A 110,360-nucleotide genomic window follows, 5' to 3' on the forward strand; every position below is an offset into this window, starting at 1 on the left:
TCGGGCACGTAACGCTCCACCTGAGCGGCGCGGACTGCCTTGCGGGCGGCCTCCACCTGCGGCGGAGAGGATGCCAAGGCGGACAGGCTAAGTAGGACCCCGGCAGGATCCGCAGATCCCAGCCCTCGGGCCTTCACAGCCGCGCCCGCAGCCCCGCCCCAGGCCGCCCATGGTCCCCTCCAGCCTCCCGTCCGTACCTGCGGCAGGAGCCGCTCCAAAGCCACCTTCAGCTGCCGCTGGTGCTTGCGACTGTAGACGTGCCCGCGACCGCAGAAGAAAGTCTGGCGGCAAAGAGGACAACGCTGCGCCGGCGCCATCTGCCTAGGACTGGGAAGCCGCGACGCAAAGCTTCTCCTTCGCGGCCCCGTGACCTCTGACCTCTGGGGGCGGGAGAACTCCGAGGCTCCGCGGCCCCCAGCGGCTGGTAGGCGCCACTGCAAGTCCTTTCGCTGCTGCGCACGTTTTTCTCCCGGCTCCTCCCCGTGCGCAAACCCAACCAGTCACCAGCATTGCCAAATGCTGTCTGGCCGGGAAAGGTAAAAGGAAAGAGCGCCCGCAATAGTTAAGGGAGACCCCAACACGTATCGGGAACACTGACAAGGACCCGTACGATGTAAAAAATCGTAACTTGTGTTTATAGGGTGTTCAGTATGTGTCCAGAACTTGACACGTACTCTGTGATCACTATAACTCTATGTGCGTGCGTGCTGAAGTAGCTTCAGTCGTGTCCGACTCTTGTGATCCCAAGGACTGTAGCCCACCAGGCTCCTCTGTCCATGGAATTTCCCAGGCAAGAAAACTGGCGTGGGTTACCATTCCCTTCTCCAGGGTATCTTCCTGACACAGGGGTCGAACCTGGGTCTTCCTCATTGCCGGCAGATTCTTTACCTCTTTGTGACCTCTTTACCACAACAAAAGTGACCTCTTGGGAGCACAAGGCGGATGGCCTAATCTAAGACCTAGTCACTCACACCCATGCCCCCACAGGGACGATCTGAATGCTGCCCCTGTAAAGCTGTAAAGGGAAAGCTATAAGGGGTTCAGAATCATTGCTGACATCTTTAATCTATAAGCGTGCTAAACTAGTGGAACTTCATTCTTTACAAGCCACTCACTTCTCCTAGAGTCAACAGCCTTCCTGTCTGTCTAGCTCCCTTAAGAACTCATAGGGTTGAAATCCCCAGACTGTGATTGTGATCTGCACCCTAGAGCTCCCTCCAAGATATCTGGGGCCTGGCCCAGACTCTACTTGTAGGGCTTGCAAACAGAGCTGTCACAGGGTCCCCAGCTTCCCTGACTGTGTTACCTGTACTGGTGCATTAACCTGGATGGGTTCCAATGTCTGTGAGTGTATACAGTCAACCCTACATAATTCAGACCCAGGAAGTAGGCAGACTCCCCTTCAGAGCTTGACTTCCTGTTGGAGCTTCCCCTTAGACTCAGGCCTTCACTAGATGTGATCCATTTTGGTGATCCTTGCAGTTCTTAATTCCTTGACTTCTCATCACTCCCCTGGCAGGGGTGATCCCGGACTTTTTTCAGCAAAAACTGCACCTTCTCTGACTTCAAACTCAGAAGTTCTTCTCTGACCACCGTCTTCCATCCTCCCTTGTGGCCCTACCTTCCAGCTAGTCTTTAACTGCAGGGATGAATATAAGCACTCTTATCCATTCACTGAGAAAATTATTCAGCATTTGCTAGCTGCTAAATACTTTGCTTGTTTAAAGATTTTAAAATCTTTAAAGTGTGGCCTCCAGGTCAGCAGCATCAGCATCTGGGAACTTGTTAGAAATGCAAAGGCTTGGGCACCACCCAAGACCTACTTAATTGGAAACTCTGGAGTAGGGCCCAGCAATCTGGTTTAATGAGCCCTTCAGGTGATTCTAATGCCCAGTCAAGAATTGCTGGTCTAGGACTTCCTTGATGGTACAGTGGATAGGAATCTGCCTGCCATTGCAGGGGACATGGGTTTGATCCCTGGTCTGGAAGATTCCATATGCCTTGGAGCAACTAAGCCCACAGGTACTGAGTCCACGTGCCAAGAGCCGGTGCTCCGCAGCAAAAGCAGCCACTGCAGTGAGAAGCCCATGTACCACAACTGCAGAGTAGCCCTGCTCACTGCAGCTAGAGAAAGTCTGCACACAGCAAGAAAGACCCAGCACAACCAAAAATAAATAATAATAAACAATAAATACCTATCTCTGTTAAAAAAAACAACAAAAGAATCACTGGTCTAGGTCTTAGGTCCTCTTGGCTTTGCTTTACCCACTGGAACCCAGAAATATTTTCACCACACTCTCATGGCAACCTATCACTTCTCTTGTTACCAAGACCTCTCATTCTGTCACACCCCAACCATCAACCCAGCTATCTCATCTGTCTCCATCATTTGTTCCAAAACTGCATTAGGTAGTCTACACCGTCTGCTTCAAATTCTAACTTCTCAGCCCTCTGCAGTTTGGCTTTTGAAACTGTTTCCCTAAAGTCCTCCACCACTATCTATTGGGCTGCCATTTGAACTAGATTGTGTGAAATGGAACTCACCATCTTCCTCCTCAGATCATTTCCTGTTTTCATCCTCCCAGGAAATAGTACCACCAAGTTAAAGCCTGGAGTTCTAGAGTGAGTTATCTTTGACACTCCTTTAGTCCCCACATCCACCCTGCACAAGTTGTCTTATTGGATTTCTGAGATGTTTAAAATCTGTTCTCCACCTTTTACACTCACAGAGCACACTTTATTTCAATTCCCTTCCTTTCTTGTTTTGATTCATGTAAAATCTTTCTGTCTGGTTCCCAAGTGTCTGGTGTACTTCACCTCCATTTATCCTCCAGACTCTGGTCTGAAGGTAGTCTCTAAAATTACTTTCCTGATTAATTTTATGTCTAAATTGCCTTCAGGAAGTATCTAAGTTTTGCAGCAAGAATTTTACACTAAGTTTCCTAACCTCCTTTCTCAGTCTTATACCCCGCACTCCCCTCCCCTTCTCCAGGCAATATTCCTACAGTTCCACAGCTTCTTTGCACTTTAGCATCTCCAGCCCTTGGTTTCCCAGCCTAGAATTTACTTCTTTCCAGCTCTGCCTGACAAATTCTATTACATATAATAGAACTATGAAACTGCTGTGAAATATGAACTAGAATGGAATTTCCCTAAGGCTGGTGATTTTGTCTGGAACACAGTAATATCTCAGTCTATTCATAAACTCTTGGATCAATTCATGATTGAATGAATGAGATGTCACCCCTTTTGTGAAGCCTACCAGAGTGGATCCTGCAGGATTAATTTTTCAATTCCAAGATCCTTTGCTCATCTTGTTGTCATTTTGTTCAATAGTCAGTTGAAAATCTAACAGTTGAAAGATCAAGTGTAGGGACTGTGTCTTGGTCGTGCCTGACTTGGTAGAACTAGCAGAAAGGGGTCCTCAGTGCATGTTTGTCAAATTAAGTTAAAATCATCAAAACTCCAGGAACACTTGTGTTGACATGCCCATGGGGTGGTAATCTGTGCTGGGAAGAGCCTCAGAAACATGCAGCTAACAGCCTCCTAATTATGTTGCAGAAAGAGGGACCTATTCCAGGGCCTGAGAGTGGCCTCTTTTCTCACATTCAGAAATGAATTGTCCAAGGAAATACACGTGCTGACAAAGCAAGAGACGTTATTGGGAAGGGACAGCTGGGCAGAGAGCAGGAGGGAAGGGAATCCAGAACTACTCTGCTACCTGGCTCACAGTCCAAGGTTTTATGGTGCTAGTGCTAAGTTGCTTCATTCGTGTCTAACTCTTTGCTACTCTATGGACTGTAGCCTGCCGGGTTCCTCTGTCCATGGGATTCTCCAGGCAAAAATACTGGAGTGGGTTGCTATGCCCTCCTCCAGAGGATCTTCCTGACCCAGGGATTGAATCCACATCTCTTAAGTCTCCCGCATTGGCAGGTGGGTTTTTTTTTTTTTTACCACTAGCACTTATGGTCATAGAATTAATTTCCAGGTTGTCTCTGGCCAGTCATCTTGCTTGGCCCATATTTGATCTCAGGGTCCTTTCTAGTGGCCCATGCATCTCTCAGCCAACATGGATTCCAGTGTGAAGGATTGTGGGAGGTTAGTAGGACAATATTATGGCATCTCCTCTCTCCTTCTGGCCCCTCCCAAACTCTCCCAGTTTTTGGTGGCAGCACCATGTTCCTTACTGGGACCTCCTGTTGTGAGATAACTTAAGCAAGTGGTCATCATTGTGCCTGGCCAAGGTGGGCAGTTTCAATCAATACTTCCCTAACAATTAATAGTATCAAACTACAAAGCAGCCTAGTGGATAAGTTTATTTTAAAATTCTAAAAATTAAAAAAAAACCAACTGTACCAAGGTTGTAAATAAAAAAGATTGGTCTCCATCTCTTTGTTACCTGCCAGTCTCCAAAGATGACTATTACTGTTCAATATCTATTTTCTTCAAGGCACTTTCTGCTTCAACAACATATGTGTATCTATATAAACATAGTTTCTGTCACATTTGGAATCATATTGAACATACTGTTATGCTGTTTTTTTTTCATTGTGGATATCTTTCTATATCAGTACATTGAGTGTGATTTAAATACTGTCTATATATTCCTCTGTCAAATGTGTTTACATCTTCAGCTTAGGCTTATCATCTGAACTCCAGACTTACAATCATCATCTTGACATAACCACTGTGATGTCTCAGATTCTAAACACAAAACTGCTCACACCTGCTACTCATTCACCCAATCACTCAAACAAAAAACCTCAGTCACTATTTTCTTCTTCTGCATCTAATCAATCCTGTTAACTTGTTGACTCTGTCTCCACCCTACAGCATCAAACTGGGCTGCTTCTCCCCTTTCTGTTGCCATCTGGATTCTGCAGTCATCTCCCTACAGGCTTCCTGCTTCCACTTTTGCCCCTACAAGCCACCTTCAGTGAATAGCTAAGCATCATTTAAAAAATTAAAGGGAGTTATGTCAGTTACTTCAATTACTTTTCACTATACTTGGGAAAAAACCAAAACCTCTCAATTTCATATCATAGCTTAGAAGGGTCTGGTCTCGGCCTCCCTTCCCAACATAACCTTGGTTACCATATTCTGTAGCCCATCCCCATTCTCTCAATAGGCCAAAGTGAGGAGGTTCCTACTTCCTGAGCTTTGTCTATTCTGTTCCCTCTGCTAGAACACTTTTCCTTACCATGCTTCAGCCTGGCTACTCTATTAAACAGGTCTCAGTTAAAATACCTTTCTTAGAAAGGCCTTCTCTGACCTCCTCTTCAATTAGGGTTGAGTATCCATATTGTCTCTCTCACAATAACCTAAGTCTACCTTATTAAGATTTATCATCATTGTACATTACTAGGGTGTCTGTTTAATATCCTTTGAGACTGTGAGGGAGGTTGCTATCTGTGAGGGAGGAGTCATTTTGGGTTTCACTCTATCCCTAGCAGCTGGCACAGGGCCTGGCATAATGAAAGCTCAAAATGAATAGCTGTTGAATGAACAAAAAAAGAGGAGGTAGGTGTGGGAGTACAATAGTCTGCTAGAGAACAAATGAGCAAAGGCAGATTTTTCTCCGAGTTCCTTTTCCCACAAAGGCTATATTGTATGTTCTTTCCTTCTGATCTGTTGCCTTTTGGGATCCACTTGTGGCTTAAACCAAACATCAACAAGAATGTGGACAGGGATAAAGATGTGTACGTAGCACAGGTGAGGCAAGCTAAGGCCAGATCCGCTGAAACCAGAGCTTAGGATTCAGGACCCTCTTCTTCCTGGGACCTGTATAGACAAGGGCAGTCGGTAAGGGGACTCTGGCTGCAGCATGTTGGGTGGGCCCAGAGCCGATGACACTAATGACCTGGCCCTCCACCCCTCCTCTGGTGGATGCCACATTAAAAACAAACAAACAAAAAAACAGCATCCAGACAGTCCAGAGAAAATCACTCTAGGTGGGCCAGGGAAAGGCAGTTTTCCTTTTTTCAAAGAATATACTTGGTGGCTTCCCTGGTAGCTCAGTGGTAAAGAATCTACCTGCCAATACAGGAGACACAGGTTCAATCCCTGGTCTGGGAAGATCCCACATGCTGTGGAGCAACTAAACCCGTGTGCCACAACTATTAAATCTGTGCTCTAGAGCCAGGGAGAGGCAACTACTGAGCCCAGGCACTGTAACTACTGAGGCCTGAGCCGTAGAGCCTGTGCTCTGCAACAAGAAAAGCCAGCACAATGAGAAGCCCCTGCTCTCTGTAACCAGAGAAAAGCCCCCACACTAATGAAGGCCCAGCACAGCCAAAAATATTTTTTAAAAAGGGGGGGTATACTTGTTTTGTTTTTCCCCAGTGGCTGGAGACTTTATTTTGGCCGTGCATGCAGGATCTTAATCCCTCAACCAAGGATTGAACCTGTGCCCCCTGCATTGAAAGCAGAGTCTTAACCACTGGTCCACCAGGGAAGTCTCAGAAAGGCAGTTCTTGACTTGCTCCAGCCAGGAATCTGCATGAGTCTGTCATCTCTTTCTTGGCACCAGTCACTTTCTCTTCCCTGATCGACCCCACCTCCCCAGCCTCCTCTACTGCTTGCCCAAAGCATCCTGACCCCTCACCCAGCAGGGCAGGGCTGCCTTTAAGCACGTCTGGAGAAGAACTAGCTATTGTTTTCCAGACCTGGAAAAAAAAACCCTGTGCTCGTGTCTTCTGTGAGAAGTCTTCCGCAGTTCCTCTCAAGCTAATTGCTCTCTTCTCTGTGCTTCCAGAGAACACGGACTCTGTTAAGAGAAGTTACTAGTGACAAGTAATAGCAAACAGCATTCTTACTACCTAATGGGCCCCATGCTAGGCTCTGGAGTTTGGACATAAAAGGGACTTATTCCATTGTATTCTCCTCAGTGGTTGCCAAGGTCACCAAGGGTGAGCGCCTCTGGGACAGAGGACTATATCTTATACAGTCCTTGGTTTGGTGGTTTTCTGTTTCATTAGCCTTAACACCCTCAGTTCAGTTCAGAAGCTCAGCCGTGTCCGACTCTTTGCGACCCCATGAATCGCAGCACGCCAGGCCTCCCTGTCCATCACCAACTCCCGGAGTTCACCCAGACTCACGTCCATCGAGTCAGTGATGCCATCCAGCCATCTCATCCTCTGTCGTTCCCTTCTCCTCCTGCTCCCCATCCCTCCCAGCATCAGAGTCTTTTCCAATGAGTCAACTCTTTGCATGAGGTGGCCAAAGTACTGGAGTTTCAGCTTCAGCATCATTCCTTCCAAAGAAATCCCAGGGCTGATCTCCTTTAGAATGGACTGGTTGAATCTCCTTGCAGTCCAAGGGACTCTCAAGAGTCTTCTCCAATACCACAGTTCAAAAGCATCAATTCTTGACTAGATGAACCTTTGTTGGCAAAGTAATGTCTCTGCTTTTGAATATGCTATCTAGGTTGGTCATAACTTTCCTTCCAAGGAGTAAGCATCTTTTAATTTCATGGCTGCAGTCACCATCTGCAGTGATTTTGGAGCCCAGAAAAATAAAGTCTGACACTGTTTCCACTGTTCCCCATCCATTTCCCATGAAGTGATGGGACCAGATGCCATGATCTTCATTTTCTAAATGTTGAGCTTTAAGCCAACTTTTTCACTCTCCTCTTTCACTTTGATTAAGACGCTTTGTAGTTTCTCTTCACTTTCTGCCAGTAAGGGTGGTGTCATCTGCATATCTGAGGTTATTGATATTTCTCCTGGCAATCTTGATTCCAGCTTGTGCTTCATCCAGTCCAGCGTTTCTCATGATGTACTCTGCATAGAAGTTAAATAAGCAGGGTGACAATATACAGCCTTGACGTACTCCTTTTCCTGTTTGGAACCAGTCTGTTGTTCCATGTCCAGTTCTCACTGTTGCTTCCTGACCTGCATACAAATTTCTCAAGAGGCAGATCAGGTGGTCTAGTATTCCCATCTCTTTCAGAATTTTCTACAGTTTATTGTGATCCACACAGTCAAAGGCTTTGGCATAGTCAATAAAGCAGAAATAGATGTTCTTCTGGAACTCTCTTGCTTTTTCCATAATCCAGCGGATGTTGGCAATTTGATCTCTGGGTCCTCTGCCTTTTCTAAAACCAGCTTGAATATCTGGAAGTTCACGGTTCACGTATTGCTGAAGCCTGGCTTGACGAGTCTTGAGCATTACTTTACTAGCGTGTGAGATGAGTGCAATTGTGCAGGTAGTTTGAGCATTCTTTGGCATTGCCTTTCTTTGGGATTGGAATGAAAACTGACCTTTTCCAGTCCTGTGTGGTCCACAGGAGAAGGGAATGGCAAACCACTTCAGTATTCTTACCTTGAGAACCCCATGAACAGTATGAAAAGGCAAAATGATAGGATACTGAAAAAGGAACTCCCCAGGTCAGTAGGTACCCAATATGCTACTGGAGATCAGTGGAGAAATAACTCCAGAAAGAATGAAGGGATGGAGCCAAAGCAAAAACAATACCCAGCTGTGGATGTGACTGGTGATAGAAGCAAGGTCCGATGCTGTAAAGAGCAATATTGCATAGGAACCTGGAACATCAGGTCCATGAATCAAGGCAAATTGGAAGTGGTCAAACAAGAGATGGCAAGAGTGAATGTCGACATTCTAGGAATCAGCGAACTAAAATGGACTGGAATGGGTGAATTTAACTCAGATGACCATTATATCTACTACTGCGGGCAGGAATCCCTCAGAAGAAATGGAGTAGGCATCATGGTCAACAAAAGAGTCTGAAATGCAGTACTTGGATGCAATCTCAAAAACGACAGAATGATCTCTGTTCAGTTTCCAAGGCAAACCATTCAATATCACAGTAATCCAAGTCTATGCCCCAACCAGTAATGCTGAAGAAGCTGAAGTTGAACGGTTCTATGAAGACCTACAAGACCTTTTAGAACTAACACCCAAAAAAGATGTCCTTTTCATTATAGGGGACTGGAATGCAAAAGTAGGAAGTCAAGACACACCTGGAGTAACAGGCAAATTTGGCCTTGGAATACGGAATGAAGCAGGGCAAAGACTAATAGAGTTTTGCCAAGAAAATGCACTGGTCATAACAAACACCCTCTTCCAACAACACAAGAGAAGACTCTACACATGGACATCACCAGATGGTCAACACCGAAATCAGCTTGATTATATTCTTTGCAGCCAAAGATGGAGAAGCTCTATACAGTCAGCAAAAACAAGACCAGGAGCTGACTGTGGCCCAGATCATGAATTCCTTATTGCCAAATTCAGACTTAAATTGAAGAAAGTAGGGAAAACCACTAGACCATTCAGGTATGACCTAAATCAAATCACTTAACACCCTGTTGCTGCTGCTGCTAAGTCGCTTCAGTCATGTCCGACTCTGTGCGACCCCATAGACGGAAGCCCACCAGGCTCCCCTGTCCCTGGGATTCTCCAGGCAAGAACACTGGAGTGGGTTGCCATTTCCTTCTCCAATGCATGAAAGTGAAAAGTGAAAGGGAAGTCACTCAGTCGTGTCCGACTCTAGCGACCCCATGGACTACAGCCTACCAGGCTCCTCCATCCATGGGATTTTCCAAGCAAGAGTACTGGAGAGGGGTGCCATTGCCTTCTCCGACTGAACACCCTAGAATGGAGCAAATACTCTAAGACCATCTTTATTGCTTTCTCTTTCTCTAGTTGCAGCGAATGGGGCTCCTCGTCATTGAGGTGCTCAGGCTTCTCGCTTCCTTGGCTTCTCTTGTTCAGCACAGGCTCTAGGGCAGGTGGGCTTCAGCTGTTGTGGTACATGGGCTTAGCTGCCCCATGGCACCTTCCTGGACTGGGGGGTCAAACCTGTGTCTCTACATTGGCAGGTAGTTTATTAACCACTGGACCACCAGGGAAGTCCTGTACAACCATCTCTACCACCCTGAAGTGAACCTTGCTGGCAAAATAACCTACCTATACATATCATTAAAAAACAAACTGGAGGACTTCCCTGGTGGTCCAAAGGTTAAGAATATGCCTGCCAAGCAGGGGACTTGGGTTCGATCCCTGGTCCTGGAAGATCCCACATGACGAACTACTAAGCCCATGCATCCTAACTATTGAGCTCTGGAGTCTGGGAGCCACAGCTACTGCAACTTGTATGCCCTAGAGCCCAAGCTCTGCAACAAGAGAAGCCACCACGATGAGAAGCCCACACACCACAATCAAGAGAAGCCACCACGATGAGAAGCCCACACACCACAATCAAGAGTAGCCTCCACTTGCCGCAACTAGAGAAAGCCCATGCACAGCAACGAAGACCCAGTACAGCCAAAAATAAATAATAAAATTAAAAAAAATAAACTGTAATGCTCTGTAATATAACAAAAAAATAAAGGGAGAGAAATTTATAATAAGAGTGTATTGGATGAGAGTATAATGGATACACTATATTTGAAAACATGAAACAGTTAAACATTTGCACATTCTTACAGTAAATAGCTGAAATTTAAGAGATGTCATTCAGATGATTATTGAAAATCCTTTTCCTTTATACTGGCTACCTTGACACCACCACATATTTGTTTATACGTGTAGAATCCTTGTGGTCACAACAGATACAAACACAGGCCAATACAGGGATGTGGTACTGGTGACTTAAATACCAGAGCAGCTCTGCTGTCAGTGATTTTCCAAAATGGCAAACAACAGTTGGTAAACTTCCAAATGAAAAAAACGACAGTCTTCCTTCATTTTACATTAAGAGTTGCATTCCTGGAAAAGTCAGTGTATAATAAAACAATACAACAAATAGTTTCTGCTTAGATGTAAAACTGGGTTAGGTTCTTGCTCAGCTCATTCATTGTCAATGGCCTTAGGTATAAGGGTCAGCTCTTCAAGGTGAGACACTATCTCCCACACTGCCATTGGACACTCCAGGGCCTGCCAATCCCCCAAATCACTGCACAACCACAGTGCTCCCCAGGCTCAGTGAGAGCCCCTGGCCTAGCACTACTTTTGGTGCATGTTCCAGAATGAAGGCAAAGCTGCAATGGGTCAAGAAGAGATGGCTCTGGTGATAGACCGGTGACCAGGGCGAGACTTCATTTCTGTTACCAAAAATGTGCAAACCACACATGAACTGGGGCCTTTCTTTCAAGGTAGAGATTTTGGTCAGGTGGGATACTGCTTGTACTTTTCAAGAATAGCACTTTTCAGAGACCAGGGAGGAAACAGTCTGATTTTATAGTGATACAGGCTACAAGGGATTAAGAGCTGAATAAATGGACAGAAAATGAAGGCGACTCCTTAAATATAATGACCATCACACTCAATGACCTGAAGAGAATAACACTGCATGTGTGCTCAGTCACTTCAGTCGTGTCAGACTCTTTGCGATCCCACGGACTGTATAGCCCTCCAGGCTCCTCTGTCCATGGGATTCCTCCAGGCAAGAATACTGAAGTGGGTTGCCATGCCCTCCTCCAGGGGATTTTCCCAATCCAGAGATCAAATCTGTGTCTCTTACATCTCCTGCATTGGAAAGCCAGTTCTTTACCACTAGCGCCACCTGGGAGATTAACAGTACCTACTCTTTAAGGCTTTTAATCCAGGTTTAATTGTATGGATTAACCCTGCAAACACATGTAAAATGATGTCTGGTCCAACTGTAAGCGCTCAGTGTCAATGTTAATAAGCCAGACATGGGAGTATACACTTTCCATTGTCCTATTTAGTTCCTGATTCAAAATCTGTGTGTACTTCTATTATCCCCGATTTGCATGCAAAAGAAATGGAAGTTTAGAAGTGTTAAGAAAACTTGTGCTAAAAAAGATACAGTGAGAGAGGACAGGTGGTCTGCAGAGAGGGAGCTGAGCTGGGAGTCAGAGATGGAGAACCAGACTGTTGCCAGCAACAGCAAGGTCCCAGTTCCCACTGACAGTTGCCAAGTGCTGAAAGGAGACATAGGCTATTACTAGCCCACCAGCCTCCCGGAGCAGAGAGGGTGTCCTAACTAGACACCACAATAAGCAATAAAATAGCTACCCTTTATTTAGAACTGAGTTCCAGTTTCGGCAGGAAGCACTCTACTCCATCCCTGTCGATCTCCACACTGGTACAGTGCTAAGAAAGCCATCACTGACTCATTTTCCTCATCAAGACACTGAGAAAGTGGCTGCCTGAGGCACCTTCTTCTACCATGAGGATGCAGGAGAACCAAGTGGCTATATCAGAGCTGAGAAACAGGAAGGCGAGCAGGAAGGAAGGGAGAGGTGAGACTATCTCAACCCTGACCAACCACAGAGACCAGGGAGCTGCCCGGACAAGGGGCGCCCTTCCTGAGACTCAAGCACCACCCACTGCCACCTCTGGGGAGGAGTGATACCCAGTCCCCTGGGACCGTGTCTGAGGCTGGAGCCATACTTCTATGCAGGCCAGCTTCAGGGTAAGGGGGAACAGCAGAAGGACAGGTATTTCAGCCCCGTGGGAAACCCAGAATGATCTTTGAGCACTATGGGGAACATCTGTGGCATCCTGACACAGCTCTGAATCTTGTTCCCTTCTTATCCATTCTGCTGGCTTCTCTCCCTATTGCTCAGGTCTGAGGGTGGCAGCTGGCTTTGCCCTGGACACGGTTTCCTGCAGTCCAGAAAGCCACCTCAGCCCAGCTGAGATCTATAGCCTCTGGGGACCCTGAATTTCCACGTGCTCTGGCTTCTACTGAACCCTGAGGTATGAGAGGGCCATCCCCCTCACCTCCCCCCCAAAGCTTAAGTGGGAGAAATGAGGCTTGAGCCCAGCTACTCCTTTTCTCAATAAATTATTTTCCTTTAGGACTTCCCTGGTGGTCAAGAATCCATCTGCCAATGCACAGGACACAGATTCAATCCCTGGTCTCGGAAGATCCCACAGGCCACAGGACAACTAAGCCCATGTACCATAAAGACTGAGGCTGTACTCTAGAGCCTGGGAGCCACAACTACTGAAGCCCGCCCACCATGGAGCCCGTGCTCTGCTACGAGAGAGGCCACCACCATGAGAAGCCCAACTGCTGCAAAGAGTGGTAGTGAAAGTTGCTCAGTCATGTCTGACTCTGAGAGAGTCCTCTGTCCATAGAATTCTCCAGGCCAGAATACTGGAGTGGGTAGCTGTTCCCTTCTCCAGGGGATCTTCCTGACCCAGGAATCAAACTGGAGTCTTCTGCATTGCAGGCAGATTCTTTTCCAGCCTAGCTACCAGCCCTTCCTTACTTGCCGCAACTAGAGAAAGCCCAAGCACAGCAATGAAGACACAGCACAGCCAAATATAGTTTTCAAAAAGAAATTCTTCCCTCTCACCTTTCTCCTTGCTCCCTCGTGGCCTCCCAGAAGGTATTCCCTTCAACTATTCCATAAACGATACATTTCCCTAGGCCTCTCCTCACTGTCCCCAGCTGATTACATCCACTCCTGTGAGTGGGTGGTGATTTGGGGGGCCTTTTGCAGGGTTGGCTGCTTTATGCTAGCCATCTTCCAAGAAAAAAAGATCTCAAACAAGGTTGAGTATTTTCTTCCTTTGAGGAAAGAAGAGTATGGACTCCCTTTGCTGCACACCAGGCAACTGGCCCATTGCCTCTGGAGCATCCAACAGCTCTGAGGGCAACCCATGTCCAACCTCAGAGCTGACCTGCACCTCCCGTGCTACCTCATCCTCAGACCACACACACACACACACCAGGCTGCTGCAGATTCTTTAATAAGGCATGGGGTGATGGCTGGTTCTTGGAACTAAAGGTCAAAGAGTGAGGACATCACATCTGAAAGGAAAGAAGAAAGTCAAAGGGATCTGTCTGCCCCCTGCAGCTGCTCTACCCTAAGCCTGGACCTCTCTCTCACGGCAGATGACGTACGTACTTCTCTCTCAAGCTCAAATGCCACCTGGTCTCCAGGAGAGGAAAAAGCCCCCTTTTGCAGAGAATCTCCCATACCATGTTTCTCACATCGTGTGGTTACCACTTCCCCAAGCTGCGGGGCTGTGAGCAGCGCCAGCTGTTTCTGCCTCAGCTCCTGATACCTCACGTTCCACGTTTGTGTATGTGAGGACCCCTCAGGCAGGCACCACCCCAGCATCTCAGAACACCTCTGGCTTCTCCCCTTCCTCCAGAAGCTGCCCCCCAACCTCCACCTTGGTGTGACCCTGGCTCCTTCCATGCACACCCAGCCTCAGGTCAGGATCTTCAGGTCCCCTCCCCTGGGCCTCGAGGGTGACAAGGCCTCACACCTGGCTGGCTCATGCACTGTCGGATCCTTTCCAGCCGGGTGGAGGCCAAGGCACGGGCCTCTTCTGCAAAGCGGCGGTGTCCCTCGTCAGTCAACTTCCAGAGGCAGGATCGGGGCCGGGAGCTGGCCCCACCCTGCATGCTGACCGGCACCTTCTCGAAGCTGTCTCGGAAACAGAGATTGTGACGCACGGTATTCTTCCAGCCTTCAGGAGCCGTCCGGAAAAAGGGGAAATGTTGTCTGCGGACACGGAGGAATGGTAAGGAGAGGGGTGGTCTTTCTGGGAGATGCCTCTCCTGGACAACTTCTCACCCAGGGGCCAGAAGCCCTCAGCCCTCCTCTCAAGGTGCTGAAGCAGAAGCTGGCCCATGAAGCACTGTGCTGACTAGGCCTGTGGCTGCGCAGCTGGTAAAAGCCTCACCCTCTGAACTCAGTCCACTGCCCCTACACTCCCAGGCTCGCTTTCCTTCCTCCCTCCCTCCAAGGGCTCAGGACTGACAACTGGAACAGAGCTGAAATCAGGCCAACAGCTCCTGTCAGAGGAATCCTGGTCAAGGAGGACACCTCTTGAGGATTAATATTCTGTGACTCTGACTCTAACAAAGGGAAAAGGTCTGAAAAACTCATACTCATGGGTACCTGACTGTCAGAAAGCAACGTAAATCCTTTCTCAGCTCGGCTTCCCCGGGTCCCTGGGGGACAGGCTGTGCCAGATTAGTTTAGTCCAAAGGGAAAACGTGAGAAACTGCTGGGGGATCTTGAGAGGGAAGATAAGAGAATTTATGACCCAGGTGAAAATATGTTTTGAAGAACTAAGATAGGGACTTCCCTGGTGGTCCAGTGGTTAAGATTTTGCCTTTCAATGCAAGTGGAGCAGGTGTGATCCCTGATCAGGGAGCTAAGAGCCCACATTCCTCATGGTCAAAAAAAACAAAAAACAGAAACAATATTGTAACAAAAACTTAAAAAAAAAAAAAAAAAAGAACTAAGCTATAGAAAGGTTGGAGTCTCTTAGATGTGAGGGGTGGCGGTGGATATCCTGTCTATGTGAGGTGAGGACACATATTCGGGGACAACCTGGAACCAGAGCCTGGGGACAGAGAGGGATCCTCTGGGATACATATGGGGGAGCTGAGGCAGCAGCCCAGGGCCCCGGCCAACTGGAAGGTATCAGAGCAGGGCCCTGCCCCCTCCCTTCGCCCTCCTCACAGGGCCCCCCGGCACATACCGAGTGAAACTGTAGATCTGTTGCACGTTGAGGCCACAGGGGGCACTGTTTCTTAATGCCAGTGCAATTAGGTGGAAGTAATTGAGAGGGGGCCTGGACCAGAGCCTCCCCTCCTGGCTGTTGGCTTGCCGAAGCCTCCGACTCTGGAGGGGGGCCGGTTTGTGAGAGGACGGGAGAGCCACAGAGGAGCGGTCATCCTGGTCCTCAGCCTCCTTCTCTTCTGTGAGCTGGAGGAGCACAGAGTAGGAACTGGTCCTGACTCCATGGTCTCAACTCCAGGGGTGCGGTGGCAGGAAGGGGTAGTGGGCCAGGGCCACCATCTGGGCTTCTCCCCAACCCAGAAGACGGGGGGCACAGCTAATTTCTGAACCCATTAACCCTTTGTCAGTCCTAAGAAAACAGAGCCCTCTGCTGCGTCATCCCTGGGCCCACCCCCTGCCTAGAGCCCACCCCAGAAATCCCTACCTCCCAGTTGCGGAGGCAGGTGGCAAACTGCTTCCAAGGGGAACACTGGTCTCCAGGGGGTGACAGCAACCCCACCTCTGTGGCCTCCGGACATTTGGCAAAGTCTTCTTTTGGGACTGGCTGAGGGGAGGCAGCTGTGGTTGTCAGATTCTTCCCCTTACTGGGTTCTGGGACCTCCAGCTTTCCAGGGGGGAACATGATGTTGGGGTCTACCCACATCCACAGGTTGGGCTCAAAATCTGGACCTGCAGTAGAGAAAAAAGGAGACTGTGGCCCATAGCTCAAGGACTTTGGGTGTCCCACCCAGGCCACAGGGCCATGTCACTTCCCTTCACTCACCATCTTTATCAGGGTTGGGTTTTTTTTCCAGAGGTAGCATTGGTGGCTGAACTATTCGGAGTTTATATCTGGCAACTGACAAAAAGAAAGAGTCAAAACATCCTAGAATTTCCATTGTGGCCCCAGAGTCCTGGGCCTTGAAGCCTCCCTGGGAGGTGGCTGTGGACCCTGCCTGGGAAGCGATATCTTATTCTATGGGTTTCCCCTTACCTCTCTGACCTTCTCATTATCCTCTGCATTCTTCCCTTCTCACCCTACATTATGTCCTTGAACCATTTCATTAATGCCTGTTACTTCAGTCAGTCACCATCTATAAACTCAAAGCTTCCATATCTTTATTTCTAGCCTAGACTTCTCTGCTAGCCCTTAATTGGGATAACCCACAAGCACTTTAACCAGGCAGGCTACAGTCAACAAGGTCAAAAAAGTCAGATACAACTTAGTGACTAAACAACAACACACATATATATGTATTCTTTTTCAGATTCTTTTCCATTGTAGGTTATTACAAGATACTGAATATAGTTCCCTGTGCTGTACAGTAGGTCCTTGTTGGTTATCTATTTTATATATAGTAATATGTATCTGTTAATCCCAAACTCCTAATTTATCCCTCCCCTCACTTCCCTTTTGGTAACCATAAGCTTGTTTTCTATGTCTGTGGGTGGAAATCATTCTTGTCTCCTCTTTCCTCTAGAGCCACACCCAATCAATCACCAAGTTCTACCATCCCAGTCCAAGCCTGTAACCTAAAAGTTCTGTTTACCTTTTCTTTAACTTATCATATTGCAGTTTTGAGCCAACTCATTGGAAAAGACCCTGATGCTGGGAAAGATTGAGGGCATAAGGAGATGAGGGCGAGAGAAGATGAGATGGTTGGATGGCATCATCCACTCAATGGACAGGAGTTTGAGCAAATCCAGGAGATAGAGAAAGACAAGGAAGCCTGGCATGCTGCAGTCCAGAGGTGGTAAAGAGTCGGACACAACTGAACAACTGCAGTTTTGAGTGATCTCCTAAAATGTTAATCCAATTTTTTCACCCTTCACCTGGATGGCTTTTGGGCCAAATCTTGCCATTGGGCCAAATCTAAATTCCTTAAGATAGCCTATAAGGCCCTGGCTCCAGGCTCTCAGGCTCGCTCAGTCGTGTCAGACTCTTTGCAACCCCATAGACTGTAGCCTACCAGGCTCCTCTGTCCATGGGATTTTCCAGGCAATAGTACTGCAGTAGGTTGCCATTTCCTTCTCTAGGGAATCTTCCCAACCCAGGGCTCAAACCCGGGTCTCCCACATTGTAGACAGATGCTTTACAGTCTGAGCCACCAGGGAAGTCTAAGATAGTCCATAAGGCCCTAGCTCCAGGCTCTCCACCCATCTCCAGCAGACCTTATCGAGGAAGAGCCTAGGTCTTCCCATAAGCTGTTCCCTTTTTCCTGGAAGCCCTCTTCCTGCTTGCCTCATTAATTGCTACTCACCCATCAAGTCTGTTTAAACATCTTTCTAAAGCAGCCTTCTCTGACTATCTGTCCAAACACACACATAGCACACATTTTATTCTAACTGCTTGCTTAGAGTCTGTCTCCAGGTCTGTTTCCCTCACTGCCTGGGACATAGGAGGAGCTCAATTTAAATTAATGAATGGATACATGGTAGGCTCATCAGAGTAAATCAGGTATATATTAGAGCTAGTTGCGTGGTATGAATCTGGCTTCTGGTCCAGTTAGGGGGAACCGCTTTTGTCTCCATCATTGTCCCCATGAGTGTCATATTACAGAAGAATCTAGGTCTGTGTCTGGGAAATGATGATATACTTATTGGAAAGCTCAGTCTCTAGAAAGGAAAAAGTAGTAAGAGATATAATAAAGAAAAAGGAAAACTATAATCATTTACAGGGAAAATAGATTAGCATAGAAAACTATATAAAATTGATATAGTAATAAAAATTATTAGAACTAATAAGAGTCCAGCAGGTTTGATAGATATAAGAGCAACATACTACTCACCACTGTTCCTCTATACCAGCATTAAGAAACTGGAAAATAAAATTTTTTCCAAAAAGATGCTGTTTACAATAGCAATCAAAGTTATAATGTGGACCTTTATGTGAAAAAAATGTAATTACTATTTGAAGACCTAAAAGACTTCAATAAAGTAAGACATATAATATATATTATAAAGATGCCAATTGGCTTCCCAGGTGGCACAGTGCTAAGAAACCATCTGCCAATGCAGGAGATAAGGGTTCAATCCCTGGGTTGGTAAGATAACTCTTTCCAGTATTCTTGCCTGAGAAGTCTCATGGACAGAGAAGTCAGAGCAGGCTATAGTCCATGGGGTCACAAAAGAGTCAGACACTACTTAGCAACTAAAAAACAATAATAAAGCTGCCAATTATTCTCAAATTAACCTATACATTTAATGCAGATATTATAACACATAAATTAGAAGGGTCTGCACAGTAAAACTCACAAGGGGGAAAAAAAATCAATAGATAAGAAATCAGAAAAAAAATAATCTCCCAAACTCTCAATTCTCTGACAGACAACTCCTACAAATCAAAAAATAAAAAGCTAAGACAAACCTGTTTGTGGGTAAAAGATACGAATCAGTATTCAGAAGGAGGGGATACCTGAAGACGCTCAACCTCACTAGTCAGAGGAACACAATAAAAGAATGAGCTAATACGTGACATGGAACTGACAAGAATTATAAAGACAGGCAAAAAAAAGCATTGGCAAAGATGCAGCAAAACCAGATCCTTTATTACACTGCAGATCTGAATACCAACTGGTCTGGTGAAGAATAATCAAGCAGCACTATAGATTACTGTCTGCCACTGGGTGCGTCTATTCTCGTTAACAGAGGAATTTATACACTAATCTTCACTGTTGCCATCATCTACCAAACTCTGGTCCACTCATTTAAAGAAATTTAGCTCCTGGCTCACAGTCACTAAAGCTACTCCTGCATTAAATCTTGGCTATTTCAATTGATACATAGATGATTCTCCAAAGACCCTGGCCTTGAAGTTTTTTGAATTCGTCTGCTCCCCAAATTTTGCCTTCCATCCCAATATAAACAGTCCTTCTCATTGTAATAACCTGAACCAGTAACTGCAACCTCTCCATAACCTCATTGCTGCACCCTGTAAAAGGGTTGCATCACCTCCCCTTTCCAGCCATCTTCTTCTCAACCCCAACCATCTTTTGATACCAGTGATAACACCAATCCACTGATCTACGGCTTTGGAGCACTGGTTTGGAAGAGCTGGATTTAATCAGGGTTGTGGTTTGGCGTAGCAAGTGTTCCAGAGCCAAAGGACTGACGGTGTATGCAAGAGAGTGATTGTGTTTGACTGCGGGATTCCAGGTTAAAGAGAGGACTTCCTAACTCCACTCTTTGAGAGCAAGAAAAATGGTGACAGGATCAACAGACTGGTAATCTCAGTGGATCAAAGGATAAGGTCTCTGTCTCTTCTGTCCTTGCTCTGACACAGGTGGCTCTGTGCCTCCTCAAGCATACACAATGTACCTATTTTTTTTTTTTTTTTTTTTTGTCGGGGAGGGGAGGAGTTCTTGGAGGTTTGTGGGATCTTAGTTTCCTGACCAGTGAGTAAACCCGGCCCTGGCAGTGAAAGTGCCGAGTCCAAAAAACTGGACTGCCAGGGAATTCCTGTCTCCTCTCTTTCCTGATGCTGGGAAAGATTGAAGGCAGGAGGAGAAGGGGGAGACAGAGGATGAGATGGTTGGATGGCATCACCAACTCTATGGACATGAGTTTGAGCAAACTCCTGGAGACAGTGAAGGACAGAGGAGTCTCACGTGCTGCAGTCCATGGGATCGCAAAGAGTTGGATATGATTTAGCGACTGAACAGCAAGAGCAACAACAACTCTTTTCTGTTATTAATTTCTGTCTCTGGACCATATCAGCATTCAAATATGCTGTTAATTCTCTGATCTTATTAAAAAGAAGAACTTGTTGGGACTTCCCTGGTGGTCCGGTGGTTAAGACTTCATGCTCCCAATGCAAGCGGCTGGGTTTGATCCCTGGTGAGGGAACCAGATCCCGAACACTGCAACTAAAGATCCTGCATGTGTCAACAAAGGCCAAAGATCTCGCAAACTGCAACTAAGACCCAGTGAAGTCAAATAAATAAAATACGAATATTAACAATTTTTGTTCCCACTTTCTGTGCCAGGCCAGTACTCCATTTTTGCTTGCTTTTGAGGCAGAACTCCTTGAAAAAATCGTCTGTACTTTCCATCTTCACTTCCCCTCCCTTCCACTCTTATATCCTTGCCAATCAGACTCCTCCACCACTCCCCCCAAACCACAATGCTTAAGGTTGCACTCCACCAAAACCATATTATCAAGACTCTGCTTTGATAACTCCAAGTCAGCCCATCCCTGATCTGATCTCTCCTGTAACCACTCCTTCTCTGAAACACTTTCTTCACTTGGTTTCCAGGAAAAGACAATCTCAGTTTTGATTCTCAATGGTCATTTCCTCAGTTTTTGTTGGTTATCTCTCTTCTCTCCAATCTCTTTAAAATGGAATGCTCCCTAGGGCTCACTCTATTTTCTCCCCTTAAATGCCACATGTGTAACAAAGACTTTCAAAATTCCTATCCCTCTCCATAATTAAAACATATCCACCAGCTTACTCAATATTTCTACTTGGATATCTAAGAAATCTCTCAACCTTGGCATGTAAAAACAGAATTCCTGGTTTTCCTCCCCAGATCTTCCACATCTCCGTACAAGACAACTCAATCCTTGAACCTGGTCAGCCGAAAGCTCTGGAAGAGTCATCCTCTAATCTTTTTTTTTTTTACATAATACATCCAACCCATCAAGAGAATCCAGCTGGTTCCTTCTCACCACATCCTCCACCACCACCCTGGTGGTCCAGTCCACCATCAGCTCTTGTCTGGATTACTACTATAGCCTCCTAAATAGTTGCCTGGTTCCCAGTCTCTCTACACTTCAACCCAGCAGCCACAATGATCTTTTCAGACTATAGATCATTCAGGATAAGCTGTATAATCTGCAAGTGAAAAGTGAAAGTGAAGTCGCTCAGTCATGTCCAACTATTTGTGACCCCATGGACTGTAGCCTGCCAGGCTCCTCCATCCATGGGATTTTCCAGGCAAGAATACTGGAGTGGGTTACCATTTCCTTCTCCAGGAGATCTTCACGACCCAGTGTTTGAACCTGGGTTTCCTGCATTGTAGGTAGACGCTTTACCCTCTGAGCCACCAGGGAAGCCAAATGTAGGGTTCCTTGTTCAAAAATTATTAAAAATCTTGACAGTGCTAGCAGGACATTAAACTCAGTATAAACACCCTATGTAATGGCACAGGTCACTCACTATATTGGCAATCAGGTCACTCCACTGTTCTAAACTTTGTCAACCGTACTAAATCTTACTGAGTCAACCCTAATGCCCTGAGAGGGGAAGAGGGCTCTTCCTGACCTCTGCTCCATGCTCCACACCCTCTGAACTTTTCTCTTTATTTACCTTGATCCAGCCTCACTAGCCTCTTTACGAGTTCCTCAAACACTCCAGGCATATTTCTTTCTGAGGGCTTTTTACATGAGCTATTTCTCCTGCTTGAGAAACTTTTCCTCTAAGTATGGTCTAGCTCACCATCTCACCTCCTTCAGCTGTGCTCAAACATGTTCCTGGGACTACCCTGGTGGTCCAGTGGTGATCCATTGGCTAACACTTGGTGCTCCCCACACAAGGGACCCCAGTTCAATCCCTGGTCAGGGAACTATATCCCACATGCTGCGACTAATATATATTATATATATATACACACACACACACACACACACACACACACACACACACCCCATGTGTGTGTGTATATATATATATTAATATAAACTGCCTGTGTGGCCCCAGTAGAATATCAGCTCCATGAAGAGTTGTCTCTTTTGCTCATGGTGTATCAAGAGTATCCAGAATAGCGCCTGGGAAAATTGGAGGTGCTCAATTAATATTTCTCTTTTTTTTTGGCCATGCCTGTGGCATGCAGGATCTTAGTAACCAGGGATTGAACCTGGGCCCCCTGAATTGTGGAATCTTAACCACTGGACCACCAGAGAAGTCACCTGATAAGTAAATATTTCTTGAATCAAGACACAGGAATGTTCAGCATTCCTCATGGTGACAAGGAGTTCCAATGGAGTTTGTGTCTCCGTCAGTAAGGAAAATTAAATACAAAAAGATAATATATGCAGATGATAGAATATCACACAGCTATCAGAAATGATGAATCAGATCTTCCTTTAGCAACCCCAAATTACTCTCAAAAACAATGTGAATGGGGGGACGCAAAGAGTATTATGTACAGTAAGGTGGCCTATAAAAGCAAAATAATGCTAAACAGTTTTCAAAGATACATTTATCTATAAAGACATTAAATGGATTGGGAGTGTGGGAAGTGAGGAAAGAGGGTGGGGACTGAAGGAAGAAAATGAGTTAATCCAACTACTCTGCCCAAACAGATGGCAGTCATATATCAAGAATGAAGTAAGCAATTACCTCAACTCTCAACACCTGAGAAAACACCGGAGACCAAACTAAAAAAAAAATTTCAAAAGACAACGGTCAACTATCCATTCAGCAAATACTGAGTGGCTCTAGGTGTCAGACAATGTATTAAGAGGGGGATACGGCCACAGACAAAATTGATTTAAAAAATCTTTTTAAAGAGAAAGATGATCGAAATCAGTAGTGTGCCCAAAACGGCCTGGGCGCCACGGAGAAAAGGCTGAAAAGAGACCTAAAGGTTTTGCGACGGCGCCCGTGAACGCGGGTAGAAAAGCAGTGTTCGGGCAGGCCCCTACCTTCCGTGGGCTTCCAGTCGAGGCTGGGATCCCCTCGCCTCTTGGGAAAAGTAGGGGCAGGGCAGGGGCGCAGCAAAGGGGGCAAGGAGTCCAGAACCGCAACTTCGTAACCGGGCTCGTGAGGGCGGGCGGGGAGGAGGTCCAAGCGCCGGAGCCTCGGGCCTGGGGTGCCCACGAGCGCCCCCCTCAAACGTCGCGGCGCGCCCACCCCCCACGACCCCGTCCAGGACACTCACGGTTCTGTTCGGCTAAGGGCAGGTGCGACGTGGCGAAGGCCAGAAAGGACTCGTTCCCCATGTCCCAGTCCAGCAGCCCCGGGACCTGGCCATGGAGGCTGGCCCAGAAGTCGACGTGCTGCAGTTTCAGGTCCACGGTTAGGAGAGGAGGGCCAGCCAGCACAGGGTGAGAGAGTCGGGAGAGACTGAGGCTGAGGCCTGGGAGGCAAGTTCTTAAATCCCCTGGTGCTGATTGACTTGAGTGGAGCCCGCTCAGGTGTGCCTCATCTGACACCCTCGGCCTCTCGGGCCTACGCTGAGCGCCCCCCCACCCCGCCTTTTCCACAACCCCTCACGCTTTCACTTTGGGGTTTGGGGACCTTGGGGATTCAGAAGGGAGGGATCCCAGGCGCTCTTTCCCCTCTACATTTATCCCAAGCTCTTTTTTTATTTGGTAAATCAGTCTACCAATCAAGAATGATCCTGTGATGGTATTAGTAGAGACTTTCTAGAAGTTTGGAGGATTTTATGGTTTATCCAAGATCGCATCTGTAAGTGTAAAGTGGAGATGGAATTAAATGGTGGTTTTTATTATTTTATGTCATTTTTTTGGAATGGTGATTCTTAAATTTTGTTTTTCATACTTTCAAATTTACAGAAAAGTCCCAAGACTGCTATAAAAAAATTCCAGTATACCTAATTGGTTAAGTCCTCTAACCAATTATACCAATTATTAACATTTTATCACATTTTTGTTTTTCTCTCTGTGTAAGACATACATTATCTTTTTCTGAACTACTCAAGAGTAATTTGCTGACATCCTGCCCCTTTACCCATAAATACTTAAGTGTGTATTTCCTGAAAACCAAGATATTGGTTTATATAACCAGAAAATCAGAAATGAGAAAATTAAAAAACTTAACAAGGATTCAGTGAAAGTGAAAGTGACTCAATCGTGTCCAATTCTCTTTTTGTTTGTTTTGTTTTGATAGGTAAGAAGTAGATTTATTCAGATTCAGAGATAAGCACACTCCAAAGACATAGTGTGGGCCATCGCAGAGAGGAGTGCAGCTGTGTCTGACTCTCTGTGACCCAGGCCAGAATACTGGAGTGGGTAGCATTCCCTTCTCCAGGGGATCTTCCCAACCCAGGGATCGAACCCAGGTCTCCCGCATTGCAGGCAGATTCTTTACCAGCTGAGCTACCAAGGAAGCCCTTATGGATTCAATACTGTATTTAAAATACAGATCCTATTCAAATTTCACCAATTGCTCCAATAATGTGCTTTATATGACTTTGCTTTATTATCTAGAATCCATTTCAGGATCATGCAAGGCATTTAATTTTTATGTCTCTTTAGCCCTTAATCTGGAGCAATTTCTCAGACTTCAATCTTTCATAACATTGGCATTTTGAAGAGTACAGGCCATTTATTCTGTAGAATGTCTTTTAGTTTAGGTTCCTGTTTCCTCATAACTAGATTATGTAATTTTGGCAAGAATGTCAGAGAAGAGATGTTTCCTTATTAGTACATCACATTAAGAGACCCGTGATGTCAGTTTGTCTCATTATTAGTGGTATCCATTATGTTTTTCAACTATGAAGGTACCTTTTTTTTCTCTCTTTTGTAATTAGTAAGCAATTTGTGGGGAGATATATTAAAGTGATCTAAAATCTTGTTTCTCATCAAATTTGTACCCACTAATTCTAGTGTCCATTTATGATTCTTGCCTAAATCAATCATTACTATGATGCGTGTGAAATGATTTTATTTTATATATATTTTTTGACTGCACCTCCAATCCTGTGGGACCTTAGTTCCCTGACCATGACAGTGAAAGCACTGCGTCCTAACTGCTGGACTGCCAGGGAGTTCCCTGATTTTTCTAAATCTATCTATCGTTCTATCTCCATTTATTTTAGTTGGCAGTCTTTTGTAAGAGCTTCCCAGGTGTCGAAGTGATAAAGACTCCACCTACAAATGTAGGAGGTGCAGGTTCAATCCTTGGATCAGGAAGATCCCCTGGAGAAGGAAATGGCAACCCACTCCAGTATTCTTACCTAGAAAATCTCATGGACAGAGAGGAACCAGAGCGGGCTACAGTTCATGGGGTTACAAAAGAGTCAGACGGGACTAAGCACAGCACAGCACATTCTTTTGTAAAGAAGAACTTTTCTTTATCACATATTTGTTTGTTATCAGTATGGACTCAAAAGATTGATTCTTATGTTACAGAAAGTGAAAAGTGGCAGTGAAGTCGCTCAGTTGTGTCGGACTCTTTGCAGCCCCGTGGACTGTAGCCTACCAGGCTCCACCATCCATGGGATTTTCCAGGCAAGAATACTGGAGTGGATTGCCATTTCCTTCTCCAGGGGATCTTTCCAATCCAGGGATCAAACCCAGGTCTCCCACATTGTAAGCAGACGCTTTACCATCTGAGCCACCAAGGAAATCATATGTTACAGAGTGGATTATAATTCAGTACTGTATTTGTTTTATCCTTAAATTATTCATATTTGGCCAGAGGGTGAGGCAGCCCCCTCTTTGTGCATTCTGGGTTTTCCCATCAGAGCCCATCCACCCTGTACTGTGTTGCCAGTTGCTTGCTTACTAGACTGGAAACTTTGAGAGTAGTACCTGGCATGTAGGAGACCCTCAATAAATGTTGTTTTAACTATGGTGAAAACAACAACTTCCTTTTAAAAAATTTACTGGCACCCTACCTTTAATATCAATAATAACAGTAATTTTATGATAATTTCCCTAGTTATAAAAATAATACATGCCTGATACAGAAAACTTGGAAATACAGAAAGCACAAAGAAAAAGACAAGAAAACAAAAATCATTCTTGTTATCCACCAGAGATAATAATTAATTACATTCTGATGTATAGTATTCCAATCTTTTTCCTGTGTTTCATTTTGTTTTATATAAAAAGTTATTGTAATGGATCTACCGTTTTATAGCCCCTTTTAAATTAATGTATCATTTGAAAATGTTAATATCATATAAATCATATCTCTGATGAGGTTAACACCCAGAATGTATAAAGAAATCCCACAAATCATCAAAAAATCCAAACAACCCAGTTTAAAAATGGGCAAAAGACTTGAATAGACATTTCTCCAGAGAAGAAATACAGATGTCCAATAAGCACATGAAAAGATGTGCTTTTATATCATTAACAGTAGAGAAATGCAAATAAAAACCACAATGAAATACTACTTCGTATCCATTGGGATGGCTATTATAAAAATAAACAAAGAAAATACAGGAAATAACAAGTGTTGACTAGGATGTGGAGAAATTGGAATCCTTGTGAATTACTGGTGGGAATGTAAAATGATGCAGGCTCTCAAAAAAAAAGAAAAAAATAAAAGAATTACTATATGATCTAGCTGTCTCATTTCTTGGTTAATACCCTGAAGAACTGGAATCAGAGGTTTGGATAGATATCTTTATACCCATGTTCAAGACTGCCTATTCACAGTATTTAAAATGTGGAAACAGGGACTTTCATGGTAAGAATCTGCCTTGCGATGTAGGGGACTTGGGTTGGATCCCTGGTTGGGAACCTAAGATCCCACATCCCTGGGGCAACTAGAGAGAAATCCACATGCCTCAGTGAAGAGCTCACAAAAGATCCCCTGTGCCGCAACTAAGACCCGAGGCAGCCAAACAGATGTATTTTAAAGATGGTTAAAGTCGTAAATTTTAAGTTTGTATTGTGTGCTTTGTCACTCAGTGGTGTCCAACTCTTTGCCACCCCATGGACTGACTGTAGCGCAACAGGCTCCTTTGTCCATGGGGATTCTCCAGGCAAGAATGCTGGAGTAGGTCGCCACTTCCTTCTCCAGGGGATCTTCCTGACCCAGGGATTAAACCTGCATCTCCTGCATTGGCAGGCAGATTATTTACCACCTAGTCACCAGGGAAGCAAAGAATGAATGTGCTGTGCTGTGCTTAGTCGTTCAGTCATGTCCGACTTCCTGCAACCCCATGGACTAGAGCCTGCCAGGCTCCTCTGTCCATGGGGATTCTGCAGGCAAGAATACTGGATTGGGTTGCCTTGCCCTCCTCCAGGACATCTTCCCTACCCAAGGATCAAACCCAGGGCTCTCGCATTGCAGGCGAATTCTTTACTATCTGAACCACCAGGGAAGCCCTTAATGTTTGTATCATCATGATTTTCAGTTCAGTTCAGTCGCTCAGTCACGTCCAACTCTTTGTGACCCCATGAATCCCAGCACGCCAGGCCTCCCTGTGCATCACCAACTCCCGGAGTTCACCAAAACCCATGTGCATCAAGTCTGTGATGCCATCTAGCCATCTCATCTCTGTTGTCCCCTTTTCCTGCCCACAATCCCTCCCAGCATCAGGGTCTTTTCCAGTGAGTCAACTCTTCGCATGAGGTGGCCAAAGCACTGGAGTTTCAGCTTTAGCATCAGTCCTTCCAATGAACACCCAGGACTAATCTCCTTTAGGATGGACTGGTTGGATCTCCTTGCAGTCCAAGGGCCTCTCAAGAGTCTTCTCCAACACCACAGTTCAAAAGCATCAATTCTTCGGCGCTCAGCCTTCTTCACAGTCCAACTCTCACAGTCCATACATGACCACTGGAAAAACCATAGCCTTGACTAGACGGACCTCTGTTGGCAAAGTAATATCTCTGCTTTTGAATATGCTATCTAGGTTGGTCATAACTTTCCTTCCAAGGAGTAAGCGTCTTTTAATTTCATGGCTGCAAGTCACCATCTGCAGTGATTTTGGAGCCCCAGAAAATAAAGTCTGACACTGTTTCCAGTGTTTCCCGATCTATTTCCTATGAAGTGATGGGACCAGATGCCATGATATTTTTCTGAATGTTGAGCTTTAAGCCAACTTTTTCACTCTCCTCTTTCACTTTCATCAAGAGGCTTTTAGTTCCTCTTCACTTTCTGCCATAAGGGTGGTGTCATCTGCATATCTGAGGTTATTGATATTTCTCCCGGCAATCTTGATTCCAGCTTGTGCTTCTTCCAGCCCAGCATTTCTCATGATGTACTCTGCATAGAAGTTAAATAAGCAGGGTGACAATATACTCCTTTTCCTATTTGGAACCAGTCTGTTGTTCCATGTCCAGTTCTTCCTGACCTGCATACAGATTTCTCAAGAGTCAGGTCAGGTGGTCTGGTATTCCCATCTCTTTCAGAATTTCCCACAGTTTATTGTGATCCATACAGTCAAAGGCTTTGGCATAGTCAATAAAGCAGAAATAGATGTTTTTCTGGAACTCTCTTGCTTTTTCGATGATCCTGTGGATGTTGGCAATTTGATCTTTGGTTCCTCTGCCTTTTCTAAAACCAGCTTGAACATCAGGAAGTTCACGGTTCACGTATTGCTGAAGCCTGGCTTGAGAATTTTGAGCATTACTTTACTAGCATGTGAGATGAGTGAAATTGTGAGGTAGTTTGAGCATTCTTTGGCATTGCCTTTCTTTGGAATTGGAATGAAAACTGACCTTTTCCAGTCCTGTGGCCACTGCTGAGTTTTCCAAATTTGCTGGCATATTGAGTGCAGCACTTTCACAGCATCATCTTTCAGGATCTGGAATATCTCAACTGGAATTCCATCACCTCCACTAGCTTTGTTCGTAGTGATGCTTTCTAAGGCCCACTTGACTTCACATTCCAGGATGTCCAGCTCTAGGTGAGTGAGTGATCACACCATCGTGATTATCTGGGTCATGAAGCTCTTTTTTGTACAGTTCTTCTGTGTATTCTTGCCACCTCTTCTTAATATCTTCTGCTTCTGTTAGGTCCATACCATTTCTGTCCTTTATCGAGCCCATCTTTGTATGAAATGTTCCCTTGGTATCTCTAATTTTCTTGAAGAGATTTCTAGTCTTTCCCATTCTGTTGTTTTCCTCTATTTCTTTGCATTGATCGCTGAGGAAGGCTTTCTTATCTCTTCTTGCTCTTCTTTGGAACTCTGCATTCAAATGGGAATATCTTTCCTTTTCCCTTTTGCTTTTCACTTCTCTTCTTTTCACAGCTATTTGTAAGGCCTCCTCAGATAGCCATTTTGCTTTTTTGCATTTCTTTTCCATGGGGATGGTCTTGATCCCTATCTCCTGTACAGTGTCAGGAACCTCTGTCCATAGTTCATCAGGTACTCTGTCTATCAGATCTAGTCCCTTACATCTATTTCTCACTTCCACTGTATAATCATAAGGGATTTGATTTAGGTCATACCTGATAGCGTATTGAAAAGCAAAGATATTACTTTGCCAACAAAGGTCCGTCTAGTCAAGGCTATGGTTTTTCCTGTGGTCATGTATGGATGTGAGAGTTGGACTGTGAAGAAAGCTGAGTGCTGAAGAATTGATACTTTTGAACTGTGGTGTTGGAGAAGACTCTTGAGAGTCCCTTGGACTGCAAGGAGATCCAACCAGTCCATTCTGAAGGAGATCAGCCCTGGGATTTCTTTGGAAGGAATGATGCTGAAGCTGAAACTCCAGTACTTTGGCCACCTCATGCGAAGAGTTGACTCATTGGATAAGACTCTGATGCTGGGAGGGATTGGGGGCAAGTGGAACAGGGGACGACAGAGGATGAGATGGCTGGATGGCATCACCGACTCGATGGACGTGAGTTTGAGTGAACTCTGGGAGATGGTGTTGGACAGGGAGGCCTGGCTGTGCTGCGATTCATGGGGTCGCAAAGAGTCAGACACAACTGAGCGACTGAACTGAACTGAATGGTCTAGCGGTTTTCCCTACTTTCTTCAATTTAAGTCTGAATTTGGCAATAAGGAGTTCATGATCTGAGTCACAGTCAGCTCCCGGTCTTGTTTTTGCTGACTGTATAGAGCTTCTCCATCTTTGGCTGCAAAGACTATAATCAATCTGATTTCGGTGTTGACCATCTGGTGATGTCCATGTGTATGGTGATGATCATGGTGATGGTGATGACCATGACTTTAAAAATGTTTATATCATCCCCCTACCCACATCCATTTGACAGAACTCTAGAAGCAGAGCGCAGGCAGGAGGGAAACTGAAAATTAATAAATAAATAATGTATATATCAGTAATTTCCAAACTTTGCTGCATGTTGGAATCCCCTGGGGATCTTTAAAAAGTACTAATGCCTGACTCCCACCCCCAGTCATTCTGATTCTGGTGTAGGATATGGCCTGAGTGTTGGGATTATTAAAAGTCTCCTGCTGCTAAATCGCTTCAGTCATGTCCAACTCTGTGAGACCCCATAGACGGCAGCCCACCAGGCTCCCATGTCCCTGGGATTCTCCAGGGAAGAACACTAGAGTGGGTTGCCATTTCCTTCTCCAATCTCCTGGATGATTCTAATGTGTGGCACAGTTTGGCTCCATGTCTGGTGCTCTTGTTGTTGTTGCTGAGTTGCTAAATCGTGTTCAACTCTTTTGGGACCCCATGGATTGTGGCCTGCTGGGCTCCTCTGTCCATGGGATTTCCCAGGCAAGAATACTGGAGTGGGTTGTCATTTCCTTCTCCAGGGGATCTTCCCAACCCAGGGTCTCCTGCTTGACAGGCAGATTCTTTACCACCATTGGTCACCTGATACGAAGGGCCAACTCAGAAAACACCCTGAAAGATTGAAGAAAGATTGAAGTCAAAAGGAGAAGCGGGCAGCAGAGGATGAGATGGTTAGATAGCCTCACAGACTCAATGGACCTGCATTTGAGGAAACTCCAGGAGATAGTGGAAGACAGAGGAGCCTGGCATGCTGCACTTCATGGGGTTGCAAAGAGTCAACAAGACTTAGCTACTGAACAACAAGGACAGCTGATGCTCTGCCCACAATACAAGAAGAGTGGGCACCATACCTCCCTTGGCTGGTCCAGTTAGGATGGGAAGAAGGGCCTGATGGATTCTCCCTGACCCTCCTTCCTGACTTCAGGCCTCAGGGGAGCTGAACCCACCCAAACTAAGGAGGGTCCCCTGTTCACCTCCTGTCATCTATCATGACACTTATTGAAATTTTATTTACCTGTTCACACTTTGGGGAATCTCTCTTCCCCTAAATTCTCTGTAAGTTCTATAAGGAAGGAAGAGTGTCTTTTCACAGTTTATTTCTCGCACCTGGCACACAATAAACACTAAGTTAGTGTTTGTGGAATTAAAAAATGCTGTTGTTTTTCTCTTCCATTGCCTCCCTCTCCAGGATCTTCTAGCTCTGTGTGATTTATTATTGCATTTTCAGAATTTTTGGCACTTTTCCTAGCCCTCACCTTCTCTTCAGGGGCTTGTTGATTCATCCATTTGCTCACTTGTTCTACAATAGGTATTGAATATCCACCATGTCCCAGGAACCACAAAGGTACTATAGGCCCTTGGGAGCAAAGAGACAACTCTCAGGGAACATAAAGTCTGGAGGGAAGACCACTGAATAATCACATAAACATAGTAATAAACGATAGTAATGCCATGAAAGACAAAATGGGAGAACCCAACCTAATGGTGGGGGTGGGGTGGAGGTCAGAGAAGGCTTCCCTGGAGAAGCTGGGTTAACTATGCAAATAGAATGGAATTGGGGGTGGGGGTGGTCTTAAAAGCAGTGTAGGCCTAAGGAAGGGGCTTCTGTGTAGCTCAGATGGTAAAGAATCTGCCTGCAATGTGGGTGACGGAAGTCTTCCCTGAATTGGGAAGACCCCCTGAAACAGGAAATGGCAACCCACCCCAGTATTCTTGCCTGGACAATCCCATGGACAGAGGAGCCTGGTGGGCTACAGTCCATGGGGTTGCAAAGAGTCAGACATGACTGAAGCGACTTAGCACGCACACAGGCTTAAAGAAGAGTCTGTGCAAAGGCCTCGAGGCAAGAGGGAACGCAGGACATTAGAAGGGATATAGTGAGAGCTGAGGGGTAGTTAGGGGACAGACCCCGGGCTGGCCTTGAAAGTCACCACAAAAATTTTGGTCTTTACCCTAAGAGCAAGGCAAAGATCACTGATCCTTAGAAGGAATAACATATTGGAGAGAACACAAGTGACCACTCCCACTCATTCCCCTTGGTTACTCACAGTACCACTTTTGCACCCTCTGGCAGGGTGTTCCACTTCTTCTCTCTTCTCCTAGTGCCCTTTAGCCTGTTCTTCACTCCCCCTGTAACTGTAACCCCTCTTCCCCCCTCCCTGCCCCATCCCCAGCACCCTGTCCTTGGGTTTCACTCTGGTAGACTTCTGGCTTTTTTCCCTTCACTGTGCTGGTTATTCATCATGATGAAGAAAGCCAGGGCTTTCTCTAGTTGCAGAGCACAGGCTCTAGAGTGCTTGGGCTCAGTAATTATGGTGCTTGGACTTCTCTAGTTGTGGGATCTTAGTTCCCCCCAGGGATTGAACCAGCAACCCCTGCATTGGAAGGCATATTTTTAACCACTGGACCACCAGGGAAGTCCTGGCCCTCTGGGTTGTTTTTTGGTCAGAGCCTCTCTTTCTGCAGCACTTCCCCTTGCTCTCCTGGCTCCTGGCTTTCACAAAGGCCCTCAGGCCTCTGGGTCCCATGTGGTGGACCAGCCTCGGCTTCACTCCCACCCCAGGGCCCTTGGATGGTGTAAAACCCACAGTCCAGGTGTGGGTCTGAGAACTCTGACTCTTGGATTCTTATCTCATCCACACCTTCCTACTTCCTGGGAAAAGTAACTTTGGGGTTCCAGGGCAGAGAGAGGACTGGGAGCAGCTGCAGCCTGGACATAGATTCTATACGTTTGCCCAAAGTGAAAGTTAAGTGAAAGTCACTCAGTCGTGTCTGACTCTTTGCGACCCTATGGACTATACAGTCCATGGAATTCTCCAGGCCAGGATACTGGAGCGGGTAACCATTCCCTTCTCCAGGGGATCTTCCCAACCCAGGGATCAAACCCAGGTCTCCCACATTGTGGGTGGATTCTTTAGCAGCTGAGCCACCGGGGAAGCCCAAAGTGGAGCCCATTGAAGAGAAACACACACAGCAACGTGGTATCAGGCTTTATTGTAGGGACTAATTCACTGGGGGAGGGAAAAATTCCTGTCTGTCAGGGGTAGAGCGGTTAAAGAGGTGAAATGGGAGAAAAACCAATTCTGACAGGAGTGGGGTGAGGGCAGTAATAGGGAGTGTTGGGCCAAGGGGACACCTTAGGGGATGAGGAGGGGACGGAGGGAGGAGAGGGCTGTAGTGGAGAAGGGAGGGGAGGTGATGGCACTGAAGGATCCCAGGCCTGGTGCCTGTGGCCTGGGAGCAGGCCATCTTCTCAGCAGTGGAGATAAGAGCAGACGCAGAGCCCCGGGCTAAGAACACGGACAGTGCCTTGGACTTGCTGTCTGCTCCCCAGGGCAGTCCTCCTCACTTTCGGGCGCCCAGTGCTAGGGCAATGATCAAGCCCAGAACCAGCAGGAACATGGCGACTGAGAGCAGCACCGTGATGACCACCATGCCCCCTGTCCGGGCCATTGCCAGCCCAATGGATTCTGCCTTCCTTCCTGTCAGAAGAGAGGAGGGAGGCAGTTCTAGGCACGAAGGGCCCCCACCCTGCCCAAGGCTCCCAGCCCGGCCCCTCATTCATTCATCCAGCCAGCCATCCCCTCATCCGTGTATTCATCCAACCAACCAATGAATCATCAGATAAACATTTATGAAGCATCTCCTATGTGAGGCACTGAGGATTCAGAAATTAATCGGACACGGTCACTACCCACAAAGTTTAGTGGTGCGGGGAAATGTGTCAGCGGCCACTTAAAATGCCAGGGGCTCAGTGTGAGGATAGAGGAAGGCAGAGAAGCTAAGGGAGGATAGGAAGGGGCAGGTGGGGGATGGGGCAAGAGGGGCCAGGGAAGGCTCTGGGGCCCTGAGACACTACTCACGAGGAAATGTGGACATTGGGATTTCTCTGCTGGACTCGGTGGATGCCCCCTTTGTCACGAGGTAGGAAATGCTTTTGCGGTGAGGTTCAGGAGGGGAGAGAATCCTCAGTCAGTGTGCAGGACTTAGAGTATGAGGGAGTCCAGGCCTCCCCCTGCACAGCTGTGTCCAGGAGAGGCCTGTTCTGGTAGCAGTGCCCCCATTCTCTCCCCCATACTCACCACATCCCACCACCACCGCCACCAAAGTCAGGGCCCAGCTCCTCTTCCTATAGCCCTTCCCACCCGTGCCCCAGGCCCGGGCCTGGTACTTACTAGTATTTGGTTCCTGGTGCCAGGTTTGTCACCTGGTATGCACTGAGCCGGGTGACCGTGAAGCCAGACCCACTGTCCACCACGCTCACCAGCTCCCTGCGTCCGCGGCACGGAGGCACCACGAAGCTAGATCTCACCACTGGGCGGGAAATTGGTGATGAAAGGCAGGGTCAAGCTTCGAAAGGCCCCAAGGAGAAGGGCAGTATTTAGAGTATGGATGGTGGGAAAAGGGGGTCAATAGGAAGGGAGAGTGGGAGGAGGGATGCCTGAGTATCCTGGGAAGGGATCTATGGGCACTAGGGGGTGCTGGGAGCGAGAAGCAGACCTTTGCTGTCGTTGGCTCTCCGGACAGTCAGTGTGGCATTGCCCCCTGTGAGGTGACATGGGGGCAAGGCAACTAGCAGGCTTTCCGTCATCACTGGGGACAGCAGACCAGAGAGGCTTGAGATGTTGAAGTCAGCTAAGGGGCCAGGAAGGAGTTCAGGGGAGGATCAATTCCTTTCTCGCCAGCAGATTGGCCACCCCACTCCACCCCTGGGGGTCCTCTCTAAGGATGAAGAGTCCTTTCCACTCTGTGGTCTGTTTGCGGAACACGAGTCTTTGCCTGTATGACCACCAGGTGGCAGGCTTGGGCTGCAGAAGCTGGGTACTCCTCCAAGCCTCCGGATGCAGGGGTGCTAGGAGAGGGCAGCTCCCAACCCCACCCCTGTCCAAAGCCTTGGTCTCTTCCCCACTCCTGCCTGCCTCCTGAATCTGGAAGGGGACAGGCGTGTGCCCTGGGCCCAGTGACTGATGCCTGGTCACCGCCATCACCAGTTCCCCAGCCCCAGCTGGCCAGACCAGCCCCTCTTTGACAGCCCTGGAAGGCACAGTGCCTCCTCTCCAGAAGCCCCCTTCCAAGCCCCTCCCCAGCCTGGCCAGAGATGGCAGAGACCTGCAGCCCCGGGGGCCAGGACAGCCAGCAGAATCAGGATCCAAGACAAGGTCCGCACAGGCCACGGAGATGCCATCGCTGGGCTGGGAGATGGGGTGGGTGCTGGCGGGCTGTGACTGCCTAAGGCAACTGAAGCCCTTCCCCTAGGGCTGCCTGATTTTGTCTTGGGGGGGTGGGAGGAGCTCGAGGGGAATCCTGCCCAACCTGCTCCTTGGGTACCAACAGCCTCAGGGGAGGCCCCCAAACAGGTTTTTCAGGATGGGGAGCTAGCCCTCAGGCCAGGATGGGGAGGGCCTGGCTGGATCTCCGTGGCTTAGTCACCGCAGAGGGGCAGGGGAGCTGAGGTGGGGGTGGAAAATCCTTCTTCTGGGACACCCACATGTAAAAGCATGAGTGTTCCCGCCTGCAAGAGTATCTGGAGCCCGGCCTGTAGAGGACCACCCCCCATGTGGTGGGGGTCTTCCCAGGAGGGTGGCAAGTACTGAGTTTGCCCTGGTGTGTGGAGAGAGGGGAGTCACCCTGAGGGGCTCCTGAAAGGGCCTTGGCTGGGCAGGAACGGGAGAGAAACAGAGAAACCGGCAGGACAGGGTCGGGGCATCAGAGCCCAGGGCCTCAATTCTTGGCATCCACTGAGGCCCAGGCACTGAACTCTGGGAGAGGCAGAGGGAGGGGTATGGGTGCCAGGAAGCACACAGGGCTTCCCATCCTCCAAGGATGCCATGGAGGCCTTCCAGAGATCGGAGAGGTGGGCACTGACCTGCCCAGTAGGGGTGGGGGAGGCATACCATCAGCTTTGGTCAACAACATTTGCAGAACTGTTTCAGAATAAAGGAGAGAGAGACGGAGGGAGAAAATGAAAGAGAGATACAACTTCTCCAAAGGCCCTCCCACCCCTGTGCTCGGTTAGAGAGCCCTGAAGGAGTTGTGAGCAGAGACAACAGACAGGAAGAGAAAGCACCTCTCCTGGGCCCAGGCAGGTGCTTTGCTTGTTCTACACTCACGCTCACCGCCAGCCCAGTCGGTGGACGTTATTGGCTCCTTTCGTGGATGTGGAAACTGAGACTCAGAGACACTTGTGGAACGTGGAATACTTTGTCAGGAGAGGTCGTAGATCTCCACAGAGAGCGTTTATGTGTGTCTTTCCGCTTGTGGAGCCACTCTGGCTCCCCCAGTCCCAGAAGAGGGCCAGGGTCCCACCAGGGAAGTGAGGGGCTGGTGAGGGTGTGTCCGTACCCCACAGTGAAAAGGTCAGCTCCCATCCTGGGGTTTGAGCAGGGGGTGACAATAAAGACCAGATTCCTGGACCAAAGCGGAGAGTGGGAGGGCCTCAGACCAGCACTTCTCCAAATTGAATGTGCATGTGAATCACCGGGGATCTTGTTAAGATGCAGTATCTGATTCAGTGGGTCTGAGGTGAAGCCTGAAATTCTGCATTTCTAACGAGCTTCCAGGTAAGGTTGATTGATGCTAGCCTGGGAGGCACACACTCGAGTCACCAGATGCTCAGTATGGCCTCCTTCTCCGCCCCCGCCGCACACACACACTCTGGATCCTCTGCTGGAGATCAGGGTCAGGTGTTTTTCCCCTGTCTCCCAGCACAGGCTGCCTTTGGGTGAAGAAATGAATTCTGTTTTCCCTGCGCCTTGGCTTTTGTTCCCTTTTAGATAAGATCCGATCATAATTCTGCAAAATGAAAGAGGATCTTTGGCACATTGAGAACTTTGGAGAGAGGGAACAGACTAAATGGTGGAATTCCAGGGTGAGGGATCTTCTTAGTACTCTTCAAATCCCATCCCCAGCCAGGAGGATGTTTACACTTGGGCTTGGGAGAGATCACGTCCCATCTCAGTCACAAACCAGCAGCAGAAAGGAGAAGAGGTTGGGTTTATTGCAGACTGAGTCATGTTGTGTCTACTCCTAAGCTCCCATCTCCATCTGAAATTATGAGTGGGACAGAGTGGGGTAAGGGAGGACAGAGCTCTGACCAGATTTTAAAAGGATAAGAGGGGCCTGTGCCTTTAAACCCTCCTTTCTCTCCCTTCAGTCCTCCCCCCTTCCCCACCCTTGGCCCTCCCCAGGTTTCTGGAGGAGCTGAGAGTTGCGTCTTCTCCCTGCCCTGCCGAGCTGCTCACTGGCTGCTCTGGAGGCTGTGCTTTGGGGTCTCCATGGAAACCATTAGTTGCTAAGCAACTGGAGCATCATCTGTGCTGAGCTCTCGCATCTAATTATCCCATCACAGCCGCGGAGAAGGGTTTGGGGAGCTGAGAGGAGGGGGAGGACAAGCACAGGAGCAAGAGGATAACTCTTTTAGCAGAGCAGATTCATTGACAACGCTGAAGTCATTTAAAGCCACAGCACTCTTGTTCCTCTGGAGGATTTCCTCATGGCTTGGAGAAATCGAGCCAGGGCCACAAATGCCTGGGGTCTCTCTCTTGGACCCACTCTTTATAGGCTGTCTCCCTCTTGGTTTCTCGATTCTCAACTCACTCAAGTTTCCTCCCTTGCCTCCTTCCTTCCAAATAGCAAATAGTTATTAAATACCAGTTATGTCCCTGGAACTATGCTAGGCACCAGGGATATGAAGGTAAGATAAATTTTTGCCCTCGAAGAGTTCCTGATTGTTCTATTCTGCTCCAAAGATTAGCTCCTGAAACAGACCTACTCTTTCTAAACTGTGGTTCTTTCTTTCTTCCTCTCTTTCTCCCTTCATTGCTTCCTTCTTCCCTCCCTCCCTCCCTCCTTTCTTTCATTCTTCTTAAATTGAACTATGGTAGTTTTGCAACCAGAAGAGCTTGGATCAGAATCCAGGTCTGCTTGATATATTATACTTTTGTTTCTCCTTTGGCAATGCCAGTCTTAGTCACTTAGAAGAGCACGGCCACTTGGTTTCGTGGGCATGTCAACCTCTGATGGGCACTGCCATGGAACTTTAGGTGAGTCACTTTGAACCTCAATTTTCTCACCTAGAAAATGGAAAGACTCTTTCCTTACCATTTGTCTAGCAACATATGGCAGATGTAAAAATGCTTTAAAAATAAAGGTGCAAGAGGAATGTAGAGACCATTGTCAGAATCTATAGTAGCAGACTGGGGGAAACCCTGGCAACTTGGATCTAGAGGTCAGATGCAGTGCTCACCAAATGTTGGTCCAGTGATGAATGGTTGAGCATCTGTCCTTGAGATACGAGGCTGGAAAAGGCTGTGAGAGTCAGAAAATCTCAGTTGTTCAATGATAGAATGCAACGGGATGCGTCTTTATTATTTTTTTTCTAATATTGCCCATGACACAACGACTTCCCTCAAATCTTTCAGCTTTCTGACCTTGACCAAGTTAACTACCTAACTACTCTGAGCTGCAGTTTTCTCTTCCATAGAAAGGGTATAAAATCTGTCTCATCAGGACACTATGACTATCACTCAAGATAATTTATTTAAGAGTGCCTAGCACTGTATCTGGTTCAATAAATATTAATTTAAGTAATTTATCTTATCCTCTCTTTTTTATTAACCCTTGGTGCAAAAGAAGGCTAGAGAGGCTCAGAGGCAATAAATAACATTCTGAAGGTCTCAGAGTGAGCAAAAAATGAGGTGGGATAGAATTCAGAATTTGCTTTTCCAACCATGTCATTGATGTAGGGGCTTCCCAGGTGGCTAAGTGGTGAAGAATCCGCCTGCCAATGCAGGAGATGTGGGTTCAATTCCTGGATCAGTAAGATTCCCTGGAGGAGAAAATGGCAGCCTGCTCCATTGTTCTTGCCTGAGAAATCCCATGGACAGAGGAGCCTGGTGGGCTACAGTCCATGGGATTGCGAAGAGCTGGACATGATTGAGCGACTGAGCATGCACGCATTGATGCAAAGGAGATGGCTGGGCAGGAAAGGTAGTCTGGGATCAGGGTGGGGGGTGAGTGACTGTGGTGGATCAGCTATAACACACGTACCGAAGGGGTACCAGGCATGAGGGAACAGCCTGCTCACACACTTATTCATTCAGTAAATATTTGTTGAACAACATCTCTGTGGTGGGTACTACACTAGGTGATGAAATAACAGAGATGACAAGACACAACTCCTGCTCTCAAGTTGCTGATTTTTGGAGAGTTGCTGAGTTAGCCTTCCTAAGTGGAAAGGGATATTCCAAAAAAAGGGAACAGCACATGAAAAAACTCAAAGATGTGATTTATCCTGACACCTCCTGGAACTGTGAACAATACATCTTGGCTAGAAAGAAGTATTCAAGGATGAACATGGTGAGAGCTCTAGTCATCGGTTAGGCCACCAATGGCTTTGTAAGGTATTCTAAGGAGCCTGGCTTTTTTTTTTTTTTTTTTTAGATGTATTTATTTTTGGCTGTGCTGGATCTTTGTTGGTGCTTGCAGACTTTCTCTAGTTGCGGCGAGCAGGGGCTACTCTGCAGTTGTGGCTCGCAGGCTTCTCATTGCAGTGGCCTCTCTTGTGCAGCACAGGTTCTAGAGTGATGGCTCAGTGGTTGTGGTACACAGGCTTAGTTGCTCTGTGGCATGGAATCGTCTCTGACCAGGGATCAAACCCGTGTCCTCTGCATTGGCAAGCGGATTCTTAATCACTAGACCACCAAGGAAGCCAGGAGCCTGATTTTTTTGCTGAAGAAAACAGGAAGCCTGTGAGGAGTTTTACATGTTTAAAGATCTTTCTGGAAACAGTGTGGGGAATGGATTGGCGGCAGGTAAGAGACTGGTTCATTGTGTCCGGGTTGGTCTATGTGGCCAATAGAATAGGACAGAAACGACAGTAGGTCACTCCTGAGGCTCCGTCCTAAGAGGCATCGCACCTGTCCCCTTGCTCTCATGGACTGCTCTCCTGGAGGATATGGGAGCACCTCCATGGGGAGGCCCACGTGGCAGGGACCAAGCAATGGCAGCCCACTCCAGTACTCTTGCCTGGAAAATCCCATGGACAGAGGAGCCTGGTGGGCTGCAGTCCATGGGGTGGCTAAGAGTCAGACACAACTGAGCAACTTCACTTTCACTTTTCACTTTCATGCATTGGAGAAGGAAATGGCAACCCACTTCAGTGTGCTTGCCTGGAGAATCCCAGGGACGGGGGAGCCTGGTGGGCTGCCGTCTATGGGGTTGCACAGAGTCGGACACGACTGAAGCAACTTAGCAGCAGCAGCAGCAGCCAAGATCCAAGGAGGAACTGAGGCCTCCAACCGACAGCCATGTGAATGGGTGAGCTTGGAGACAGATCCTCCGGACCCAGTCAATCCTTCAGGTGACTGTGGCCCAGGCTGACACCTTCACTGAAACTTCATGAGACAACCGGTTAAGTCTTACTCAGATTCCTGATTCTCAGTAAATGTTCGTTTTTATAAGCCACTAAATTTGGAGATTAGCTGCTATGCAAGAATTGATAACATTCTTTCCTGGAGAATTCCATGGACAGAGGAGCCTGGTAAGCTACAGTCCATGGGATCACAAAGAGTCAGACATGACTAAGCGACTAATGCTTTCACTTTTTTCACCAATATCTTGGGCAAGTCAGATGAAAGCGATGTTTTCATGTGAAGTGAAGTGAAGTGAACGTATATAAGTCTGGAACACAGGAGAGAAGTCTGGGATGAAGAAAGGGAAGGTGGACAATGGCTAAAATCATAAATGTAAGGACTTTCCTGGTGGTCCAATGGTTAAGAATCCGCCTTGCAATGCAAGGGATGCTAGTTTGATCCCTGATCCAGGAAGATTCCACATGCCAAGGGGCAACTAAGCTCGTGAGCCACAACTACTGAAGCCTACATGCCCTGGAGCCTGTGCCCTAGGACAAGAGAAGCCACCGCAGTGAGAAGCCCTTGCACTGCAACAAAGATTAGCCCTTACTGGCCACAACTAGAGAAAGCCCACAGCAGCGCCACACAATAAAAATAAACAATTTTTAAAAATCAGAAATGTAGAAGAGTCCTGGAAGACAGTGGTGGAAGGGAAGGATAAGAAAGCCAAGTACAGAATACTAGGGAACCCAGTGTCTAAAGGACAGACGGAGTGAGAGGAGCTGATGAAGGAGGAACGAGCTTTAGGAGAAGAACCAGGAGAAAGTGGATGGATGGTTTTGCAAAGGAAGTGTCAGATGGTATGAAGGTCAGGATTGGAGTCCAGGACTCAAAAATGTCCCTGAGGGACTTCCCTGGGGGTCCAGTGGCTAAGACTCTATGATCCCAAGGCAGGGGCCCTGGGTTCCATCCCTGGTCAGGGAAGTAGATCCTACATACTGCACCTAGAGATCCTGACTGCTACATCTAAACCCCAGCAGACCCAAATAAATAAATATTTTTTTTTAAATGCCCCTAGGCCTAGCATCTTGAGGGGTGTTGTGTGTCCTTCAGAGTAGGCTCCTGCAGGTGAGCGGGGCAGCAGCCAGATAGCAAGAGTTCAGGGATAACTGGGAGTAGGTGGAGTTAGAACTGTGTAGACCTCTCTGAAGAAACTTGGCTGCAAAGGGAAGGAGACAGATAACCGGAGGGAATTGTGGGTACAACCCGGAGGGAACAATCTCATCTGTTTTGTTTTTAAAGTTGAAGAGGGAATTCCCTGGTGGCCCAGTGGTTAAGACTTCATGCTTCCAATACAAGGGGCGCAGGTTTGATCCCTGGTTGGGGAAATAAGATCTCACATTATGTGTCGTGCTGTGCCTTGCCATGCAGCCAAAAAAATTTTTTTAATAAAGTAGAATAAAACATGTTTAAAACATAAACTAAAGATAAAGAGAACGGAAGGTATAATTTATGGGGAGGCTCCCGGAGGAGGGAGAAGATGGCACTCAGAAGTGGAGGTATTAGCCTGTGGCGGTAGGAACGACACTTTCCAGCAGAGAAGAGAATAGGAGCAATGGTGCAGAGAAATCTTATACCTTTGGTGGGGGGCAGGGGTGGAGAGAAATGGGTTGGGGAAGGCTGGGAGATGAAAGAAGAAAGCTAAGGGAGCTCCCTCCGGAATATCTCTGCTTTCCCTGGAAAGTAGAAGCTCACTGGGGAGGGAGGTTTGGGGCCTGAAGAGCTGTTGGGGGAGAGGAAGACACAGCTACCAAGAACCCTGAGGAAGACTGCGTTTGGAGGAGACGGACAGCTGAGAGTGGGGACCACTGGTCTTCAGGGGCACGGACTGTGTTAGTCAGGGTTCTCCAGAGAAACAGAACCAACAGGATGTGTATATATAGACAGATTTATTTTAAGGAATTGGCTCATGAAGTTGTGGAGCCTTGGCAAGTTCAAAATCTGATGGGAGAGGCAGGCAGGTTGGAGACTCAGGAAAAGAGTTGCGATTTTGGAGTCCAAAGGGAGTCTTGTTGGCAGAATTCCTTCCTTCTAGTGGGGAGAGGGTGGAGGTCACCTTTGCTACATTAGAACCTTCAACCTTCACCCATATTGTGAGAGAATCTACTTTACTCAAAGTCCACTAATTTAAATGTTGCTGCTGCTGCTGCTGCTAAGTCACGTCAGTCGTGTCCGACTCTGTGCAACCCCATAGACGGCAGCCCACCAGGCTTCCCCGTCCCTGGGATTCTCCAAGCAAGAACACTAGAGTGGGTTGCCATTTCCTTCTCCAATGCATGAAAGTGAAAAGTGAAAGGGAAGTCACTCAGTCGTGTCCGACTCTAGCGACCCCATGGACTACAGCCTACTAGGCTCCTCCGTCCATGGGATTTTCCAGGCAAAAGTACTGGAGCGGGGTGCCATTGCCTTCTCCGAATTTAAATGTTAATCTCATCCAAAAAACACCATCACAGAAATATCCAGAATAATGGCTTGACCAAATATCTGGGCAACATGGCCCAGCCTGGTTGACATATACAATTAACCATCATACAGACCTTGACGTGTTGGGAGTTTTTCAAATTACTCAACAGCTGGAATGTAGAAATGATAAAACTGTCTGGTTGTGGTGGCTCAGGGTTAGGGTTTTCAAGGCATGGAAAGTTGAGGGTATTGGCAAGAGTGGAGGGATGGAGAAAAGATCTAGGCTGGTTTCGAGAAGGAGCAATAGATAGGACAGGAAAGAGGATGGAAGGAGCGGGTGTTCAGTGAGGTCAAGGTAGAACAAGGCGTGGGAGAGGCGAAGGAGCAGGGGTTCGTGGATGTGGCAGGAGGTGACGTGGGGCTGAGGCGGGGCTAGGTGGCGGCTGAGGAGACAGAGCCAAGGTCTTCACTGCAGCTGGATGGGATCAAAGTGTTGTGAGGCTGGCAGGGGCTGCAGACCCGGTGTCTCCAGGGTCCAGGCAGATAACAGAAGTAGTAAAACCAGGTGGGTGAGACTGGGGCCAACCGGAGAGAGTGTAGCAATACGAACTCCGTCTACTGAAAGAGTTGCTCTGGGGAAGGGGGAACATAGTATGGTAACACCTCCGCGCTTTTTCAGGAGAAGCCATAAATCTGAATTATTTTGTAAAATGATCATATTTTCAAATTTTAAACCAAGTATATATTAGGAAAATGCATTTTGTGAGCCAAACAATATATACCTCCGAGGCCAGCTTTGCCCTGGGGTCCCCAGGTTGTGTCATCTGGGACACAGGATGTTGGAAAGGTATTTGAGGCTGGGGCAGAAAGGCTGGAGGGTGTGGAAGCAACCCTTCCAGGGGTTGCTTCTAGGGGTTCAGTGCAGCCAGTGGGTGGGATCCTAGGCAGGAGGGTTTGCAGTGGAAGGAGTGGGTGCAGAGGTGAAGGAGCAACTGCCCAGCCATTTCCACAGACAGCAGGAGCCTCCGACAGGGTTTGAGCAGGGAAGTCGCGTAATTCATCCTAGTTGTAGAAAAATTACTGAAAGAGTAGGTGGAGGCTTGATTGTGGGGTAATTAAGCTTCTCCTTAGGCTGAAGGAGAGCTAATCCATACAAGAAATAATGATGGCCTGAATTAATTTATTCAATAAATGTTTATTAAATGCCTTTGCATCAGTCACTGTGCTAAGTGCTGGACATTCAGAGGTGAACAAGACATTGTGCTCCCTTAAATTATGGCCCAGTGGGAGATACTGAAGAGGCCACTACTCACTGTATCAGGGTTTTAGTGGAAGATGTAATAATAACAGCTATTATTTATTGAGTGCTTACAACATGCCAGGCACTGTACTAATCCATTATGTTTATTTTCTTGTTTAATCCTCATGACAACCTCTATTATTATTGTCCTTATTTTATTTTTTATAATAGTTAAAAAATATTTATATATATGGCTGTGCCTTGTCTTAGTTGCATCATGAGGAATCTTTTACTTGTGGCATGCAAACTCTTAGCTGTGGCATATGAAATCTAGTTCCCCAACCAGGGGTTGAACCGGAGCCCCCTGCACTGGGAGCGGGGAGCCTTAACCACTGGACCACCAGGGAAGGCTCTCTCCTTATTTTATTAATGAGGAATCTAAGGTCAGAGAACTTAAGTGACTTGCCAGAGAGACACCTCACAGAAGGGGCCTGGGTAGTTCCAAAGGGCTTCCCAGAGGAAGTAGTGATTAAGTGAAGACCTGAAGGTTGAGTAGGAATTAGCAGTGTGAAGGCAGTGGGGGAGGAGTGGAGAGGGGAGATTGTTCTAGGCTGTTAGGGACCAAAGTTAGGGAATGGGCCCATTGGTGGGGGGCAAGATGGGGGTGTGTTAGAGTGGATTTTGAGAGAGTCACTGGAGAAGTAACTGGGATCAGATGAAAAGTTTTGTAAGCCCCATTAAGCAATTTTAGTTTTTTAAAATATGATTTATTTTTGGCTGTGCTGGGTCTTCATTGTTGCACGTGGGCTCTCTAGTTGTGGTGAATGGGGGATACTCTAGTTGCAGTGCATGGGCTTCTCATTGCCGTGGTTTCTCTTGTGGAACTCTGGCCCTAGGATGCTTGGGGTTCAGTAGTCATGGTACATGGGCTTAGTTGCTCCAAAGTATGTGGAATCTTCCTGGACCAGAGATTGAACCCGTGTCTCCTGCATTGCAGGTGGACTGTCAACCGCTGGACCACCAGGAAAGTTCTAAGCAATTTTAATTTTTATCCTAAGGCTAAAAGGAAGCCCTTGAAAGGTTTTAAACTGGAGAGCGTCATGATCAGATTTGTATCTTATAAAGATGGCTTTTGCTGCAATGCAGAGATTTTGTTGGCTGAACAGCTGGGAGATATTTTGGACATCTCTGATATGCTGTGGAGATAAGATTCCAGGCAAAAGATGATAGAAGAGGAGATTTGGGGGTGATGGTTGGGCTGGGAAGGCTGTGGAGAGGGGTGAAGAACCGAGTTAATTAATGATGCCTCCCAGGTCCTGGCTGGGGCATCTGGGTGGAGGATGGCAGCGTCACTAGCTGGGCATGCGTCGGGGTGGGAGGGGCAGATGTGTGGAAAGGGGGTGGAGATCACTGAGCTTGCTGAGTTGAGGTGCTGCAGGACACCCAGGTGGAGGCGTATGGAAGGTGGGCGGGTGCGTTTTCTGGAGCCCCAGGGGTTGTCGGCTCAGGTGTGACAGCTGCAATCTTGGAGAGAAGGATGTGCCAGTAAGAGGACAAGGTCAAGGAGAGAAACGAGGGCATACCAATACCATGGGCAAGGAACAGAGGAGCCTGCAAAGGAGATTGAGTGCATGAGTGCGTGCGTGCTCCGTAGCTTCAAATGTGTCCGACTCTTGGCGACCCTATGGACTGTAGCCCGCCAGGCTCCTCTGTCCATGGGATTATCCAGGCAAGAATATTGGAGTGGGTTGCCACTTCCTTCTCGGGGGAATCTTCCTGACCCAGGGACTGAACCTGAGTCTCTTTTGTCTCCTGCATTGGCAGGCGGATTCTTTACCTTCAGCGCCAACTGAGGAGACCAAGAAGCTTCCCAAAAGGAAAAGAGAAGAGCCAGGAGAGGTATCCCAGCTACAGAAAGGAGAACACTTCTAGGAGGCATGTTCCCCATCTAGTTGGTGTTCAGCAAATAAAGAGCCATGACATGTGCTCTTTGCATGTGACAAGTAGGAGTCATGGGGACTGCTTCAGACTAGGGGGACTCTTGAGTGAGGGGGATTGGGCTGGGCATGAGGGTGTTGAAGGCTGGCAGGTCTGGGAGGAGTTGAGTCTGAGGCTTGGCAACGGGCTGGTTGACCAGACAGTCTGGGGAGGGCAGGTGTGAAGGAGGACACCCAAGAGGCTTTTTCTCACCCCCCACCCTCCTGCAGTCCAAACCCTTTTGGGTCTCGAACCTGTGATGGGAACAGGGAAGGAGGGTCAGGAGGGCCATACTGGATGTTAGTGGCTTGTGGAAGAGATGGTGTGAAATGAAGCAGCAGAAGTGGGTTGATCTAGATCAGCTTTCCCTCAGGCCTCAGGAGGAAGGAGCTTTACCCCCGCCCCCGCCCCCGCCCCCCTCCTCAACCTCCTCTACAGGGGCGGGGGGGGGGGGGGGGCGGTGGGCAGGGACCTGGGATCTCCAGCTCAGAGACAAGCTGGAGCCATTACAGGCGCGCGCGCGCGCGCACACACACACACACACTTCCTGGTTAGGGTGTGGCTCAAGCCAGCCCCCAGAGAGAGTTCTTTCAAGGTAGCCAGGTGGGCCAGAGGGCCAGAATCCCCTTGAATTCCAGGGCACCCTCCTGAGGGGGAGGGGTGGTCTTGGCAGAACTGCCCAGGCCACAGCCCCAGACTTGGCCTTCTCCCACCTCCCCAGGCCCTGTTTAACATGCGCATCAGCTACGGTGCCCTTTGCAAAACTGTTATTTGTACAGAAGCCCGAGGGAGGGGGAGGGAAGCCGCGCCCCTCTTTGCCCCCTCCAGGCGCTTCACTTGCAGGGACCTGCAGTCAAATACCAGCCCCCGGTCCCTCTGGCTCACTAGCTCAGAAACTTGCAAACCGAGACCGCCGGTTCCCCGGCTCCCCACGTGGCCGCGCTGGAGTTCCTCCGCAGCACTGCCGGAAATGGTCTGGCCTCTGCGCTTCCCCCACTCCCACGGTCCTCCCCACCTCAGCCCTTCCTCCCCACTCCCGCAGCCCTGAGCTCAGAGCACCCCGGCGCCTCCCACTGAGCCCAGAGTCTGGCCGCTGTGGTGTATTTTCCTCCGGTTTCCCCAACTCTATCTCTCAGAACAGAATGAGAGCCCCTAACTCATCTACCCCTCCCCTCCCCCCCCCAACAGCGCCCATCCTGCCCCGTCCAGTCCGAAGGGGGTGCAGGAAAAGCCAGGGACTGCGACACAGGTTCTGCAAGGTAGGCAGAGGGCTAGGAAGGGAGGAAATGGCTTTGGAGGAGATGGGCCCCACTGTGCCCCACTCTGGCTGCTGCTTGCCAGCTTGGGGCCTTGTTCGAAGTTTCCTGCCTACCAGTGGAGGCGATCAAATCTACCTCCAAGGGCTGTGCTGCCGCCGGAATGTAACAACGCCTGAGGTGTCCAACACAGTGTTTGGCACATAGTAGGTGTTTAAAACAAGTTCCCTCCCCTCTCTTCACTGATGAAGAGGTAGAATGACAGAAACTAGGGTCTATGGAGCGAACTCGCCAAGAGCCTAGGAAGCCGGGGATAGGAGGGTGCCTGGGGCCCTCCTTCACTCCTCGCTCCCCACTGGCCTCCCCACTGGCCACGCAAGACCTCTGAGAAAGGCATTCCTATGGATTAAGGAGGTCTGGTGGGGAGGGCCTGAGGTGGGGACACTGCCTCTGGGTCTTGAGCAACCCCCCCTCTTCACTCCCCCAACTCATAATCCGATTTATATTCCTACTCCCTCCTCGGGACCCGTCACCATGGCAACAGTTTTCTCAGTTGCACTTCATCAGTTTCTCGGCAAATCTTTTTTTTCTGCCCCCTCCTTGAGTCTTGTTTTCTCTTCTATCAGTCTGCCTTTTCCTGTACCCATGGTGCTCACCTTTCCCCACTCCCCCACCTCCCCCCCCCCACTTCAGCTTTTCTGTTTCTCTCTTGCAGCTCACTTTGTCCCTGCCTACCCCTGTCTCTACACCTTCCCCTTCGTCTTTTCCTTCTCAAGTCCAGGATTATAGCAACAAGCTAGAGTCTATTGGCTGGACAAGAGCTTGAATTCCTTCTGACATCAGGGTAGAAAAGCAGAGGGTTATGGAGGGACACAGTTTGGGTTCCCGTGGGCTCTGGACAGAGTTCAGTGATGCGAAGGTGGATGGAAGGTCTCCTCTGTATTCAATTCTGACCAGGGGGCAGGAAATGGGAGTGGGGGCACGGGATCAGACAGTTTCTTCAGTCCCAAACAGAATCAGTGCGGCTCTGGGAGGTCCTGCATGGCACAGTCCTTGGTTCACTTCCCAACTCATCCTCAGAGACCTCACGCCATGCCTACAACACCCACTGGCATGGGGTGTGTCCCAAATACATGAATCTGGCTCTGACTTCTCTCCAGGCTTTACTCAAGTCTCTTACATCCTCGGGGTCAGAACCAGGGTATACTTCTCATCATGCTTGATTCAACAACTCTAACCATGAACCTGTCTTCTGAACACCATCACCCCTCCTTACAGTACTTCCTCATCACCACCCAGTGTAAAAATATTGGTGCTACCTGTGAGTCCTCTCTTTCTGTCATCCTCCATATGTAACTAGAGTTCAGGAGGTATCAATTCTTTGTAAGAGGAGAATCTGCGTCTACCCCTGTACCCTTTCATCTAGATGACCTGAGACCAAGTGCCCAGTGAGTCATTTGGGGCTCTCCCTATAGCCTCATTCTTTCCTGGGCCTCCTAGAAAGATAGTCTCCTCTTAGAAACCAAACCCATCTGAAACATGACTTTCTTCTCTCCTTTTTTGTCTACCTGATTTGAGTTTGCGTGCTCAGTTATGTCTGACTCTTTGTGACCTCGTGGACTGTAGCCTGCCAGGCTCCTCTGTCCATAGGATTTCCCAGCAAGAATACTGGAATGGATTGCCATTTTCTAGGGGATCTTCCCTACCCAGGGACCAAACCAACGTCTCCTATGTTGGCAGGTGAATTCTTTACCACTGAGCCATCTGGGAAAGCCTGATTTATTGAACACCCATTATGTATTAGGCTCTTCATATATGTCATTTAATTTAATCTTCACCCTAATCTATAAAGTAGGTATCATTTTACAGAAGAAGGAATTGATGCTCAGAGTGGTTAATTTGTCCAAGTTCTACAGCTAGTAAGCAATAAGGCTAGGACTCAAGTCCAGATCTGTGGAGTTCCACAGTTAGTGTTTTATTCTGTTGCTATACCTATAGTCTGCTTCCATGTCACTCTTCTACTCAAAAACTCTGTTGTGGTTCTGAGCCTTCTGACTTTCTTAATCTTCTATTAGGCTTGTGAGGTTCATTATGATCTGACCCATTCCACCTACAAGACCCTGGATCTTGCTGCTTCTCAGTATGACGTGGACTGGTATCAACCAGGAACATTTGTTTGCTTTAGGACTTGCTTTCATCTCTGTCCTGTTAAATATTTTTTAGATAGTGTATATGAAAATGTAGTATCACATTTCACAGAGATAAACCTCAAGGTATAGTAAACGCTTTGAAAGACAGGGTAAGGATCCAAATAACATCTCCATGCGTAGGATGGTAGGAAAACCTAACAAGATGAAATGATCAGAGATCTGTGTAAGATCTCAGCAACACACAGAGACTACACGTGTCTTAGAGGCAGTTCAGGTAAAACAGAATTGGGGGGGGTTAGTAAATTCAGTCCGAGTCATCATCATAACATGGTCACCAAAAGTGAATCCAAGTTTAAGCCATATTAATAGAGGTATAGTGTTTGGAATAAAGGAGAGGATTGATAGTCCTGCTTTACTTTAAGCTGGCCAGGTGTCATTGTGGGCATAACATTAGTGAACTGGGAATGTTTAGGCCAGAGAAAAGAAGAGACTGAAATCATTAAAGCTTAGATATATGAAGGGCCAGGAGGTAATTCATGGACTAATGAATAGAGACCACTAGGAGATAGAATTCAGCTCAAAGAAAGGAAAAACAGATGTTCGTAAGTGGAACGGACTGTCCCATTACTAGAGATATTCATCAAGATGCTGATATACTGCTTGCTTGGGATGTTAACAGAGAGTTGAGAATCAGAAAGAATTAGAGTTAGGTAGTTGGTCTTTGGCAGAGAAGGCAATGGAAACCCACTCTAGTACCTCTTGCCTGGAAAATCCCATGGATGGAGGAGGCTGGTAGGATGCAGTCCATGGGGTCGCAAAGAGTCGGCACGACTGAGCGACTTCACTTTCACTTTTCACTTTAATGCATTGGAGAAGGAAATGGCAGCCCACTCCAGTGTTCTTGCCTGGAGAATCCCAGGGACGGCAGAGCCTGGTGGGCTGCCGTCTATGGGGTCGCACAGGGTCAGACACGACTAAATCGACCTAGCAGCAGCAGCAGCAGCAGCAGTTGGTCTTTGAGACCCCTTCCCACCAGGATCTGTGATTCCTCCTGCTTCAGCTCCATCTGCGCCCCTCACCTCTGTGCTCCCCTGTACCTGAGGTCAGTTTCCTGTTTCTCTTCCATGTCGACCAAAGGACGAAACCAGAGCGGGTTGCATCAACCCCGCATCTTTTAATGATTTAGCATCTTTTATTGTTCTTTAGTTGTCCCCATTTTATAAGCTCCTTTAGGGCAGGTGCCTTTATTATCTGTTACAGGATAAAAACTTATTAACCAATGACTGTTCTCAGACTCCCTCTGCCCTGCAGCCCCTCACCCCCGAGATAATTTTATCCCTCACTTGTTGGAAATCTTGTCATGGCCTGCTCAGGGCTTTTGTAACATAGAGCTGGGAGAATAGGAGGTGACAGATAAGACTAGAGAGACAGGAGACAGGTAACTTTCTTGTGTGTTAGGGAGAATCTGGGTAATGGGTGAAGGAAAAAAGAAAATAATGAAACCTGAGAGGCTAAGCTACTCTAGGAAAAAGTAAAAAGGTGACTGGTGAAAGAGACAGAAAACCTTTTGAATATAAAGAACAGAGAGAGGCAGAGAAGGGGGCTGATTTCGGGTTTGCAGTGAGCAATTTAACTGTTGCAAGGTTTAGCAGAATAGAAGAGGAAAGGGAATTTGAACAAGATGTGCTGTAGGTTAAGAACTGGATCACCTTCAAGAGATAAAAGTAAATAATGCTCTGTGGTTACCTGAATGGGAAGAAAGTCCAAAAGGGAGGGACTATATGTATACATATAGCTGATTCAATTTGCTGTACAGTGCTGTGCTAAGTTGCTTCAGTCCTGTCCGACTCTTCAGGACACCATGGACTGCAACTTGCCAGGCTCCTCTGTCCACGGGATTCTCCAGGCAAGAACATTGGAGTGGGTTGCCATGCCCTTCTCCAGGGGATCTTCCTGGCCCAGGGATCAAACTGGAGTCTCTTACATCTAACCTGCAGTGGCAGGTGGGTTCTTTACCAGTAGTGGCACAGAAGAAACTAAAAGAACATTGTAAAGAACTAGAGTCCAATAAAATTTAAAAAAAAGAAAAAAAAAGAGATACAAGTAAAAACTGTGATTCCTTTTCGAAATTATTCTTGTTATTTGGGACCCCAGAATATACTCAGGCTACACATTTGTCACTTTCATACAACCTGGCATGGTATCAAGGTATCAGTGCCTGCATCAAGCAGCACCTAGTTTCTGCAGATAGAGCGGACATAGTCCTGGGGTTATGGGGTCCTGCAAAAAGGCAGAAAGTGAACTGAAAGTGTTAGTTGCTCAGTTGTGTCTGACTCTTTGAGACCCCATGGACTGTAGCCTGCCAGGCTCCTCCGTCCATGGGATTTTTCCAGGCAAGAATACTGGGGTGGATTGCCATTTCCTTCTCCAGGAGATCTTCCTGACCCAAGGATTCAACCCAGGTCTCCTTCATTGCAGGCAGACTCTTTACTATCTGTGCCACTGGAGAAGCCCCCAAAGGCAGAAAGGTTTAAGCTTTTACCCTACTTCAGAGTTATAGCTTTAAGAAACACATCCTAATCTGTGATTTCAAGTTACAAATGCTCCTGGAGTTAGAATTTGCTATAGGTCTCGACAGATGGTGAAAACGAGGCCCAGGGAAGTTAATCAACTTGCTCAGAGTCACAGAGCAGATTTTAGGCCTGGGAATATGCCTGGCCCAAGGCTCTGTCCACAATCCTGGGATGCCTTTTTAGACTGAGTCAGAGATCTACGTGCATGTAAATAGGGTCATGATGAGAGAGGAAAGGGTGGCTGGGAGACTGGGAGTTCTGAGTACCCCTCCCTCTGTTTAGAGCCATGTACCAGGCTCTGGGGGATGTCCAGATAAGGAGGCCAAGCCTGCCTTCCCAGATCTTATGGCCTCACAGGGAAATGAGCCAGACGCAGGAAGAAGTCCAATGGAAAGTTGGAAGCAAGTGCTGCAGTGGTGTCGTGGAAAGAGTCTGGACTGGGAGTGAGGAGACCCGGGCGCCCCTTCCAGCTGTCACTCACCAGCCATGTGATTTCAGGCCTGTCCTTTTACCACCCTCTGCCTCAGTTTCCTTACCTCTGAACATCCTATCTCTTCAAAATAAAAGCTCTGTGGTGCTACATGGGCTTCCCTAGTAGCTCAAATGGTAAAGAATCTGCCTGCAATGCAGGAGACACAGGAGATGCAGGTTCCATCCCTGGGTCAAGAAGATCCCCTGGAGAAGGGAATGGCAACCCACTCCAGTATTCTTGCCTGGAGAATCCCCATGGACAGAGGAACCTGCAGTCCATGGGATCACAAAGAGTTGGACATGGCTGAGTGAGGGAAGAGCAAATTAATGCAGCTTCATTATATTGATATTCAGGGGGTGCTGTCCCCCAGGGCTCATCCCTTCTAGCACAACCTCAGAAAGGCTCTTGCTTTGAGTTGATGACAAGAATTAAATGTTCCCAGGACTCACAACTGCCAGGCAACCTGGTAAGTGAGTAGGAGGTGACTCAAGTGGCTTTCTCTAGGCCCTGCCTCCGCCAGCCTTTCCTAGGCTTATGAACTCTGCCTTCTATTCCCAAGCTGGCTAGAGCCACGTGATTGTTTTTCTCTGAACAAACTAAACCTGCTATTTAACTGCTATCTTCCTGATAAAAAAGAGCCTGGAGATAAGCGCATCCAACTCCTTTGTTTTTTGAAGAAACTAAGGTCCAGAGATGAGGCTGACTAGTCCAAGGTCATATGCTCTTGGCTTTCCAGCTAGTCTCCTTTCTTTTGGAACTTGGAGAACTTAATAGAAGTAGATTGTTGGGGAATGCAGCCTTGGCGATCTCTCTCTTTTTTAAAAAAATATTTATTTATTTTTAAAATTCATTTTTATTTTTATCTGGCCTGCGTCTTTGCCACTGCACATGTTGGCTGGTGAGCAGGGGCTACTCTAGTTGCGGTGGGCAGGCCTCCCTTGTTTCAGAGCAAGGGCTCAAGAGCACGGGCTCAGTAGTTGTGGTGCACGGGCTTAGTTGTTCCGCTGCATGTAGTATCTTCCCAGACCAGGGATCGACAAGCAATAAAACCCATGTGCCCTGCCTTGGCCTTCAGATTCTTAACCCCTGGACCACCAGGGAAGTCCTCAATAGATATTTTTTGAACAAATAAGTAGATGTCAGAGAAGGATTCCTGGAGGAGTCAGGTATCATAGCCTCCAAGTAGAACAGGATTGTCCTTGGTTGGGTGAACTGCTTATGGGAAAGGAAGTCTTAGATAGAAGATAATGGGAAATGGGGGAGGGAAGGAAGTGGGGCAATTAGGGGGAAAAATGGAGAAAGGAACCCTTGAAGGTCACAGCCTTTGCTAACCTGGGAGGGTTTCTGGGTAGAGGGGAGGAAAGGTGTTAGCCCTGCCTGCAATAGGAAGAAATGGTTGTCAGCACCTCGAATCCATCAAGAGGCCTCCTTTATGGAGGAGAAATCTGAAGGCAACTGAGCTTGAGGGGAGGGACACTGATGGGGGAATCATGTAGCTGATAGGAGTGCTGAAGCCTGGCTAGAGGTCTGCTTTTGCTGCTGGGGTCTGGAGGGAAGCGGACTGCAGGGAGTTCTGGGAAGGCCTGGGACATAGAAAAGAAGATGAGGGACAGCTTCCCTCTACTGCCCCCCTTCATTAGGTTGAGATTCTGGCAGGATAGGGTGTCTTCTATTTTGTCCTATCCTCCTCCAGGTGTCTGGGCACCTGGGACCCACAAATAGAGTCCCTAGGGCAAACATCTGGAAGTTACTGAGGCAGCCTGATAAGTGAGGATGGCATGGCAGGGATTGTGGAAGCTCCACCAGCCTCCCCAGAGCATCCTCTGTCTCTCCGAAGGTGCTGCTCCTGCAGAAGGAGTACTCGAGCAGTCTCCAAAGTTTTCCTTCCACCAATCCCCACCTGAGCGCATCTTTTGCCAGGGACTGCTAAGCCAGGTCTAGCCACCAGGGGGCAAAAGAGCAGCCCAGAGGTCAGCGTCCCTCCGCTTCCCCACAGGCACACCTGAAGGCCAAGATGGGCGGTGCCTCACCTGGCTCTCCCAGGGCGCCTGGGAGCTCCGTTAACCCCTTCCTGCCTAGACTGAGGCACTGCCTTCAGGCAGAGTCTTCCTTGCCCGAACTGGGCGCGCAAATCTGACGGCGGAGGAAGTGCTGCTTAGGAGAGGGGCTAGGGTGGAAGTGAAGTCAGGGTTTCCGGCTCCTCGGGCTCTTGTCCTAGCTGGGGCTGGGGGAGGCTAGCATTCCCCGCCTCGGTTGGGTAGCTACTCCCGCAGATGGGTGAAGGCGCCCTCTGGAATCCAAAGAGGCCCCGGGCTGCGGTCACCTGTGCGGGGCCTCGCGGGCGGGATGAGAACGCCGAGGCCGCCACGGCACCCAGACTTCCGGGTTCCCTGCAGCCTTCTATCAGTCAGGGCTCTTTGCAGCAATTAGTGGGGGTGGCGGCGGGAGGGCGGCCAAAGGGAGGAGGAAGAGGCACCGAGGGTTAGGGTGGCGGGGGAGGGTAAGACAGTTAAGATTTGGCAGAAGAGCGGGCTGGGTTACGCAGCTCTCAGGTGCCGGTTTTTGTGGGTCGCTTTTCGAGGATTAGGCAGCTTTCCAGGGCTCTGACAAGACCGAGTTCCAGAGAATGCGTTCTGGGCCACAAGGTGTTAAGCCGTGGGTGGGAGTGGGGTCTGGAGTCCCTCCCTCTTGCCCTCCCTCACAAGCGTCACCACCTAGGAGTCCACCGGGCTGGCGCTCAAGGAGTTAAGTCTGCCTGCAATCTGCAAAGACTGGAGCCGGGGAGGAGGAGGAAGGGGGGGAAGGAGGGGGTAGAGGACAAGGGTAAGCAGACTGCAGGGAGACAGCGCCAGGAACCCCCTCCCCAGGGACCTGGCCCCTAGGCCCCCAGCCCCAAAAGAGGCCCTGCCCTCCCCGGGGTCGTGCTCTCTCCCCCGCCGCCCTGCCTCCGCCCTCCAGCTTTGTGTCCCCAGGAGGGTGGGCTGCAGAATTTCCAGCCAAGCCTTGGCTGCCTGCTCAGTTTTTCCAAACCCTCCAGTCGGGGAAGGAGGGAGCCCTGTCAGGATAAGAGTCCCTCCCCCACTGCCCCTGCCGGCCCCCTTTCCCAGCCTCCCTCTCCCTGCCCCCCGCACGTTTTCCAAACTTCCCCAATCCGACCCTGGTCCCTACGCCCCCAATCCCCACCTCTATTGGCTCCCAAGTTCCAAGTTCAGGTTGGAAGGGGCCAAGTGGGTCCCACAATTCTGGAGAGGCGCTGGTAACACCGTACTCCTCAGGCCAACCCTGAGACCTGCTGGGCGCCCGCCGGACTCCCAGCCTGGCGCCCGCCCCGTCCCAAGACGTGGCCCCAAAGGCCACCGGGGAGGGTGGCCCAGGGGTCTCCCGCCCCGGAGTGGAGGCGGTGCCGGGGGCGCCGGTGGAGCTGGGCGGCGGGCCCTGTGCTGCTGGTGCCAGGCCCTGGGGCAGGCTTCGAGGAGGGGCAAAGTGTTCCGAGCTCTGGCACGGCTCTGTCCAGCAGGTCTATTATATAATAATCACCATCTATCAGGAAGCCAGGCAGCTGGAGTGAGTGGAGAAGCCAGGATGCCCAGATCCGCTCCTTCTCCACGGCTCAGGAAGGTGTCTTCATCAAGGTGGGGGGTGTGGCTGCAGCCCAGAGGTGAAACCAAGTTGGGGGGTCTAGGGGCAAGTGAGGGGCGCTGGGCAGTCTGAAGGCGGCCCCCACAAGCCCCGCCCCAGGAAGCTGACTGACAGTGCTCTGAGCCAATGATTGAAGTCACTGTGGGGGTTCAAAGTTAACCCTTTCTTGGATTTTTTGTAGCTTAGGGATAGAGTCCCTTCCCAGGAACTGTTCCCCAGTTCAGAATTCCTCCCACCTGCCCGAGATCGGCGATGAGTACCAGCTGGAGGATCCTTTCGTCCTCGTCATCCCAGGTAGAAATCTCAAATAATCAATAGCCCTAACACCGCCCACCCCCTACCCCCACCCCAAAAGTTAATTGCATTACAAAATGTTGTTGTGTGTACACGTTGTGGTTCCAGAAACAGACCCGCGTAACGCTGGATCACCCACACTGCACCACGAACAGGCACTCTCACACAACGATACCCATGCCCGAACTTCCACCGACACTCGCTGACACACCTGTGACACTCCTCGTGACATAGTGACACAGAGATATGGGAAAACACACGGTGATTCCCCGAACTTGCCAGTAGAGGGAGCCACTCTATTCCAGCAATGGGCCACTGGCCTCTCTCCTCTCCTCCTCGCTCACTCCAGGGTTCCACCCAGAACTCGTGGCTGCCCAGAGCTGGGGCTCCGCATCCCAACCTGGAACCTACGCTGGGGCAATGAGTCACAGCCCCACCCAAGGGAGTGCTCTACATGGCACCTCCACGGACATGCCGAATACACTGGAACTTACAGTGTGCCACAATTAACTGACCCCTTGCAACATGGCCATCATTCCCTGCTACAAACATTGTTTTCTGGACCTGCTATGAACCCGCATGGTGCCAAATAGATAATCAAGCCCGTGTGTCTTGTCACGTATGTAAATGGGAAACTGACCCAAGTAACTGAATGGACCCTTCCTTCTAACAAGCAAATCTTCTTTGAGAAATAACCCTCTTGTCTTGTGGCTCATCTTATATCCTCAGGACCTAGAGAGGGGAGAGGAGATGAAACCCTACTTCTATGGGTCAGGTACCATCCTAGGCTCTGAGATCTTTTATACCAGAGCTGAGCCTCTCTGGGCGTTAGTTTTCTTTTCGTTTAAGTGAGAATAATACCTACCTCATAGAGCTGTGATGATTCAATCCCTGACCCAGCTTGATCTTAGCATAGCAGATAATAGACACTTGTCAAAGTTTTGTTGATTGGCTCAAAGCAGAATCAAGAGATAATGTGTATGAAAATGCTTTGTAAATGTCAATGTTAGGCACCCACAGGGAATGTTATCTTCTCTCAGGGTTTCTCCCCCTTTTCTACCGGTGCCTCCCCAGACCTTGCTCAGCGCTCATCTCCAGGTACCATCAACCCATCAAGTGAGTATTTCAGTCAGTTCAGTACAGTTCAGTCGCTCAGTCTTGTCCGACTCTTTGCGACCCCATGAATTGCAGCACGCCAGGCCTCCCTGTCCATCACCAACTCCAGGAGTTCAGCCAAACTCATGTCCATCGAGTCGGTGATGCCATCCAGCCATCTCATCCTCTGTCATCCCCTTCTCCTTCTGCCCCAATCCCTCCCAGCATCAGAGTCTTTTCCAATGAGTCAATTCTTCGCATGAGGTGGCCAAAGTACTGGAGTTTCAGCTTTAGCCTCAGTCCTTCCAATGAACATCCAGGACTGATCTCCTTCAGAATGGACTGGTTGGATCTCCTTGCAGTCCAAGGGACTCTCAAGAGTCTTCTCCAACACCACAGTTCAAAAGCATCAATTCTTCGGCGCTCAGCTTTCTTCATGGTTCAACTCTCACATCCATACATGACCACTGGTAAAACCATAGCTTTGACTAGATGAACCTTTGTTGGCAAAGTAATGTCTCTGCTTTTGAATATGCTATCTAGGTTGGTCATAACTTTCCTTCCAAGGAGTAAGCGTCTTTTAATTTCATGGCTGCAGTCACCATCTGCAGTGATTTTGGAGCCCAGGAAAATAAAGTCTGACACTGTTTCCACTGTTTCCCCATCTATTTCCCATGAAGCGATGGGACCAGATGCCATGATCTTCGTTTTCTGAATGTTGAGCATTAAGCCAACTTTTTCACTCTCCTCTTTCACTTTCACCAAGAGGCTTTTTAGTTCCTCTTCACTTTCTGCCATAAGGGTGGTGTCACCCTGCATATCTGAGGTTATTGATATTTCTCCTGGCAATCTTGATTCCAGCTTGTGCTTCTTCCAGCCCAGCGCTTCTCATGATGTACTTTGCATAGAAGTTAAATAAGCAGGATGACAATATACAGCCTTGACGTACTCCTTTTCCTATTTGGAATCAGTCTGTTGTTCCATGTCCAGTTCTAACTGTTGCCTCCTGGCCTGCATATAGGTTTTTACTGGATCCCTATTATGAACCCAGCACTTGAGTGCTGTGGGTTTATGTAGAGGCATAGAAGGCATGGTCTGGGCCCTCAAGAATCTTTGGGGCAACGACATGCACACAGGAGAGTGAAGATAAAACATGCAAGTAGGTACTCAGCTGGGTGACATAGATGTAATAGGTGGTCAAAAGAGTAGGAGGTTAGGGGCAGGGGAGAGCTCAGAGGAATCAAATCGCATGAGCAAAGGGGCTTGCTAGTGTCCTTCCTTCCTGAAGTGTCCATGCTTATTCCTTCTTGGTATTAATTCTGGGTGCTTGGGGACAGTGGGATCCAGGGAAAGTGCCCTGGGATAGAGACCCAAACTCTAGTCCTTGGCTTGCCACTTTCTATCAGTGTAACCCTGAGGAAGTCCTTAACTAATGCAAGCCTTGGTGTCCTCATCAGTGTGCGGGGGCCATAACATTTCTCACAGGTTTGTGGCAAACGTTGATATAACATATGTGAAATGCTTTTTTAAAGCCCTTTACTTCTTTTTCATTGGATCTATTCTCCTGTAAGGTCTTGGGTGTTTTTGCATAGCACTTAGGGATAGAATTCTTTTGGGAAAACAAAGGTTTCATTTTCACAAATACTTTATTAGTATCCACATTGCACTCTGCTGAGGATTGAGATGAAAAAATTCAGTCCTCATCCTCAAGGACCTCATGGTCTACTAGGAAAGAGCGATGAATAAAGTGAATAAAGAGATGTTCAGCGCATGATGAATGTGGGTGGGTACGATGAAGAGGGGACTTAGTGGAGTGTGTGTGTGTGTGTGTGTGTGCGCGCGCGCGCGCGCGCGCGCGCGCTGTGGGGTGGGGAGGTCTAGGCAACTCCCACTGCTTCCAATCAGTGTAGATAGGCAGGTACGCTTGTCAAACCTCTCCCCAGCCTGAGATGTTGTTAGCACGTCTCCTGCCCAGTCCTTGGGAATGGGGTGGAGGGAGGGATAGAAACCCCCACCCCGCCCCCCGGCCAACCAGCCTCCCGCTAGCCGGCCGGGCGCCTTACCGAGTCAGACCACTGGGAGGCTGGGGGAGCCGGGTTGGGCGAGGAGGCGAGAGAGATGGGGGAGCTCTTATTTTGACAGGGGCCTCTCCGGGCTCTGGTATGAAGGCAGAAGGAGGCAGCCAGAGAGCCCCGATGCTTATTCAGGCTGGGGAGCGGAGCCGAGTGGAGGGGCGAGCGAGGCTCCGGCAGCGCAGGGGAGCCCGGGGAGGCGGCGGCGAGCGGCGGAGCCAGTGGCCGGACATGCCCCGGACTCGGGGCCGCTGCACCACCGCCGCCGCCCGGAGCCAGCCGGCCGGACACCCGCACGCCTGGGTCCCCCCGCGCCGCGCCGCCCGGGGGCTGCGACCCGGACCCTCCGCGTCCGACCAACAATAAGCGCCCAGACAGACCCCTCCCCGCCCCGCGCCCGCCTTCCCCGCGGGCCTCGGGGAAAGTGAAAGGAGGAGGCGAAGGAAGGAAGGAAGGAAGGAAGGGAGGAGGAGCAGGAGCCGGAGCCGTGAGGTTGGGGCCGAGACCCCAGCCCCGAGCCCCGAGCCGGGCGGGTGCGCGCGCTCTCCCGCCGCTGCCCGGCACCCACGACCATGCTCCGCGGTTGGGAGGCAGGAACCCAGGCTCCCAGCGACCCCCGGATACCCACTCCCGGGCCGGGCTGGTATTGAGATCAAGGCGTCCAGGATCAAAAGATCACCACCTGCCCGCCTTCCTCCGCACCTCCAACTGGCGAGCAGGAGGACCCCAATCCACCCACCGATCCTGACCTGGTCATGGCGTCCAACTCCGGCCTGGCGTGAGGACCCCCGACCCGCGCGAGGTGAGGGGTGGGCTGGGACGGAGGGCGAAAAGTCATGCCAGGCCAACTGAGGCGCGAGGAGGGAGATCCAGTTCGAACTGGGGAGGGGGGACACAGTTTGATTGTCTTTGGCCCTCTGGCACGCACCCTCAAGCTGTATAAGGGGTGGGAGACGCCCCCAGGGTTAGCGGAGGCTACTCTTGGGCCCCCAATCAGGTTGGCAGCCCCAGAGCACAGGGGGGAGGGCTTAGGGGCAGCCAGGGGACCCTGCCACCCTAGCGCAGAGAACAAGGCCGGCCTTGGGCCAGCTGGAGCAGCAACCCTGCCCTGGGGGCTTCTGGGAGATGTAGTCCCCCTCCCAGGCTCGCCAACCCCTTGGGTCTCAGCCCCCAGCACTCCTCTCCTGGCTGATAGGAGCCTCCGGAAGGAGGTGCACTGGGATTGGAGATTGCTGGGGGTCCCCCTCTGCCCCCAAGCACTGTCTAGGAGCAGCAGGGGCTGTGACTAGAGAAGTCTCCCCAAGACTCAGTGGTGTGGGCTTAGTTGGGGGGTGGGGCAGTCACACAGTTCTTGGAGGTGTCTCTGCACAGGCTCAGAGGAGATGGCCCCTGCCTTGGTCTCAAGAGCTCTTGGGAGAGTAACATGAGGAAGAGAAGGGAGGCTTAGGGCTTCTTGCTTGGCTGGAGTATGCCCTGTCCCAGGGCTGTTGGAATTTGGTTTCAGGGGATACTGAGGTTCTCTTAGGAGCTGAGAGGGAGGGTGTCCCTGACGGTCAGGGAGTTTGGAGGGTGTCTCTCTGGAGCAGGGAAGCCAGGATCAGCTTCTGTCTGTCTGTCCAGCTTCCTTCCTTCCGGGTTTTTCTGACACCCCCTCCTCCCTCCTCCTTCTGTCTGTCTGCTGCTTGGGGTGTGGGTCTGTGTCTGTGTCTGGGGGGGCCTCTGCTGCATGGAGGAAAAGTGTTATTATGGGAGAGGTGAGTGGGGCATGTGATTGGGCCCTGGGAAAGGGGCTTGGAGGCCCCCTTGATCTTTGGCCTTGGTTTCCTGTTTTACCTAGGAAAGCTGTCTTCACACAGTGTCTGCTGTAACCCTGCTGATGTCTCTGGAGGAGGGCAGCTCTCTGAATAAGACCTGCAGGGTGGGTGGGCTTCCGCTTCCCTTGCTCTCCCCTGGCCTCAGCCTCTCCAAGGATCAGCCACTTCTTCTGGGCTGGGGCTGCCTGGCTTGTCTGCTGCCCCCCAGCACTGGCTTGGCTGCCTTCTCTAGGTCAGGACTGTGATTTCATGGCCCCAGGGGAAGAGCATGTTCAGGCCCTGTCTTTCTGGTATCAGCTCTGAGGCGCCTGCTGATAGAAGCCTCAGGACAGAGTGAGAATGGGAGAGAAAGGTAAGGAGCAGGGAGGTCTGGTATCAGGATGGAAGGTGCTGCCCTCCTTCAGCTGATCAGGCTCCTTGGCCTTAGAGCACCAGGCCTGGAAGATCAGCCTTCTGGCCACTTCCCTCTGGAGGTTCTCTGCTAACCTGTGTTGCTCCAGATTGGGGTGGGGCAAGGGCTAATGTTGGGGAGCACTCTCTACTGAAGGAGAGAATATATATAGTCTTGGATCCAGAGTAACCCCTGTGCTTGGGCTAGCAGGGTCTTCACGCTGGACATGGCTTCTGGAGGGCCATATGGAGACTCACAGTGAGTCTCCAGGTACTGAGGTTGAGGGTCCAGGTGGGAAGAGATGACAGAGTCCCGGAGAGGGACTAGTGTTTGTGATCACAACAGTGATGATGTGGGACCTAGTGAACTTGGCTTTTTGAGTCTGTGTTGGGCACTCATGCTTTCTTTGGATAGTTTCTGCCTCCCAGTTTCTGGGTACGTGAATTAAACAGGAGCCCTGGGCTGGGGACTCAACTTCCATGAACAGGCAGGGCAATAGCCTTCTGGGCACAGGCCTAGTGGGTGGCAGTGTCGACTCAGCAAGGGCTGGAATGCCTGGCACCTGCTTTAGATTAAAGGAGATGCCTGCAAAGGGGGCTGCCTGCCTCCAGGGGGAGGGGCTGGGATGGAGCTTCGTGGAGCCCAGGAGTGGGGTGGGAGGAAAGGACCAGGGTTGCAGGCAGCTCTGGCAGGAGTGGAGGGAGCCACCCAGAACAGCAGCCCCACCTCCAGGGAGTCCAAGGCGGGAGCCGGGGGCCCTCCACACGGCCTCTGACGCCACAGGCTGCCACTCTGTCCCAGCGCCCTGGGGGGGCAGCTGTGGGGAGCCAGGGTGTCTGGGTGTCCAGTCTGCTCAAGACTGGAAGAGGCTTCCAAGGAGGTGGGGGGTGCTTTGGGGTTCTCCTTGGCCTGATGCCATGTTGACTCTTCTGGGGGCTCCTGGGTTGCTGGTAGTGAGGCACCCCAAGAGCCTGGGCACCCAGAGGTGCCGGAAAACAGCACCCTTTCCCGGTGCCAGGAGCCCTGGGCTCTGCTAGGTTGCCGACTTGTGGGGGAGGGGGCAGAGGGGATGACACCGTGGGAAAGTGGGCAGCCGTGGGAGCCAAGCGGGTACAGGCTGGGTGCCGCGGGCAGGGAGCCTCTGCCAGGGCTGCTCTCCCCGGGGTGGGGCTGGTTGTTCCAGGGACTGGCTCAACCTGTTGAGCGCCTGGCTGCTCTAACCTGGCATCTGTGTCCCTGCCTGCCAGCCCCACTGGCTGCCCACCTGCAGCCACACTGTGGGGGCTGCCCCCGAGGATCTGGGGCCAGAAGGCTCTGACAGGCCAAAGGGCCAGTCGAGGCTCCTCCAAAGGATCTTCCAGGGTGTGCCGAGTTTCCCCAGTTAGAGTTTCTCTAACTCTTAGAGCTGGGGCTGAAGCCAGTTGGAGGGCCAGGTAGCCAGAGGCTAGGAGCGAAGGGGCTAGGTGAAGAAAGCCACAGCGCTGGATCCGCTGCTGGTCATTCAGGCCGCCCTGAAGGCAGCCTGGAGTTACCGCCTGGAATTTCCTCCGCTGGGTGCCAGGGCCGGGCCTCCAGAGCCCCACCCCCAGCCTGGCCTGACCTCCCCTCCTTGGGAGAGACTTTCCCTGGGGGTTGGGGGAGGGGCTGTAAGGACATTCTGGTGGCCTGGGAGGAGAGGGGTGACTTCCTGGGTGTGGGGGTCTGTAGTACTGTGTCAGCCACCTAAGTAAGGGCTGGCCCTCCCCATGGAGAGGAGGAAGGTCCGGGTTCCCTGGGAGATGTCCCCCACCCTGACCTGAGTGTGTGTGTGTGGGGGGGCGCCTGGGTCCCAGGGAGGGTCCCTGACCCGCTGCAGGCCCTTGCTGTCCTCCCACACTCTCTGCCCCGTAGCTTGAGGCCTGCCTCGGGGCTCTGCTAGCCGGCAGCCAAGGGGAACCAGCTGCCACTCTGCGGGGGAGAAGGTGGCCACCACCGCCCCCAGGTAGGGGGAGGGGCCAGGCAGTCTCCCCTGCCCGCCTTCCAACTTCTCTAGTCCACGGCTGGAGCAGAGGCCTCCTCTCCTCCGCCTCCTTTCCGCCCCGGGCCCTCCCTGCTGGGCCCTGGCCACCTGCCCCTCCTAACCTTGGTGTCCCCAGGGGCCGGGATGCCCTCTGTCCAAGTCCCTCCTCCCACAGGCTGGTGGCCCTGTGCTGGCCTGTCTTCCCCTCCCCCCACCCCCAGCCTCAACTGAGAATGGCCCTGAATCCAGCATTTCCAGCATTTCGAAACCAGGATTGTTTTGAAATCCCTGAGCACTTCTCCACCCTCCTCTGACTCCCCTCCTCCCCACTAGCCCAGAATTTAGTGCTCTAATCTGGCTTCATGCTGTGCATTGCCTGGGTGTGTGTGTGAGAGAGAGAGAGAAAGAGAGTTTGTGCTAGCACATGGCCATGTGCATACTACTCAGTGTCTCTGTGTGTGTGCGTATATTCCAATGTGGGTCTACCTTCTGTCAGCAGTTCTGTGACCGGCCGACGTCATTTGTGTTTCCTGGGCCCCCTTGGGCTTTCTCTATGAGTGTGGGCACTTCTGTGGGTCTGAGGGAGTCAGTTTTGGAGAGTTTGTGTTATTTTAAAGAGGTATCTTGGATGTGTGTGTTTGGGGGTTGTGTCCGTTTCTCTCTCAAGTACACGTGTCAGAGTATCTGAGAAGTATGTGTGCCCGGGGTTGTGTCTCTGATGCATGTGTGTGTGCACACACGCACACTCCGTGCGCTCTGTTCCCGCCTCTTTCCTCCTCCCTTGGAACACGTCTGGGGGTGTAGTCACAGGTCTCCCAATGGCCCCCTGGGACATGAAGTCCTCTGTCCTTTGAAAGGGAGGTTTCCTGGAAGGAAGCCAAGGCTTCTGGCAGTTCTGTGGTCCTTGGAGAGAAAGTGCGCAGTGGGGAGACTTTGGGATAAACTGTCCCCAGGGCTGGACTCTCCTCCTCTGCCCTCCCCAGACACCCGGCATCTCAAGGGGTCTGATGCTCCCAGTCCTTCCTCTTCTTGTTCTGGTGCTGTCGTGGGGGGCTGTGACAGGGAGGCCCAGTGCTCTTCAGAAAGGGATGGGGGAAGGGACTTAACCCCCCGCCCTTGGGGTGGCTTGCTTCATTGGAGACAAGAAACAGCCAGCCTCACCAGACCTGGGAGCTTTCAGAAAAGTTGACTTAGCTAGTTAGGGGCAGACAAAACAAGACACTCATGTTTCCAGCCTGAGCAGAAGACAGAGGGGCCTGGTCTCTTGGGGGGTTATACCACCCCAAAAATATGAAACATTGGCTGTGGGGCCAGCTGCCATTGTAGCCTTGACCCTGAGAAGTCCTTCTTGTTCTACAGTCCTTTATCGTGTTCTACAGGATGAGGGGTTGTTAGGGGGAGCTTTCTTTCCTTCTTTTTTTTTTTTTTTGCCAAAGCTAAAATTGTGATGGTCATGTCTGCATGGGATACAGGCACTTGGAATCCTGATGCCTCGCTATGACTCAGTTTCCCATCCTGGGACCTCAGGCTATAATTGACGACTTTCTTCTAGAACCACTTGTAGCAAGTCAGTGAAGAAGAAGGGGGCTGGGGCAGGGGCTGGTTGTCGGAGTCTAGGGCCTAAGGAGACAGCAGCAGAGGTGGGCAGAGAGAGAAGCTGTCTCCTAACCCCCCTTCCCATGGCCTCTGGTCCCAGGACCCGGCAGGAGGAGGGGAGGGGTAAAGGCACAGGTTGGTACAGTGCTCAGTGACCCAGCAGGGGGAGGGCCTTGGCAAGGAATCTTCAGTTTGTTTCTCAATCTCTGTCTCTGAGACCTGCGCACGCACGCACGTCACTGCAGACACCTTCAGGAGATGAGCCCAGAAAAGTCACCCAGGTGATGGTAGGACAGGGCGGTACCAGATGGGGACAGGTGGTACCATGTTCTGGCAGGCATGTTATGCTTGCCCCCTAGAATGGGCAGTTGGGCCCAGCATGAGTTTCCCTCCCCAGTTCCCCTGTCCTGGGCCTGGGCACACCACAGGCTGGAGAGGGTTAAGTCTGGTTGGCAGGGACAGCGCCCCCCACCCCCCCCTCCAGTGCAGTGAGAGAGAGAAGGAGGGGTAGTTAGCAGCTTGCTCTAGTTGGCTTCTTTCCCAGAATTCTTCGGAAAAGAACTCCCCTTTGACCCCCAGTACAAACTGAGCCGAGCCACCAGCCTCCCTCCCGCCTGCCTGCCTGTGGGAGCTTCACCCGGCCCCCTCCTACTGAACTGCTATGCCCGATTCTCTCCCTCCAGGCCCTCCCAGCTAGGCCCAGTCCCCAGGACTTGAGTCTTCCGGGGACAAGGGAGACCACACAGGGACAGAGGACCCACACCATTCTTTTCCCTGACACAGGATAACCCCGGGGTGGTGGGTGCTGGAAGCTGGGGTCCTCAGGCCTCTCATCCATCCCTCCACCCAAGTCCTCAGGCCTGGACGTGGGAGCCCTGCCCACCCCACCCCGACCCTGGGGCTGAGCCCTCAGGCATCTCCAGGGCCTTCTCCTTTCCTGCTTCCAGGGGAGGGAGGGGGAGCCGTGCGGTGGGGCGGCTGGGTCAGGCCTGGCTCCCGGCCAATCCACAGAAGTCGTGGAGGGGGGGGTGGTGTCCGAGTAGCTCAGGGACTTCCTGGAGCTACAAGCCTGTCTGTGTACATGCTTAGTGGTGTGCGTGCTGGGGGTGGGGCTGGGGTTCTGGGAGGAGCAGGGGTAGAGATTGCTGGCCCGGGGCTTCGAGCTGTGACCCTCTCTCCACAGGGAGCCCCAGCCCCGACCGCACCCTTGAGCCCGAGCCCGACACGCGTTATCCCGAGGTGAGAGGTCCGTGTGCTTGTGTGTTCTCACACCCTCCGCACTCAGCTCTGCCTGCCTCTGCCGGAGCCTCCTGCTTGGCTTTTTGTCTTGGGCGCCCTCCTCCTGGCTCTCTGCCCCTACTTCTCCTTTCATTCTCCTCCCCCAGAGAAGAGGGTGCTGACAGCTTACAACCTGGGACCCAGTGGGGACGGGGGCGGGGCCCGGGCAGGAAGGGTTAAAGCGCCGACCGCAGCTCCAGTGAAAGTCCCAGCCGGGGTGGGTGGTGGGGAGCCCCAGCCCAGTCACCCCTGGAGGGCGAGGTATGGTTTCTTTCCTGGTCATCCCAAGCGCCTGCTACCCTCTGCCTGCTGGCTTTGGCCTCAGCTGGCTGAGTCAAAGCCAGGGTGGCCACCAGCCACGGTAATGTGGTTTCTGCCCTGACCCCTAGACACGCACGCACGCACGCGCACGCATGCACGCACGCAGGCACACGCACACTTTCTCCCTACTGCCACCCCACCCCCTCCTTGCCCCCTCCCTCCCTCCTTCCCTTCCTTCCCTCCCTCCCCTCCTTCCTTACTTAGCAACAACTCCCTGAATTCACAACAAACACGCCTGTAGAATCCCAGACTGGGGAAAGCTGGAGAAAGTACAGAACTGGGAGGAGGCACTTCTAGACTGTCCTCAGGAGGGGAGGGCTTCGAATCCCCCCACCCTCCCTGTTGGAGGCAACCACCCGCCAGGGACTGGGAGGAAAGTGGTCCTGCTTCCAATCAGGCAATGAAAACACTTGGGAGCAGCGGCCACACCTGGCCGAGCGGGTGGGGGGCAGGGCTGAGACTCCACCCATCACTAGTGGAGTCCCACTTGACCTTTGACCCCCACCTGCAAAGTGGGAGGGGCCACAGACTCCTCCTGCCTCTGGGCCTCTCAGCAGGGGCCTGTGCCATTGTCATGGTAACTTGCTGGGCTCCCTCCCCAGACTCTTAGGGACCAGGATGGGTGACGGATGACGGGTTGGGGGTGGGCGGGGCTGGGGTGGCCCAAGAACTTTACTCTCAGAGCCCCAGCAGGCCAGGCACCTGTGTTGAGGGGGCGGGGAGTTGTGGCCTCTCTTTGATCTTGTCCCTGGGTAGGAACTGTGGCCTCTGGCTAGGACCTGGTGCGCATCAGGTTTGGAGGGAGTCTGGAATGAGGGAGTGAGGCACCATTCTTTCGTCAGAGCACAGAGGGCTGCTGCCAGGGCGAACTTGTATTGTGAAATGGTTAAGAGCAAATGGCTGGAGTATCTGGGTGCAAATCCTGACTCTTCTAAGTTTGGACTATCTGCCTTAGGCAGTTATTCAGTGTCCCTGTGCCTCGGTTTTCTTATCTGTAAAGTGGGGATAAGAGACTTTTCTTGTAGAGTACTAAATTAGATAATGCCTGTGATTAGCAGCTTGATGTTACAGAGTAAATGCTCAATAAATATTAGAGAGTTTCCTAATTATTATTAGTCATAGGAACTCCTGATCCTCCCAGAGGCTTTAGCAGGGGAGATGGGGGTGGGGAAGAAACAGCCTTTCCAATACTTGAGACTCCTAGATTATAATACCCTTCCAGACCCACCTTCTTGCTGCCTCAGTTTCCCCACTGCTGGTGCTGGCAGGCATCATGATTGCAAGCTTGGGAAATAGCTGTGGGCCTACAGAAGGGTCTGAGGGCTTAGGGCCTGTCTGCCTCCCTATCGCCCAGCACTTCTCGGGGCTGAACCCCTCCTCCCACAGGCTATTAGCTCAGATCAGCTTCAACACCCCTCCCACAATCCCATCTCCTGCTGCTCTGTTCCTTTACCAGGCTGAACAGCCATTAAGACACTCTGTCCTTCAGTGGCTTAAATGGCTGCCTCCTCTCTTTCCTGGCCTAAGGGGTCTGGGACCTCCCTTGGGGAGAAGAGTAGCAGGGAGGAGCTGTGACATGGATGGCAGCTGTCAGGCCTGCCTTGGGGCCCAGGGTCTACTGGATTCCCTGTACCCTGCCTGGGCATTTTCCCTGAGTGTGGCAGGGCAATGCCAAGGTCTGTGGTATGTGTAGAAGCCCAGACGGGCAGGCCCAGCACCTGCTGCACACAGATGGGCAGGAAGTCCATCCTGAAGCCCAGAGGAGGGCTGGGGTCATATCGGCATCCAGAGGACACCCCCGAAACCCTTTCCTCTGCTGCATGGGTACATGTGGGCAGGGCTGAGAAACGTTCTGTTTCGACTCTGTGTGCCCTGGGGCAGGTCAGGGGAGAATGCTGAGTGACTCTGGGTGAGCAATGCTCCCAAAGGCCCTGGGATGACAGCAGGATGATGGACGGGCTAAGGCTTGGGAACTTCTGGGTGAGGATCCCAGGACAGGGTAGCAGGCATGCCCGCCAGGAGGGAAACTCTGCAGACACTTGGTTTGGTCTTCTCAGGAGTAAAAGTGATCAGATGTGGCAGAGTGCCTGGGATTCCAGGACTCCTGGGGACCTGCTCTGGCCTGGTACTAAGAGGGGTGGGCTGGAGCCCCTGGCTCTACTCACCACTTCTTTCTGGGAACAGAGGGATCTCCCTTCCATGGGCCTGGGATGAGGCATCAGTGTTGGCCTGAGCCATGCCTGACTGCTGGGCCGGCCGTGCTGCCTTTGCCCAGCCCCTGGGGCCTGTTCCTTGGGCAGGCTGGGGCTATTTTTGGGATCGGGCTGGGGCTCTGGGGCTGGTTTCAGATGTTCCAATGTGAACAGGAGAAAATGGGAACAGATGGCTGGAGGGTTCCAATCAGTGGGTCCTGCTGGGAGCAGGTTATTTTTAGGGCCTTGTTAACCCTTTGGGGGCTATGGAGCCACCCCAAGAGGGACAGCCCTCTCTAGCTGAGAAGAGGGTAGGTCTTCTCTCTGGACCTCTACTTTCAGAACTGTGTGTCCCAGTTGCTCTTCTTACCTTCTCAGACCCTCCACTCTTTAAAGAGGCCCATGGCAACAAAGTAGGCTCCTGCTTCCTCCCAGCCTAGACCCTGCAGGGAGACTGCCAAGGGGTGGGGGTGGCTGGTGGAGGGGATGTGGCCACTGTTGAAAGGAAACTCCCCTTTGCTTTTCTCCTGCTGTCTCCTGAGACAGCCCTATGGCTAAGAGAGTGGATAACTGCTCTCTGGATTCATGCTCTGGGTTTGAATGTTGATAAACCCAGTGAGGCCCAGAGGAGTCCTCGCTGGGGGACCTGGCCTCTGTGAGGACAAAGGAGGAGCCAAGTTTTTGTACTTGATACCACTGAGATGATGCCTGTGGGCCCAATGTCTTGAAAGTCACTCAGTCATATCCGACTTTTTGTGACCCTATCAACTATAGCCTGCCAGGCTCCTCTGTTCATGGAGTTCTCCAGGCAATAATACCGGAGTGGGTAATCATTCCCTTCTGCAGGGGATCATCCTAACCCAAGGGTCGAACCCAGGTCTCCTGCATTGCAGCCAGATCCTTTATCGACTGAGCTATCAAGAGAAAATCTCTCGACCGTGCCCATCTTTACCAAATGCCCATGGATTTGGGTGCCATGTAGGAGATTAATAAGGGGGCATCATGGCCCGAGGTGGTTTGTTGAGGGCTATGTCACAGGCATTCTGTTGGCTAGTTTCGCTATTAGCATCTCACTTGATATACTGATCCTCATTTTGCAGGTGAGGAAACTGAGGCTCTAAGGACTGAAGGGACGGATAAAGTCCTGTCATTCAGAGGGGGTGGGATACGATTGGCAACCTTGTCAGCCTGACTACAAGCCCACTGCTCATTCCACTGCATCACTCATACTGCCTGCTGTGTCCTGGCCCCAGAGGGTGGCTAGGCTGCCAGCCAGGGCTGGGCCTCCTCCGGGAGCTGAGCATAGGAACTGAGGCCTGGGGGCAGGGGACCCTGCCTGTCACCACTCTCACAATCCCCTAAGCCCTTCTGGCCTGAGGGTGCCAGGACTGACACCAGAAACCCCATTTGGCCTTCCTGTCTTCCCTGCAGGAGGATCACAGGCATACATCCTGTCTCGTCAGCCCCCACCCCCACCCCATCCTGGCCCACATGCCCCTGCTTCCTGTAGGGTCATGGCAGTCTGGATGGCAACGTGGGCAGAGCTGGAGGGCTCTCCAGGTGCTGCTGGTGCCAGGAGTCTGGGCCCGGCCGGCGAGGTGAGGGCTGGGAGGATGTCTCTGTCGCTGGCAGCACCTGGGGAGAGAGCCGGCGGGCAGGCGGGCTCTGGGTGAGGTCCCGCCCCTGGTGCGCTGCCTGTGCCAGCAGCCTGCCCGCACTCCGCAACTCCCACAATGGCCCCATTGTTCCCAGCCGCCAGGCAGTTTGGAGGAGGTTCCTGGGCCACCCCTAATGCCCCCCCCCAAAAAAAGGGTCCGATTAACCCCTTGGAGGATAGAGGCCAGGTGAGGGTCCCCAAGGAGCTACCCTGTCCATTCCTGTCTTCTGGGGATCTGGGCTGGGGACGCCACCTCCTACCACGTGTCCCCAGCAACAGGGCACCTGGAGAGCCCGGGGTCCCCCACAGGGGAGGGAGTAGCCCCTAGACCCTCTCCCACCCCCATGGTGGTGCAGGTGCCAGGGGGCAGGAAGTGCCAGAGGGGTGGCAGGCGGAGACCAGATATATTTGGGCTGGTGGGGCTAATTCCAGCCACCACCTCCTGCCCTACTGGCTCCTGAGCGCCTTTCCTTCCTGTGAAACCAGAGCTGGGTTGGGCCTAGCTCAGGATTTCGGTGGATTTAAAGAGGCAGCACCCTCCCTGGCAGCCCGGCTTCCTCTCCCCCTCCCCAGGTGGGGTCTGGGGCCGAGAGAAGGCTGGAGAGCCTCTGCCCCTCCCTTGCCCCGGGCTAACCCCTGGCCCTTGCCCCGCTGGGGTACCAGGCTTTTGGCACTCCTTTCTCCCAGAGCTTTGAGCGGGTGGGGTGGGCGGGGGTGGGCTGTGGTTTCCTGTGTTGGCTGTTTGTGCCTGGCCCAGAGTGCCCGCCGCCTGCCTGGGCTTCCTGCCCTGTCTTGTTTCCTTGTGCCCCCCACCTCCTCCCCCGCCTCCCCCCTGGGGGAGGGAGCAGCCAGGGATTGGGCAGTAGCCTTTGGGGGCACCCCACGCCAGGCTATGACTGCTCCTTGAGGCCTGGCCACAGGGGCTCTGGCTACCAGAGCCAAGTGAGGTGACCTCCAGCTTGTCTAGGCAATGCTACTTAGCCTGGTGGTCCCCACAAGGGCAGAATCCACCCCTACCCTGAAGCACCCTTCAAAGACCCCAGACTGGAGGGTCTGGGGCCAGGAATTTCCATGTCCCAGAAGGGCTGGGGTTGCCAGACATCACCCTAGGGCTGCAGGTGGGGTGGGGCTGGAAACTCCCAGACAAAAATGGTTGATTTGCATGGTCTCCTTTGGCAGGAGGTGGGGGGAAGTGGGGAGAGCTGCTAGGAACCAGGGTGAGGGGAAGGCCCCCCAACCCTGGAAGTCCCCACACAGAGGGTCCCCAGCAACACCTTGGTTCTTGAGCAGATTTCCTGCTGGGTGAGGAATCCTTGACCTCCCCACCCCGCTGAGTCACCACCTCAGGAAGAGGAAGTGACCTGGGTGATAGAGGAGAGCTTCTAGGGACCCTGGAGAAAGGGGACTCAGGACCTCGTTGTCTTGGGGGCTGCCTCTCCCTAGGTCAGTGGCCGAGGATCCTACCCCTAATACTCCCGGCATGTCTCTGTTCTTTCAGCCACACAGGGTTCCTAGCTGCCCATTTCCTCTCTAGGGGTGTCTGCCCACTGCCTATGGAAGCATGGACCCTCCAAGCAGTGTTCTCAGTGCCTCTTTGTGGTGGTTTTGAGCTGGGCTTTGAGACCGGTGTGCTGGTAGGCAAATCAAGCAGAGGCAAGTGTGCTATACCTGTGGCAGTTCTGTGCTGAGCAGGGAGCTGGCCTGTCCCACCTGGAGGCCCTGGGCATCCATCAAAGCCTTCCTGATCTCCCTCCCCCAGCTGAGGTCAGGTCCACTTTGACCCTTGGGTCACTGCTTCTTACCCCCCCACCCCCGCCCCCACCTGCCCCCCAACCTTGCACCAGGAGGGCAAGATCTCAGGCAGGCTTTGTTTCAGCAGCCTCCTGGGCTCCATTCTCATGGGTCTGCTCCGGGCCTTTCACTCAGGTGACTGGTACCTGCTCCCTGTTTGTGAGCATGTCACTGCTCCCCACCCCACCCCATCCCCTAAGAGGAGTCCAGGTCTGTGTTTGCAGAGCTGCATCCCTTTCACCCGTCTCAGGGGGCTCCTGGCCTGGTGCCAAAAAGCCCCCCTCACTTTGTTTGTTCGTTCCTGCCTCCATCCCCAGGGCTTTCCAGGTCTCTTCCGAGGACTCTAAGTACATAGAGAAGGAGGGTCTCTGTGATCTGGCGAGGGCTGCTGAGGGGCAAAAGGGGGAGGTGTGAGATGGGAAAGTCCTGACTCATCTGTACTTGACTCAGCTCGTCCTGCTGGGTGGGAGCGAAGGGGTGGAGTTCTAGAGGGGAGGGCGACTGGAAGATTCTTCTGGAGAGGAGCCTTGGCCCCACTGGGTACCCTGGACAGGATGAATTTTCTAACAGCCCCTTCCCAAGTTACTAAATGCCCCAATATTTGAAGCTGTAAACAGAGGAAAGTGGGTAGCCTTTGCCCTGCTGGAAGCCCATCTGTCTGATGCAGGCACAAAGTGTCATGACTGGAGGGGAGGATACTGCGGTGTAGGGGAAACACCGGGGAATAGGGTCTTGGTAGGCCCCTGTAATGGTCATGCGACCCAGGGGCCTCTGACTTCCTTCTCCCAGATCTCAGTTTCCTCATTGTGAAATGGGGATAGAAATACTGCCGTCGCAGGTGGTTGGTAGTTTTGAGGATCAGCGAGGTGGGGAAAGGGGAAGCCTGGGACACATGTCAGTCATGGGCCTGCCCCTAAGCCCAGGTGCCCTCCGGCTCTTCCCACCTCACCTCTTCCCCAGCGTGATGCAAGCCTGGGGACTGCCCGCCGGCTGCTGTTCAGCCAGGCCTGGAACCTGAGGAATCTTCCGCTGAGAAGGCCAATGTGCCTGGGGTTAAGTTAGGGTGAGATTCCCACAGGGTCCCTGGTGTGGCCCCCTCCCCGCCCCCCAGGCCCCAGGCCGGCCTGCAGCAGCCCGCCAGGGAATGTGCCCCGGTGTATGGCTGGGCCTGTCACCGGGACGGAGCTCCCGGCCCAAGGCTCCTCCCCTCCCCCACTCCTTCCTGGGATCTGCGGGAGGGGCGGGGGGACAGGACCGGGGGCAGTCGGGTGAGGCTTCCGTGTTTGTGTAAGTCTGTTGGTTGGTGTATCTCTGGCCCCGTGTGTGTTTCTTTGTCACTACCGGGCTCAGCTCTCAATGGCTCCCTTGTTGTCGGACCTCAGTCTTTTCATCTGTTCAATGAGTCGACGCGCCCCCTCTCTGCCTCTGGCCGCCTCTGGAAACGTGCGCCCCCGGCTATTTCTGCGCTCCTGCTTTGGCCAGCGCCTCCCTAGCCGTCCCGCACACCTCCGCGGGCCGGCGTTTGAGCGCGCCTCTAGTTTCCTGGGCTCCGTGCGTGTCTTTGTCTCCCCGTCCACGTGTGAGCTGCGAGTGTGTGTGTGTGTGAATCCAGAGTTCGGGTGCTGGTGGGTCCCTGGGGCTCCTGCCTGGCGGCGTCCGGCGCAGAGCTGAACCTGGGCCCCGCCGTGGCGCGCGCCCGGCCCCTCGCCGCACTTGGCCGTGGGTCTGTCGGGGAGGCGCGTGCTGGGTCGGGAGAGGCACGCTGCAGCCCTGCCCGTGGCCCGCTCCCCGGCTCGCTGGCTCTGTCGCTCGCTCGCTCTGCCTCTGCGCTCGGGCTCTGCCGGAGGGGGCGGGGTGGGGTGCCGGGGCGGGGGGAGGGGAGGCTCCTGCATTCTTGCGGTCGGGGAGGAATCTGAGCCAGCGTTACTGGTCTCCAGAAGAGCCCAGCTGCAGCCCCGAGGCCCCGCCAGGCCTCTCGCTGCCCGCCCGGGCCTGCTGGGATGGGCACAGGCTAGGCCTCGAGCTGGAGGCGGGTCATCGCCCCCACCCCCGGCCCCCGTCCCGCCCCCCTTCCCGCCCCGGCGCCCGGGGGCAGGGCGCAGCGCTGGGGCGGGGCGCCAGGGGTTCCCCCGCCCCCCTCCCCCGGGTGAGGGGCGTGCCTGGGGGCGGGAGTCCCCCCACCCCGGGGGCCTGACAGACCTCTCAGCCGCCCCACGCGGGCACCTTGGCAACCTATCTTTTTAGTGAATTCTGCCCCTGCGGCCCCAGGGGCCTTGCTAGAGACTGCAAGCTCCCTGAGGGTAAGGTGCGGGAGGGATGGATTCAGACCCCGACCTGGAATCCTTCCCGGCCGTTCCCACCCTACCCTGTCCAGTACCCTAGTCCCAGAGCTGCTGGGTCCTCCCGTTTCCCCTCCCCTCCTCGCACCCCCTCCCCAAGTCACAAGTTTTCTCTTTGGGGCTTGTTGCTGCAGTCCCTGCTCCAGCACCGAGTACCTGGCTGGGCCCTGGGCACGCACAGGGGCCGTAGCCCCACTGTGTGTGGGAGCCATGAGGATCCTGGCTAACAAGACAAGGTGTGTGGGTGTCGTGGAGGGCGGGATGTGTGTGTGGAGTGAGGGGAAAGGGTGGGCCCAGTGTTGATGGGGCTGAACCGTGCAGGCTTGGAGAGCAAGCCCCCCGCTCCGCCCCCGGGTACCTGGCTTCCCGGCCACCGGTGGGCTAAAGGGGGTCAGAATCGGAAGGCAGGAGCCCACAGCTTTAGCGCCTGAGCCCAGGGAACAGAAGGGAATGGCAAGCGGCTAAGCCTGCTGTTCTAGTCCCTTCCAGTCCTTTCCTCTTAAAAACGGTTTGAGCAGACCCCCGCCGGCCCCGCTGTCGGGTCCGCTGGCGCCCTCTGGCCTCGGTCTAGCTGGGGGTGGGAACTGGAGGGGCGGTGCCTGCCTCCCTCCCCTTCCCCGGGAGAAGCCGGCAGACAGGGCCAGGCGGCAGCAGCAGGACAGCAGAGCTGAAATAAATCTGAGCTGGTGTGGAATGAGGGGGATAAATATCCTCTCCCGTGATGTGATCTTTCCAGCGGCTATTAATAGGTCTCCGGGGAGGGGGAGGCGGTGGGGGGAGCGGGCTGGAGCTTAAAGGGCCCGCAGCCCAGGCTGCAGGAATCCTTGGCTTCAGTCTGCTGCACACACCAGTCCCCTCCCCCTTTCCTCTTGCTCCTGCCTGCCGGCCAGACCTGCTGGTGCACCCTCTAAAGGCATTCCCCTCCTGCCCTGGGGAGCTGTCTGGACCAGTGGGCACCGCAATCTGGTGTGCTTTCTCCCACTTCCCCAAGGGGAAATGGGGCTGGGCCAGGAGCAGTGATTCCCAGGTCCTGGGTTCCTTCCCTGCTGGTGTTGGGACACATGGAAGTTGAGGTTGGGGGGCCTAGGAAGGAGTGTGAAGACAGCAAACCCTTGAAGAGAGAATGCTTAAGAGTTGGCCAGGTGCTAGTGGAGGGGGTTGCCATGGAGGCTTGCAGTCTGATGGATGCTGGGGCTTAGGGGCCGGGTTGGATTCTGCCAACATAAGGCCGGGGTTTTCATTTGGGGACTGGAGGGTGGAGGGGATTGGCCCTTCTTCATTCCCCAAGTGGAGAAGGGCATCAGCCCTTGTCTGAGGAGCCATGGAGGGAGATAGGGGATAGCTGGTGGTCCTAAGATGCCACTCAGCTCCCACCTCCCCAACCGTTAGGTGAGGCAAAATGGGGTTAGAAAATCCAGGCCTGCTACACCCCTGGCACTGCGATTAACTTTTCATGTCTCTTCCACCTCCCAGGTTACCCCACCCCAGGAGGAGAGAAGCTCCAGGGAGCCCGCCGCTGTCCCCCCGCGGCCACTGCCCCCCTGCCCCAGCCAAGCCAATGCACCCAGAAAATAAGTTGACCAATCATGGCAAGACAGGGAATGGCGGGGCCCAATCTCAGCACCAGAATGTGAACCAAGGACCCACCTGCAACCTGGGCTCGAAGGGCGTGGGGGCGGGAAACCATGGGGCCAAGGCCAACCAGATCTCACCTAGCAACTCAAGTCTGAAGAACCCCCAGGCAGGGGTACCCCCTTTCAGCTCGCTCAAGGGCAAGGTGAAGAGGGAGCGGAGCGTGTCTGTGGACTCCGGAGAGCAGCGAGAGGCTGGGACCCCATCCCTGGATTCAGAGGCCAAAGGTACCACATTTCTTGATCCCTAAGACCCCAGCATCGTCCATCGTCCTAGACACACAGAGGCTGGGAGAGCATCTTTCTGCACCCCTGGTCTAATCCTCACTTGCCATTCCTCTCCAGCACTTATGCAGGGGCAGCCTCTTTCTCTACCCTCCCCATCCCCATTATGCCCATTCTCACCCATCTGCTCATTCTCAGGACTGGGTGGAGATGTCTCATCCTTAGGGCCACACAGGGTGATAGGGCCTCTCCTCAGGCCTCTCCTGCTTTCCCACTGTAGCCCCCAGAGGGGGAATGGGAGGTGCTCTGGGGTGAGGCGCAGACCCACACACCTCCCAGGAACCTCCTGGTGTTCCAGCTGGTGGGAGCAGGCACTGGGGCCTGGAAGAGTAGCAGCAGCTTCCCCCTCCCCACCCCCCCTCCAGCCCTAATTAGAACCAGTTGTGGTTGGGGATTAGGTTGGGCTTGGTGCTGGGTGGGGGAGGGGAGACAGGCAGCAGGGCTGTAGAGAGAAATCAGAAACAAATGGTGTTGTGGTGGGGGTCAAGGGCTGGCAAAGTGCCCACTGTGGCCTGGGCAGTGCCCCCTGGGCACTGGGCACTGGGGCATCTGGGGGAATGGGCTTGGGGAGGCCCCAGGTGTGGGAGGACAGGCCCTCCTGGGGACTCGCTCACTCACTCTGACCCCTGCCTGCCTGCCTGGGCAGAGGTGGCACCCCGGAGTAAGCGGCGCTGTGTGCTGGAGCGGAAGCAGCCGTACAGCGGGGACGAATGGTGCTCAGGCCCGGACAGCGAGGAGGAGGACAAGCCCCTTGGGGCCGCCCACAGTGAGTGCCCATGCTGCCAGCACGCTGTGCCTCATGGTGTCCCTGGGGAACAGTTGCCCTGAGGGAGCCTCCTCTCTCCACCTAGGGCTTTTGAGGACCCAGGCTGGGCCAAAAGGAGCAAGGGATCAGGAGCCTGGGCTCCTCCTCTCCCATCTCCCATCTCTGACTCAGTCCCTCCCGGCACTGACAGCTCAGTCCCCGCCTTCCAGGTGCTCAGTAGCCCCCTGTCCTTAGGGACCTGGGTGGAGTAGGTGGAACCTTAGGTGGCCTCTCCAGCCACACTGAGAGGCCTCCTCCCGTGAATTCCTGGCCTCTGCTGCCACCTACTGGTCAGTAGAGGAAGGGCAGTGAGGGTTCAGCATCCCTGGGAGCTGGACAGCTGGCTGGACCCTGCAAAACTGTGCTAAAGAAGCCTGGGTGTGAGCTGACCTTGACTGTGTCTCTGTTGCCCTTCCCTAACCTCTAATTGATTTCTGGAGTGCATCATCAAGACGAAGAGTGAGTGTGGGTGGGTGCCCACCTCTCATTCTTGCACAGATCAGCATATATTTGGGCCTTGCACAAGTGATGGGGGAGAACCAGACATACTCCTGCCCTTGGGAAGCCTGTACATGCTGATCTGATGCTTTTCCTCCAAGCTTGCATCTGTGTGTGGGGAGAAACAACTCAGTGCGTAAGAAACTAGTCAGAGAATATTACACTGAACTTTTCCAAGGCTGCGACTGTAGAAAGGAAGAAGAGAAATTATGCCGGACACTTTGCTACTTTGTTTTATTTAATTCTGATAACAGTATTGTGAGGTAGGTGTTATTAGGAAGCAAAAGAGGAGACAGACTCAGCAGATGTTTTTAGAAGGAGCAGATCATGTCTGTGGAGATGGTGTTTGAGATCAGACACAGCCTGTGCAGCTGGCCGGCGCTTTAAACATCACCTGGTCCCAGCATCCCCGACCCCCCAGGGGACTGGCTGGTGGTTCACAAACCCTGGCCAAAGCCTTAAGTGGTAGATGGGGGTAGACACTGCTTCCCAGGACAGACCCTTCTCAGTTCACTTTTACAACAACTAGACTGTACCATCGTAGAAGCATGAAGACACAGGGAAATCAAAGAAGTGGCTAATATCCCATACTGAGTACCAAGGCAATGTTTTAGTTACACTGACATTAGATTCTTGAAGAGTTCTTAATGGTAGGGCCGTATAATGTACAAGTTAAGAGCACAGACTCTGCAATCAGACCCCCCTTGGTTTATATCCTGGATCTTCTACTTATCATTTGTATCAGTTTGGGAAAGGGCCTCAGTTTCCTCATCTGTAAAAATTATATTTCCCTCTTAGGGTTGTTATAAGGAGTCAATGAGTTGATACATGCAACACACTTAAAACAGTGTTAGCTTTTTTGTTGTTATCATTGTATTAGAAGTTTTCATATTGAAATAAAGCCCGGGGACGTCCCAGTGGTTAGGACTCTGCACTTCCAACGCAGGAGGCACAGGTTTGATCCCTGGTCGGGACACTAAGATCCCACATGCTATGTGGCACTGCCAAAAAAACAAAGAAAGAAAGAATAAAACAAAGCCTGCCTCTCTCCCTATAGCTTTTCCCCAGGAGTCCCAATTCTGTGTGTTGAATATGCACCTTCTTCTCCAGGGCAGTCCTCACACATTGAGGTTGGCTCTCAAGCCCCCTAATGCCCCAAACTTTTGGCTCTATGTAAAATTGGAGGGACAGGGTCCAGGTCAGGGCCATTATGAGTTAGGAGAGTCAGAGCAGATTTCTGCAAGGAGAGGAGCCTGCCCCTAAGCCGTGGGAAAGTGGCTGCTTCCCTGGTTCAAGGGAGTCCACTTGGAATAGTAAGTCCTGGCGCTGTCTGAGGGCCACATGTTGACTGGTGGCAAAGGGCCCACCCACTCACTAGACCCAGTAATGACCAGTTGAAGTGAAAGTCTCTGTTGTGTCCGACTCTTTGTGACCCCCTGGACTGGTCCATGGAATTCTCCAGGCCAGAATACTGGAGTGGGTAGCCTTTCCCTTCTCCAGGGAGTCTTCCCAACCCAGGGATTGAACCCAGGTCTCCCACATTGCAGGCGGATTCTTTACCGGCTGAGCCACAAGGGAAGCAGTAATGACCAAGTGTAGATATCTTTTCTAGGCTAGGACTCACTGTCAAGCTGGTGACCGTGGACGAAAACCTCCGTTAGTGCTGTGGGTGGCCAGTCTACTGCGGGGAATGAACCCAGTGTGTCAGGCATTTGTAACTCTCTGTTCTCCAGTTTTTTTAGTTTGTGACACAGTTGTGAATTTGCTGTAAAAATAGATTTCTTTGACCAGCCCCTCCCCACTCCTGCTGGACTAGAGTTTAGTGTTTCCATTTTACAGATGAAGGAATGACGCCTTGAGGAAGTATCTTGTTGATACGGTTGCCGGTCAGTTAGTGGTAAGGCTAGGATGAACACCATTCAGCTTTTGGACCATCAGTTGTACAAGCTCATTGCCTGCTTCCCTCCTCTGGCCAGCGTGCGCGCATACATACCCACACCCGCTGCACAGACCACAGTGAGGGGCCGGAGCCGGGCCATGCGCAGGGCTCTGCGCTGCCTGTCTGTCACCTTTGGGGAGTAGCGTCACCCTTCTGAGGCTGTTCCTCCTCTCTTGAATGGAGTGCACCGACTCCTTCCTCCCAGGGTGTGACGATGGTAAGGTAGAGTCACTTCCAGAGGCGTAGTCAGGGCTCCAGGCACATGCGGGCCTGTGGGTTTCCGTCTCCTCTCTGTGTGGTCCACACAATTGCCGTCCTTGTCAAAGACTGGGCTTGGGCAAGTTTCTGAAAGCTAGACTGGAGAAAATGCCAGATTGTGGCACCAGATGACCCTGTGGGCACGAGCCTGTCTATCCCTGGGCATCTCTGGGATGGGACGGTAGGGCGTGGACTCCCCTCTGGCTCTCCTCTCTAAACCTGGGCCTCTTTCCCTTTCCTCTCTTGTGCAGATTGTAATGTAGCAGACCCAGCCATGGCGGCCCCACAGCTGGGTCCCGGCCAAGCCCCCCAACTGCCCCTCAGTGAAAGCAGCGCACCAGGCCCTCCGCATGGGGCCCCGCCCGGCCTCCGGCCTGACGCCCCCGGGGGCGGAGGCGGGGGTGTCCCTGGAAAGCCCCCCTCCCAGTTTGTGTATGTCTTCACCACCCACCTGGCCAACACGTAAGTGCCCCCAGCCATCGTTTGCCCAGGACCCCTCAGCCTGGGGTCCTGACTGCCTGCAGGGGGCCAGGGATGGCTAGGGCTGGGATGGGTGAGGTGGAGGGCTCCCTCCTGCTTGTCACTCTGAGCTGGTTGTGCCCGACACTCCTGTGCAGGGCTGCGGAGGCTGTGCTACAGGGCCGAGCCGACTCCATCCTCGCCTACCACCAGCAGAACGTGCCACGGGCCAAGCTGGACCAGGTGAGTGTGTCGCCTGGTCCGGGCACGGGGCTCCATGAGCAGTGGACCGGCCACTGCATCCGCTGACCCATCTCATGGGTCTGTCTTTGTCTTCTCGCAGGCCCCCAAAGTGCCACCCACACCGGAACCGCTACCCCTGAGCACGCCATCAGCAGGCACCCCTCAGACCCAGCCTCCTCCTCTGCCGCCACCGCCACCCCCAGCTCCGGGCAGTGCCCCTCCTGCTCTGCCTTCTGAGGGGCCTCCTGAGGACGCCAATCAGGACCTGACGCCCAACTCGGTGGGAGCTGCCAGCACGGGCGGCGGAACTGGGGGGACCCACCCCAACACCCCTACAGCTTCCACCACCAACAACCCGCTGCCTCCTGGAGGAGACCCCAGCAGCGCCCCCGGCCCCGCCCTGCTCGGGGAGGCCCCCACCGGAAATGGGCAGCGGAGCCTGGTGGGCTCAGAGGGCCTATCCAAGGAGCAGCTGGAGCACCGGGAGCGCTCCCTCCAGACGCTTCGAGACATTGAGCGGCTACTGCTCCGCAGCGGGGAGACTGAGCCCTTCCTCAAGGGGCCCCCCGGAGGAGCGGGTGAGGGGGGACCACCAGCACCAGCCCCTCCCGCGCCCCAGCAGCCACCCACGGCCCCGCCTAGTGGGCTGAAGAAATATGAGGAGCCCTTGCAGTCCATGATTTCGCAGACTCAGAGCCTCGGGGGCCCCCCTCTGGAGCATGAAGTGCCGGGGCACCCCCCGGGTGGGGACGTAGGGCAGATGAGCGTGATGATGCAGAGGCTGGGCCAGGACAGCCTGACCCCCGAGCAGGTGGCCTGGCGCAAGCTTCAGGAAGAGTACTACGAGGAGAAACGGAGGAAGGAGGAGCAGATCGGGCTGCACGGGGGCCGCTCACTGCAGGACATGATGGGCATGGGGGGCATGATGGTGAGGGGGCCGCCGCCCCCCTACCACAGCAAGCCAGGGGATCAGTGGCCCCCTGGGATGGGTGCCCAGCTGAGGGGGCCCATGGACGTCCAAGATCCCATGCAGGTCCGGGCCGGACCCCCCTTCCCTGGCCCCCGTTTCCCAGGCAACCAGATGCAGCGGGTGCCAGGGTTTGGGGGCATGCAGGGTATGCCCATGGAGGTACCCATGAATGCCATGCAGAGGCCTGTGAGGCCAGGCATGGGCTGGACCGAAGACTTGCCCCCTATGGGGGGACCCGGCAATTTTGCCCAGAACGCTGTGCCCTACCCAGGTGGGCAGGGTGAAGCGGAGCGATTTATGACCCCTCGGGTTCGTGAGGAGCTGCTGCGGCACCAGCTGCTGGAGAAGCGGTCGATGGGGATGCAGCGGCCCCTGGGCATGGCCGGCAGTGGCATGGGGCAGGGCATGGAGGTGGAGCGGATGATGCAGGCGCACCGGCAGATGGATCCGGCCATGTTCCCTGGGCAAATGGCTGGCGGCGAGGGCCTGGCGGGCACTCCCATGGGCATGGAGTTTGCCGGAGGTCGGGGCCTCCTGAGCCCCCCCATGGGGCAGTCTGGGCTGAGGGAGGTGGACCCGCCCATGGGGCCCGGCAACCTCAACATGAACATGAACGTGAACATGAACATGAACATGAACCTGAACGTGCAGATGACCCCGCAGCAGCAGATGCTGATGTCGCAGAAGATGCGGGGCCCTGGGGACATGATGGGGCCGCAGGGCCTCAGTCCCGAGGAGATGGCCCGGGTGCGGGCCCAGAACAGTGGTGGAATGATGGGAGGCCCGCAGAAGATGCTTATGCCCTCACAGTTTCCTAGCCAAGGCCAGCAGGGATTCTCCGGGGGCCAGGGACCCTACCAAGCCATGCCCCAGGACATGGGCAACACTCAAGACATGTTCAGCCCTGACCAGAGCTCAATGCCCATGGGAAACGTGGGTACCACCCGGCTTAGTCACATGCCCCTGCCTCCTGCGTCCAATCCTCCAGGCTCTGTGCATTCAGCCCCGAACCGGGGGCTGGGCCGACGGCCTTCAGACCTCACCATCAGTATTAATCAGATGGGCTCGCCGGGCATGGGGCACCTGAAGTCGCCCACCCTCAGCCAAGTACACTCACCCATGGTCACCTCGCCCTCCGCCAACCTCAAGTCACCCCAGACTCCCTCACAGATGGTGCCCTTGCCTTCGGCCAACCCGCCAGGACCTCTCAAGTCGCCCCAGGTCCTCAGCTCCTCCCTCAGTGTCCGTTCGCCCACCGGCTCGCCCAGCAGGCTCAAGTCTCCCTCCATGGCGGTGCCTTCTCCAGGCTGGGTCGCCTCACCCAAGACAGCCATGCCCAGCCCTGGAGTCCCCCAGAACAAGCAGCCGCCTCTGAACATGAGCTCTTCCACCACCCTGGGCAACATGGAACAGGGTGAGTCAATGGGGCTGGGCAGGTGGGCCCTGGACTTGCCTCCCAGGTGGGTGTGTTCTTGCCTGGCTGGGGTGTGTGTGTATGAGTTAAGGGGTCTGTGCCGGGGCCCGGAGGCGGGACGGCTCTGCTGGAGGAGCAGCCACCGGCCCCCATGTGTGAGCTTCCATGGGGAGCACCATGTTCATCGAGCAGGGATTTCGAGGGGAGTTTGTCATATTTAGGATCTCCTTTCTGTTCAGAGCCCTGAGGCTACAGGAACTGCCTGGAGATGGGTGGGCTGTAGTGATCATGGGGGAACCCGAATTGACGGGCCATCTGTGCCTGGGAGTCAGGTGGAGGTCTGGGAGCTGACCTCTTCCTAAAGCCCCAGTGTGAGCGGCCAAATTCACCCTGGCCTCCCCAGTCAACCCCGCCGCTCTGTCTGTCTCCCCGCTTCTGTAGGTGCCCTCCCGCCCAGCGGCCCCCGGAGCAGCTCCTCAGCGCCTCCCGCTAACCCCCCCAGCAGCCTCGTGACCCCCAGCCTGCCGTTTACATCCTCCCCAGACCCCACGCCCTCCCAGAACCCCCTGTCTCTGATGATGTCCCAGATGTCCAAGTACGCCATGCCCAGCTCCACCCCGCTCTACCACAATGCCATCAAGACCATCGCCACCTCAGACGACGAGCTGCTGCCAGACCGGCCCCTGCTGCCCCCGCCGGCACCACCGCAGGGCTCTGGGCCAGGTGCGAGGACAGGGAGGGGGTCCCTGGGAGAAGAGCCCACACGGGCTCTGGGAGGGTGAAGAGTGGCTGTGGCCAGCGAGAGCCCCTGCAGTCACGCTGGCTTTTTTGTGCTTCCAAGGGGCCCTGGGCGTCGGGGGTTGTGATGTCTTGGGACACAGTTCCCACTGGTCATTCAATGAAACCAAGCCCAGCTCACTGGAGTGGTCTTTCCAGCATCTACTGATGTGTCCCTGGGTAACGGGGCCAGAGCTTGGGTCTCTTGGCTTCTCACCTAAATGCCTCGGGTCCCTGTCCTCGCAGCTAGGGCAGGCCAGTGATGAAAGCCATCACCCCTGGCACCAGCCTGGTTGGGGCATGGAGAAAGGACTGAGTTCTGCAACCTGCCCCAGCTGGGTGCACATGGTTCCTGACCCCCGTTTCTCTTTCCCCGCAGGGATCAGCAATAACCAGTCCAACCAGATGCACCTGAACTCAGCTGCTGCCCAGAGCCCCATGGGCATGAACCTGCCAGGCCAGCAGCCCCTGTCCCATGAGCCCCCACCTGCCATGCTGCCCTCCCCCACCCCTCTGGGCTCCAACATTCCACTGCACCCCAACGCACAGGGGACAGGAGGGCCCCCTCAGAACTCGATGATGATGGCTCCAGGGGGCCCAGACTCCCTGAGTGCGCCCTGCGGCCCGGTGCCCAGCTCCTCCCAGATGATGCCCTTCCCTCCTCGGCTGCAGCAGCCCCACGGTGCCATGGCGCCCGGCGGGGGCGGGGGCGGGGGCCCTGGCCTGCAGCAGCACTACCCCTCAGGCGTGGCCCTGCCCCCCGAGGACCTGCCCGGCCAGCCGCCAGGCCCCATGCCCCCCCAGCAGCATCTGATGGGCAAAAGCATGGCCAGCCGCATGGGCGACGCGTACCCCCCGGGCGTGCTCCCCGGGGTGGCATCAGTGCTGAATGACCCCGAGCTGAGTGAGGTGATCCGGCCCACCCCGACGGGGATCCCCGAGTTCGACTTGTCCAGGATCATCCCCTCGGAGAAGCCAAGCAGCACCCTCCAGTACTTCCCCAAGAGCGAGAGCCACCCCCCCAAGGCCCAGCCCCCCAATCTGCATCTCATGAACCTGCAGAACATGATGGCGGAGCAGACCCCTTCCCGGCCCCCCAACCTCCCGGGCCAGCAGGGCGTCCAGCGGGGGCTCACCATGTCCATGTGCCACCCTGGACAGATGTCCTTGCTGGGCAGGACAGGCGTGCCCCCGCAGCAGGGCATGGTGCCCCACGGCCTGCACCAGGGGGTCATATCCCCCCCGCAGGGCCTCATGACCCAGCAGAATTTCATGCTGATGAAGCAGCGGGGCGTGGGGGGTGAGGTCTACAGCCAGCCCCCCCACATGCTCTCCCCGCAGGGCTCTCTCCTGGGCCCCCCGCCCCAGCAGAACCTCATGGTATCCCACCCCCTGCGGCAGCGCAGTGTGTCTCTGGACAACCAGATGGGCTACCTCCCGGCCCCGGGCGGCATGGCCAACCTGCCTTTCTAGCAGGCCCGGCAAGGGGCTGGAGCTGGGGCCATGTTGCAAATATGATAACCTTAAAAAAAGTTTCTTCCCCTCCAGTGTTGGGATGGCCTGGGGTCAAGGGGTGGGGTGGAGGGGGCTTGTGTGGGGAGCGGCATTTGTGGAAACCAGATGTGCTGGCAGCTTAGGGAGAAGTGGCAGAGTGGGGTGGGGGATCGGGGGGGTGGGTTTGGTTCCATTTTGGCCGCCAGGACCGCCGCTCCCCTTCTCCTCCTGAGTCCTATGGAGCCTCTCCTGTTTCTCTGCACCCACCCTCTTCAGCTTTGCTGTCCGAGTCCTGTATCCCTGTATCCCTGTATTGAATCCTTGGCTGGATTGGAAGGAGAGAAGTCTCCCCGTCCTCTGTCTCCCCATCCCACTGCTGTCTCCTCTTGGTGCTTCACTTTCCTCCTCTTGGTTTCTCTGCCCCGCTCCACCCCGTCTTTTTCCTTCTGTCTTCTCCTGCCTCAGTTCCTCTCCCTGCTGTGGCTGACCCCCTCTCCCACCCCAGCCTGCAGGCGGCTGGCCAGGTGGGCAGGCGCCAGCTGTAGCTGTAAATAGAGCGCTGCGCTTTTGTGCCGGTTTGTGCGTGTGCTGTATTTCTGTGTTTGATAGAAGTCACTCAGAAAAAAAAAAGGATAAAAGAAACCCTCCCCGCGCCCCCCACCCCCGCCCCTTCAAATGATTGCCCCTTCCATTTCCCCTGGACCCAGGGGCACGCAGTCCGACACACCTTCCCGCTGCAGGGCAGTGTCTCTGGGTCCAGAAAGGATACCATTCCCGTGCCCTCCTCCAGCGGTGAAATGACATAGCTACTACCCCCACACCTAAGCTGAGGTCAGACCACCTTAGGCTTCCACCTGGTGGGCCCCAGCAGGGCTGAGGCCTCCCAGGGCGGCAGCCTGTCTGCTGCTGAACGATTCAGGAGCGCACGTGCAAGTGCACGCGTGTCTGCCCCACACCGGCGACACGGGGGCCCTGGCTTCCCAGCTGTGGCTGTCTGGTGTCCCCTGCTGCTACATCTTAAGCCAGAACTTGAAGCCCTTGGTCCCCAGTCTGGGCTGAAGGAAAGAAGGACGAGGCAGAGGCCGAGCGGGCGGCCCCCCGGCGTGGAGGGGGCCATGAGGGTCCCCTGCCTGCTGCAGTGCTCCGGGCCAGGTAGCCCCCAGGGCCACAACTCTTTCCCCAGGCTGCCACCTACTTCCTATCACCAGAGGAGGAAGGAAAAGGGTTAGGCCCAGTCAGTGTCCCTCCCTCCACCTGCTGAGGACAGAGTAGAGAAAGTGTTCGGCTCAGAGCAGGGCCGCGTCCTCTGCATCTCTCTGCCTCCGCAGTTCACTGGCATGGTCCCTCTGCCCAGAGCTTGGGGCTCCCTGCCCGCCCAGGCACAGCCACTGCCTTCCAGTCAGCCCCTGGACCTTTCCCAGAAGAGCTCCCCTCCTCCTCTGGTCAGAGCTGAAGCCATACACGGTTGGGTGTTTTGCCCCCACCTTGGCCCCAGGAGTAAAACACTTCTCCTTTTCTCACTTCCTTTCCTGCCTTGTGAGGTGGTGGGGCAGTTCCCTGGCTGAGGCCTTCCGTGCCCGCCTCCAGGACCCAGGGCCATTTCTCGGCGAGGGGTCTTCTGCCCGTCCCTGGCCTTCCTGACCTGAGGGGGCCTGGTCTCCTGTCGGCAGCTGTGATACAAAGGGAATTTGTCCTCGCTTCTCCCAGTCTGGTGCTGTCCTCAGTCCCCCGTCGGCCAGGTCAAGCGCTTCCTCCAGGGCTAGCTGTGGGCTCCTGCCTCCCCCAGCCCCTCCCCGGGGGCCAGGGCCTGGGGCTCTGGGTTCAGGGGCCACCTGCCCTCCGCCCCGCCAGACGTATTCCCTCCCTGTGTCCAACCTGGGCCCCGTGCCCTTGAGCCTCCCACCCCTGACCCAAGACTCCCCAAGCCGACTCTTAAGTGTTTCCTGCCCAGAGGAGAGACGGGTCAAACTGAAAAGGGCCTGATGCCCTCCCCCTGCCCCTCTCGTCCCACCTCTGCCACCAGACTAGCTTTCCAAGGTGAACTCCACAGGCCAGCTTCCCTCCATCTGTGGCCACACCCCCAGCCATTTTGTACCATTATATAAATATATATATATAAATATAAATATATAAATACAATATGTGAAGACATCTTCGTTTTTATTTTGAGACAATTTTTAGGCTTGTTCCGGGGCTCTCTGTGCTGCCTGTACTGTATTGACCTGTTTTATAGGTGCCTTTTTATTAAAAAGACAAAATTAAACATCTAGTTTCTTGCTTTCTTCTTTCATGTCTGGCTCCTCCACTGCCCAGCTTCCTACTGGAGGCTGGGAGGAACAGGGGACCCCAGGGTTCTCCAGTGTTCCACAGTGAAGACAAGAGTCCCCTGGGTCATAGATCTAATATTCCCTGCAGAGAGGCTTCTTAAGGACCTCCACTGACGGGCTTGAGTGGGCCTGAGCAACCAACGTGTGCCCTCGGCAAGTGCAGGAGTCCCTGATGTCCCATTCTGGTCAGACCAGAGGCCAGGGTGGCAGGCAAGGGGGCAGGGGCAGGACTGGCACAGAGCAGCTTCCTTCGGTTCCATATGAGTAGTACCCTCTTGGGACAGGGCTCAGCTTCCTGGAACCTGGGGACTTCCTTGCCCAGGCCTACTTGTCACACTGCCCAGCCCAAGGGGGTGCTCCTCGGCTCTCACTGAGGCCCAGAAAGATGGCCCGGCCTGCAGGCAGGGGGCTGGATGAGATAACCCCCAGGAACTCTTTAGATCTGTCTCCTCAGGAGGTCTCGCTCCACCGACTCTTGGCTAAGTGCCCCCTCTGCTGTGGTTGGATTCTTTCTGCGGCTCCAGGGGTTTCCCTGGCAGTATAGTTTGCGGGGAGAGGGGTGGGGGGAACGCATCTATCTCCTTCCCCATCAGCTCCCACACCCACCAGGGCCCTGGATCATACTGGGAGCTCTCTGTCCTGAGCAGAAAAGACAGCTGGCTTTGGTGAAGACGTGTGCCTCCTTGGAACTGGAGAAGGAGAATCTTTCCTTTCCTTGGTTGGGCTCCTCTCGGCTGCCCTCACGTCTTCTCTAGGACGCTGGCTTGTCTCCGAGGGTGCCTGGAGTCTGCCCTGAGTCGGTAGACCTCCCAGGGCCCAGTGATGTGGGGCTGGCCCAGCGCCATTTTCAGCAGAGCCAGGCAGCCACGTGGACCGGGTTGGCCTGAGCTTTCCACCTGGTCAGAACACCGCAGGGCTGGTGACCTGAAAGAATGTCTGGGCTTCTTAGTCACCTAGACATGTCAAGGCCACATATGCTCTGTTGCCAGCTGACCTTTCTTTGGCTTTAACCTCCATCCGACCCATGGTGCTCAGCTTCTAGTTTCTTTTGGCAGGTGAGGTGGGAGGAGATGCGGCCGGTTGTGGAGGTATGTGGTCCATAAGATGACAGACCATGTTCTGGAAGGGGAATGACTTTCCCTATTGGCAGGGGCAGAAGTAAAAGTTGTTCCTCGAGCTCTGGGTGGCTTAGATGAGAGAAGGCAGTATGGTCCTCAGCCCGAGGGCACAGGTATCCTTGGCTCTGCCTTTGGGATCCTGTCCCCTCCCCGGACCCCAGCCTAGATGTGAGGCTGGGAGAAGAGCTGGCAAGGATGTCCTGGAAGGAGGGGTTGTTTCCGCCAGCTGCCCCGTATGAGGATACTGGCCAAGGCAAGCTCTTAGGATCCCAGCTCCTGCGATGCCAGTGTCACTGCCTGCCCCAAGGAAAGCTGAAACAAAGGGGAGGGGGCTGGGACCTAGAAGGTGGTGAGGGAGGTGGCATTCTCTGACTCTGAGAGGCTGCTCTTGCGCCAGCTGGGGAAGAACTGGCAAAGGGAGGCAGGGCCGGGGCAGCCCAGCTTGGTCAGGAGCCGTGACAGGTCACTGCGGAATTTCACGCCAGCAAAGGTATAGAGCATGGGGTTGAGGCAGCAGTGGGCCAGGCCCAGAAACTCGCTCATGGTGATGGCCATGGAGAGATAGCCGTCCAGCTCACAGCTGCTGCCCAGCATCTTCAGCCTCGCTAGGGTGTCCAGGAAGATCACAATTTGGTAGGGTGACCAGCAGAGAAAGAAGACGCTTGTCACCAGGATGGCCACCCTGACCGCCTTCTGCCGCTGAGGGCGCCGCTGGGCCTGGCACAGCCTGTGCACCACCCCGACGTAGCACCAAGCCATCACCAGCATCGGCAGCAGGAATCCTCCGATGTGGTAGAGAAAGCGAGAGGTGAACCAGGCGTTGGTTTCGGCTTGGTTCTCCTGGGAGAAGGTGCAGTGCGGCAGGGAGTCATTGTAATGGGGTTCACTGACCTTGGCGAAGAGGATCTCCGGCAAGGCAAAGAAGAAGCCGGCCAGCCAGATGGTCGCACAGGTGATATGGATGGAGAGGAGGCGGCGGTGGCGGTAGGCGTGGACGGCGTGGACGATGGCCAGGTAGCGGTCCACGGCGATGCAGGCCAGGAGCAGGCTGCTGCAGTAGAAGTTGATCTTGTGCAGAGAAATCACGGTTTTGCAGAGGAAGGTGCCCAGGACCCAGCCCACGGAGCTCTCGGCCACGGCGAAGGGCAGGATGAAGACCAGGAGAAGGTCTGCCACCGCCAGGTGAAACAGGAAGGTCTCAGTGGAGCTGCGTGTCTGCCGGTGACGCTCCAGGATCACCAGGACCAGAATGTTGCCCATCATACCGAGGAGGAAGATGAGGCCATAGGCCACAGGCATGAACACGGCCTTGAAGGAGGTCAGCAGAGGCCCCTCGACGGTGAGGCAGAGATGGTTTTCCTTTATGGGGGTCTCCGTACTGTCATTGTAGCTCCCTAATTCCTTGTACTTCAAGGACAAGGAGACAGGAGAGCAGAAACTGAGAACCAGTCTTTCCTCTCAGAGAGGGATCCTGACTCCCTGGTAGAGTTATCCTGTTCCCCTCTCCCGCCAACCCTGCAAGCTAACTGCTCTTGTCCCTGTGCCTCCAGGCCGCCCACAGATCAAATCCCAGTTTCCCTTCATATTCCTCCAACAAATCACTTTGCCTTTTCCAACTTCAGTTTTCATCCGTAAAACAAAGACTAAAGAGGGGAACGTGACGTGGGAATATGAACTCTGGAGGGCTGTGCACCTGTAAGTCATTTCTCATTTCTGAGTCCTCAGGTGTGAAAGGCTGCAGGCTCGGGGGGCTAGGATCAGGACTTCCGTTTGGGGAATGAATCTGGTTGGGATAAGGAGTTCCAGTTCTGGACAGGACAGAGGGCACTAAAGCCTGCGTGCATGTGTGCTCAATCACTCAGTCGTGTCCGACTCTTTGTGACCCCGTGGACTGTAGCCCGCCAGGCTCCTCTGTCCATGGGATTTCCCAGGCAAGAATGCTGGAGTGGGTTGCCATTTCCTTCTCCAGGGGATCTTCCTGACCCAGGGATGGAACCTGCATCTCCTGTGGCTCCTGCATTGGCAGGTGGGTTCTTTACACTGAGCCACCTGGGAAGCCCTACTAAAGCCCAGGATCCTGCTGAAAGGCTGAATGCTGATATGGGCTGTTGGCTTCCTCTCATTTTGTCCCTTTTTTCCTGAGTGCCTTCCTTATAACTGAAATTGTTGTGGGAGCCTCTTGTTTTGTTTAACGTGCACAACAAGCTCAGGTATGTAATATCTGTTTCACTGATGTCTTGCTAGAGAGCGGGTCTGCTTGAACCCATGTTGATGTAACTTCCACCAATACACGGCAATGCCTGGGCTGCCCTGCCTGCTACTCTGCGCCCTTCCCACTTGGGAAGCAGAGGGCCCAGAGGCAGAGGAGAGCGATAGGAGGAAGTAAGGGAGGCACAGGGGTGGTGGTGGGGAGTGGGGGTGGATACCTGCAGCAGGGGTGGTGGTGGTGGGGGACTGGGGAGGGCTCCAAGTGAAGTGTGCCCACTCTGTTTCCGGAAGCTCACTCCTCCCCCCTCCCTCCCCCTCCTGCCCTGCCAGCACTCAGGTTGTTTACTGAGCAAACCGCAAAGGAAGGCAGGGTGCCTGTTTTCATACCTTTCACTCACAGCTGTCCCCCTGCACCTGCTCCTCCTCACTTCCCAGCTCTGTTCTTCCTACCCCTCCCCTAACCAGACCCCCCTCCACGGCATTTCAAAACCACTTATAACCAACTTATGTGGGCTCAAAAAGGTCATTTCTAGAAATGATGAACCCCGGGAAGAGAGCAAGCGGGCGTGGCTGCACTGCGAGCCAGGACCCCAGCCGGGGCTCATCCACTCGCTCTCAATGGTGGGAAGACCCATTCCCCAGCCTGGGTCTTTCCTTCTGGTTCCTGGGGCAGGTGGTTCTGGAAGAAGGGGTTGGGGGGATACCTAAGTTTAGCGGCAGAGCCATAGGCTTGCCCGGACCTCAGCATCCTCTACCAAAGCTCTAGCCCTTCTTCACGCTCATGCTCAGGTCCACTGTCTCCCCACAGTCCCATTCCCACTAACTTCTCCACTCTTGTCCAGCTCCTACACAGAGGGCAGGATGAATTTTCCAACCCACGAGCCTCATTACATCAGTGTCCTGCTTAAAATCTTTTACTGTTCCCTGTTACCTCTAAGCAGTGATTTTCTTATAAATTTAATACTTAAAAAATTTATTGGAGAATAGTTGATTTAAAATGTGTTAGTCTTATTTAATAGCAAAGCAAATAATAAGAAAAAGTCATGTTTGGGATCAAGTTCCTCAATAGAAGTTTGGAAGATGCCAACCTCCGTGCATTCACACAGTGGACTACAACGCAGCGCTCAAAACCAGATGAGGTTTATCTGTATGTTCTCTTAGGGAGAGATGTTTACCTTACCTCACTCAATTTCAGAACTAATTGGAGGGCATCCCATAGGGGATGAGTCCATGACTTTCTTTGCAGGTTTTACCAGGGATGGGGTGGAGGGCAAGGAGAGAGTCTCCTTGAAACCAGGACACCCTTGTCTCATGTAGCATTTCACATACTAGATTTTGTTTAAGAATATGCTTTTGCTTTCATTCAAAAGCCATAAGCTCGTAGTGCCAGTGTGCCAAGTCACTTTAGTCATGTCTGACTCTTTGTGACCCTCTGGACGGTAGCCCGCCAGGCTTCTCTGTCCCTGGGATTCTCCAGGCAAGAATACTGGAGTGGATTTCCATGCCCTCCTCCAAGGGATCTTCTCGACCCAGGGATCGAAACTGCGTCTCGTGTCTTCTGCATTGGCAGGCAGGTTCTTTACTGCTAGGGGCACGTGGGAAGTGGGGTGAGGTCCAAACTCCCCTACAGGACCTTTGCATTGCTGCAAAATGTAAATTTCCCTGACCTTTCAAACCTTATCTCTTCCTCTTCACAGCTTTATTCCTCTCCAGGTTCATCGTCCTCCTGACTGCCTGCCCCCATCACTCCAATATAGTCCTGTCTCTAAAATTCTTCCTTTTGCTGAGGAGTCTTTTCTTGCAAAAGCTTACCTGTTCCTATGCTTTTTTCAATGCCCCACTCAATCCCACCTTCCTATGTCCTTCCTAACTCTTCTGTTTGGAATTACTGGGTTGGCTTAAAAGTTTGTTCAGGTTTTTCTGTACTATCTTATGGGAAAAGCGGAACAAACTTTAGGGCCATCCCAGACCATTCTCTCTTCTTTTGTCACAAGTCCTTTATTACATCACTCAGGCCGGGATGTTCATGGCCTCAGTACAGGGCGAACTCCTGGAGGCAGGCCTTCTGTGTCCCCCTTACAAGGCCATGTATTCTGCACATGCTGGATGGGCTTCAGAGAGCAGTTTCGAAAGAAGACCAGAGACCCTCATATTCCAGGACTTCAAGGCAGTTCCTCTCTGTGCCCCAGCAGAGACTCAGACACTCCTCCTTACCCTTCTTCAGGTCTTGCCTGCTTCCAAAGTTCTTGACAGCCTCAAGCCTATCGAGTTCTCTATCCATACTGGGAGCTATTTCCAACATCATCATTGACTACAGCCCTTTGATTCATCCTGAAATTCAGCAGGAGTTAAGGAGAAAGCAGTGAGATGAGCTGTCTTCATACAGAACAAAGCAATGGAGACAGAAGCAGAGGTGCAGGGTTTGGCAGTCAGTGGGACTGGGCTGGACTCCATCTACCTCGTGGTGGGAGCCTGGCGGTCCCACTGCCCAGCGGAGGGCTTCAGTGTAGCCAGCCTACCTGGCCCAGGACCACTCAAGACCTGCTGGCTAAAGCATCTAGGTTGATGGGTTAAAGTCAACACAGAGAGACGTGTCCCTTGGACCCCAGAGGCCCCATCTCCTGAACTAGGTTTAGAGAAGGATGGCTGGGGTGGGGGGTTGGGGGGGGGCTTCCCAGGTGGCGCTAGTGGTAAAGAATCCGCCTGCCAATGCAGATGTAAGATGTTGATCCCCTAGAGGAGGGCATGGCAACCCACTCCAGTATTCTTGCCTGGAGAATCCCATGGACAAAGGAGCCTGGTGGGCTTCAGCCCATGGGGTCACGAAGGGTCCGACTGAAGCGACTTAGCATGCACACATGGGGGTAGGGGAGTTAGGGGAGTGGGGGGCTGTCTCGTCCTTCTTGCCGAGAGGCGGTTGTTCAGCAGAACGCTCAGGCAGAGAGGAGAAGATGGAGGAAGCTGGTTTGAGGAGTGCTGAGAGGCTGCGATACCGCCCAGCAGGAGGTGTCAAACAGACGGTTTTTGGGGTCCGGGAGTGGCACGTGTTAAACCATTTCCCACAGCCAGGGGATCCGGCACCCTCACCCTTCCCCAAATCATGGAGAGAGGTAATCGCACAAGGCTGACTCTGGCCCAGCGGGAAATCAGAAATCAGGGATCCTGAATGTCATGGGAACGGGGCACGGAAGGGCCCCTCAAGACTCACACCCAGAGGGAGTTCATTGTGGGTGATATGGCCTCATTCTTTGCTATGACAAGTTTCAGGAACCCACAGCCCTCAGGCACACACACTCTGACAGCAGTGTGTACCCTGAATAGCCTCAGACATGAGCCAGGTGGGGCCATGACTGCATGTAGCTGAGCAGGTACCCAGTGGATAGTAGCCCAACAAAGGCTGGGGACCAGGCCTCAGAGGAGGCAAGAAAACACAGTGACGGGGATGAAGCCAAGCAAAGAGCCAGGAATCTAGGTAGAAAATTGCTATGACCACTGGGGAGGGGCAGGAGTGGGGGCTAGAACATTCTGTGTCCTGGTATTGCGGTGCCAGGAGAAGGGAGGATGGGATTGCAGTGCTTGGGGTTCCAGACTTGCCTGGTGGTCCACTGGGTAAGCATCCACCTGCCAGTGCAGGGGACATGGGTTCAATCTCTGGTCCCGGAAGATCCCACAGGCTGCAGGGCAAGGAAACCCGTGGGCCACAACTACTGAGCCCACGAGCCGCAACTACTGGAGCTCAAGGGCACTAGAGCCCATGCTCTGCAATGAGAGAAGCCACCGCAATGAGAAGTCCTCGCACCTCAACTATAGAGTAGCCCCCACTTACTGCAACTAGAGAAAGCCCATGCAGCAATGAAGACCCAGCACAATAAAAAATGAATCAATACAAAAATTTTTTTAAATGCTTGGGATTGCAACTGTTACTCTTCCTCCCCTGCTCCCCCTTTCTTTCCTTCTTCTGGATCCCCTGTAGGACCCAGGCCTCTCCCTGGATAGTTAAGGCCCCCAGGCCCCATCTGACTTCTTTAAATAATGAGGCTACCTTGCTGCCCTTCCCTGGCCTATGTGAAGCTCACAAACGTTTGCTGATGGGTCTCTGTGTCAGCAGGTGGGCAGGAGGGTGTCTCGGACCCTCCCCAGGGGTCTGCCCTGGATCCTTTCCTTGTTTTCACTCAGCCCTGTCCTGGGTGACACAGCTGGGGGACATTTTCAGATGATGCAGAGTTCTCTACAATCCAGAACTATAGGCCCAAACTGACCAGATGGAATTGATCAGGAAAAATGTAGAGACCGAGATGGGGTTTCAAACTTTAACTCTTCAGGGACAGATGAGGGAAGACCCGACTTAACTGTTTACGAGAAAAAAGACCCGAGAGTTTGTTGACAGCAAGCTTCAGATGAGTCAACAGAGTGACGTGGCTGCCAGGAGGGCTCCGTTACCTTATCTAGGTGAACAGAAACCTGTAGGTGGGCAGCTGCCACCAGCCCAGTTCCTTTGGGCTGGACCAGGGTGGCCATTGGTTAAGGGGCCCGGAAATCCCCGCCCTGGGAGGAAGCTTCCAGGTCGCTGGCTGTGGCATCCAGGGAAGAGAAGACTTGAGTCAAAGACAGCTGGGTCCTTCAAGGACTGTAAAGAGCGCCCTTGGCGAGAGGGTAGGATGGACTTATTGTGTGAGATTCTAGAGGGTAGACCAGGAGGAATGGGCTAAGGTTGGGGTCAGGGGTGTTTCAGTCAAAGGAGAAAGAGCCTTCTAACAGGTTCTAGCTATCCAACAATGAGTTGGGGCACTTGGGAGGAAGAGGAATATTTGAGGCCCAGTGTGTGGAAGGCATTCCTGCCCTGGAAAGGAGGCTGGGCGCTGCTCTCAGATGCGCCTTGCTCACAGCTCCCAGATGCTCCACATCTTGGGCTGTCATGCCCTGCCCTGAGCTGGTTCTCAGCCTTATCTTCATTTGCTTGGGAGCCATTGCTTCTCCAGTGTCTGGCCTGCAGGGAGGGAATGGCTCAGCCTAACTTTGCTTCTCAGCCCCCAGGAAGGGGGCAGGGCTGCTGAGGGCTTGGCTCATCCAGGCCCAAGTCCAGGGCTCCAGGGGCCTGAGTCATACAGACTGCAAGAGGCGCGGGGAGCACACACAGGCTCCATCTCCTTTTATGTCCCTGGCTGGACATTCCCAATCCAGAGTCGGGAGCCGTGATCGGGGCCAGCCAGGGTGTCTCTTATTCTGGCTTTCAGTGGCTTGAGGGATGCCGGGGCTGGGGGTGTGTCTTGAGGATGGAGGCTGGGCTGAGGGGCAAGGGTGGAGGTCTGTATCCCCTCTTCCTTTAGAGGGCCCACACTCCCTAAAGACCATCTGAGACTCTGGCTTGCCATTTGTCACATCTCCCCCCCTTTCCCCACCCCTAGCCTTCAAGAGTGACCTGCCAGGCTACTCTTCCATCTCCACCCAAGGGTTTTGGCCATGAGGAACAAGACACTACTCTGGTTGTGGTTCTGGGTGGAGACTTTAAGCTACCCCTACCTCTGCACTGAGTCTCTAGGCTTCAGTGGGTCCCCCTTGGTACCCCAAATCAATGTACACTTTGGGGACAGAGCCACACTGTGCAAGGGACAGGTGGACATGTCACTTGGGTGTGTATGATACCACATCCCGAGCTAGTACTGATTGGAAACATTTTGTCCCATCCTTCCTGAAAGAAGACTCATCCTTATGTCCTGATTGTCAGCACGAGTTCAGGGCCATTTTTTCAGCCAGTCTGCCAGAGGAGTGGATCAGCCACAGTCTGCTTCATCACTGAAGGTGAGAATTCCTGATGGAGACTGTGGTCTGTGTGCCTGAGTCCAGGTTTGCTCCCACACCGACCCCTCCCCAGGCTGGCCCTGGGTCTCTCCCTTATCGGACCCTACCAATCACCTCCAGGTGGGGCCCCTTCCACTGGGGTTCCTCTGGGAATTTCTGATTGGTTTGGGAGGGGGGTGAGCCTCCCCTCCCCCAAGGTAAACCCCAGAAACAGCCTGAGCTGGTTTTGGTTCCTCTTCTTGACACCTCCTTGATGAAATGGGACAGTGCGTGTGAACGGCCTTTGCATCCTGTGATGCTCTGATCACGCTGAAGTCATAGTTTGTGGGGGTCATCCCTGGGGAGGGGTCGGGGAATCCAGGCCCTGGGGCTGGGCCAGGCTCCCCCTACTCTAAGGCTGGTGTGCTGGGTGGGGCTGGAGATGCAGCTTATGACCGGCCCCTGGAGGTGCCTCAGGTCCTAGTTCTAGAGGAGGCTCCATGCTTTCAGGTCCAGCTTCCTGTAAACAGAGGTTTTTCCTGGTCTGCCTAGATCTGCCTTCCCAGCAGGATGGGTCCCTGGCGTGCCCACCCCAGGGACCTGGCTACTTGTTTCTGGCACCTAGCCGTCTAGATGTCTTCCGTTTGGATCCTCCATTCATGGCAATTAGCAATCCATCTCAAGAAAATGCACATTTAAAACAGTTGATAGATGTTTAAAATAGATGCAAGAAGAGGGAGGGAAGACGGGATGGCCAACACTTGGTTTATGGCCAAGAGCCCCCTCTCCCTGCACCGATCTTAACCCAGCATTGGAGTCTAGAACTCAGTGTTATGGGAAGCTGAACTGATACTTGATTTGGACAAGGAGAAGGAAGGGAACAGGAAACAGAATAGAAACCAGACTAACTCCAGAGAGAGATGGGGAGCTGAGACCCCCAGCAGAATAGCACGAATCAGCACACACTTGGTAAGAAGCATGTGCGTGCAAGCCTCTTCTGCCGCTCTGCCGTCCCAGGGCTCCTGTGCGGGGAGACGCTGTGGGGAAGGCTGTCGAAACTGCTCAAGGTCCTGTTGTGAGGGGTGGGGGTGGAGAGAGGGTCTGTGCTTCTGAGGAGACAACAGCCCTAATATATAGGAGGTGAATATATAGGAGGTGAGCATAGGTGGGATGAAGCGATGAGTCCAGGGCCTGGGCAGTCCTGGGATTCCTGGCTCCTGGCCTGACTCTGATGGGGATGGGGTGGTTCAGGCCCACTGGGTTCCCTGGCCCGAGACCACCCAATTGAGGTATGACATGAAGTGAGTCAACGGTTTCTCTCCCCGGCCTGTGGGTTTTCTTTGGTATGTGGGACGTGCCCCACTGTCCCCCTGCCCCCTGCCACCACCTGTCTCTAGTAGGTCACGCAGTGGAGTGAGGCGTGCTGTTAGGGGAACTCTTGAGGTTTCTCAGAAGCCAGAACCAGCCAGGTCTTGAGTTGGTTACTGTGATATCCAACTGGGTCAGGGCTCGTGGTCAGCTTGAAGCTGCAGGCAAAGGAAGATGCCCTGTAACCTAATCAGGGAAGGCAGGGGCCAGAGCTGGGGGCCAGGGCGAGAGCACATTGCCTCGTCAGGGCTGTGGGGTTTTAGCCTGATTGGACTCAGGGCCAGCTTTATGGGTGTGCTACCAGGACAGTCACGCAGCACCCAGCACTTAGAAGTGCCCCATGCTTGGCTTGGTGCTCTCTTGTCACTGTCTTGAAATTCTTAATAGGATCCCTACACATTTAGGTTGCATCAGGTCTCTTAATAGGAGACCTACATGTTCGGGTTGCATCAGGTCCCACAAATTAAGCAGCAGGTCTGATCAGACTGATGGTTCTGACTCTGCTTTTATCTGGGGGTTAGGATCTGAGAAGCCAGACTTTGGGTAATTAGCCCTTCCCCCACCTCCCCATGTTCTACGTATACTTCCAAGTCTTGGGGTCTAGGCAAGTGAGAGGCAGAACTTTCCAAGCACGTGTGGGAACACGGTTGATGGAGTTACAGTATAGACTCCAGTCAGGGGAGCGAGAGGGAATCAGGGATCATCTCAGGGTGAGTTTAGGGCCAGGAGAGCTGGAGGGTAGAGGAGAAAGGGTTTGGACCTTTCATGATCCAATCCAGACTGAGTGAGAAATTCTTCCCCTAGAAGTGTCCTTGGCCATGGGGGAAAGGGAGAAAAGGCTGCAAGGAAGTGTCCAAAAGATCCTTACAAACCATCCTCTACTGCCCTCACACAGGCGCCTCCGGTCTCTGGTTGAGTGGTCCCCTACATACATCTTTCGGGGACCCAGTGATGACCAAGCCAACTGGGCTTCTCTGCTTCACAGGACAGGCATGGTTGGATGGCAGAGAGTGATGCTGGGGACTGTATTTTTCAGCCCACCCAAGAATACCTTGTCTCTAGAGAGCCCAGTCTTCAAAGGGAGACCACAACATATTCTAAGACATTTCTAGGATTAACACAAGATTCTTCCATGCACTTGATATTAGCTCAGCACCACCTGCCCCAGCCCACTGGGGTCCTCTCCCTTGCCAACCATCTCCTCGGTTTAAGCACATAATCCTTGTCTACGAGCTTCCAGTGAGTCATTTTTACTTCTTGGCTAGCCCATAAGCTATTTCAGGGTCAACACCAGGTTCTCAGCTTTACCCAAGAGAGAGTGTCGTGCCGCAATGACAGTCATATAGCAAGAGCTGGCTAAATACACACTGATCGGCCAGCTTGTAGTGCCAGCCTCTGGACATGAAGAAAGGCTCCAGCGCACTTCCCCACGCACCCCTTATTCCAGCCCTAAGAGATGAGGAGAGGAGATCCTATTGAAGAGTTGAGAGGCGAAGTGACTTGTTCTAGGTCCCAGAACACACCAGGGAGGATGCAGGACCTAAACCCATCCTTCCAGTCCCCTCCAAATAAAGGATGTCTATGTAAGGCATCAGCTCTATTTATTTGCTGCATCCATGGAATGAGAAATCAAACCTTAAAAGGCAGGGACCAGGGAACCTGTCTAGAGTCTGCCGATCCACTGTGGGAGGGGACTATCCCATCTTCCCTTGGGCCCCGGGCCCAGGGCATTTTGAATTCCTGGGCAACCTGTTTGTACTCACCAGGTCCTCCAGGTTGTAGTTCATGAGGTCCATGTCCAGAGTGAGGGGGTAGTTCATGGTTGTAGCAGTATGTCAGCCGACTGGCCACTGTCTGATTTTGAGAGGTTCTCCGCTCGGTGCCTATAGCGAGGTGGCAGCCGTCAGCTGCAAATTTAAACAAATGAACTGCGCGCTGTCTCCTGGGGCTGCGTAGGGCCCAAGGCCTGTCTCACAACTCATCACTTTTTTTTTTTTTTTCCACTTGGTCTTTTCTGTTTTTTTGAAGAAAAAGGGAAAATCCCCACAGCATCAGTGCTAGTCAAGCATTTCAGCTTCTTTCCTGGCAATAGTTATCTCAGGTGGGGCTTATGACTGGTCTGAAGGCTGCCCCTCGCTTCTCATCCCTGTATCTCCACCAGCCTCCCAACAGGGAGTTAGTTACGCCTTGTAATGAAAACCACCACACCGGTTGGTCGGGGGTGCTTTGTGGGAAACTCCACGTAGAAAGGGAACAGGAGGCGAGCTCTTGCAGGCCCCCTCCTCCAAGCTGCCTCCCAGCCCCAATCTTTCTCACCACTATGGCAACCCAGCCTCCAGTGTGCCTGGGACCGAAAGTCCCTGGTCCTGGGAAACCCCTCAGTCCAAGGCAGACTGGGACACCCTATTTGCCATCATCCTTTTGTCCAGGCAAGGGCAAAAACCCTTCTCTTTCCAGCTCAGTTCAAAAGAGATAGGTTAGAAATTTTCAAAGGGAACAACACTAAAATATTACTGGCAGACAAAAATGAAATTACCCAAATCACCAAGCACAAAAACAGCCACAGAAGAGTCATTTTCTGACTCAAAAATAATGATGTTCCAGCTATAAATGAACTTGGTTGGCACATAAATGATAAATGTCATAGACTTCCCAGCTAGAGTAGACTTTTACACGGGAGGACCCTGATGCTCAGAGAGGCAGAGTGACTTCCTTAGGACCTACAGGTAACCAGTGGCAGAGCTACGACTTGAAACCCAGGCTTCCTGACTCCATATTCAGTATTTTCTCTAAGGCACCAGGCTGCTGCTCTTACAGGCTTGTCAGAACCCTTTTCCTTCCCTCAACTCTGCCCTGAGTTGAAGGGCAGTTGAAGGGTTCTGTGGATCCCTACCTTTAAGAAGCTCCTTTGTAGACATGGATCAACTTCTCCTCCAAGGCTCACCTCTGTGCTTTTTCTTCCAGGAAAGGTCCACAATGATACAGAATCAGTGAGAACACACACAGAGGCACCTACACATGACGTGCTCTTTCTGGCCCCACCTCATCCTCCCCTTCCAGCCAAATTGCCATTTGCTGGGATTCTACTTGTTCTAGTGTCTGCCTTCTCTTTTTCTTCCATATTCACCTTCCCCTTTTCTCTCCCCCACACCATCCCCAACAGATACATCTTTCTTGGAATTCAACAACCTGAGGAGTTTTCAGTCTCTCTATTTAATGTTGAGGTCTTTCTTGCCTCAATCTCCATTCAGTGCCTTCAGTAACAGCTTTTGAAAGAGGAAGAATTTCAGGACAAGGGGCCAGAGTTCCTCTTCTGCATTTCCGTTCCTGAAACCATTAGGAGGAGGTTGCTCCAGTGTTCTCTGTGTACTTCTCATTCCTCCAGCCCCTCATCCCAATATCTCTGTCCCTCCAGTCGATTGATATATTCCATTTAGCTTGTGCTACTCTAAGGAAACTGATCAGAATCTCCCTGGTGGCTCAGTTGGTAAAGAATCTGCCTGCAGTGTGGGAGACCCATTTCAACCCCTGGGCCAGGGACGATCCCCTGCAGAAGGAATTGGCAACCTACTCCAGTATTCTTGCTTGGAGAATCCCATGGTCACAGCAGACTGGTGGGCTACAGTCCACGGGGTTGCAAAGAGTCAGACACAACTGAGAGACTAACACACACACAAGTACAGAATCATGTAGGAATAGGAAGGGAATTTGGAAGCGCAACCATTCCATTCTCATTCTCCCCTCCCCCACCCCCAGCAAATTCACGTTCCCTGTCACTACGTCCTCATCAGATGGTCACCCAGTATTAGTCAAACATCAACAAGGGTGAGAAGTTTGGTCCTTTCAAGAGATCGTGTTTTAATACAGGATGACATTATCAATCTGTTCTTTGACCTCTGTGTGATTTCTGGTTAATGGTCTTGATACAATCTCACTAGGACAAAATACAGGAAGATAAGTTTCCTTGTGCCATACTTACATAACTGCAATTAAAGTGGCCTTTCTAGGGGGCTCCCATTCCCCTGGACAAAATGACTAACAAATTTCATTTCAGTGGTTTTAGTCCATCATCTTGGGCTTCCCTGTTGGCTCAGCACTAAAGAATCCACCTGCAAAGCAGGAGTCGCAGGAGATGCAGTTTCGATTCCTAGGTCAGGAAGATCCCCTGGAGAAGGGCATGGCAACCCACTCCAGCATTATTGCCTGGAGAATCCCATGGATGAGGAGCCTGGCGAGCCCCAATCCATAGGGTCACAAAGAGTTGGACATGACTGAAGCGACTTAGTACGCACACACAGTCCATCATCTCAGCTTATAAAGGGAAACTTGAAACCCTGATTCAGTCCTTTGTTGACATGATGCTAACTTAGATAAGCCTGCTATCCTTGGGCCTATCCAAGTCCTGATGGGAAATATTGACAAAACAATGCCAAAAACAGAACCTTGTTTCATGCCATTAGAGACCTACCATTCTCAAAAGTCAGGGAAGATTTCTGGGATGAAGAAGGACATGAGCTACACTCTGGAGGGTTGGATAGAGTGACCTGATGTGTCTAGAGGGGAGGGTGCAAGGTAGGGGGCGGGGGAGAAAAATGAGGACCGCATGAAGAAGTGTGTGGAAATAATTACTCAAGATGCAATGGGTGTGGTGATGATGGTGATGGTATGGTGGAGGGGGGGCGGGCGCGGCAGCAGCAAGAAGATGGAGGAGGTTGGAGTGTACACTGGACAAGGTAGGAATTGCTCTCGTGGCCTTCTCCTCGCTTATTTTTCCCACGGTTTTCCATTTACTTTGATGCATGACAGGCTCAGAAGAGGGGTTTGGTAAGAGGTTCGGGATGACTCCTCAGATGTGGTGGCAGGCCATGGCTGTGGTTGCCCCATGATGCTGTGGGCAGCAACGCATCTAACTTCTCAGTGGCTGACCTGGGTTTTATGGAGAAGAGAAAGCTGTGCCTGTTTCCTGAACTCCTCTCGAGTCCCTTAACTTACCGTGCATCTTGGGCCATTCAGATGGCCCTTCCCGTCTCTCCAGATCCTGGGAGATACTGCAGGTGCCCAGGGCCCACTTGTCCCAGTCACTGACCTTTGATAGTCAGCTGGGTTTGCCCTAAATGAATAAATACCTGCTAACTATGAGTTCTAACGTTACCTTAGAAGGTTCAGAAAGTAACTGCCTCTAGGAGAAAAGATGATCTTCAAACAGATAAAGTCAGACTAAGCCCCCTAGAATAGAGAGGGCAGTGCCTAGCCTGTGACCCTTTGATTTTAAAGAGGAGACGGCAGGAGTTCCACCGGCGTGTGAGGGAGACATTTCCAGATAAGGCAGCCCAGACTTTATTTCAGCATGCAACTTGCTTATATTCCTTCCATGTGGGATCCCAGTCCCCACCCATGGGTAGTCTACCCAAGGCAGTGTTATTTTCCAGGCTTCTCAACAAAACAACCACTGATGGTTCTGACAAGAGTAGACTTGTGTCTGCCTTAGGCAAGCTGGTGGCTTAATATCAGCTCAGGTGGATTTTTCTCAGTGATTTTTGCTTCATAGTTCATGGATTAATTGCCTCTCTTTATTTCAGATATTAGACTCCATCACTTGTCTTGGAGTTCATTTCCTATATTCCACAGAAAAGTTAAGTTGTGCAGCAGAGTGTCTGGGGGGCAAGGAATGGGTTGGGGTTTTCCCCTGTTCTTTCACTACCCCGGGATGCTGGCTCTGTTTGACCTGGACTGAGATCTTGTTCTCTTCTTTCTCTGGGTCTCCCCCAGCTGTTCAGAACAAAGCTCCACAGGTCCCCATCTAGCGAATCAGCCCAAGGAAGTGTTGGGTATCTGTCTAGGATAGGACAGTAACTTTGGTCCAGTATTTACCAATCTACAAAGTCGCACAGTTTGAATAATGTTTATCCTTACTTTCACATTTAACTCTATTTAATCCTCAAAACTCACCGTGCAGGTATTGGCATCGCCCGTGGCCATATTTTACGGTGGGGGAGGTATGAGGAGACAGAGCCTCAGCCCCTCCCTCAGGAGTACAGGAAGAGTAATGTCTGAAACCAAACCCAGGGGTCTCTCCACCAGACCACACGACCTTCTCTCAGAGATTCAGTTTTGCAAATGACAGGCACTTACCTGGCCATCTGAGGGGAAAATTCTGCCTAAATGTACGGGCTGTTTATCAGATACTTACTGTATGTCATGAACTGCTAAGCTGTTCGCACACATCATTTCCTATGGTCCTCTGAACAGTCTATGTGTTAGGTATTTTTATCACATTATCACACATGTGGAAACTGAGCTTCAGGTAGTAGTGGGAAGTAGTTGTGAGTGTTAACAGCTCACTCAGTCACCAGTGACCCAAAAGCACAATAAAAATCAACACAGGAAGTGGGGTGGTGAAGGTTCTCAGCGCTGGAGCCAGCACCCACGCATAGCTCCTCTCTCATTAGGTAACAGGTAGGAGTCCTGCGGGGAGGAAATGAGCTGCAGGTGCTGGGGAGGTACATCAAGGTTGCCTCAAGGTTATAGGGGCCTTGAGCGTGTCTGGGAAACTTCGGTCTGGGGCCGGCTCTGTGGCCAGGGTTAGAGAGGGAGTCAGGTGCCTGGATCAGGTGCTTACATGCTGAGCACAGCTGAGCCCCATCCAGAGGGGTGATGTGAAGATGGAGGGAGGTAGGAGTCAGGCTCTGTGCTGGGAGCACCTTGTCCAGAATGCACCCAAGTCTGCACACTCATCTACATGTGTAACTTGAGAACATTTTCAAAGCAACATACATGCATGCATTTGAACCCAGTGCAGGCCAAATCCAGCAGCGTGGAAGGTACACAGTGTAGGAAGTATATACCCAGTATTCCTTTACACGTCCTGTGTGTGAATGTGCTGTGTAGACTGTGGAAAGAAAGCCAGGTTTTGTAGCAAAAGGCCTGGACTGGAGGCCCAGCATTTCTATTTTCCAACAAGGCTGCTTTTAGACCAGACCTGCCTAGATATTCCAAGACACATAAAATACAGAATGCCTAACAGGGCATCCTTAGGAAAGTGGTTCTTAAACATTCTGCCTCAGAGTCACCGGGAAGGCTTGTTAAAAAGATGGCTGGGCCCGCCCTCAGGTTTTCTGATTCCCGAAGTCTGGGATGGGACCTGGGAATTCGAATTCTTAACAAGTGACCAGGTGATGTTGAAGTTGCCGGCCTGGGAACCACACTTTGAGAACTGCTGCCCTAGGCTACAAGGCATTGGCACCTGGAGATGGCTGGCCCTGACACAGCCCAACCCACCCAGCACGGCTCTCAGCCTCTCCACACAAACACTGCCGTGGCTGAGGCTTCTCTAGAACAGCTCACCTCACACAGTAGGAACCACAACCCACAGATGGCTTCCCCCAGAGCGCTGGCATCCCTGGGCCCCAGGCTGGCACTGCTGAAATTTAGGTCATGGCTCCCATCTCTGGCCTCTCTCTTGACCATCTCGGCCCCTACAAGAACTTGCGAAGCTTAAGTCCTTCTGGGTAACCCTTCAGCACACTGTGTAACCCAGGCACTTTGCCCGTGGCCCATCATATGAAATATGTCTTATGTCTCAGACTTGTTGGCATGTGTACACACACACACACGTTTTCCCAATACTACTTATTCTTTACTTATTCTTAATCTTGGTGTGACATACTCATATTTTCTACCCTTCCTTTCTTCCTCCCCACCTCCATCTGGGTCTCTTGCCTCTGTCTCTGCTTCTCTCTCAGTCTGTTAGTCTATCTCTCCTTGTTCCTTTTTTTCTTCAGTGGAACTCACTCCACCAAATTGCTTTAATGGATCCACAAGTTAAGTACAATCCCTGGGTATAGAAGTTACAAATAAAGTTTCTCTGAGCCTAACTTCCTAACCTGTAGGCTTATAAAGTGCCTGCACTGCCAATCTTGCTACTTTTTATCTTGAATGATATCATATATGTAAAATGTCTTTTTTTTCCAAACAGAAATCCTGCATAGGTACAAACTGCTATTAAACACACATACTCTGACTTCCTTGGTGGTCTAGTGGCTAAGACTCTGCGCTCCCAAAGCAGACGGTGCTGGCTTTGATCCCTGGTCAGGGAACTAGATCTCACATACTGCAACTAAGAGTTTGTGTGCTGCAATTAAGACCTGGCGCAGCCAAAACACACACACACACACACACACACACACACACACACACACTTGTCAAAGGGGCTTGGAAAGGAAGGAAGTTTAGGCAGGACTTTGAGGGAAGGGAATGGGGAATGCTTGAGCCCCAGCAGTGGTCTGCAGGTAGGCACAAGCATATCTTGGGGAGAGGATGGTAGGCAGCTTGTCTGGACTGGAGCCGAGGAAGATATGTGAGGACAAGAGGCCGGGAAGGTAGGTTCTGAGGGGGCACAGGGAGCCTCCTCTCTAGGCATTGGGATCACAGATGGAGAAACTGGGAAACGTGATAGCTTCTTCAGCAACAGAACTTCACAACGAAGATGGAATTTAAGGAGGTTTGTTCATTTCAACTTCCAAAAAACACTTAATCATCTACTACATGCCAAGGGGAAGCAGTGAGCAAGACAGGCCAGCCTCCCAGGTGTCTCTCGGGAAGATGGGTAATGGGTCCTCAAATCATTATTCTTTAGGCTTGCACTGCATCTGATACTGGGAAGATAAAAAGAAACAACCCTAAACATGATTTCTGCCCATTGCACATGTAACTTACACTCTGGAGAGGAGGTCGGCAGTCAACAAGCCAACAATTTGCTCAGTAGTTATGGTATCTTATAAGAGTCTGTAAGTGCTCTGAAGGAAAGGAACAAGATTCCCAGAAAGAGAACAATAATGTGAACTCAGTCTCCACAAACTAATAATGGCAATCAGAATACTCCCAGATTAATTTACAATTTATGAAGTTCTTTCCCATGCTTTGTCTCAGAAGGACCTCATCTCAAACTTATGGAGAAAACCAGCCAGGAGTTCTTCAACTCTTTTTTTTTTTTTTTTCCTCAATTACTTTTTAATTATTTATTTTACTTTTATTTTTAAATTAATTTTTATTGGAGTATAGTTGCTTTACGATGTTGTGTTAGTATTTAATGTATGGCAAAGTGAATCAGCTATGGCGGTGGTGGTTGGTTTAGTTACTAAGTCATGTCCGACTCTTGTGACCCCCATGGACTGTAGCCTGCCAGGCTCCTCTATCCATAGGATTTCCCAGGGAAGAATACTGGCATGTGTTGCCATTTTCCTCTCCAGGGGATCTTCCTGACTCAAGGATTGAACCGCTGTCTCCTGCATTGTAGGCACATTCTTTTACCCCTGTGCCGCCAGGGAAGACCAAGTGAATCAGCTATACATATACATATATCCCCTCTTTTTTGGATCCCCTTTGCATTTAGGTCACCACAGAGCACTGAGTAGAGTTCCCTGAGCCATACAGTAGGTTCTCATTAGTTATCTAATTATACATAGTGTCAACAGTATATTTATGTCCTGAGAAAACCCAGGCTCAGCCAGTCTCATGAGTTGCTTGAGTCTATCCAGTAGGAAAGGAAGCCCAGTCAGTTCTTCTGACTCCAGACCCAGTGCTCTGCCCTCCAGGGAGCAAGAGATGAACCGGCCCCCAGGGGAGCAGTTAACCTGCTTGTTCTAGAGATGAAAAGTGGCAAAAAGTTCATTTTCTCCGCCTGCACGTCCTCAGAGCCTCTACAGTGAGGCTAGAGCAAGGAACTGTGGTCAGTAAGGGGGTAGATGAGGGGCCTGGCCTGGGATGGCCCAGCATAGGGCGGGCAGGACAGAGCAGCCTTGAAAGGTGAAGGCAGGAAATGAGAAGCAGGACCTTGAGCGGGCATCGTCAAAGGCATCCACATCACACCTTCTCTGTCTCCGTCTCCGGCAGTGAAAGTGAACCGGGCCGAGGCGGAGGTGATGGGCCAACGAAACTCACCGCCACATTCACCTCTGAGACTGGGGACACGGTGAGGCAGACCCACCTGCCATATCAGCACCTTGATCACGGAGCTCATCAGAGAGAGGTTTCCAAATGACTCGGCCCTGCTGCCCCAGGAAGGAAGCCTTCTGGGCTTTTGTGTGGGGGCTGCTGGGTGTGGGCCAGGCACTTAAAAGAGAGTAAACGATGACACAGCAGCGGGGGACAGAGCTGCTGACACTGTGGTTCCAGCTGCTGAGGAGGAGGCTAGGAGAGGCCAAGATGGGGCAGACACCTGGCCTTACCCATCAGAGGGGGATGCTGGGAAAATCCCGTAATGTCTCCCTATTAGCAAGAAAACAAGCACCAGATTCTGTCATTTGGCATTTTTGGTCTCTGTAATCTGGCCCAAATGTACCATTTTTCAGGTAGTAAATATTTAGAGAACGTCCACAGTCTATTTCTTTTTTTCTAGAGGTGGGGCGCATGCCACATGCCATGTGGGATCTGGTTTCCTACCGGAGATCAAATCCACACCCTCTGCATTGGAAGCACAGATTCTTAATCAGTGGACCACCAGAGAAGTCCCCCACGGTCTATTTCTAAAACTCGAGCCTGCTATTATTCCCCTTCAGGTACATCATTTTCCAACCACACAGACTCCTATAGTTTTTTCCCTTCCTTTCTCCACCCCTTCCTGCCTCCACCTTTTATTGAATGTGTTTCCTTTAATCTCAGCAGTCCTTCCCCCGTATCTCTGCTGGACCCAAAACTGAATATCCTCAAGGCCCATCTCAGTGCCCCTTCTCCACAAAGATTCTCCTAAATCAGAGCAATTTTTTCCTTCTTGAACTTGATCTAGCCCTTTATCTACATTTCTTACTTTTCACCTGGCATCATAATTATTTATGTATACTCTTCTATTAGGCTATGAGAGTTTTTGGTGACTAAGTCTTTTATGAGCCATTTCCCTACTGCCCCAAAGAGCTTTGCACCTGGTAGGTGCTCAACAATTGTCTGATTGACTGACTCACTGAATGAAGGAATGGCGAGGGAATGAGAGTGGGGCCAGTGGAGGAGAGGTGGGAAGTCTGGGTAGGGCCCCAGGGGGTTGGCTTTCCCTGAGTCTTTCTGTGGACTGAGCCTGCAGTGTTTATCCTGGGACTGCCAGCAAGGTCAGGAGAAAGAACACAGGCTCAGTAGCTGTGTGACCTTAGGAAAGTCTCTGTCTTCTTCCCCTTGTGCAAGTGATCTTACGTGCGTAGTCACTCAATCGTGGACTCTGCGACCCCATCGACTGAAGCCTGCAACGTTCCTCTGTCCATGGGATTCTGGCCTCTGTTCAGGTCAGAATACTGGAGTGTGTTGCCATGTCCTTCTCCAGGGGCTCTTCCCTACCCAGGGATCAAACCCATGTCTTCTGTGTCTCTCACATTGCAGGTGAAGTGATCTAATACCTACCTCAAAATTTTATTGTGAGGATAGACATATGATCAATACAGGAAAACAGTAGTGTTCAATAAAGTCATTGACCACTTAGCCAAGTGAGAGTGACTTTTTTTCTAACTGTTTCTTTTAGGTGGGG

General features: G+C 52.0%; 5 protein-coding genes and 1 long non-coding RNA gene across 14 annotated transcripts in view; 2 read left to right on the forward strand and 4 right to left on the reverse strand.

Moving 5' to 3' along the window:
• The window catches only part of CENATAC (centrosomal AT-AC splicing factor), an 8,036-nt gene extending 7,626 nt beyond the window's left edge, over positions 1 to 410 (reverse strand). Inside the window, exons 1-2 of one of the 2 annotated variants that reach the window (XM_006078661.3) lie at positions 198 to 397; positions 1 to 56 (exon numbers count right to left, since the gene is read on the reverse strand). The exon at positions 1 to 56 is cut by the window's left edge and continues 108 nt beyond it. In XM_006078661.3, coding sequence (XP_006078723.1) covers positions 1 to 56; positions 198 to 317 — 176 coding nt within the window. In that variant the 5' untranslated portion in view covers positions 318 to 397. Of the gene's footprint in view, positions 57 to 197 lie in introns of both variants that reach the window. The other variant, XM_044929640.1, reaches the window with a different exon arrangement.
• Positions 411 to 4,300: 3,890 nt separating this feature from the next.
• Positions 4,301 to 23,551, reverse strand: FOXR1 (forkhead box R1). Of its 4 annotated transcripts, none has more exons than XM_044929642.2 (6): positions 23,346 to 23,551; positions 16,249 to 16,323; positions 15,985 to 16,154; positions 15,445 to 15,671; positions 14,218 to 14,456; positions 4,301 to 5,781 (listed from the first exon to the last, which is right to left on the reverse strand). In XM_044929642.2, the coding sequence occupies exons 1-6, from the start codon at positions 23,404 to 23,406 to the stop codon at positions 5,723 to 5,725; spliced, it is 831 nt and encodes a 276-aa protein (XP_044785577.1). In that variant the 5' UTR covers positions 23,407 to 23,551; the 3' UTR covers positions 4,301 to 5,722. The 4 variants fall into 4 exon arrangements, with proteins under 4 accessions (XP_044785577.1, XP_044785576.1, XP_044785578.1 ...); XM_044929641.2 differs by having other exon boundaries at positions 15,910 to 16,154; positions 23,346 to 23,550; XM_006078659.3 differs by lacking the exon at positions 4,301 to 5,781 and adding an exon at positions 13,677 to 13,753 and having other exon boundaries at positions 15,910 to 16,154; positions 23,346 to 23,549.
• A 9,751-nt stretch (positions 23,552 to 33,302) lies between these two features.
• UPK2 (uroplakin 2) lies at positions 33,303 to 35,724 on the reverse strand. Its single transcript, XM_006078658.4, has 5 exons — positions 35,431 to 35,724; positions 34,822 to 34,956; positions 34,497 to 34,635; positions 34,185 to 34,255; positions 33,303 to 33,803 (listed from the first exon to the last, which is right to left on the reverse strand). The coding sequence occupies exons 1-5, from the start codon at positions 35,504 to 35,506 to the stop codon at positions 33,667 to 33,669; spliced, it is 558 nt and encodes a 185-aa protein (XP_006078720.2). The 5' UTR covers positions 35,507 to 35,724; the 3' UTR covers positions 33,303 to 33,666.
• A 19,596-nt stretch (positions 35,725 to 55,320) lies between these two features.
• On the forward strand, positions 55,321 to 57,008 carry LOC123329803. Its single transcript, XR_006545382.1, has 3 exons — positions 55,321 to 55,449; positions 56,625 to 56,737; positions 56,846 to 57,008. It is a non-coding gene; the product is annotated as an uncharacterized LOC123329803 (long non-coding RNA).
• Positions 57,009 to 59,947: 2,939 nt separating this feature from the next.
• BCL9L (BCL9 like) lies at positions 59,948 to 88,318 on the forward strand. Of its 5 annotated transcripts, none has more exons than XM_006078652.4 (10): positions 59,948 to 60,706; positions 66,888 to 66,950; positions 75,417 to 75,518; positions 76,756 to 77,141; positions 77,845 to 77,964; positions 80,950 to 81,160; positions 81,316 to 81,400; positions 81,501 to 83,784; positions 84,226 to 84,507; positions 84,941 to 88,318. In XM_006078652.4, the coding sequence occupies exons 3-10, from the start codon at positions 75,493 to 75,495 to the stop codon at positions 86,032 to 86,034; spliced, it is 4,488 nt and encodes a 1,495-aa protein (XP_006078714.1). In that variant the 5' UTR covers positions 59,948 to 60,706; positions 66,888 to 66,950; positions 75,417 to 75,492; the 3' UTR covers positions 86,035 to 88,318. The 5 variants fall into 5 exon arrangements, with proteins under 5 accessions (XP_006078714.1, XP_006078715.1, XP_006078713.1 ...); XM_006078651.4 differs by having other exon boundaries at positions 59,949 to 60,706; positions 66,888 to 66,943; XM_006078653.4 differs by lacking the exon at positions 66,888 to 66,950.
• Positions 88,319 to 89,839: 1,521 nt separating this feature from the next.
• On the reverse strand, positions 89,840 to 100,739 carry CXCR5 (C-X-C motif chemokine receptor 5). Its single transcript, XM_025266797.2, has 2 exons — positions 100,618 to 100,739; positions 89,840 to 90,907 (listed from the first exon to the last, which is right to left on the reverse strand). Exons 1-2 carry the CDS (start codon positions 100,672 to 100,674, stop codon positions 89,840 to 89,842), a joined length of 1,125 nt encoding a protein of 374 aa, XP_025122582.1. The 5' UTR covers positions 100,675 to 100,739.
• Positions 100,740 to 110,360: the final 9,621 nt, after the last annotated feature.

The sequence above is a fragment of the Bubalus bubalis genome, chromosome 16 (assembly GCF_019923935.1).
Source record: "Bubalus bubalis isolate 160015118507 breed Murrah chromosome 16, NDDB_SH_1, whole genome shotgun sequence".
Classification (NCBI taxonomy): Eukaryota; Metazoa; Chordata; class Mammalia; order Artiodactyla; family Bovidae; genus Bubalus; species Bubalus bubalis.

Bases quoted from the DNA above. Each gene is read 5' to 3' on its own strand.
- FOXR1 (XM_044929641.2), bottom strand. From the start codon at position 23,406: ATGGGGAACGAGTCCTTTCTGGCCTTCGCCACGTCGCACCTGCCCTTA. The intron at 16,324-23,345 runs GTGAGTGTCCTG...TCTTTTTGTCAG, and splicing joins GCCCTTAGCCGAACAGAACC to TTGCCAGATATAAACTCCGA. The intron at 14,457-15,444 runs GTATGTGCCGGG...CCGTGTCCGCAG, and splicing joins CAGATCTACAGTTTCACTCG to ACAACATTTCCCCTTTTTCC.
- CXCR5 (XM_025266797.2), bottom strand. From the start codon at position 100,674: ATGAACTACCCCCTCACTCTGGACATGGACCTCATGAACTACAACCTG. The intron at 90,908-100,617 runs GTGAGTACAAAC...TTGTCCTTGAAG, and splicing joins ACTACAACCTGGAGGACCTG to TACAAGGAATTAGGGAGCTA.
- BCL9L (XM_006078652.4), top strand. From the start codon at position 75,493: ATGAGGATCCTGGCTAACAAGACAAG. The intron at 75,519-76,755 runs GTGTGTGGGTGT...TCCACCTCCCAG, and splicing joins ATCCTGGCTAACAAGACAAG to GTTACCCCACCCCAGGAGGA. The intron at 84,508-84,940 runs GTGCGAGGACAG...CTTTCCCCGCAG, and splicing joins ACCGCAGGGCTCTGGGCCAG to GGATCAGCAATAACCAGTCC.
- UPK2 (XM_006078658.4), bottom strand. From the start codon at position 35,506: ATGGCATCTCCGTGGCCTGTGCGGACCTTGTCTTGGATCCTGATTCTG. The intron at 34,957-35,430 runs GTCTCTGCCATC...CTGGCCCCTTAG, and splicing joins CCTGGCCCCCGGGGCTGCAG to CTGACTTCAACATCTCAAGC. The intron at 34,636-34,821 runs GTCTGCTTCTCG...TTTCCCGCCCAG, and splicing joins GAGAGCCAACGACAGCAAAG to TGGTGAGATCTAGCTTCGTG.